The sequence below is a fragment of the Ixodes scapularis genome, unplaced genomic scaffold (assembly GCF_016920785.2).
Source record: "Ixodes scapularis isolate PalLabHiFi unplaced genomic scaffold, ASM1692078v2 PGA_scaffold4__175_contigs__length_147842914, whole genome shotgun sequence".
NCBI classification, from domain to species: domain Eukaryota; kingdom Metazoa; phylum Arthropoda; class Arachnida; order Ixodida; family Ixodidae; genus Ixodes; species Ixodes scapularis.
In genome coordinates this window covers 32915067-33059245 of record NW_024609879.1, presented here as the reverse complement: position 1 = coordinate 33059245, position 144179 = coordinate 32915067, and the positions used below count along the sequence as shown (strand labels likewise).

General features: G+C 43.9%; 1 protein-coding gene across 1 annotated transcript; it reads right to left on the bottom strand.

The window, feature by feature from the left end:
- Positions 1-76011: 76011 nt before the first annotated feature.
- LOC115311278 lies at positions 76012-143941 on the bottom strand. The gene is made up of 9 exons (XM_029969899.2): positions 143887-143941; positions 115742-115881; positions 109376-109447; positions 103196-103344; positions 103069-103118; positions 98823-98931; positions 84188-84337; positions 79886-80021; positions 76012-76158 (listed from the first exon to the last, which is right to left on the bottom strand). The coding sequence occupies exons 1-9, from the start codon at positions 143939-143941 to the stop codon at positions 76012-76014; spliced, it is 1008 nt and encodes a 335-aa protein (XP_029825759.2).
- Between the last annotated feature and the right edge of the window lie 238 nt (positions 143942-144179).

Sequence of the window (144179 nt, the reverse complement as noted above, 5' to 3'; positions counted from 1 at the left end):
TAGGACTGTGTCTGCCTCTCCTTTCTTTTTCACAATCTCGGAGTGTTTTTACTATGTTCAAAGTTGGTTTACTTCGTTCCTTCTAATTTTCGGAAGCTGCAAGCTTTCTAGCCCACTACTGAAGATTGAAATTTCATAGCCGGCCACATGGACGCAAGGAGAAGAGAAAGGAAGGGAGCGACTACGTATATGGAGATGGTCAAAGATGCCATGGAGAGGACTTTTTGGGCAAAGACGGTACATCAGCATACACCCTACAATTTCCAACGTCGTAGTCGACTATCCAGCCCTAAAGCTCACAGCCCAGGTAATATATGCTTACTAACAATGTTGCTCATGCGTTTAGGAGCAGTAAGTACCCTGATACGACCACGACCGCTCCCATTATGGTGCATTCGCGCTGCTAGCAAATGGGAGCTCCCGCAGAGAGATCTCATTGGCTCGGTGACGCGGTTGGGGAAAATGTTCCCCAACGCGCAGATCTGCTTTGCGGTCGCGGCTCCAGTCCTGGCATAAACACGCCGTTAGTCCTGTCATGGTGAAGCCTGGCACCTTAATGGGTCTCCTTTTTTTATCCCACTTAGATCAATTACGATTTATTTACAACTAATAAGTCATGATATTTTTTTCGCTGTTTCTTTCAAAAAGAGCAGTCTACAAATATCTTCAAGTAGACTAAAGATGTGAAAGTAATTTTTCTTGCAAATCTTTGCAGTGTTTTTTTTTTTATTGTATTAGTACTGGCGTCAAGGCAAAGGAGCGATTTATGAATGTTGCCTCAGAAAACCTGCCAAATCTTCTCATGGTGACTGAGGGAAAACTGAGACCGGCCCTGTTCTGCGAGATCATCGTAAAGCTTCATGATGCAGAATATATATACATAAAAAGGTGCACTTTACCGTTTGTTGTATTACACTTTTCTTTTTCAGCACATTTGCAGTAAACGAAGCCGTTGTTCGCCTTTTGCTATTAATTTCATTCCAAGGGCTCGGCTTACGGGTTGGCAGAAACTATGGACTATCTGGACAAGTATTTCTTTACCTGACCCTGCCGTCATGCACATGAGGATGTGCAGAAAGCAGGGTCATCAGTTTTATGGTCGACAGCTGGCTGAATCTGAGAGCATACCCAATGCGATAAAAAGGTTTAAAATGGCACTGCCCTGCCAACCTGTTGGAAGTTTTCAAGAGAGCAAGCACACTGTTTTTGCACTGTTGCTCAATTCAGTGGGAATTATTCATGTTCAACATGCCTTTAAAATATATTCTCTTCATAGGACAGTTCTTGCTTGCCTTTTTTATGGCAGCATTATGAGAAAATACTTGCCTTTTAGTTAAATTTTTAGAGGGCTAGAAAACCGAGAAAATAGCTTTATATCTTGGGAGGTTCCTCCTGCTGAGCGAGATTTGTTGCGGAGGAGATGCATCTGATCGAAACTGGCCAACCAAAAGCACTGCGCATTCTGAATCAGTCGGCTCATGTGGAGAATTGGGGTACTTCGTACTTGTTTTTATTTCTTTGTTTACTTTAAAGTAAGTATTCACCGCATTTGTCAAAGCACGGACAAAACTAAATGTGATCACAAGCATACTGAAATGTGCTTGGAACAAATTACTTTCAGAAAACTGATAGCAACACCATAGCCTTATTAACTGGCACTTCCTCTAAGGAAAAAGCAAGCACCCCGAGTGTTTTTTTTTTACCCCACTGACATCTTTGCAATTACGATTCTGTTTCTCATAATAAAATGGGGATCTTTTTTTTTTCTTGCCGCCTGCTTTTCTACAGGGAAGTTTACAATTTATTCGTTGATTAAAAATGAGCTGTTTTTATTTCAAATTTCTGATGAATTTCATCGCATCACAAGGATTGGTGCCAAGCAACGCTTTTTTTAAATTGCCTCAGAAAACCTGGCGACCGTCCTTGAACTGACAGAGGGCAAGCCATAGCCGGACACTTTCTACCAGAGTGTTCAAAGGATGGATGATGTTAAGGAATCGGAGAAACAAGGTATACCTGCTTTAGAATTTAGCCTTTATTGACTGTTCGCGGAAGTCCCCATTCAGCTAGCTCTCTATTGCAACCAATTGGTGCCAACTCAGTTCATGTGATAGGTGGGTGCAAACTATGTAAATTAAATTTGAGATATCTAACAGTGAGCGGTACGGGATCTGAAATTCCAAATGCTTCTGTACATTAATTTTAAATTGTGAGTGACCGTCTCGTGATGAGTGACATAAAAAAAAATTGCTGAATATGGCTGCATTTAAAAAGAAATATAAATTTGCATTACTGATGTGATGCTTAAATACAGCCTTCATATTTTGTGTTGAATCGCCGTTACACTTGGCACTGAGCACAATTGAATGGATTAGTTAAAAAAAATCTACTGGAATGGGTTATTAGTCTGTTCATTACCTGTGTGCATATGAGGAAACAAAATCAGGCCCTTATTTCTCACCTGGTAGGATATGGCTGAATGGTATTACTGTTTCACCCTACTTCCGGATGCAGCGGATGCTAAGAGCAAACCCAGCCAATCGTGATCTTTGAACATAGCACATAACACATGTCGCTGCGCCCGCTGCCTACGGACACATGATACTCGCACGGTTTTGGCTTTGCTTTGATGGCTGCGCCCTGACTCAGGTGAAACGGAGTATAGTGTAGATGGTGGTTGGACAAAAAAATCCGGAAGTGTCTATGCTATGTGGTATGAAAATAGTTTAAAGGGATACTTAACGAAATTTGAAATATACCCGTCGTGTTCAGAAATAGGCTGAATATGATCAACAATATCCGTAAATGACAATCTCACGTTTGTATTTTGAGCCTGAAGGCTGAATTTTTCGTTATAATCGAAATGCCTTTCTGGCTTTAATGCAAGGCATTAGATGCATCCGTGTTAAGAGCCTTTCCACATACATCAACTGCATCTAGGAGTTTTAGATATCGCAGTGCTCCCGAAACTACTGTTGCCCGGAGATGGTTCATCTTTCGCGTTGTCTGTGCTACTACGTGGATCACCAGTCGAACCACGTGCTGAGGTTTGGGTACCCGATGATGACCTACCCTGGAGAAGATCTTCCAGCTGCTCCAATGACCAATTTAGCTTTGATTCGCCAAGAACAATATTTGGGTAACTGGTTTGGGGTGTTAGGTTTAGGGAGTGTGTACAGAACCTATTTAAGCTAGTCTATCATCAGTTACCTGCGTCTGCGTCTCATCAGTTACCTGCATCTGCTCTAAGGGGAGGCCTCTTTTCTTGTTAGAAAGTCTCCGATTTTATTATATGTTTTAATTCCCAACTTTTGTTTCAGACGTTCCCCGCAGTCTATTTCATCGCAGTGTGTCCCACGACCTCAGCAGAGCGCTGCAGTGTGCTTTTCGTAAATCAGGTTTATGAGACAAAGGCCCTCTGGAAGCTGTGGCACTTTGTTTCTGCCTGGCATGTGTTTTCGACCTTCAGTGCTGCTCACCAGCCTAAATTAAAAAAAAAAAAACGTTTTTTTCCCCACACATTTTGTTAAAAAAAAGTATTTCTGTGCTTGTGTAACGCATTGAGGGAATGAATTCGCATTTACAGGTTTTTGTTCTGTTTTTTTTTTTTTTAATTAAGAAATATACGGTGACCAAAGTCACCAGCCTCGATCAAAAATGGACCGTAAAAATCATCGCCTTGACGTCGTAGACCGTGTCAAGTTTATTGGCCCTTTCTTTTACAGAAAAAGAGCTTCACATTGTAATTTTACAAAAAAAAGAACAAAAGCGACCTGTGAAATACACCTTTGACGATAAGTTTAGATCGGTACGTACAGGCGTCAATTTCTGCGGTCCATTTGAGGTCGAGCCCGGTGACTTGAGTCATCCAATATACTAGTAATTTCTTGAGCAGATATATTTCTACAAGTCAAAAACCCATCCCAGTTTTTTTAGTTTTTTATTTATACTAGTAATTTTACTGCCTGCTATTTTATGATTGGGAGCTTTTTAGTAGGGTGTTTGCCTTTTTATAGTAATTTTCATAATAGAAGGAAACAAAGGACATTGGAAAGAGCTCTCTCTTGGTAGCTTTTTTTTTTTCTCCAAGATTTCTTATTCTTGAACTGATATATAGGGTGTCTACAATATGTTCAAGTGCCGTGAAACGAGCTAGAACAATCAGATCCTGCATGTAGAAAGCTCCATTAAGATTTAACCAAATGTGAATTTTTCCTGCAGAAATTTCAAAGCTTAGCTCCTTTCACATGAAATATAAGACCAACAAAATGGCGAGTGTCAATAGCAGTCATGTCTGCAGATGATGGAGTTAGCGATCGTTGTAACTCCCGATCAACGAGCAAATGAGATCGCCTTCTGCTTCCTGTGCTTAGAACAAAATGATGTCGCAGTTTACAAGCATTGCTAACGCTGCAAGCATGTCCACCGCAGGCCCTGGCAAGTTTTGTAATGAATTTCGACAGGAAGGAGGCGAAATTCCTTACAATTTCAACAGGCAACATGCACATTCAGTGAATGCTTTAGCTTTTAATGTGCAGGCACCAATTTTCCGTGCTCATTCTACAGCACTAAGAACCATTGTTGATGCCTATGTATGTGAAATTTCGGCAAGTCCTTCAGTGCCAAAATGACAGTATTTTCTTGCATACTTTCTTGTGATGTGCAATTGTTTTTATTTTTAGTGTTGTGTAGTTCTAGAATAAATATATTTCCACAATGAAAGTGCCATTTTTTCTACAGATAGCTGGCGCAACGTGTTTCGTAAAATGGTGATATTAGCTGTGAAAGCCTGCCTGATAATTCTACGAGTGTTGTCCGCATATCCAGACTTCACAACTTGTTTAGCAACAAAGGCTTGCTTTTTCAAAATAAAGGTGTGCGACTTTTCAGATGTACTGCAATATTTAGCTGTCAATGAGAGTGAAAGGTCTGTGGTATTGAATACCTCCCTGCTCTGAAAAGACACTTTGTGCAACTTTTTAGAAGTGATACCTTTTCAAACAAGTGGCACAATCTGCCTTTTCTGAATAGGAAGCTGTTCAATGCCGCAAACGTTTCACTCCTATTCACAACTGAAGGGTCTCATTACTAGTAAATTCGACTCTAAATGTGTCAAAATTCGTCCAGAAAAGGACGAAAGCTACTCTTTTATTGCTATAAAATGCATCCCTAAAAGCGTCAAAATTGATCCTCAAAGGGACGAAAGTTACTCCCCCGTCACTATAAATATAATCTCTTTAAGTGGCGAAATTAATCGCCAAAGGGACGAAATTTAGTCCCCAATAAAAAAAACGCTATTCCCCCAATCACAACTGTTGATCCGCAAAGGGATCAAAATTACTCCCCCAATTATAAACACGACGGCGTTCAAGGGACCATAATAATATCGTGAAGAGTTAAACTTAGTGCCTGCTGCCCTGCTGTAGGTATCGTTTTAACGGTTAAAAATTTTGATCTCAAGGGATCAATGGAAAGGTGCTAAAAGAAAAGGGAGGGACTAAACCGGGGTTTTGCCGTTTTTCGGGGATCACTGTCAGTGACATCGATTTAGTCCCCAAAAAGGACGAAGTACTACGCCTTTTTTTAAGAGTGTGGTAACTGGAGTCTGTAGAGAATTATAATCGCTTCTCTTGTCGTTCATTCCATCGGACCCATCGGGCCAGGAAAACATGCAGAAAAGTAATAGGTATAAAACATGTATGCGGGTATCCAGTTATTCAAAAAATGTTTTCTAGTATCATAAGTAATTGTTTACTAACAAGGAGTAAAGATCCATGTTTTGCGGGTCACGCTATGAGCACAGCCATATTTGCGCCCCTGTCGGGACGCCACCTTCGCTAGCAGGGCCCGGTCCATTTGAATACTTTTAGCCCCGAATAATCGGGCCCTGCGTCTCAGGTGGTCAGGCTCTATCACTTGCGAAACCATGTATTAGACAAAGTAAACCATGTTTCAACTAGCCCAAGTTTATGCTTTGTTGCGGCTGACTACGAGACCGTACAAACAAGACTACGGTATCACCATTTTTTGGAAAATGTGAAGCCTTCTAAACATTATTCGTGTGAGGTGTGCCACATTATAGCAAGCCTTTGTTGACAATAATTACGCCTACCGCGTACTCTAAGAAAAAACGGCTATACTGCGTTTCACAATAAATCCGTGCGCCTCCGACGGTGCTATCCGAAATAGTCAATCAAGTAGCCCGGAAATGCTTTGTCATCCGCTCGTTGGATTCATGCTTTTGCTATCATCAGCTAAATCAATGGCGCACATTGAGTGCACCATGAACACGCATTTGTTTCCAGCGCGTGGTTTGTTTAGCCAGTGATGCCAAGCTCATAAAGGCGGCAAAGGCCGTGATGATTCACTTTTGGCGTTGTTTGCTGGGCTCTACCAGATCGTATTGCTCGCTGCACTCGGGGTTTGTTTGAAACGGAGCATGGTCACGACATAGACCCAGTACCACAGGATTCACCATTGCTAGGCGCGCCGACTTTCAAGACGGCTGAGGCATTGTACGGCCGCAGTGTGAAGCCTGACTTATGTCAACACAGGTACTAGTCCGCTCACTTGTTTTTGTATGTCACTCGAACAAGTAACAATTGATGCGGCGACTAATGACTCAAGGAAAACTTTACGTTTAATTTGGCGAATTTGCGCCCTACACAAAATAGAAAAAAGGTTGGCGTCGCGGGCTCGATGGCGCCGTAACAGCAGAATCAAGCGCTAGGGCGACGCTCACTGTGACTAGCCACCTGGAGCAGCCTTATGCTCCAGGTGGCTGAGCAACCGTTCTTTCGGACTCCGATAATTCGGACTTGTTCGATATTCCAGACCTAAAGGCGGAACCGTGACTTACCCCATAGAAATAGTGTATATTCACGACCAATGTTTAGGACAGCTTGTAGTCCGAAAGTTTGATAATTCGGACAAAATCGTCGCGAGCGATCAGCGGAAAGCACCATCGAGAAGCGGCAATTTTGAATTCTATGTTGGCTGCAAATGGATTGGCTTGGTTTGGCAGCGCTACTTGAGCACTCCTGAGTCCTACCGCTAGGTGACGCTATGCTAGCGCTTTTTTTCCCCATTTAGCTACACATCATCATAATCATCATTATTATCATTTTGCTTTGTTTTTCGTTCCTTCGCGTCACCAGTCGCCATTTTGCGCCCGTGGATTTGCGCGTGTGATATCGTTCGGAAAACGCTGGCTTGGATGTCATGGCCATATCTGTTGTTCTGCCGCCGCGATCTGTAGTTAAGAAGCGCAGAAAGTACTCGACCATAACGCTAGGAAAGGAGTCAGCAATTCGCAAGCTAATAAAAACCTGTCGAACGGAAACGGAGGCGTAACCTAAAACAAGGCACGCAGGCGTAACCTGAACCAAGGCATTATTTACGGCTTTTTTAAGCCCACTTGGAAGTAATAAAGGCAAGTTTTTCAATCTTCTGAGTTTTCGGACTGCTCTATTATTCGGACGTTCTTTCGGTCCCAGCCAAGTCCGAATAATCGGTCGGCGACTGTACACGCGTGGGCGTCTGGAACAATCGTCATAAAAGGTCAGTCGGGTAGAATCAGTGGCGGTTCGTGGGAGTGTATTTGGGCAAGTTCAGGACACAGTACGCCTCTGTAAGGTCATGAACATTTCAACTGAATATAGTTTCGCTACCCGTTTAAATTGTACAACTGATTGCACTAGTTACATCTCCAACTTTGCTTTCCATGCAGCATTAATGCTTTCTAGCACAGGTGACGTAAGCAAACTCGACATGCTTCCGGAAACGGAGCGACCGGTAGTCTCTTGGGGCGCAAGAGACTGTTCGTGTTTGTAAACAGCAAAATGGTGTATTGAGACGGAAGCACGACTACTGTCCGATATATGCTTAGAGATTACCTATGAACTAAATAATGACATCACGTAATCGGTGATGTATGCATATCTGACTCAGGAAGCACAAATAAAGGTAAGCACGAAGTTGAGAAAAAGGAAGGATGACCACATTCCACAGAAGTCTCGCTGTCGCCGATGAGCTGTTCTTTGTCGAAGTTCGCGCAAAGAACACAGCAAAATATTTCCATAGACTCCGACGTAGAAAACGGCCATTACCGAAAAGCTTTCATGGACGTGTTCCACCCGTTCACGGCGAAAAACCACGCCCGCGACTGCAACGCGCGAAATGCAGTAGAACATTCAAACGCGAATATCAGAAACCGGGCCCACGTGGCGTTGTAACCATCCCCGTGACTTGGCAAACGGTGAAGACTACGGCCACCGTGAGCCCATCAGCGCGTCATGGCAAGTCACGGGAAACGTTTTCGTCCAAGCGTTTATGTGCTACGGAAAGCGGTCACGTCTTTCGTTCCAGTCGTCCTATTTGCTTGAAACGGTCATTGTGCTCGCTCTCAGCCACTTGAAAATACACAATATAATGTCCAGGCTTAAAAAAAAATCCCATGTCGAAGGGTGATGGAATATGCGGCTAAGCTCCCTCCGCTTCTTTGTCTCTCTTTGTCAAGCTAAAAGTAAGCAAATTTAGTTTTGCTTGATTTAGTTTCTCCTCCTTCGGCGTCGGTTTTGAGTCGGACAAGAAATCCGAATAGGCCAACATGCTGTTTAAAAACAAGGTCCCATGAGGCGTGAGCAGAGGCACAGTCCTCGCACGAGGTGTGGGCACTGTGCGTGCGCAGAACCCAAATTCAGGAGGAGTGGAGCGATTGCGAATGTGTTACGCCAAAAGCAGCGCCACCGCTGCGACGTCAGCATGTGATTCAAGGAAAACCGGCATCGGGTACATTACATCAGAATGGCGTGGGCGCGACCCATGTGGTACTTCTGATATATCTGCTAAATCAAATGATACCGGCAGAATATTTCCGGTTTGACGCCAATATCGGCGCAATACTGTGCGATGCCTCGAAGAGTTGGAAAAAGCCACATATCTTCATTTTGACATCCGTCAATTAGTCAGTGTTCGTCTTCCCCTCCATGCGGCCAACTTTTCTTCCAACACGCGGTAACATGTAACACTGCAACTTCCCCATCATGCTGTACACACTGGTGCCAATAAGTTTCCCGAGCTGCTTGTCCACATGTACCGCATTGCCTTTCTTTATAAGAACACCAGAAGCGGTAAGCAGAAGGCTGAATGATCGAGGGTGAGAATAGGCGGGCATCTTTAAAACAAGGAACAACGTCACTGCAGTCGTAGCGACATGCCCCCCCCAAGGCCACAATCTCCGTTTTGTTCAGCCAGGATAGTGCTGTCTTCTCGGTTCCTGATACTAACAAATAACCGTACAAATGGAAATTCGCATTATTACGTGCTGCAACTTTGCACCAAGATGTGAAGTAAAAAAAAAAAAGATTAAAAATGTAGAGTTATTCAGAGGCAAGTAATTTATTCGGCAATATTGGCCGAAGGCTGAGAGGTACGACTTCGTTCACTTAGGAGCGCCGAAAGCACGTTGCAGTCGAAAATTGCATGTCAATATTTCTTCCCAGATTTAGTGATTTGTTTAAGCAGCCTACCTTATCACACGCCATCACCTAGAGCAGTGCTTCTCATTAGTCAAGCCCGGCAATAAACGTTGTCTTTTTCAGATTTTTAACTTGCATTATTATTTTCCGTTTACGCTTTGTGTGTATGTCAATAAGTGAAATCTACTTCACACAGTCCTTTGTTATATCCATTTATTAAATCAGTATCATAATTAACCTATTCATTTTCCTTCCCTTACCTCGAACAGGGTCCTCCATCATCTCCGCCGATCTACAAGGGGTGTGCGAAGCATCAATGCTTCAGAACAAATGACCGAGAGTACTCGAAGAAACCTCTGAGTAAGATGTCACCCTAAACCTCTGGCCAAGAGCTTGTTGCTGTGCTATAAAAGAGGTGAACTGTTCGCATCTAACTTCATAGAGCGGGAACTTTCTTTCTTGACAATGACCCTGGTCCGAGACAAGTGCATTTTTATTTCTTAAGGGACGATAAATTTAAAAATAAATGAAAGGCTTTATAAAAAATTGGTCTACATACTGAAACAATATGTTTGGGTTTGTTAGGTCTTGATCCGTGTTATGCCATCAGACTAGAAAGTGTGTGTAAAGAATTTTGAAAGTCCTTGTTGGGTTGGGAAGCAAGAGATCGCGAAAATGGCAGGAGTTTTGTTCGTCAGAGAAGTAGTGTATAAAGTTAATAAAACCGTAAAACCGCGGAAATGCTTGCGAGTATATTTCTTTAGTGTTATAAGGTCCCATCTATCTACGATATGTATAAGCTTGCACACTCCAAACAACAGATATCAAAAATGCGCAAGACTAATGATTTGCCACATGTGGAACATTTTTAGCTTAAGGACATACTGTAAAACCCTTTATTTTCGCGGCCCCTATTTTTCACGAATCGGTCACAGATGACATAATCGCGACCACTAAATTTCGCGAATTCCAGACGCCTGCATTGAAAATCTTAAAGACCGAAATTTTCGCGCGCCCTTAAATTTCGCGAATTCTTCAATTCGTGAAATTCGCGAAAATTGAGGGCTCGCGAACATTAAGGGTTTTACAGTATTAAGGAAAATGGCAAGTTCTTCTGTAATACCCAGCACGAAGTCGAAAAGTAGGCTAGTTCTTGATGTTGTGCAGTCACGACAGTAACGTACTGGCACCAGTTTCTGGGACAAGCTAGCTCAATATTCCGAGAAGTAGCGCTGAAAAAGACGGGGCGTAAACAACACCTGTCTGCTATCGGATGCCAGGTCGGTCTATCTTGACAGTTGAATGGCCGGGCGCGGAAGTTTTGTTTTTGTAGACTAATCTGACCGTATGTAGAGCTTCTACAATTGAGTGTAAATAAATCGTTCGTAAATATAAATGATAAGAATTTTTTTACTAATACGCTTACATATAGGCTCCATTTTATCCTCAATATTCTCAAGACGTTCCAATAGTATTGCTTCAAGAACAAAAGAGCCGTATAAGTCATGGCTATCTTTCGTCTCGTCATATTAGTGCAACATCTATAACGAAGACGAAGCAGCATTTGTTTGCCTTGGTTGAAGAGCATTGCAGGTTATCTGCATATGTCTTCAACAATGTAGTCGATTACAGACTTGGTGAGAAACACCTGAATCAGGTCTCCTGCACAAACGTTTTTTTCTCAATCAACTCAACGTAAAGAAAACCTTAGTGACACTACTGGTTGTAGTCATATTTCAACCCGAAGACCATGTGACAGGCCTTTCTACATGCTACAAAAATCGTTTTCGCGACTATATGGTCCGGAAGGAGGGGAGGGGGGAAAGGTTATACTGCTCCCTCCTAAAGCGGTTGACGCGAAAATGTATGGAACTTAGGGTTTTCAGTGGTTCTTTAAGCGTTCACCGGATACTGGAGGGACATCAAAATATAACGTTTTATTCAAACGTTTTTTTTTACTCAGAAACACTTTTTGCAAAAAAAGCGTTTTTTTTTTGTTGCGATTCTTGAGAAACGTAAAAATAACAGCGCAAAACCGCGCATGGGGAGTGAATGTCATCGCGCCTCCTGCCTGTTTGAAGGACACGTGGTCCCATATTGAAGTTAAGTCGCTTCCGGCATTACCTTACTAGCCACTCCGCCAACGCTGCGGCACTTCGGTAGACTCTACCTTAGCATCTCTGATTTGAACGGAAAAATTCACTCAGCAGGAGCGGGATGCCCAGGGTTAAGGTCGGTTGTACTCTGAGCCCTACCGCGGACGACGCTTCGATCAAATGGAGCCAATCTCGTAGTGCCATAAAGTCATCGTCACGGCGCATGTCGTCTTCATGCGTTAGTTGTCACCTACTGAACCTATCAGCACATTGAATGCGACGCAATGCTGCGTCTTTGGTTTGTGCCTGACTGATTTATTTGATGACAGCAAACCCAAAATCACAACAAGTGCCACGATGATGCAAATTAGGTGCCGCTTGAATGGGTTCACCAGATCATGTCAACTGCGGTTGGACATTAATTGAAATGAAGCAAAACTGTAGTCCTTTCATGAGACCACCTGATAGGACAGCCGTATGAGCCTAATCCCTTCGTCTCGTTTAATCTATATGCAAGGTGAAATACTCGTGAGAGCAGTACTCTGCGGCTTAAGGCGAAACCTTGAAAACTGACGGGAAGATAATTCGTTGGGGTCTGAAGTGAGGCTTTCCCCGAAAATATCCACCTTTAAAAGGTGTTAATCTTAGTTACCCAGACGGGACGCAATCTGCAATTGTTTGCACTTCCGTTTTAACAGGCTCAGCAACAGAGGAGGTATCTCTGTTTACGTCCTACATCCAGCCGGCGACAGCCAGGCGGCGCCGACAGTGCGAGAGCCCAGGGTTGTATCTGGTCACATTGTAACTTGGAAAAGGGCGAACGATAAGCCTTAGATTGCGTGTCAACGGCTTCGAAATGCGTTGCGTATACGAGCGCAACGCGCACATATTGCAGATGATGTAGTGAAAAGCCTTATACTTCTTCGCAGTAAAATCGCGCTCCGGTGACATGTAGTCACGTTCCGACTGGCCCCCCAGGGCCGTAGCTTCCGTCGTACTGGCATGTTTTGCGATTACGGCATCCTCGTCTACCCAATATATCTTGCTTCAGACACTGAACTAAGCGGCGCCACCAGAGTAACAGGTCACATTTGAACAATGCAGCCGCCACTCCCAGACTTACACAATGTTTCTTGCTTCAGTCGCTACATAGCACCAAACCAAGCAGCATTGCAGGTTGCCTATGGTCACAGACGTCTAAATAAAATCAGCGCGTGGCCTATGATCTTCACACTGCTTCATAATTTCGGTGTCCTTATCGACTAATTCGGAATCTCATTGGCCGACGCGATAATAGAATGTTCGGGATTTACCAGGCTCTGTACTTCTTAAACCGTGAATGACTATAGCTTGTTCACTCAAGCTGCGGCCTTATGCCTATATCCGAGAAGCTCACGAACCCGCCTGTTGTTGTGTAGTAGGCCCTGACTTCAGACACGGTGTAAACCAGCCGCCCATATCAATATCTGTGTAGAAAAAACGAATGCCAAGTCGACGATTTATTTATTTATTTATTTATTCATTCCCTCAGGGCCCGAAGGCATTACAGAGGGGAATGGACCCACCCACATCTAATTTCACACAAACACAAACAGGAATTACACAGGTAAGCATAAAAATCCAAAAACAGATCATTGTTAAGACAAAACACTGTCAACCAAAATCCCCAAAAAATATTTGCAAAGTGCAGCTTTGTATCCGGCACTCTCGGCTATGCTGGCAACAGGTGCGGGAAGGCAATTCCAGTGCAGTGATGTCGTGGGTATGTAAGACTGATGAAAGCTTGAGGTGCGACACTGAGGGATGCCAACTTTATTTTGATGGTCGAAACGTGATGAGACGTATGATGGTTGTGTTAACAGATGCTGACGAAGATTTGCATTGTGGTGGTAAATTTTATGAAATAAACATAGACGAGATATGTTTCTACGTAGGGAGAGGTCAGGCAAGCTTAGGGTAGTTTTCATTGCTCTTACGCTAGATGTACGATGATAGTTACGTAGTATGAATCGAACAGAACGGTTTTGAGCAGCTTCTAATGATAATGCAAGCGTTACACCAGGGTCCCAGATAGCGGAAGAATACTCAAGTTTTCTGCGGACCAATGATTTGTAAAGATGTAGTTTTAAGGACAGTGGGGCAAGAGAGAATATTCTTTTTATAAAGACCAACATGCGGTTAGCGTTTTTAATTATATACTCAATATGAATGTTCCATGAGAGGTTGTTAGTGATATGAACACCAAGATATTTAAATGCGGACGCGAGTTCCAGCTCAACAGTTCTTATATGGTACGAGGGACAGGTGTTATTTTGACGTGATACTCTCATGGATTTGCACTTGTTAATATTGAGTTCCATTTGCAATTTATCACACCAACGAGAAATACTGTCAAGGTCAGACTGGAGTGCAAGAACGTCAAAATCGTTAGTTACTTCAGAATAGATGACACAATCGTCTGCGAAGAGACCAACTGAGGATGAGATATGCGAAGGCAGGTCATTAACATATATTAAAAACAAAAGAGGTCCGAGTACTGAACCCTGGAGGACACCTTAAGTCACAGGAGAGAGGTGCGAGTTAATACCATTAACATGAAGAAATTGAGAACGGTTAGTTAAAGAGGCGGTGATCCAAGTGAAAACTTGGGAGTCAATGTTTAGTTTACTGAGTTTATACAAAAGGAGCCTATGTGAAACCTTGTCAAATGCCTTAGAGAGATCTAAAAAAATGCAGTCAACCTGAGATGAACGATCGAGGCAAGTCTGAAGGTTATGCGTAAGTGTTAATAGCTGAGTTTCGCACTAGAACAGTTTTCTAAAGCCATGTTGAGCAGGAGAAAAGAATGTATGGGAATTAAGAAAATTAACAAGATGCGAATAGATTATGTGCTCTAAAATTTTGTAAGGGACACTTCTTAGGAAATCGGGCGATAATTACTTGGGCTGGATTTGTCACAACCTTTATGGATAGGAATCACCTTCCCCACCCTCCAGTCCTCGGGAAGGCTTCCGAGTTCGAGTGATTGCCGAAATAGCTTTGTTACAATAATAGAGGAATACATAGTAGGTGTTTTTAAAAAACGTCGAGTTAATATTATCAATTCCACACGATGACAATAGTTTAAGGTTGGCGATGACTTTCACTATACCGGCACATTCTATATCAATGGAATTCATAGAACAAATATTGTATTCATAAACATCCGGATCGGAATTAGTGGTTAAATACAAAAATGATTTTGTGAACAATTCGTTTAGCACAGCTGCGCACTCATTCGCCGCTATCGTCTCATGATCCTTAGAAGCAGCTACCGTCTCATCACCGATTAGAAGAATTACGATGCCAGCAATGCTCATCCTCACGATCGTTGCGTTGCGATTTCAGGTGAACTCGTTCAAGACTGTCTGTCGGGTGTTGTTGACAGATTGTGGCTTTCGTGTGCTGCGACCTATGGGACTGCCGTGGATCTGGGTGTTAAATAGTGTATTGTACGCAAAAACGTATTCGATGTGTGGTAAGGCTACCAGTGTCCGAAAGGTCCCACGCGTATATCGGCAACAAGCGATTTCTTCAAAGAAGCTCAAAAAATTATTGTGATGAGTTTTGTGTTCGGTTCGGCAAATGTGAGTTTGTGACGCATCGTATGGAATCTTCACATGCTCTTTCCTTTTCGTTTTTGTGTTTGAGTGGTTGCTCTGCAGTGCCCGTGCCGACAAATATCTTGGATGACATCTTTAAGAACCGGTACTTTCATTGTAAGCGCCCTGTAACATACTTCTTGGCTACAATTGACCGTTCATCAATGGGTGCTCGTACAGATTAAATCTAGAATTAGGCAGTGTCTACATCCTAGCAGCCGAGATAATAATTGACACAAAAAGTTTATCGGCATTCGCTTGCCACTGGTTGTCTGAAATAATGTGACAACTGCAGGCAGACTAATGGTAGACTATACGCCTTGTCAAGTGTGCTTCTTTGTCCGCGTTTTAGGCGTATATATCACCATGCATAAGTACCAGAGGTGGCAGGAATGGCATTACTGTAATTGAATTACAGAAATAAAATTTCTTTTGAAAGTAATTTTTGATGTATCTCATTACTTGTTTGAGGCAGGTAACTTAGTAATGTAATAATTTAATTTATCGGCGGTAATTGTAATTAAAATCGCAATTAATTTTTGAATATCTCAAGCATGTAATTTTTATTTGCCTGGAAATGAAAAAAAAACAGTTCTTGCATTTGCAAAAAATAAAAAGCTTTAAAAAATAACAAAACGTAAACGAGAAATGCGGTTTTCGTTTCTGGCCACCGGCTTAAGTGACGGTCGGATTAGGTGCCTTGTTTTGCGCGTTACATGAGGGCACTCTAGCTAGGACTAAAGGGTCGTGCTGCCTAAATCCTGCTGGGTTTGTGTTGCTGTGACCAAGAATAGGCTTCCCCAAACATGACCTTGGTCCCCCTTGAAGATTATCTTGCCCGAACTTCACACAAAGAAGGCACAACCCACATGAATAATCAATATCAATGCAATCCGGAACCAGACCCATCCCGGGATCGACAGTGTGAAAAATAGGTATTTGGGGAAGAAACGTGAACCCACAACACAGACAGACCCAAGTCAGTTGGTTCGGTTTGGGAGGGCATGTGTGTTCGCTTTATCTATCTGTCTTTGGTTTTGCCCACAGTCATGGTGTGGGGTTGGCGGTTGTTTCTTCCCAAATGCAGAGCAGAGTGCGTTCTTTCTTTTTGTTGAGCTCCTCCCTTAAGATATATGAAATTGTAATTTGCAAGTAAGTTCATTACTTTAATGCGGTAATTTTTAATTGCAATTCACGGTTCGGCCTGAGACGTTGCGAATGCGATAGAGGCGAGGCCGAATACGAATAATTTACAACCCATTATATTTACAAAAGGAAGACAAAATATAACGGAAAGCAAAGGAGTATGTACATAGTAAAAGGAGAAATAATACACACACACGCTTAAACAAATCTACAGTTCAAAGGAATGAAGCTGTTCGGAGTAGGCCTTACAGTTTGAGTTCGTTGCGTCGACGAACCGAAGCGACTTGCCCACGGCAGCGAAGGCCTTTGTCTGCTAGGCGTCTGAAGGGGAGTGTGCAACTCTCGCCACGACAGCTTGTGCACAGCAAGGGTCGGGCGCGTCCTGGAGCGTAACCATGGACCCCATCCGCCGCTTCCTCCCGGTCTCAGTCTTCGATTATCCCGGCTTCGCCATCATTTTTTTGTCTTTTTTCTTCCTCTTCTAAAATCGTTGTCTCATGTGGCATCGTCTTTTTTTTTTTCTTGCCCCTTCAACTTTCTTTTGTCATTTCTTAGAATCATGACTTTCGTAGAGTGGTAATTTGTAAAGTAATTCAGTTACACTTCAGTCGTTTTTAAAAAGTAATTAGTAATGTAATTTAATTACAATAAATGAGTTATTTTTCTGATAAGTGCCAATTAGCCGAACTCGCAGTTTTAATATAGACTAAGGGCTTTCTTATTTCCCGGCCTTTTTTGGAAACACGTTTTAGCGTTTTATCGAGGCTTGTTTCGCGAAATGCACGCCGCAGGGACATTTCGCCGCGCATGTATCCTTGAGGCGCCTGTTCACCGACCCAGCACAGTCGTTTATGCCTCTTCGTGGAGAAGGTCTGCGGCGGCTCATTACATAAAATGTTAACCCACCTGCGCTCTAAAAAAAACCGTGCATCTACTTTAACGCATAACATTCGGAGAGCCAATCAGCGCAACTTATTGAGGCGGCTGAGTGAATGATGATGCCAAAACATTTGTTTAGACCAAAAAAGAAACGCAGTCTGAGTTGTTACATTAAGCAATGCAAGCGACATTTTGCATTGCTTAATGTGACAACTCAGACAGCGTTTTTTTTTTTTTTTTTTTGCCTAAACAAATGTTTTGGCATCATCATTCACTCAGCCGCCTCAATAAGTTGCGCTGATTGGCTCTCCGAGTGTTGTGTGGGAAAGTAGACGCACGGGCTTTTTTTTAGAGTGTTGCCCACCTGTACGCGCCGCCTCGAGGCTGCAGTTCGGGGCGGTTTATTAAAAAAAGAAGAGAGCTAATCTGAGTTTTCTATGAAACATGCGGTGTCGATGAAACTATCCGTCAATGAAACGGCATTTGATGAACTGATTGCACTGCGAATCAGCCACCACTGCCGCTAGAATTCCGAGAAACAAATTCTGCTGGCTGCCGAAAGAAGAGACACTACCCAAAAATTACCCTGGTTCTCGTTTGCTTTGTAACCTTCTCGGTTGGATAGCGGCTTAGTAGTAGCTCTTCACATATCAGAGATGGTTTAGATTGTACATATCTACAAAACAGATTTAAAATAATCCCTATTGTCTGCTTACCTGCCTTTTCTCAAACACCTGGGTGATTGCTTTTTTTTTTGTTAAAGGGGTTGCCTAATGTTTAAAATATGCTTTTTCAAGTTTAAAACGACTTAAATAATTCTCAGAAGTCTAACTTTTTTTTATTAAGAAAGAATGTAGGCGCTTTTAGTCACTACGATGTGCAATGACAACAAATAATTCTTTTCACATTTTATACTTTTGCAATAAAAATAACAAAAACATTGTCAGCCTTATTACGGTGGTAAAGTCAACCAAAAGCTTTAGAACAAGATATAGCAGAACATAAAGAGGTCAATAGGCGGCTAAAAAAAACAAAGGAAACACCATAGGCTGATATAGGTCGCTGGTTAGAAAGACTCATAGAGCAATCCATAGGGATCTCTAAAGCAAACCGACAAGAACCTATAGATAACTAAAACCCATAGGAGAAAAATAGGCAGCTATGGAACTCCGGCAAAAGAGACACATGTAGCAAGACAGAAATCGCTCTAACGCACCATACAAGTAACTATGGATGACAACGGAAACCACTAGAAAAGCCTTAGGTGTCTATAGGAAGATGGCTAAAGAGACTCATTAGGTAATCAATTGATATTTCTATAGGAGACGATACAAAAAACTCTAGATGACGAAAAACAAAACTAAGCCATATGCAGCTATAGCACGCTGGCTAGAGGTTCCCCTTAGCGAAAAACCGGGGCTCTTAGAGTATACTTTATTTGCACTTCCAGAAGTATGCTTGATGCTCTAAATTGGCCGGTTTTAGTATACTTCTGACGCACTTCAAAAGTAGCATTTCACCATACTTTTAGTATACTTCTAAGCATACCTGTAAGAGGCATATTAGTATACTTCTTACGCACTTCAAAAGTAACATTTCGCTATCCTTTTAGGATACTTCTAAGCATGCCTGTAAAAGGCATTTTAGTACACTTCTTACGCACTTCAGAAGTAACATTTCGCCATCCTTTTAGGATACTTCTTCTAGTACACTTCTGAGCAGAATTTTAGTATGCTTTTACGCAGGCCTTTAGTACTATAAATTGTACCCCGGATTAAACTTGGAAGCAGGCTTTCAAATATAATCGGGGGTACATTTAATAGAACTTTTAAAGCATTTCACCAATTTATTGCTGACCAATTCCAGATAAGAAAAGTAGAAAATTATATTGATTTAGCAATTGCAGTGGTTTGCACTTATCGAAACTGAAATGCATTATGTTACAGGCTTTAATGTAGACGAGTTCAAAGTGATGACAAATTAAAGTAAGAACTTTTTATTAAACAAATATTTTTTTTAATAGAATGAAAACATGTTGCCTACAACAAACACTTACGATGTAACAAAAAACGTAATACTTTTAGTGGCTTACAAATATCACAGATGCACTTAAAGCTTTATAAACAAGCTCTTATTAGAAAAAAAAAATAATTACAAACTATCATGCTGAAGAAAAACGAGCAAAAATAGTATTGCACCTGTTAATATAAAACCTACAATATTTATCATCTACCATGACTGAAGTAACATCACCTACATGACTGAAGTAAGATGAATGAAAAAAGTTAAAGCACTTGTTAAATAAAATCTAAATTAATCGCTAATCAGATTTAAGAGAAGAAAAAAAAGCCAATGCGCAAAATAAATGAAAATGAAAGCTAATTTTTTTTTTTCATTCTGCAGTTTTCTTTTGTGTTGGAGACCTTGTTTTTTGACTGTAGGAAGCACTGCTGCACTTCCTTTACAGGTATTCTTTCACGGACTTCCGAGTTTCTCCAGGGAATTGGCAGTAACAAAAGCTGAAAAGAGAAGACAATAGACAATTAAGAAACTTGCCTTAAGACTCCATATTTACTTAATACTACTTAAAATTATACTTCAGGTCCACATAATTTTAGAAAATTTCACAAAGACAAACCAACAACAAAAAGTTAATCGTCTAAATATATTGTGCACGGGGACCAATGACTGTTTATTGGCAATTGTGAAATATTGCTGCTGTGAAATAATGTAAAACAAGGCATTTCGTCAATTTGCAATGCATTAAAGGGATCATGAAACAAGTTTACTGTGGAAACAATCTGGAGCTCGTTACCTTTATTTCTTTTACCTTATCACAAGTACGAGAAAACACACCGTGATCCCTCAAAATGTTGCGAGTGCACTGCGTAATCAGAAAGGAAAAAAGGGTCCATTTTTCATCATGCAGCTTATGGTGGCCACAGGAACTACTGGCTTGGCGCCAATAGTGGTCGAGTTTGCGAGTTGAACAGGTATCTGCCCAATTTGAAGCTAAGGTTTTTATAAAAGTTGTCATTCACTCATTTGGCCCTCCAATTCATGTCACACGCACAAGACCTGAAAAGGACTCTAAAGGTTGAGGGGCCCCCCAAGCTTGAGTCTATTTAATTTTTTAAATAAAACTAGTGCACCTTTGAAAAAATTGTTTTCTGATCTTCACTGCGCATGCGATGGTGAGATACTGCCACACTTACTTGGCCGAAGTCTGAAGACTATTTCATAACCCCTTTAAAAGCCTGCAAACATAACATTCTTTGTGACAGGGACTCTCAAACTTTCTGACATCAGCGAACAAAAATTTACTATTGTTATTGTTAGTCGAGGAGCCCCTTCCACTCTTGGCATTGTTGCAATTGAGTGTATGACAATGGTGTAGGAACGATTGAGGAAGTTCAGGTGCTGAAAGAACCCTCAGTATACTGTACAAGGAACCCTGTTCGAGAATCAGTGCCTCAGGATATTTGGCTAGAAAGTCGGAGATAGCGTAGCTAGGCAATAATTTTAAACACACAGATGACCACATTTTTTTAATTTTGATTCTGACATCTATTTTATATTATAATTCAGGGTTTACTGATATAAAACCAACTGAGGCCATACTGTACCAAACAATTACTTTAAAAACAACTGAACAAGCTGAAAGTTTTTGAAAGATTCAGCAGCCTAAAGCTGGGGTAAACAGTCAGCTATCTTCAGAAAATTGTACACCAAAGTAAACAATACTGAAGTTTCGTTAAGTTTAATCGCTGATATAAACCAACGATCAAAATTAAGCAGAAGGAACATCAGAGTGAATTATAATCTAGGCAAAAATTAAAGTATGCTAGAACTGGGGCACATTATTGGAAACCAGAGGTGTAGCGCAAGACGTAATGACACAAAAAGACAAATACCTCCCCCAACATAAGCCAAAAAGAAACAACCATCCATGAGTACCGAGACACAAGTCCAATGGTGACCAGAAAAAAGCTCACCGGACAGAAGCTCACCCGTTTTTTTCGTAGACCCACACAATAACCCGCCCCCTTTTTTTTGGCTACCCGGTGAATCACGAGCTGGGCCAAAGTGCGGACGCAATGGACATTGCACTACTTTTAGAAGAAGTGGTACCCCATCTCATGCAACGGTGTCGACAGGTAAGCCATAACAGGCACAGAAGCAACAATTTGGGACAAAAATTTAGGTCACCAAACTGAGTGGAGCTGAAGCTGATAAGATCAATCTGGGTTGACTCAAGGTATGCCACTGCCGTCTGGAAAATATTTGCAAGGGGCTCCAGGTACACCGAGATCTACCAGGACTGCTGGAGGCAGCCTGTACGGGACTGCATTTCCTTCTAACCAACAACTTGTTTCCAGTCTAATCAACAAACCATGTGCCTATCAGATTTAATTCATTGTTGTGTTTTAGTGTCGCACGCATGCACCTAAGTTGTCTGCACTCGTGTTAAGACCAACATGAAATTTTCACGTGGTGAGCTTCTGTCTGGTGAGCTTTTGTCCAAGATTTAAGTCCAATATATGTCAAGAGTAGACTTAGTATTTGTTCCTGTTAAGTTTGATTGCAATAGTGCCTTGCCATTTCTTCTTTACGGCAATTTACTCACCTATCAAGTCCTTAACTCCCTTTTTAGGAAGCTTTCCCTTCATTGCCGACCCAGTAAGGCAGCAGTTTGTCAGGGCCTCAGTTCCAATACCACATCCATTTACGTTCCTGAACGTAAATGGATGGCTGCTTCGTGTCGACATGCTTCAACTGCGCTTCAGGAAGCGCAATGTCTCCAAAGGTTATCTGAAACATAAAAATAGAACAAACTACGGTCATTACATCCATATGAATGCCTTTTAGATGAACGCATGTGCACGAATGGCCGTGACATGCTGGTGGTAAGGAAGTGTTTGATGAAGAGAGCTAGCTATTAGTAAAGAGGGTAATAAGGCTAGTTTGAACATTTACTATATAAACTCCACTGGTCAGGCTAGTCACCATCACATTGGCGCAAAGCATTTTTGTTTAATAGGGCGATTGATGCCTCACTCACACGCTTTTTTCCTTTTTCCCAAATTTCATATGCTTCATGCAGTTCTCTGCTTGTTCTGTCATTGTATTTGCGAGAATCTTAACATAATGCAATACCGGGGAACAGAGGCATCTGCTGCAGTGAATGGCGAGGTGGCCAGACAGGCTGGCTCGCGTGGCAGCCACTTGCTCACGGGCAGGGTCATTCACACATCTGGCCCATATACACTGCCCCTCACAATATTGGTATCTGATACACAACGCCCAAAACACACCCAGCAATTTTATCCTTGTGTTTTATGCTGCAAGGCTAAGACGGCGGGGCTTGGGCCTGTTGATTCTGTGGCAGAGCCAAGCCATCCTATTGTGTGCCGAAGACATCACAGTAGTGCGGTACCGCTGACCGGCTTCCTTGAATTGTGTGACACTGAGTGTGCATACCTGCCAACCTGTGGACCTTCAAATTCGTAAAAGACGCGCGGCTGCGGCCGGGGGGGGGGGGGGGGGGTCACGCGAAGCGATGTGCAGCTTAATGTCAGCCTGGCCAGCGTGCGAAACGCTTACATCACACGTGTACGTGCTACACAATCCAAACTTCTCTTGCTTTTTGGGCGGCATGTAGCATGGAAATTTCGACGTGTAGGACTTCAGGAACACCTGAAAGTAACTCTTTTGAGGTTTCGAGTTCGGCATTGCGCCGCGAAGCCACAGTGGCCAGGAGAGTGCTACAGTTACACGTGCAACAAACACAGAAGCCATACTTTTTGCCTCGAAACTGGCCGAAACAACGAGGCCCAACAACGTCTGAACACGCCGAACCAACGTGCACCTGTGCACCGCCGAACACACGAACAAAGGCTTTGAGCTTTGGATTGGTTTTCGATCCGTGGCCACCGGATAGACGGATAGTAAAAACCACGACGCTGCTGTGAACGGTACCTATCGCCCTATTGTGGCAATGCAAGATACCACCAACAACGGAGTTACAAAAACAACAAAAAAAAAATACAAATTTTTTTTCTTCTAAGATTTGGAGCAAGATTTGTAAAATCGTAAAATTAGTCCCAATTTGTACATTTTACGAAAAATTCGGAAGAGTTGGCAGGCATGAGTGTAAGTATGGTACCACATCTGGTCTCACATTGGACCTCTCACGAGCAGGTTTGTTTATGCCTCAACTTTATTTAACAGGCTTTTGGCGACCTGAATTATACACATCTGCAGGTAGCTTGCTTCTGGATAAACAAACCCACTCGTGAGAGGTCCAATGTAAGACCAGCTGTGATACCATACCCTCAGTTTCACACAATTAAGGGAAGTCGGTCAGCGCCACCGCATTCCTGTGGTGTCCCTGGCATCCAATAAGATGGCTCGGCTCTGCCACAGAATCAACAGCATAGAGCAGCCGTCTGAGCCTTGCAGCATAAAACACAAGAATAAATTTGTGGATGCATGAATGAACGCGCCCATGAGCACGTGGCTGCCACGCGAGCTAGCCTGTCTGGCCACCTTGCCATTCACTGCAGTAGATGCCCCTGTTCCTTGGTGTTGCACGATGTTAAGATTCTTGCCAGATACAATGACAAAACAAGCAGAGAACTGCATGAGGAATATATTTAGGAAAAAGGAAAAGAGTGTGTAAGTGAGGCATCAATCGCACTATTAAACAAAAATGCATCGCGCGAAGTGATGATGACTAGGCTGGCCGAAGGGGCCTATATAGTACTAAATCGTCTTTCCAAATAAACAACAGTTGCGAGTGTGCCAAGGCTAAAAGTAATCAATATTATTGATTACTATTAGCTATATCCCTAACAGCCATGCAAGTATCTCTTTAAGAGAACATGCACATGGAGTGTAGTAGGTGCCTTCAACTATAATTACGCTTCTCCACTCTGTGATTGCAGCCTCCGGAAGTTCTGAATTCGCAATCTTGCAGCATGCAGCAGTCGACTGGGGAAGTATTATCGAAGCTGAAGAAAACATCCGCTGTCGAGCACATTCCAGGCTTGATCTGCGTCGTTTATTAAAGCGGTTTCCTGTTTTTTTGGTTTTTTATTTTGAAAATGCTAGTCCTTAAAGGCAACGCCCAGAAATTTTTAAGAAACTTCTACATATTATGCGATCGAGCATGAAATGTGTCCCAGAGTGGATACAGTAAAACCCCAATTATGCGTCCCCGGTTTATGCACGACTGGACGAGTCAGCAGAAACTCACTGACTCCTTTTGAAGTTCCAGTGTGATAATAAAGATTGATTGGCACCTCTATTACACAATTTCTAGGTTACATTCATAGTTGCATGAGGGTTCTAGCTTCTTCATATTCCAGCAGATTATCAACTTAAAGGGTGTTTGGAAGTTCTGCATATCTTTGTCCCGTAATTGTTGTTTTTTGGATTATCCAATGTTGTCGAGCAGTCTCCTGAAAGTCATATAATCGAGGCACCACTATATCCTCCAGCTTTGAAAAGCCTCAACCGATTGAATGCTGCGTGCCCTAAGGTGGCTGAATGAGAACTTCCGCTGGCTCGTCAAACAAGGCATCGGATTTCCCTGTCTGACAGCTTTAACAAGCACATGCATCCACAAATTGAGTTCCAGCTTCATTTCCAAAATTCAACGGCTCAAGGATTCGGGGTATCCTAATTCGGTCATTACTTCAATTTGCGAAAAATTCGTGAAATACCTTAAAACAGATCCAGAGATCGAGCAATGTGACCTCGAGCAGAAAGAGAAAAGGAAAACTTCAGTCATACCATACATCCACCGCCTTTCCCACGGACTCAAGAAAGTCGCCTCGAGATGCAATGTGAATGTTGATTTTTCCGCCTGCCACAAGCTCGGCTCTGTGTGCTCCACAGTCAACAAACGTGCGAGAAATGACGATCCTACATCTCAGCCGCAGCAGCATCAAACACGGAATGCAGCTTGTCACCTGCATAAAAGGTGTGGGCTAAAAGATCCCGTTTTCCTGCGGGCGTGCCTACATAGGACAAACTGGGCGTTGCCTCAAGATAAGACTACGAGAACACCACAGTTCTACGAAAGGAACCGCTCACACACATCTCGCGATGCATTGCCGGGATTGCGGATGCCAACCCTTTTTTAACAACACGACAGTGATGTTCCGACACAACCAAAAACTACCCCGAGAAATGATGGAGACATACTACATAACACAAAACGGATCTCTGAGTGTGAGCCAGCCCACAGCGACTTTGATGAAGAGCGAGATCGGCTTTTTGGATCTCGGATAACTCTGCTGGTATCGTTTTGAGTGACAGAAGAAGCGCCAGGGCCACGGAGGGGCATGCCTGCACGAGCAGCAGCAGCATCATATGTATTTTCTTTTCAATAGACTCAGTTGCTAGTTCAGCGCTTGTCCTGTGTTTTCTCCTCTGTCTGTCTTTGTCCTAGTCGCACTGTAAGTTATAATGTTGAGACCCGGCCGTTCCCATATGATGTATCTGGGAAATCAGTTTCCTTAGTACAACCCTGCCGTGCCAGTGTGCGTCGGCGGAGGAAGTTAGGAGGTCAACTTTTGACAAACACCATGCATTATTTCGAGTAGGTTACCTATGCTCATTGCTCAGTGACAACCAAGAAATATGCAAGCACCGAAAGAAAGCTGCCCACAGCACGGGGTCTGATTTTCGTCTTGGCGAGAGTGAAGGAGCTAAAAGACTGTTTGCAAGTATGTTGCCTGTCAATGCGAGAAAAAGAAGAGTTGGGGAAGTCAACGCACTGGATTTCCTGTGACCAAAAGGGGGACCGAGCAGAGCACAGATTTAAGATTAATAATTAGTAAAGCATCATCAATCAGGTGCGACTCGTGTTCTCACCGAATGGGAGTCAAGGCTGACATGACACTCGTGTTCAATCCGCGCTTCACAGTGACTCCTTTTAGGTGACATGGAAAATCGGTGCTAAAACCTCAAGTTCGTCTAAATTGTGTTGGTTTCGCCTGCCATGAAGTGTCAATCACCGACGAAAACACAACAAAAAAGACATTGATGTATCGTCTGCTAAGCGAGATTTAAAATGATCTGTGAACGTCTGCTATATCACAAAGGATGCAATAGACCTTTTTTAAAAGCTGCACCTACCTACCCTGGCACCATAAGGCAGTGTGCAGTCGCAAACCAACTGTAGCTGAGGACAGAAAAGGCCGAGCAAGACAAGGAAGGCAAGCGGCAAGGCCATTGCAAGCTGAGGAGACATGTGAAAGAGCCTTGCACGAGACATCCTCGCGTTGCCGAAATTCATTATCTTGCTGCACATAAGCTGACATTCCCTGGTGTGACATATGGCAATACAATTCCTGCCTTTTGTTCTAATTAAAAAGTTTTCTCCAGAAAAAAAGAAAAAAAAAGATCAAAAAGGTCTTTGATCGATCCGCTTGCCACAGGATATTCCACAGAGTTCTGACACCCAGCGTCAAAAGTCTGCGATTGTGGTTCGAGCATGAAAATAACCTGACCAAATTTTGACGCCCAGCGTCAAAATTTCGTGTGAATGAGCCATTACGGTTAGGAAAAAGACAAGATAAAAGATTCGCACCTTTAACTGCGATGTGAAGAAAACAAATTGTTACATACCACATTCTACACAATATCCTCTTGAACCACAGGGCCTACCACTCCACGAGTCTCCATAGCCGCAACAAGGGGAGGAAAACCTGCCGGTAGGAAGCATCAAATTATGAGAAAATTACTGGTTCAACAGTCAACACTGAAATCACAGGCGCTTTTAAGTTACACACATGTGACACCTGGTTTAACATTAAGGAAAATTAAAAGTGCACACGATTAAAGCAAACACTGCACGAAACCTGCTCCTAGACTTCAAACTTTTAATATAAATGGTGGGAAAGCATGAAGCTGTGAAATCCAAGCCTGAAATGCCATGCTGGACATGTGTATACTCACCATAAAGAAACCATTCGTGGAATTATCCGAGCCCTTTAACTTGCACTAGAAATATTGCTCTCCCTTCAGACTGCTTCGCCACCCCAATACCCCTCAAATCTCATTCCCTGACCTTAGTCAGCTCAGTTCAGTGGCTGTCACTTTTATTTTCAAAATTTCTCTCCTAGTGCACATTCCGTATTTTTGTGCATATTTCACTGCTTTCGACACGGTTTGTGAAGCGGCGTGTCAACACGCCGTTTCACAAACCGCTCCCAAATCGAGTAAGAATGCTGCTGCCACTCTATATCATAATATGAGTGGCCCCATTTTTCCTATGTACAGCTGCAACTTTAAAGAGAAATGCACAAGCTATTCCTGTAAGGAGAACAGCAAATTGAGGCATGAAAATTGACACTGTGTGTAAACATAGAGACAGTCAAACTCCAAACCCAAGCAGGGTCAGCTCTCGCATCACGATTCAGTGCTTTACCATCACAGATATTGCCTACCTGATTTTGAAAAAGTCTTTCCTGTATCAGCATTCAGTTTAACTAAAAAACTTACGGAATCACAAAGAAAGGTAGCAGCAGTAGTACTCATTTTTCTAGCTCTCCTTCTTCCTAGCTCTCCAGCTAGGAAGATGGCGGCGCCCAGGGGACGTACCTGCAAATGGGTATATGTAATCGATCACTAAAGTTATTTTTGGTGCAAATGAACTTCTAAGCAAAAAATCTTTTAGGTTGCGAATTTGCGACATCGAGCAGTTAGGCCTGGACAAATAGGTTATACTGTTTCACCTTACATCCGGATGCAGAGGACGCTACGTTACAACCTTGACCTCCTGTGCTCTGGCCTCGGCCGCCCTAGCCCCAGCGTCCCCCAGTCAGGTCGGTCCTGGTCTCAACCTGCTCCATGCTGGCTTCAGCCTCGGTGGCCCTGCCCTGGCTTAGGCCTCGTTGGCCCAGGCTTTGACCTTATTAGCCCTGGCTTCGGCCCCGGTCTGAGGCTCGCTGGCCCTGGTCTTGACATTGTTGGCCCAGGTCTCGCCCTCCTTTATCCGGGCCTCCTTGGACCTAGCAGAGGCCTCTTCAGCAGAGGCCAGGGCAGGTACAGCGAAGACAGGTCCCCGAGCTTGTGATGCAACGTCCTCGGGATCCCCAGAAGATGCACGGAGCTATAAACAGAAAATATAAGCAGTAATGATAGATTATCAGAGTTGTACAACAAAGTATAACATTGGAAGTCCTAAGCAACTGCATCCCAGAAGTGACCTCTGACTGACCCGCAAAGTTGCATACCCGTTGCCCACCAACTTTTTCTAATGCTGAGGAAAATAACATCATATGTCATCTGCCCTCACAGTGCAAAGGTTACTGAAACAGTATATCTACAGTCTCCAATTACTTCAGCGTTCTGAACAGCTTGCAGTTTGCATGAATGAATAATTGATAAGTACACTTGAAAAAGCAATAATGACATTGATTAAAATATATCTAACCAAGCACCAAAATGGCAACATTATATAAATCTGATGTGCTCTCCATAAAGCTAACACTTTCTAACAAAAATGTTGTTATACATATCCTCTGACCTTTCAGCTCCTGGCGAAGCTTTTTGAGAAGCTTGTCCTCCACAGTGTCGTTTTTTTTCTTGTGGGCTGCTTCTTCTGCAACGAGTGATTTCAAGAATAAAAATTAGCAAGTTTTTGCAAAATTTCGAAAGACGTTGCGAACGTCGCTGTTGGAGCCGCGGGATCACAGCGTGGTTCATGTTCCGAAGTTCCGCAATTATAAGCTGCGCCATTGTAAACTCATTTCCTTGACGTCACACTTCGAGCAGAAGAAGCTCTTGTCGAAAAAATAATCAGCGACGGACTAACCCGGTCTGTGTCCGCCGGAGCATCATCTCGTAGAGTGCGAATCGTCGTCATCGGGGAACACCATCTGTAGTTCTTCAGCCCATTTCCACGAAGTTTCCAGTCGCTTCCTGGTCGTTTGATGCCACTCAAGCCGTCCCGCTCACCTTCCATGAAGCAACAGCGAGCGTTATTTCATCGCTCCACCCGGACTGCGCTGCGCCGCCACCGTGTTGATATGCGCCTCCCAGTCCCGCGCACTTCATGGCGCTCGCTGCCGACGACGAGTCAGAGAAGGAGGGAACGAACGCCGTCAAGTCTGGCATCGCGGTCACCGATGCGAAGCCCGGTTGCGACGCTAGGGTCCGTACGAGCTCACGGTCCGCGGCCATGGCTGTGCTTTCTCGTCGAGTCAACGGGAACACCGGCCTCTCCTCGGTGGCGGAAACAATGGACGCGCATCACCGCCCGTGAAGAACGACTCACGTTCGTCGGCGTGAACGTGGCTGTCGCAGCCACCACTGTTCCAGGAAGGCTCAGCGGTAATCCCACTTCTGAATGCTAAAGTTTTCGAAGTAACATCATCGAACGTTCATAAAAAAAAACTGGTTTATTTAAAGACAACGGAACTGACGGCTGATCAATCCGGCACCATCTGGAAGATTGTATGGGTATGGATACTACAGCTGCACCTTGCAACGCACTTTGTAAAGGCCGGTAGCTTGCGCCACCTAGCTTAAGTCTAAAAAGCGACGTATTTGCAAACGTGGTCGGTCACGCTCACGACTGATAGAAATACCAAGAACTCAAACGCGTCACGACAGCAACAGACCCCAAATCATTCGAATTTTCACACTGCAATGAAACCACGCGGAGCTCTCAGACGCAGACACGATGGAGCTTGTTTTTTTCTGCGTCGACGAAACTCAGGAGCATCGATTTCGCGACCCGGTGCACCGCTACACAAACTGCACTGCTTTATAATCCGACTGAGAACTATCGATGACAGAAGATTGCTCGTCAATGTTGGTGGGGCAAATAACACGTAGCACTGATGATTAAACGATGGAATCACAGACGTAGTCGGTCATGCTCGCATATTTGTTGATTCTCACCAAGCAATCACTTTTTTTGCACGCGGTGTTCGGGTTCATCCACCAAGCTCCTGACTTTTGCGAATTATTTTAGTCAACAAGATTTTTTTTTCTGAAAAAAAAAAATGGGGGGGGGGGGGGGACAACTTGTAGTGAAGACGCGTGCGTCCGCATTGGTGACCCCGATCTGATATCAGCCTCCCGAAGCTGGTGGATCAAACGGTAGATAGCGTATCTCACTCGCTGTTGCAGGCTGCTCACCGCGTCCGTGTAACCAGAGCGAACTGGAAACGACAACAACTACGCTGAGAGTGCAGTGGCTACCTTTCACATTCCTGAAGATGTCAACTTAACGTACCTTTCACAGTTTTTCTTGCGCTCTTGTTAGGGGTAGCCACTGCGTCAACGCAACTATTGTTGTCGTTTCCAGGCGGCTCATTTCTTGATCGCCACGCCGGGAAGCTACGCGTCCACAGCGTGTGCGCAACGTATAATGGTCACTACACTCATTCTGGGACGGTGCAATCGCAGACGTAGTCGGTCACGCCTGCCACCGGAACGCTGAGAACTTGATCAGGGGGCTCACGTACAGCACTGAAACGCCACAGCGCTCGAAACAACGCGAGCTGCTGACGCCATTTCATCACACAGACACAGCGACGAAGCCCAATGTTGTCCTCATTTCATGGTGAGCGCAGCTAAGCATGCTCGGTGTATGCTCCGATTATCCTTTCAGCGCACTTCCATAGTAAACTTTTCGTTCACTAAAAGAAACCTTAGAGAGGCAACTGATAAGTCACTGCACGAATACTTACAAGATCCTTCCACCTTACTTCCATAACGTTCTTCTAGTGCACTAAAAGATACCCAGGGCAGGCTACTAGTAAGACGCTTCGCATGAACTTAGAAGCTACTTAGGTCTTAGCTAGTTTACTAAAAGTATACTATTACAGTACTTACTTCAAGCATACTAAGAAAGGACACTAATAGTACAAGCCTACTCCTGGCTAGCATCTTTTAAGGACAATTTTAGTATACTTCTTGAGAACGAGTATCTTAAAAGACCGTAAAGTATACTTAAAGTAACCTAGTTTTCGCTAAGGGAACCCATGAAGAAAGGAATAAAAACCTATATATATGACCGTGCGAAATGCTTTAGAAGAGCAAAGAAACCATAGGAAAAGCCACATGCCATTATGTCACTCTGGCTAAAGAGACCCAGAGGAAAACAACACCGAAAAATAACTATAGCAGACCATACGATAAGCTATGGACGGGTAAAGAAATCCTACGAAAGGGCATAGGCGAATATAGTATTTTTCCGAAAGTGACCCATATAGTAGACAACAGAAAATTCAATAGCTCTACATTGAAAGATATATATATATATATATATATATATATATATATATATATATATATATATGCACGCGTACCTAAACAGTGATAGGCCACAGAAAAAGCTATACTCTGTTTCACCTTGTGATGCACCGCAGGAAAGGCTACAAACGCGATTTCGTTGCTCTATGGCACATCTCGGCGGAACAAGCTCTCCTGCGTCAAGAGCAGCTCCCAACGCTAAGAGCTTGCGGGTCTAGCCTTCTCTGCGGTACAACATCAGGTGAAACGGACTATAGACACACTGACAGCGGAGACCATAAAAAATGAAAGACGCAATTATCTGTAATGCCGAATTCGAGCGCAGCTCTTAAGGAGGAGGAGGGGAGTGCACGGAGCGGAGGGTAGGCCCCTCCTCTCCCTCCTCTCCTGCTCTTCTCCTCCGCTCCTCCTCCTCCCCTCCTCCTCGTGGTTTTTTTTTATTTACATAAGGGGAACAACTGCGTCGAGTTAGTTGAACAAGAAAGGAATTATATACAATATTTACATGATGGTTCCGTTTGCTTTTGGAGCGCCGTAGCTGTCGTCGTCCCTTCTTTTTCGTCGTATATTTTCTTTTTCCTCTTCTTCTATAGACGATCATTTTCAACAAACTCCCCCCGAAATGAGCGGATGCTCATTCTTGCAATTGACGATGTATGTATGTATGTATATGTATATTTGCAGCGCAATCTCTTTGCAACGAGAGTCTATATGGTATAGACGCGCCAAAAACTAAAAAAAAAACTAAACAAAAAACAAACAAAACAAAACTATTCGCAAAAAAGTGCGCGCCACCTATCGCGCAACGCCGGAAACTTGGGTGCGAGGCTAGAAGGTGGTTGGAAAACAACTCGTGCTGCATGGTTTTGGTTTGCCTTGGAGCTCGTGCACGCAAGCCGTCCTCTGTGCTTCCTCTTCTCCACTTCCCGGTGCTTCGAAATGATGGAAGATGACAGTGTCCCGTTCCCGTTTCGGGCCACGAGGTGGGTGTCGGACGTGTCGCCCTGTAGCATCTCAAGAGATAGCGTCTGGAGCTACCTGAACTGGGTCACACATACAGTCCGTCAGGCACATCGTCGTTGGGCGTTCAAGGAAGAGGGATACGTTCAGAACGTCATGCTCAACCTCGACACCGCAGACAAGGAGCTCGGTCTCGTGTGAGCGACGTGTGCGCCGTCCATGAAGAGCGGTGTGTACGTCGTGTCGGCGCAACACAGTGAGCTGGCATGGCGACAAAAAAATCAAACCCGCTTCCGCGCCTGTTGCCGCCTAGGGATAGCCGTCACGCCCATTTGTTTTCCAACCGAGCAGGGGGCGCTGGCAACAACACACTCTGCTCGCGCATGCGCAGCAGCTTTTTTGCAAATCGTCAATTCCAGCGGTTATGATAACTGTATCGGACGGCGGAGCTCTCCCCCACTGTGCAGCACAATCCTGCAAGCTCGAACCTTGCCGTCCTTGGGAAAATCTCTTTAACTCTGCAGATTTTCCACATCTGCCGTGGGAGTCGGTCGTCTTTGAGAAGGACGATGTCCTCGGTTTGTAGACCACTTGAACTGTTGGGTTTGGTGATGTAAGCTGACCTCAGTTCTAGAAAATATTCAGATCTCCATCTTCGCCAAATTTGCTCTATAACAGCGCATCGATATTTCCAACGTCGCGCTAGGTGTCCAGAACTTGCTTCACCTTTTGCTGGTAAGTGATGTGGGGGAAGGGTGGTCAGTTTACGTCCCAATAAAAAGTGCGATGGAAATAGAGCCTGTGGTTTTTAGGGTTGTTGTAAATGAACGTCACTGGACGGGAGTTCACTAGAGCTTCTACCTTAGTGAGGACTGTGGCCAGTTCCTCGAAATTTAGAATACTACGGCCCAGAACCTTGCGTAGCGAGACTTTGACCGACCTCACTAGTCTCTCCCAAAAACCGCCCCACCATGCGGCTCTTTCTACAATTGTTTTCCACCTAATCCTGTGATTTGCAAAGTAGGTCTGCGCGTCCTCTCCTTGTATTGCTTCAAACATTTGTTTGATGTCTTTAGCGGCTCGTTTGAACGTTCAGGCTTTATCTGAATAAATCGTTTTTGCGATGCCTCGGCGTGCAACGAAGCGTTTGAATGCCAACAAAGAGGCTGTTGTCGATAGGTCACTCACAAGTTCGAGGTGCACGGCACGTGTTACGGCACAAGTGAAAGGTGCGATGTAAACCTTGCTACTCCCGTAGTGATGTCGACATATCAAAAGTCCCGCTAAATCCACTGCAGTACTTTCGAATGGTTCGGATCTTGAAACTCTGTTGGCTAATTCTGGAGCTACCGGCTCTGAGGCAGGTGCACAGCTTTGTCTTCGGCAAGTTAAACAGCGACGTATTACTTTCTGCATGTCTTGTCTTGCCATTATAATCCAGTAAGTTTCCCGTAGCTGCGTCAAAGTGTCTTGAACTCCGGCGTGTAGCCGTCGACGATGTTCTTCCTCAATGAGAAGGGTAGTGAACCGGTGATTTGCAGGTAGAATAATTGGGAGTTTTACGCTTTCCTCATTGTTACTGAATTGTAAACGACCACCAGCTCTCACAATATTATCACTGTCAATAATTTATTTGAACGACTTGATTTTTGAATTTTCGTCTACTGGCTGCTGATCTTTTAGGGCTACGATTTCCTTCGGGAAAGCCTGTATTTGTGTAGCCGCTATCCAGTATTTTTTTGCGTCTATGATTTCATCGCTTGTTAGCGCTCCCCTTCGTTGTCCTCTTTGTTTTATGTTGTTTGTGAAGCGTTTTATCCAGGCCGTCACGTGAACCAACTTATTAAATAAACTGTAGTTCTCAAAGTTCATCAGATGAATTTCGTCGGGTATGGTGAGTTAAACAACAGTGTCTCTTTTTTTCAGCCTTGTATTCTTCGCATTCTGGTCTTTCCTCAACTTGACTTGGCCAGAATGGTTCCGAGCATTGAAGCCAGATGGGTCCATTCCACCATGTGTTGTTCTAAACCAGAACACTTGGCATGAGTCCACGTGTTAAAAGATCTGCTGGGTTTTCTGAACCAGGACAATGCCTCCAGTTGATTGGTTCCGTCCGACCTTGGATCTCTAAGACACGATTTGCAATAAACTGCTTCCACCGGTTTGCTGAACTGCGATTACAATAAAAGACGATCATGGAGTCAGTCCACAGAAACACTCGGAGCCCTTTCATCTTCAACTGCTCTGTTAGAGAATGCGCCAAACGAGCGCCAATTAATGCTCCCATAAGCTCTATTCGCGGAAGGGTCAACCGCTTGAGGGGTGCCACTCTCGATTTAGCCTTTACAATGGTCCCACACTTTCTTCCCTCTTCCCTTTTCGGTGCCACGTACGCTACAGCTTCATGCGCTTTTGTGCTAGCATCGCAGAAAACATGCAATGCCTTTACTCTTTTGTCTTTGTTGAAGTTGCGAACGATGAGTCTTGAAACAGTGACGTCATTCAAGGCTGTGAGGTCTGTACACTACTTGTCCCATTCTTCGTATGAGACTGAAGATAACACCTCATCCCGCTCAACTCCTCGCTCCCAAAGTTGTTGAAATAACATTTTTATGGTTGTCACGGTGGGTGCCAGAAAACCCATATGGTCAAATATGCGAGCTTTTGCTTGAAGTAGGAAGCGTTTGCTGTCTTCACGTGAGTACAGAAAGTCAATTAGAGGTTCTATGTCGAAATTGATGATGTCTGCTTGTGCTTCCCAACCAACGCCTAGAACCTTTGTTCGGTGAATTTGTTCAGGTAGTGGTACTTGACCGCATCCTTCTTCCTTTAATTTCGATAACAACCTTGGTTCATTTGATTTCCACTTCCTAAGATGCATTCCCACCTTCCCTAGTATCTTTGTTGCTTCTCTGCACAGTACCTGGGCTCCTTCCAAATCATCGGCGCCAGATACCAGGTCGTCAACATACACGTGCTGTTTTAGAGTGTTCGAGGAATCGGGAAATTCTTCGTTCATCAAGTCGAAATGGTGTCTCAACGTTGCTGCCAGGAGAAACGGACTTGATGTTGCCCCAAACGTAACACTGGTCATTCTCCATGTTGTTATAGACGGAAGGTGATGTCCTTGCTGTGGAGTAGTTTCGTACCGTAAAAAACCTAAGGCAACTCTGTCTTGCTCCGCCAACATCACCTGTAAAAAAGCCTTCTCGATGTCTGCTATTACGACGCCATTGTGAGTACGAAACCCGATCAGCAGGTCTATTAATTCAGGATTTAAGTTCATTCCACTGGATAAGGTGTCATTCAGTGAAAGTTCCCCTGCAGCGCTGGAGGACGCGTCGAATACCACCCGCAATTTTGTTGTCAGTCGTTCCTGTCGCACGACCGCTTCGTGTGGCATGTAATATATAGGATTTCCACTTTTTTCATTCCTTTGAAACTTTTTTGCAAACCCTTTCCTGCAAACCCATTGCCAAAATATTCCCGTATTGCTGTGTCGTAGTCCCTCATGAGCGCTTTGTTTTTCATGAGGCGTCCAGTCAGTGATCGGAGTCTTCGTTCTGCGTTTTCTTTGTTATCTTTGAGCATCTCAACTTTATCATTCCATAGGATGAAAACCTGGTATCGTCCGTCTTCATGTTTTACGCTCTTTTTAAAGTCTTCAAATTGAGCAAATTCGGTGGTTGACGTTTCTTGTTCCTTAATTCCTATATGCTCCAGTTCCCAGAATGATCACAATTTTGTTGACATCTCAGTTGTGTCAGTTGTCGTAACCTTCATCACTCCAGTAATTGATGAGCAGGTAGCAGTAGCTGATCTTGAGGATATGGGCCCTTGTAGAGTCCAACTGAGGATGGTGCCGACGGCCATCAATCTTGTTTTCAGGCGTCTCACGCTTCCACTTACCACGTCCCAGTAGTGGTCGGCTCCGATTAGTAGGCTGATTCCGTTTTCACATTCGTCGTTGTTGAGAGACGTATGAGCAAGCAGCATGCCTTCTGGTATGTCCAGCGTGACATCTGGTGGTGTGTGAATGATGCCAGCACAGGTCTGTGGGATTTCTAGGGCTTCAATTCGTACGTCCTTTCTGTTGTATTGGTTGCGCAGCCATAGCTTTACTCTTCGACACTTTCTTGAGGCTGTTGCAGCGCCTTGTCCGAAGATCAGTCATGGGTAAGTTACTTTAAAAAGTTATTCGTTACAGTTACAGTTACTTTCACAAAAAAGTAACGAAGTTACCGTTACAGTTACCGCAACAAAAAAATAACTCGTTACAGTTACAGTTACTTTCAAAAAGTAACGACGTTACTTTTCAGTTACTTTTCTATAACACAAAAATTAAGGAAAAACTAATGTTTGAAAAAAAAAATATAGACACGAATCAGTCGGGCTTTCACCATAGCGGTAAATTCAAACTTAATAATTTAGCTGGAAAATTAGTCAATATTATGAAAAGAATAAAGACAAAAATTGAACTGGATGTGTTTTCTCAGATATGAACACGAAGACTTGTTGTCGGAGTACTCCTTGTTGCAAAGTTTGTATACTGCGGTCAAATAGTTAGCAACCCACTTCACCACAGAAAAATACTCTGTACGCCGGCCATGCTTGTTCTTTGTTCTGTTCTCATCAACATCCCTATCCTTGTAGCACTAGCAAATTGCTGGCTCGTTGACGGTTGCGCTTTGTTCGTGAACTCCTTTGATACATTTCAGTTCGTACCCGCCAAACCAGAAACAAGCCCTGCGCAAACAGTAAATTTTGCCTCCCCCGTTGAAACCACGCCGGAGTAGTGGCGCAAATCAAAATACGAAACATGCGCAGTGCGGAGTAGTGGCGCTAATCAAAATACGAAACATACGAAGTTCCCTCCGCGTGTATTGTTGTTTCACGGTTGATTCACCCGATTAAAATGCGTGCGCAGAAAAGAAAAAACCGCAACAGAGGTAGTGCTTCAATATACTAAGATGCAAGTGTTCAGTCACAAAGTACAAGCAAGTGCGTAAAGATAACTACACTCTTCTTTTTTTTTTCTTCATCAAATCTACACGTGGCTGGCTATATTCGGATAGTGACTCGCGAGAAAGAACGTATTCTCAAGTTTGTGCAAGGCCAACTGACACTCAAAATAACGGAGCAGACACTTTGGAAAGTGCAAGGAATAGCTAGATTATACTCGTTTAATGATATGTTATTCACAAAGAACTGAAAAGTAACGACAAAAGTAACTTCGTTACTTTCATTGTTACCTCAGAAAAAAGTAATAGAACTACAGTTACAAGTTACATTCTTAAAAAGTAACTTGTTACAGTTACAAGTTACCGAAAAAGTAACAAAGTTACGGTAACGCGTTACTAGTAACGCGTTACTACCCAAGACTGCCGAAGATGAAGATCGTCAGGTCCTCTTCTAAAACGTTCAGGTGAAGTTTCTCTGAGATGTCTCGTTTCACAAAGGTGCGTTGGCTTCTGTCATCAATGAGAAGCCGGACAAGCACACGGTTTTGTTCAGCTTCTGCTTATGCTTTTGCCATTTGTAGAAGGATTTGGCACGGCCCTCTGTTTTTGCTATTCGTTGCCTTTAGAGAAAACTGCAGCGCCGTTTTGTAATGGGCTTCCTCCTTACTTGTACTAGAATTTTCGTGCCGACCTTTGTTTTCTAGGGTATTGTAGCTTGGATCGCACATCGCCGTGCAATGCCTTTCAGAACATTGTGCGCACTTTAGGCACCTTGCGCTTCTGCAATCCTTTGCACGGCGGTTTTGCTTCGTGCATCGAAAGCATCGATAGTTCCATTTTAGCATTTCTTTTTTTCTCTTCCAATGGCATTGGTATAGAACAGTTGGCAGCTAGGTGGTCATAGGATCCGCAGAACAAGCATTGTTTTCATCTTTCTGAGTTCCTGTCGCAAACATAGCTGCCGAAGGCGGGTATTGTGTCTGTCGGTCTCTTCCCCCAGGAGTAGCTCTATCCAAACTGGAAGTTTTTTTTTTTATTTCTATGCTGAGTCAACTCTCGGCTTTTAATTTCCGTTTTCAGGAAGTCCAACAATCGTTTTAGCTCGTTGCCTTCGTTTGTTGATACCGCTGTTGTCTCTCGATGATATTTCAGTTCAAGATCTGATGGCACGGCTTTTCGCACTACCGTTTGGAGGATTGTTCCGTATGTGGTTGAACATACACCAAGTGCCTTAAGACTACGAACTCCAGACCCAACTTCGTCGTATTATAATCTCAGCTTCTCGACGTCCTGAGAGTTGCTTGTTGTTCTTACTGCCAGCAACCGTGCAAGGTGTTCTTCCATGATGAGTTCTTTTTTTTCCGCATCTTGCTTTCAGAATGTCCAGTGGAACTTCGTAATTCTCAGATGTTAGTTAAAAACCGCCAATCGCCGCAGCAGCTTTGTTTGTGAGGTAGCTCTTCAAGTATTAAAACTTGTCAGTTCCCGAAAGAGACACATTTTTGTGGATCGTGGTGCCAAACTGGTCCCAGAAGCCCTGTCATGACTGAATATCTCCGGAAAATTTGGCGATTTCTAATTTCGGAAGTTTCGCTGTTGCGTGTGTCTGACTTGCATAAAGCTGTTGTTCTGATCTAGCAACTTGCGTCGAGGTCTCCGAGGTTCTGTTGGTCATTCGCTCTTGCTCTCTGAGACTTTAAAGAATCTTTGTTTTCGTTGTGCGAATTCTTTCGTTGTAGCCTTCAGCGGTTTCCATTGCCTGTTCGAGCTTGTCGGTGATGGCTCTCTCAATCTGGTCGTTAATTTACTTCAGTGCAACTTCTTTGACTGTTAAGATGTTAAGTTTTTCTTCCAGCTCACCGATGGGCTCTGGTTCCATGGATAGACGAGCGACGTTTTCGGTTATAATTCTGGTAGCCGATGACCGAACCACTACTCTTCTTGTTTTGAGTTGATCGATGGCTGCTGGCGTTAGAGGATCCATTTCCGTTGAGGTAAGTACCTCAGACGATCGTTAGGCCTTACGATGGATGTTCGAAGTATTTTCTTGTTTGACCTTGGCTCAGCTATTCCCGGGTTTTAGCACCATGATTATGATTAGGGGAACAAGTGTGTCGAGTTAGTTGAACAAGAAAGGATTTATATACAATATTTACATGCTAGTTCCGTTTGCTTTTGGAGCGCGTAGCTCTCATCGTCCCTTCGTTTTCGTCGTATATTTTCTTTTTCGTCTTCTTCTATAGACCATAATTTTCAGCAGTCCTCCCCTCCTTCTCTATGCTCCTCCTCCTCGCCGCGGGGTGCATTATTGAATATTTATGTTATCCCCTCTCTCCTCCCCGCGCGTTCCATCACGGGATATGTCCCATAAATTAACGTTGTTCGTTTTCCGGTAAAACCCGATTACCCGATTTTTACACCCCGAACATGTTTCAGGAGAATCGGGTTAAATCCGATTTCTCCCGCAATTCCGAAACCACATAAGAAACCTGTTTATTTTTACGCCGCACGGAATTCGAAGTGCACACAAGCTAGCTATTCTACCTCACCGATGTTTATTTGCAAACAAGCTCACAACAACTTGCTACCGGCGGACCCCTCGCGCTTCCAGTTTTCGTCTTCTTTCCTTTGTTTTTCATCATTTTGTTATTCCCCCTATTTCTTACAGCGCGCGCAGGTTTTAATTACAGACACTTGCGACTGCTCCAACGAGTCCGTAGCTTCCACCGCGCTGTAAGCTGAGCGGTTGATTCAACGGCGAGAGAAAAGCTCCTTACCCGATCGCTGTGCGCGTCAGTCAAAAACAAATAAATACACAACCGGAAGTCTATTGGGCAGCGAATACTGTGCCGCCCTCATGGTATTAAACTCACGCCGAACGCGGTGCATAGTTTCTTTAGCAAGCTCCGTGCAGCACTGTCGACGCTATACAATTCTCAACCAACCGGCCAACGAGCGCGAATAAATCATCATTCTACGGAGGCTGGCTGAAGAAAAGCGACAATAGACGTTTGGGCCTCGGAGGAACATTTCCGTCCCCCGCTGTGCAGGTGGAACCGCCTCTGTATGTCGCGTAGCATCGGCCCTGCTGCACACAGGTTATGAAATGCACTATCACTTTCCCCTCGGCCGCTGTTAAATGCTGACGCCCAGCCTGGTCTCTCGGGTAGCATGGCCATTTCGCTGGCGGTCTACCTTTCTCACGAACAACGTCCGAACAAGTCAGTCGCGTAAACAGATCGGGAAAACTTAACAGGTTTATTCCATATCGAAATGTCAGATCGAAGACGACCGTCCCTCGAACGGTCGGGGTTTCTGTTGACACCTAAAGCAGAGGAGGATTCCGTGGGCGGTGCTTCCCTTGAAGCGACCGACGGCAATCGGGGCTGGAAAACCCTCATTTCCCCCCAATTACCAGCTTGAAACAGATCCGTAAGTTTAAGGCGTTAGCGTTGAAACTCGTAATATCCTCCAATAACAACAAAAACAAAAAACAAATGTATTATTGAGTACATTTCTAAATCTAACCCAGAATCTAGTTTCAAAGTGCTTCCACAAAATACCCGATTTCTCCCCGATTATCAGCTTGAAACATAGCACCCGATATTTATCCCCCAATTTAATAAAATATAAAACTTGAAAAACGAACAAATCTACCCATAATGTACCGCGCCGCTTTCTTGTGACGTCACAAGTGACGTCACGAGTGACGTCACCAGAGTACCGCGCGATCCATTATGGGACATTTCTCATAATGCACCGCGCGGTTACGCCGACGTCGCTCAAGCCGGATACGGGCGCCTAAGAGCTGCGCTCTAAAGGGCTATATAGACAGCCTTAAAAGCTGCTGTAGCTAATATGGCTGATTTTCTACAGACGACCATGCGAAGGATTTTGATGGCTTACCATATACCATTTTGTATGCGATCGCTTCTCCGAAGCAAGCGAAGCATCTGGAAGCTGGCTTATGCAAACACATCGCCGTAGGTTTGGAACGCAGTGGGTCGAATATGCTTCAAACAGTATTGAAGCTAACGCTCTCCTGCATAATTCCGGGCGTTGTGCATGGCACAAACACGACCTGTATTCTGCCGCGATATTTGTCGACAATGGCAAAGGCCATTGCCGACAAAGGTCGCTGGCCATTGTCGACAAAGATCGCTACTCCAGCGACAACGGTCGCTGGAGTAGCGAATGCAACGTGTCCCTATGGCCGTACCAAAGCGTAATCATACGAGAAATTCAATAAACCTTCGTTCCACTTCACTCCCACAAATATATGTATAGTTTTTTTTGTTTGTTTGTTTTCTCGCAAAAATAAACGATGCATGGGAATCACTCATGATCCGCTCAAATGTAGATCTAGCGGTTTGAACCACATAGCAATGTCTTGAGAACGGATCGTCATCCTATTAAAACATTGTCATCGAGTTTCTGAAACTTTTGAAGGAAAAATAGGCTCTGCCTTTGGCAGCTGAGGCCAATCAGCTCCATATAATCGATGGCTCCGTGGGCCGACATTTCCCCAATGAATACGTCAAAATAATCAATTATTTCAATTTTATAAAATAACAGTTAGTTCTCAAACTTTCACACCCTGTTCGAACCGCTCGCAGTACATTTGGGTGGAGAATGAGCGTTAGGCAATGCGTTGTATATTTCTGAGGTAGGAACCTTTTAATAAGTTTTGGGACACACTGAGTACATCTTAATATTTATATTTAATTTAGCTTAACTGGTCTGTGGCAGCGTAGACAGGCGAGTCGCCCGTAGCACCAACCTCTGCGGCGCCATAATGATGCAATCAATTTGCATAGGTGTTTTTCGGGCCATGGTCCCAGTAACCGAGCTAAGTAAGGGCGCGCTGCTCGGATAATCATGTCTTCTTACGGGAATCCAATTTAAGACATTCATATCCACAGATTTCCTAGTCCAATTGAGGAGCACGTGGGAAATCCAAATTCTCTGTAACATTTACATTTTCAAGGGAAATTCTTTTTGAGCCTACGCATAGACAAATGAGTCTTCTGGCCAACCACGGTCCAGGAATAACCCACTACCGGTGATTGGAATTGAAACGTGGGCTTTGCCTTATTTTTTAAATGTCGCAAGAAAGGTTGTGCACTTATGGGTCACTTGGATCGCGAAACACAAAGTTGGTACCGAATTTCTCGAAGACTGCAGATTGGATGGTTGCGAGGATGGCGTCACTCTGGACAATATGTCAATCATCCAAACTTCTTTGGGATTAAAGTTCAGCTAGATTTTGTGAACACAAATCGGGGTGTGGTTGGTCGGACCGTGCAGAAGCAACACCGTGGCTCACAATAAACACCTTGCTCAATGGGCTGCTGCCAATTCCGCAGCTTCTCCGATGAGGTTGCGCCCGGATGTCCCTGCATTCTTACGCTGCGACATGGTCGATGCTAAATCATCTTGATTAATTTTTTGCTTGCCTGTGTGCCACTGAGCGAGGCGCACGCCTCGCGGCGCCTTTGGAAGCAAGTCGCGACGATGTACTGAAACAAGCGGTCCTTAGAATCAAATGACGGCGGAATTACTCGGTCGTGAAATGTTTCTTGGATGTTACCCCAACACTGGTTGGCGGTACTTGTAAGACACGCCAAGCGGGCATCTTATCAAGAGGTTTCCACGAATGCTGTCTAGATTGTCACTAGACGGGCTGTGAATACTTCGAACTTTTTGTCTCCAGAGATATGCGTGGCAACAAAAGTGACGTTTCACAACTTTGGGAGGTGCGAAAGAGAAATTAAAAAAAAGTAAAAATTGTTGGTACAGGGTTTAACACCCCAAACAGACGTACGATAGAGAAAGATCAAAACAACAGAAACATCGCTTTATGGTGTACTGGAGCCAATATGGGGACATGCCAGAAGAATTTGTGAAATTCTGAAGTGTGAACGTTGGAGACAGCTCCGGCTTTATGTTGAGTGGCTACGTACCGTCGTGCATTAAGGGACAGAACACCAAGATATTCTTCGGGTTGCCGAGTACAAGAGCGCCTTTCCCTGTCATTTGTGTTATTTCCTATCCTCCCTGTCTGTTTGCGCTTTTAAACCTTATTCCTACCACGGACGAAGTGGTCCAAGCCATAGTTTTATCGTAAAGATTGTGTGCAGTGGATGAATATGTGAGAAAGGAGGGCAAATGCCTCCGAAGCTAAGTGTATGCTATGAACCAGTGGCCCTCATTAGGAAACAACAGAAACACAACGTGATGGCTCTCAGCTAATTCAGTCGCGTCCAGTAAGTTCACCGTCACCGGTGATGGCGGTAACGCGTTAGAAGGGAAGGCTTTACATGTAAAGCCTTAATATTTCTGTAACGTAGTAACGTACTCGTTAATTTTTCAAAACAGCAACGCTTAACGTAGCTGAGTTAGTTATTGCTGGGAACGGGTAATCTAATTACGGCACTCGTTACGTCTTTTTCACAATACTTAAAAAACACTAGACCTCATTTTTATGTTTCTTGCGCCAAGGCATATGTAGCCTTGCACTCATCGCACATACCTGCAATATTAAAAACCTGAAAAAAAATAAAGTAATTATATAGAGTTTTGAATGAATATAATCTTTCTTACAGAGTAGGGCAGAAATAGTTTGAAAAGTACTCGGAAACACAACTTCTGGATTACATGCCAATGACTGCTAAAATACTGATACTGAAATACAGTTATACAAAATCGTTTCACTCGACGTATTAAAATTACATTCTACCATATATAACTATTTGAAAATACGAATAGAGGATTACACTTTGTGTGACAGATTTACAGACACTAAAGACACTTTTCTGAATGTAACTTTTATCGCTTTTGTTATACTTCGTACAACTGGTTGTGTGCGTCCGTTAGTCTAAACTAAAAAGCATCGAGAATATAATATTTGCAATAACCTAAACAATTCTATAAAATGTTACTTGAAACCAACTAGCGAGTACACACTTTAAGCTTCAGCCTGATTTACCACGTGGACGTTCTTATACTGAAAACGAATTTCTCGTAAAATCGACATTTGGTATTTGGCGTGGAAAAAAGGTATGTAAGCAGAATTTTTTTTTTAATTTGTTGAAAAGCGCTTTTTATTAGAGCTTGAGTGCAATTTCACTTATATTTTTTTATCCATGTGAGTAAAAATGACAGAAAACTCCAATTTTCTGTGCTAACGAAAAAAAAAAAGAAAAACTCGAGATGCAGTGTTTTTGGTAACGCCTAACGAGTAACGGCGTTGCCGGAAAGGAGTTTCTTTTTTTTTTTTTGTAACGAAGTAACCCACTCATTACATTTTCGAAACGGTAACAGGCATCGTACTTACGTTACTTATTTGAAGTAACGGGCAACGGAGTAATGTTACTCCTTACGCATTCTTCACTATAATTTAAAAAAAAAAATTACACTTTTTTGTATTTCTAGACGCCAAGACATAGAACTGTTTGAGTTTCTTCGCGTTTTTCTTTGCGTTTTTTTATGAGTATTTTGGTGGAACCGTGGTTTGGTGTCAAACTTGTGTCCATATGACACCCTCCCTGGAGCTAAGAGGAACCGTAAAAAGATAATGTAATTATGTTGTTTCTAGATGGGAATGTTTCTTGATATATGGCACTTATGCATACGTGTAATATCAAAAATGTAAAACTTGTTAATTCATAATTTAAAAAGGAGAGTAAAAAGTAACGTACGTTACATTTTAAAGATAACGGTAACGATAACGCGTTCTTTTTATTTTGAGGTAACGTAGGTCCGTAAAGCGTTCCCTTTACTTGCAATTAACAAATAACAATAGTGGAAGCTAACACCGGACGAGCAGTTGTTTTCTTTGCATAACAGAGAAGTGGGTCAGTTTCGCCGGGGACAAGTTTCCGCAAAAGAAAACCATCCCGCAACTCTTCAAGACAAACAAGTAATATGGATATTTCGTTTGGAATACAACGGTTATTTGAACATTGTAACGAAGTACATCGACTCTTAAAGTATCGCGATACCAGAAATACTCCTGAGAACGCATTTCACGGCCGAAATACAAAGAACGCTTGAAAATTTGTATAGCAATACAAAAACTTATTAAAAAATATATTAAAAAAAACTGTCACAATGCATTTGTATCTCAATACTGCCCTTCGCTGGTTTCTTGAAATATGACGCTTATTCAATTCTGTAGCATGAGAACAGTAAAATATTTTAATTTCATGAATAAAAATAATGAAAAAGTAACACTCGATACTGTTAACCGGTAACGCTCGCGCGTTTATTTTTATTTTCAAAGAGCGAGTAATGCATTTCGTTACTTTTATCCGTAACGCCTACAACACTTCAAACTGTGCTTTTGCTCGGTCTGAGTGTGTTGCGTGTCTTTGAGTATTTACTGTGTTACGACTTGCAATAATACCAAGTGTAGAAACGCCGACTACTGTCCTTGCGCGAAGTTAATGTCTGTGAATGCGACAAGTAAAAAAAAAATCGTATTTGCGTGTGCTCCAGAGGAAAGTGAAATGAATCATTTCCTATTCCTTATTTTTCCAAGTCATAAACATTTATTATTCATGAAGCTTTCGCTACAAACCCTATATTATTTGTTCTACATGAACAAATTCTTGATCACTCTTTTTTTTAGTCAGTTAGACACAAGCTGCCAAAAGAAGCCCTTCTTCTCTCTCTAAATAGAAATTTCATCAATATACGCGAGGCGAAGAAAAGTAAACTGAACTGCATTGAAATCTTTATTATCCTTGATGGAATCCACTCGTTTTCCATACTTGACCCAGGTCGACCTAACGCCTAACGCATTGCGCAAGAAGGCAGACCTGAAACAAGATTAAAATAGTTAGTTTTTTTTCGACAAAGAGATGTTTCCAAAAGGTATCGTTAACTCACAGTTATTATCAATGTTTTATTGCGTAACAAGCCATAGTGGCAGTGAACAAAGCAAAAATATTAGTCACTGTTGTATTTTTTCGTTTTATACATTTTCTAAAACATTTCTTTTGGCAAGCAGGAAGAGTTCACGGGGGTCGTTTTCTGCAATTTTATTTAGGTTTGGTTCGATAGAATTCTGTTTTCTCGTGTTAGCGGCTTCAAAAAGGTAAACAAAAAATTCATACCAATAATAAGCTCACCTATGATAAGCTCTAGCAGGCTTCTGCAGTTTCAGTGTTGTGAGTGCTTGGGTGTGAGTGTGTGTGTACGGTCACTTCGGGGTAAAAGGTATTAACATTGAATATGCCTTTGTTTGATTCGGTATTTATGTGTTTTAGATAAACAGAGAGTTCTTGAAGTTGAAACACGCCATACAAGAGTTATGTGCTGAAACTTTTATACCAAGATGTTGTCTGATGCGGATCCACCCTGTTGAGGTGTTACGTCGTCAAACTCTGCAAGATATGTATATATGTCGTCTTGTCATGTCTGTTCGTTTTATGGTCCTCGTTTTAGAAACTGCTACAACCACCATCTCAAATTTAACAATTCTTGAAAGTAACAAAAAAATGAAATGAAGACTGGGATTTATTTGGTGAACCTTCTGTTATGGATCCCAGGCAAGGACTCAAGCTCGGCGTAGACAAGCGTCCGGACGTTACTTTAATGGCGCCTAGAATGCTCGTCTCGAGGCTCAGAAACCCGTGCACCAGTCCCGTGCTCTTGAAAGCGCGGGAGTCCGCTCACGCCCTGTCCTGGCCACCGGCCGGTACATTACACTTCCCCCTCACTTAGTTGCGACTCCTAATCTTTCCGGTGGTCTTCGCACACGGTTGCTGGTGCGTTGGTGTGTTTCGCTACGCGCGGGCTCCGGCCTCGGAGGCGTACGTGATGTCTCTGGCTTTGGAGGTGCGGATGACGGCTCGTCGGGCTCCAGGATCAAGTCCCACACTGGAGCGGGTGTACTGCTGTTTCTGTACTGCGAGGTGCAATTCCTTGGACGAATATGATCCATGTGCCGTCTTTCCTGGCCCTCCTCGGTGTCGATCATCCACGACCGGGGACCTAGACGGCGTGTAATAACGCCAGCTGTCCAAGTCCTTCCGCTTGGGAAGTTCCTGATCCACACGGCCTGACCAACCGAAAAGTCCTGCGAGTGTGTCGAATCTCAGGTTATCAACGTGGTTGGAGGGTCATAAGTAGGCCGCTGCAGCAGTCTCTGTAGCGGTGATGGCAACTCTCGACCAAGAAACATCCACGCCGGCGTCTTGCCCGTTGCAGTGTGTACCGTGGTACGCTGCTTGTATAAAAACCGTGCCAGTGTACGTTTCACCGTGTCTTTTTCTCTCTTCGCCAGAGCCTTCTTTAATTGCTGTACCATTCTTTCGGCTTGGCCGTTCGTTGCCGGGTGATAAGGTGCGCTTGTTACCGCTGTGATTCCATTGGAGTGGTAAAAGCTTTTTATCTCTTGCGATATAAAAACGGTTTCGTTATCCGACATTACTTTACGTGGTATGCCGAACGTTGCAAAAATGTTCCGTAATTCACCAATCACAGTTGATGACGTCATGTTTCGAACTGCACGAACCTCTAACCATTTAGAGTATGCATCTACCACGACAAGATAGACTTGTCCATCTACAGGCCCTGCAAAATCCAAATGGATGGTGTCCCAAGGTACTGTAGGTCTGTCCCAGATGGGACTGGTGGCTTTTGGTGGTGCTTTCTGGTGTAGCTGGCACTTCTCACATTGAGCTACATATAATTCGATCTCTTTGTCTATACCGGGCCACCACACGTAGCTTCGGGCGTAGGCCTTCATGGCTACGATGCCTCGGCGTCCTGCATGTAGAAGTCTCATAGTCCGGTCCATTGCGAAACAGTCCATTGCGAAAATGATAGCCAGCCCTTCACGGTCCAATTGCGAGTAGTTTTTTTTCAGCCTTGCCGAGCGTTCTTGATGCGAACACGATCGAAGCCTCATTCCCGTCTGCATCTAACTGTGCTAATACTGCGCCGACGCCGTAGGGGGAAGCGTCACATGACACGATCAAGGTTTTGTTCTCGTCGTAGTGCGCGAGGACCGTACGTTTTGCGATGGCCTGTTTCAGCTGCAGAAAGGCTCGTCGATGATCTTCTTTCCATTCCCAAGGTCTGCCTTTCTCTAGCAGTGCGTAGAGATCTTTTGCTATTCTTGCCCGATTTGCCAAAAATCGGTCGCAAAAAGCTAGAAGTCCGAGAAACGACTGTAGCGTTGTTCGACAGGTCGGCTCTGGCATCTCGTGGAGAGCTTTGAGTTTTTCCTCAGTCGGGTGTATCCCGGCAGCATCGATGGTGTGTCCGAGGTATTGTACTTGTTCCACTGCGAAGCGGCACTTAGATCGTTTTAGTCGTAGACCAGCTTGAGCAAGTCTCGCCAATACTGTGTCCAATCTAGTCATGTGCTCGGCATTGTTGGCCCCACTGATAATCACATCATCGAGGTATATCCCTATACCCGGGATTCCTGCTAAAACAGTTTCCATGAGCCGCTGAAAAAGTGCTGGAGCAGCTGCGATGCCAAATGGCATCCTCTTGACTCGATAGATGCCTTTTATAGTGCTGATGGTCAACACGTCAGCCGTCTCAGTTGTCAGTTGTAGCTGTTGATACGCTTGGGTGAGGTCTAGCGTCGAAAATACCAAACCTCCTTGCAAATTTGCCAGGATTTCTGGAACCGTCGGCATGGGGTACACTGCGAGCTTTGCTTCCTTGTTTACCGTGCTTCGGTAATCTCCGCATAGCCGGATGGTGCCATCTTTCTTTCGTACTACAACCACCGGTGTGGCCCACTCGGAGTGTTGCGTCGCTTCCAAAATTCCTTGATTCTCGAGACTCCGCAGCTCGGCCTCCACCGCGGTGCGCAGTGCAAATGGCACGGGTCGTGCTTTGAGGAAGTGGGGAGTCGCGCCTTCTTTTAATTCCAGTTTTACTAGTGGCCCTTTCTGTCCCGAGATCTTGGCGTCAAAAACATCCTCATGTGTCTTCAAGACTTCGGCGACGCTGCCATGGTTGCCGAGGTGATGGATTCCACTCACCCGGATCTTTAGGTCTCGAAACCAGTTCCGTCCTAGAAGGCTGCATCCTGAGCCTTTTGTCACGACCAAAGGCAAGATGTAATCCTTCGATTTATGTAGGACGTGTACACTTGCCGTCCCAAGCACTTGTAAGCCCTCTCCTGACCATGTATGGAGGGCCAGGCCCTTCGAATTCGAGCTCATTATTTTCAATCTTCAGCGTCACCATAAACTTTGGCAGCGTCTTCGATGCTCTAACCATATTCAGCTCGTGCAGGCTCCATGGCGTATCCGCATGATCATCGTCAAATTCGGGTAGCTCATCTGGCTGATCGAGGCTGTGTGTCGTCCGCGATAGGTGCTGCGTTCTTGACTTTTTGAAACAGGCCTTTTCGATATGTCCCTTCTTGTGGCAGAAGCTGCACCGTGCGTTTCGGGACTAGCAGGAGTAAGCCGAATGTTGCTCTTGGCATCGGTAGCATGTCTGTAGATCCCTCTGTCTGCTGCCACTCGTACTCAACTGCTTAGGTGGTAGCTGTTCTTTCTTAACCGCATGAACCTCCTCTTTGTGTGTTTTCAAATCGCGTTGATGTTGTGCGGCACTTTCTGTTCGCACGGCCATGTCATATGCCTTTTGAAAGGTTAGATTGGTTTCGGCAAACAAACGTTGCTGGAGATGCTCATCAGTTATGCCACAAACGAAACGATCTCTGAGCATTACCTCAAGGGGTAGCATGGTCGGATTAGCCGGTGTGTGTCCTGTGGTTCCCGAAATCACAGGTGTTCCTTCGCCGATGGCGCCGGTAGCAGTTGAAGCCAAGCCGACGCTTGTTGTACCGGAAGTTGTCGCAGTCCCCGGTGTCACAGCGATCCCGAAGTTGCAGTCTGCGGCTAACTTCTTCAAAGACGCCGCGTAGCTGGATATGGATTCCCCGGGTTGTTGGTCTCTTCTTTAAACTTCGCTCGGCTGAACAGCTCTGACGGCCGCGGGTCGAACTGTTTCTGGAGTTGTGCCATGAGCTTGTCAAAACTGATGTTTGCAGGGGTTCTTGGTGCCACGAGTGCTCGTACGACCTCATAGGTCTTGGGTCCGCAAAGTGTAAGCAGTAGTGCTCGTTTCTTTGACGGCTCTTCAACTGCGTTGGCCTCGCAGTAAAAGCTTAGGCGTTCGGCCCAAGATGTCCAAGCTGTTCCGTCGAACTCCTCCAGCTTGCCTTGAGAAGCCATCCTGCCCGCTGAAGTTCTTGACTGTTGACCTACCTCGTCGCCAATTATTATGAATCCCAGGCAAGGACTCAAGCTCGGCGTAGACAAGCGTCCGGACGTTACTTTAATGGCGCCTAGAATGCTCGTCTCGAGGCTCAGAAACCCGTGCACCAGTCCCGTGCTCTTGAAAGCGCGGGAGTCCGTTCACGCCCTGTCCTGGCCACCGGCCGGTACTACATTACACCTTCCGAATTCAAGGTATTCCCAGAAAGCAAATAACAATATTTCCTCCACAATTAACATACATACAAACGTGATCTCACGCCGTGCACTCACGAACACACAGACATATGCATGCGCTCATGTTTACACACCCGCGAACGCAAACGCACATAAAAATCTTGAAAATGAATATTCTATGGGTCGATATTATTACACATTTTTAAAGAAATTATCATACATCCGTGAAGTAGCCCTTGCACATTTAAAGTGCTATCTTTGTTACTTGGCGCCTTTTAGAGCTGACTAAAGGGTAGCTCCGGTACATTTTCTCGATTTTAGGGTTACGACAATTTTAGTAAAGGAAGTGTCCCTGAAATAAGGGGTGCGATTCTTTTATGCCTCGTGTAATTTTGTACATGTACCATAGCAAAGTTTGGCTTCGGTGGTCAACGGCGAAGCCGAAACTACCGACATTACCATGATGGCAACCCTTTTGATTAGCTGCATAGTCATCGTGTGACGCCAATTTTGTTCTCCAGTTACTCAAGACGTACGACTCGCCCAGTCATAGGAGCAGTTGCGATCAGTATGGAAAGGTGCTACGACTGTTATACTGGTTTGCTTAGCAGATAAAAAAAATCTCTGGTAAATATTAAGGCACATTTCTTGCCAAAATAAATTATGGCAAATTCCTAAGCAAAGGTGTTGCATACGTTAAACTTTCTAGCATCACAAACATTTAGCGACACCGTTAGTTTCCAGACGCCAGACGCCTACGTTCATGGCGCTGATATAGATTAAGGCGTACCATGTGTACACCTGATATTTCTTTCTAGAATGAAATAATCATACCTCTAATCGGGCCAATATACCTGGCGCTTTTTCAGAAATTTCCATACTCTCGAGCTCATCACTCTCAGTGCGCACAGGTGGTCGAGCTCCTTCTCGCCTACCCCAATGGTCACGTCACCAACCATCGTGATTCACCTCACTCGTCCTCTTCCACCCGTCAGCCCGTCAGTGTGGAGCCTTGCGGTCACGCTTTTATCCGACCTTCAGGAAATGCCGCACTTAAAAAGTTTCACGTTAATAACAGCTTGCAACGATAAATCCAGGTTCAGAATGAGCCCCCACTTGATATCTGAGAGCCATAATCTTGGTGGTGTGCGATGTACGTTGCATAAGCTCTGTGCGAACTGATCCTCTGCTTGCGCTCAACAGGAACGGACTAAGCTATTACCGCCAGGGAGTGCCACATTCGGAACCACGACGCGCTTGACCAAACACGGAGTCAATAATCGTCTTGTATGATAGCCGTAGAGCGCTGACAAACTACGGCTGCTAAAACATAACATAACAAGCAGAAATCACGTGCGGGGACGACGATGACTCAAAACAAAACTGAAAAACACGGCGAAAGGATTGGCAGCACGAACACTCCTTGAAAAGGAAGCTTACATCAGGGAACAAGTGTGCTTGACAAGCAGCTAACACGCTGAAAGCCCACTGAGGATCTGGTGGTAGCATTTGTAATGTCGGCTGTAGAATAGATCGCGGTTTTCTGTTTGTGTAAACTTTTGGAAGTTCACCTATTTAGTCTTTCTAAGTCGACATCCGTCATTTACTTTGGTTGGACTTTTGATCGGAGTTGTCTGTTAAGCTAAATATTTCCTGAGTAGAAACTGGTCAATTTCCCCCAAAGCAATAAACATTTTCTCGTCACACCACCTCAGTGTTTGGCAGAATCAACTGCAATGTTACAAACATTCACGTCACATGTCATGTGGTCCTTACCAATACCTCCAAAAACACAAGGCCTGTGCATGACGTCATCATTAGCGAACGCGCCAGGCGGCAAACAAGCTGAAGCTTTGCGAGAGTCGCCGGAACGCGTCAGGCGTCCCCTGATCAGATCACGTTCTAATTTGTTTGGTCTTTGGTACGACGCCTTAGGATAAGTGTTTGGGTCTGTGGCATAGAGCTTCACCTCCAACACCGGCGGTTTAGAAACATGCTAATGGACTGAATCGTGGTCCCGCTATCTTGTAGTTCCCCTGGAACACTAGTGCCACTCTGACGACTCTTGGTTTTGTTCAAGTTTTGTTACTTTCTCAGAGATGAATGATATCCATTTTTACAAACCGTTAGTTCAGTGAGATTGTGTGGTGCTCTTCCAGAGTTCATTCTGTCGTCAACCGAGGACAAAGGTGTATATGGACTAAGTTGTTGGCACTTATTTGTTTTAGTTACAGGTTTGTCCCATCTGATGTATCGCGTAACCGACTAATGAATGATGTATTTGATTTGCTTTCTACAACTGTTTTGTATCATTTTTACTGTCCAGGTCCAGGGTGGGATATCATAAAGCGAGTCAATTGAATTTTCGCACCCCATGACACGGGGACTATTTATTTTTCTCTTTAAATTTCACAGTAAAAAATTTTGGTTAATGCCTGGTTATTTAAAAATGTATCCCATGAAGAGCCCGGTCTAACAACTGCGTACTCTGTAAGAAGCAGGAAACAGTTGATAGCGCTTTCCTTGAATTTGGGACGTGGTCTTCTTTTGCGCCGTCCTGAGAAGGACCCTGAAAAAAAAATTCCCACTCCCGCCCCATGGCATACAATTTTGAGCGGTAGAAGGGGAAAATAGCGGTCCCTACAACATAATCCTACTCCAAGACCTGGGCAGCATATGGCGGTGTAGCATAACTGTGCGCCACGCGAATATCCATGTTCGCCCGTGCATACTAAGTCTTTTGATTAGCACATGTTCTTTCTGAACGAAATGTATAAGGACCAGCAACCTTCGCCTGAGTGGCTGGCACTGTCTACTCTAAGATACCTGTAGCACGTTCGACAATTGCCAAGGTGTCTTGTATCTTTTAGTTTTTTGTTTTTGTCTTTTTTCTTGATTTTGTATCACCGCATGGTTCCATCATTCGAATAAAAAAAACGCATTGTAAAATGAATTTCAAAACCGCTTGCGTGGCGGAGTCGGCAAAGCATGCGGCTGTCACGTAAAAGGAATGGGGTTTAATCCCGCTCGGCGCGGATCCTCATTGTAATAATTTTGTACAATTTAAAAAAAATCCCCCCCTATTCATGACTGCCGTCGAGTGCTCTTGTTCAGAGCATACCTGAGCTTGCCGCGTCTATGAAAGTAGCCGTAACGCACTGCATCGGGCCAGTCACCCTTCCGTCGCCGACGCTAGATGCATGGCCCCGTTCCGTTTAAGTTTATAGGCACATGAAGGCCTCATTAAACGCTTACTTTTGGTTCTAAATTCGTCCGCTCTTTTTATTGGCGACAACACTGTTCCAGCCGGAAAGTATATATAAATCAACGCGTAAAAATGATGTGACTGAGATACATAAACTGACAATCCATCCTTCGATATGTCCTGTGCGGAATGAACCGCTAATAACAGAACACGTTTTATGTCCTATGCTCAATGACGACCACGGTGCAAGAAATACATTTAGGTGATGACTCACTGTCTCACGCGGCGACCACATTAGGTTCGCGCACCGAGCGCACTTCACTGGCATGGGGTAGATAGCGCGCAAGTATAGAGGGGCTTGTGAAGGTTTGTATAGAGGATTTGTGAAGGAAATTATGCTTTTTTTACTCGGTCCCTGTGTACTGTGTGGTGAAATGACAAATTTCTGTTGGCGCGCTACCACTAATTGCCTTTTCCCCTATACGGTTCCTGTTTGTTTGTTTTTTCTAAGTGAGAACATTTTGGTGATGACTCAACGTGGCAAAAATACTCCTATAAATATAAAACTTCCCGCCACAATCTACTGGGCTTTCAATAATTTGGAGGAATTCAGAGTAAACAGCGGGGTGGTGCTCGCATGTCTTGTCCAACAGCATGCTTGGTAACAGTTCTGTCAATTGTTTACACATATTTTGGGGCGTTATAGAAGGTCGGGTGATTTTTTTCCACCCTGCTTCTGCCTACTTATTGAACACATAAATTCTAATAATGTTACATTGCAGGGACTAAATAATCATTTACCTGGGCGTAAAGGTTATAGCATTACGAATGGTTTATACACACAATGTCAACTTGTACTGTGAAACATGCAAACTTTGCGAGCAGAAACAAAATTAAATTTATGATGACATGGTGACTGAAATGGTGACACAGTATGACATATAACTGACATGATGACACAGTGACTGAAAGTCAAACAGTAGTAGCGGTTATCGGACAGAAATCACTTTTCATCTATACTCTCACAATATGATGTCACCCCGTCTTACAGGTAAATAAATACCTGACAAATATTTTTCCTCTAAAATGTTCGCAAAAGCTGAATTCACTGCATACTACCAAAGAACGCCATCTCCAACATCCTGTGTTTCTCGCGCATGCTCTTAAACTGAAACGAGCGCTGCTTTGCTGATTTCTTCTTTTCTTGAGCTTGTTTGTTCCTACTCGTGGTAATATGCTTACAGCGTTGACGCATTCGTATGCTGATGCAGTCCTGGATCAACTGGGCAATTGTTTCTTTCTTGTGTTCAGCGCATGGAAATGTAATTCTGCATCTGTCAAGAACACTATCGATGGTGTCCCATTAGACAGTCCGGTGGCTTTTATTTTACACGAAGAACTGTTCCCCTTTTTTTTAGTAGTTGGAAAAGGTTCTTGTTGGAGTGTGCAAGTCCTCCTTTTCTCTTTACGTTTTTCAGTGCTGCTTCAGCAGAAGTGTTCTTGTCGATACTGAAAGGGGATCGGCATGCAGGGCAGCGTGTAGCTCTTTTTTCATTTTCACACTCAAGAACCCAGTTACATAGTATCGTATACAGTCCAATGCCTTGGTTCCTTCAGTATTTTCTGTCCAGACATCTCCGCATTCCCAGTCTTCGACAGAAATTAGACTGTCAAGCTTGGTCTTCACTTGGTCACCGAGATGAGGAAACTAGGTAGTAACTAGCGATCGGCCCTCAGGATTGCACGACGCCACTGCTTTATGCGAGCGCCATTCGATGGAGCTTCAAACAAGGACACTCGCTCTGCGCAGTTCCGGTACCCTGAATAGCAGCGGGGAGCGAAGCAAGTCTCTCCCATCTCTATAGCATAACTTATTCTTCGGGTTAGAGCTCACCTTCATGCACGATGGTGGCACCTGTGATCGACAGAGCACCAAGGCAAAACACGAGGCCAGCCACTGGCCGCCCACCATCACCACACCGCAAAAAAGGCGAGCAAGCTACGCCCCCGACACCGTGGCCACCGAGGAGAAACCTTATACCCACGGTGGTCACACCTCAGCGCCCTCCGCGGCTGCGCGGAACTGACTACTCCTGGTTCGAGGCTAGCTCCGAACACGATCTGGTCGCTCGCTCCCCAATGCAAGAGCGGCCAGAGTCATCACCTAAATGTATTTCTTCCGCCGTGCTGACGACACAGTTATATATGAAGGTACTTAGCTATATCCCACTCGATAGGAACTGTAAGAACTTTAGAAACCCGTGGAATGGAATTTGCGAAGTTTTTTAGAAGTTCAGATACTGTAAAACCCTTTATTTTTGCGGCCCCTATTTTTCGCAAATCGGTCACAGATGACATAATCGCGACCACTAAATTTCGCGAATTCCAGACGCCTGCACTGAAAATCTTAAGGACTGAAATTTTCGCGCGCCCTTAAATTTCGCGAATTCTTCGATTCGCGAAATTCGCGAAAATTGAGGGCTCGCGAACATAAGGGGTTTTACAGTATTCTTTTTTTGATCGCCATAAAGTGGTACAAGAGAAATGATAAAGTTGTTAGTATGTTGAAACCCCAAGACACTCATTATCACAATTTTTAATTTTTTTTTTTATCTGTGAAGTTACTGTTGTTGCTTTTCACTCGGAACATACTCCGCCTTGGCGGGAATTAGCACAGAGAGTAAACGTTAAAGGCGAATTCGCCACGTGGGGACAGATTACTGAACGAGAAGCGCATCTCAGAAATTTCTGGCCATGGTGCTTCAGGAAAAATATGGAATGATTATACGGCGTGATTCGTTTAAACAGCAGCAGATTTTGTTTACACCGTCGTTTAATTTTTTCGCCAAATTTAGCAGAGAAACTGAATTGGTCCGTAGGTCACGAGACGTCAATTTTTTCGCTAAATTTACTAGGGAAGCAGAATTCCTTTACGTTGGCGGATAAGTGAAACCGGGGACGGGCCCGTAACAACCGCTGCTATAAAATATTGGCAGCGACCCTAAGGTTCAAAGTACCATAACTCATCAAAAGCATTATAGGGAATCGGAGAGGAAATCGGTCTTTCAAGTGAGGTACATTTTCCCGGTGAATTTAGCGGGGGAATTGAATTTCTTTGCGTGTCCGGTCACGCCACGTCACGTTAAATAAATTTTCCTCCTAAATTTAGCTAAGGAACCGAGTTCGTGTTCGCTCCTCATAATATAAAGTTCCCGGCTAACTTTAGCGGGAAATGCACGGACGAACGGGCGGACGGACGGACGCGCGCACAAAAGTTTGTGATTAGGCGGTATTGTTAGAGCACTGCCTGCTTTAAAATGCACCTAGATCTCTCAGGTGTCTACAGATGCGTTGTTTGAAAGTGACTCTTCTCTGTTGCCTGCACGGGAGCAGGAAAATGCGGATAGCGTTAGACGCGCCACCAGCGGCAAGGCCACTCCAGTCAACGGACAGTTTTTGAACGACACCATATTTACGCTAACTTTATGTTTAGTATAGAACTGGCAATAAAATCACTTTCCATCGCAGGAAATGTTTATAGCGTTTTACCGGTTCCAACGCTCCTATTCATATTACGAGCTTATAGCGTAGCGAGCGCCACCGATCGGACATGCCTCGTCAAAAAATTTAGACATCTACGTTTCAGTATAAAGAGTCGGTGCAACAACATTTTCTTGGAATGGTTTTCACTTTATACAAACTTGCTGGCACTAGTGGAACCGAACTATACTCGCACGCAAGCCACTGAACAAGAAACCCCTTTGTTGCGGTGCAGTTTCAAGGACAAAGACAGCGTTTCGTTTTCATCTCTCCTTCGCAAAACTTGATCCCGCAGAGGGGTGTCACAGTACCCGAGTGGCGATATATTTAATGCGGCTCCTAAATTGGACCCGAGCGTTACGTGGGCACTCGATTTGGGCTCGTGATAATGAATAGCTCTACAAGCATTCGGGTAGTGGCCCATGTTTAATCACTGCAATAACGACAATAGCTGTACAATAATAAAATCTGGAACACAGCGCTTGTACTCTGCTTTATTAACCCCAGCGCGTGGCTATGACCAATATTGGCGGCATATATTCCGCTTTAGGTGATGTGGCCGCTTATTCGGGCTTTGAGTTGAGGAGGTGTTGGGGGATCGGTGGCCAAGTGGGCTAGTGCACACCAGCTCGGAGCACGGGGAGCGAAAGCTCGCACTGCAGAATCCAAAAATCCTGGGTGTTATCCCCACCTTCCCGTTTCGATCTGGATGAGCATCGTACCGGCATGCTGTCGCGTATTACCACTGCGTGATGCACGTTAAAGAGCTCAGGCTAGCGGTTGTACTGCACTGGCTAAATTTCTCATCAGCAGCTGGATACAAGTCGCCCGTTGTGGCAGACTAAGTCCTAGGCTATATAAACACACACACACCTCAACTATTATAGGGGGTGTGACTGCTTTTGTTTCTTTACTTTTTTTCTCCGACTTCTATTGCGTGTCGTAGAGAACGAACTTGTGCCTCACAGGTCAATAACGTCAGGGATTACTTCTAATCGGTATTTGCGCGAAATTAAAAAATCGTTGCATCGCCCCTTTAAATGGTCATAAAACGAGTTTTCAAATTCTACCTCATTAGGTTTCCTCCTCAACTGAAAACGAAATGATAAATCACTCGGTCGTGACGTGCTTTGGTACCGGTACCATGACTCCAAGCTTGCATCGTCCGTATTAGGCACATCATGAAGCCTGTGATACGCAATCGCTAATAAGTGTCGTCAGGGCACTCATTGCCCATGAACGCGAATTCAAATATTTGTCGACGGATTGATGGTTTACGAACCCATATATCCGAGTGGCACAGCGCTCGTGTCCCATACGTGAGCTGGGGTAGACTTCTAGGCAATGGCAGTTGCCAAACAAATACAAGCTATATGAGCATCGTTCAACCCCTCAGCTCGGAGACAAAAGAAGCGGCCACTTGGCTTGGTGCGTATCATATGCGACCAACGTAGCCAGGCGCTGGGGTTAATAAAGTGGAAGACACGTGCTCAGCTCTAGGCAACGTTAAAGCCGCTATGCGTTGTACCTCACTGGCTAAATTGTTCATCTAGAGATAAAACCACAGACGCCCAGCGAGGCAGACCTACTTCCTGCTGTATGAACATAGCCACACCCATTTTTTTCCAAGATTGAATAAGGACAAAGCTTTGTGTCTACCCCGTTCCAACACGAGCATGGCGTCCTTTCATTCCCACGCCCTCTTGTCTCCCCCTCTTCCTCTGTTTGTGCCCGCATATAAGTTGTCCAAATCACCCAAGTGTCAAGGAGAATGATTGGAAAGTAAGGGCACATGCTGCGCGTGCTGGCTTTACCTGTTTAAAAAATTGAAACTCAATAACCAAAATACGGTTTTCGCGAAGAGGCGTCCAAGGTTATTTTTGTTTTGGATGCTTGCTTTGGAACAGTTATTGCTCTGGAGACCAACGCGCACACAACCAAACACTGGGCAGCACACTAGTGTACCCTCTTTGGGGCATGCGCAATATAGAAAAAACTACGGAGCGATCTCACAAAGCGTCGGCGCAGGCGTGATTCCGCCATAACTTTAGTTCACGGGAGCCAGAAGGCAGGGAAGTCTCAATCGTAAAGTCCTACTAAAGATCTCTCGATGAGCTGCCGCAGCGGCGTTGTATCGAAATGGGTTTGTAAGATCAGTATATTATGTAAAGGCAAACCCTGGAGCCACTGTATATGGCAGTCTTAGCTGCCAGAGGAGCGACACGACGCAAAAAGATCTAGATGCACAACGTCAGGATCGCCAATTGTGATCTTCATTTAGGGCCTCGGGGTTACCATTGTGAGCTAAAGCCACTCGAGGTGTTTGCGTTTTTTTTTCAGTAGAGTCAAATGCGCCAGTGCAGGAGGCCCGTGTCTTGAGCGGCCCTTGGGAGCAAATGGCGGCGGAGCATCCGGTCTTGGCACGCGTTTTGCACGATTCCAGAAAAACAGTTTAGGGTACTTGTAAGCGTGAATTTTATCAAGGGAAGTTTTTGTTGTCCAAAGTGCTAAATGAATTTTATTAACAAGTTCCAACAAGCTGGTGCATGCTGGTACGCACTTGAGTTAAAAAGGACGGAGCGTAGCCGCCAATCTAGTTGGTCGAGGGGACGCGGCGCCGGTATCTGCAGTAGGCCTATAGGAACTTGCTTGCGAACGGCGGCGCGTCAACGGCATCCGCAGCAGACCAGTAGGAACATGCGCGCCTGGATGTGGGATGCGCTATCAGCAAAAAATGGCGGCGCATCGCAGGCATCCAATAGGAACACCCGCGGCACAATCAAACGATGGCGGTACTTGGACAAGTACAGCCATCGTTTATTTTATTTTATCCAGGGCTTTATTTTAAGCGATCTGCTAGTAGCGCCTAGCGGCGTCTTTGATAGTATGGCTCATATTATATTTCTATCTGATCATGAAACGCGGTAAAATCCGTAAAAGTGTGTAAACCACACGCAGGATCCTGGTTGGCATATCGGCGCGAACATACTAAAGTCATGAATGACGCACTCACCGCATATTGAAGTTTATCGCTATTCGAGAAGCGAAAGAAACGGACGACAGATACACCGGAGGCGCTTCGAAATAGTTGAACGCTACTTCGGCAATCCTCGGCCTTGTTCGCATCTCTGGGTTGTCATGATACCAAGCCAGGTCGGCCCGATGCTATGGTACCGCGCGTGACCGATCAGGGAGAGATTCGACACTAGGAAAAGCGTAGCGATACCCCGGTAGCTAACGCTGCTATAAAGTGCTTTTACCGACGCCATTTCGTCCACCATTTTGTTGTTATTAGGAGCCTGGCAAATCCGGAAAGAGAGCACTCCAAAGATTTATATCACACTTTCAAATTGGTTATGCACAAAAGTTCATGTTTCCTCCCTCTAACATCTAACAACAAAATGGCGGATTGATGTCCTGTGAAAACAACTTATAGTTGATTGTAAGAAGTGCATCCGGCCGCCGCTATGTCCCCTCGCGCGGGCAAGTGCGTGCAGGTACAAACTTGCCAATGCTACTTTAAGGCGCACGCTGCAAATGCTTGCACACATGAGTCACCAGTGAGGAGCCACGCTTGATATTCTTGCAGTGGCTCTAGACTCTAATGTAGGCTTGCATGTGACGTCATTCGTGTCGAAAATGGTATGTCATGTTCCACGAGCGTTAGGTCCACCGTTAGTTTCACATCGCAGAGGTCGTAGTTCGAAGGAGCCTGTATGTAGAAATGACCGGCAGTAAGGGGTGACGCTTCACTCTGAGCAGTCTGGTGATCACTTGGACAGCCAATCACTGAAATGTACGGAGGGGGCCCAGCGAATGGCGTGGCTAATTTATTGTTATGAATTTCACCATGCTAAGATCCACACCGGAAAACGTTGTTTGGGGTCTAAGCATATTATTGGAGTTGTCATTGGCCGGGTTCCCTCCCAAAACTTCAGCGATTCGCTCTCCCAACTTTCTGACGGGAGAGCAGCTGCTCCAGATTTCGCAGTGCTGCAAGCTATATATAGAAAGTGTTTTTTTTTTTTTTATGTGAAAGCTTGCCAATGCTGTTCTTTCGTTACCTGTTTAAATGCATTTAAATGCATATGTATGCATTTCAAAACGTGCTCCACTGCTGCTGTATTTTTTGAAGGCTTGGGACCAGCTTGGGACTGTTAGTAATAGCGGATTCACACGACGAACGGAATCGCGACGTTCGTTTGCGGACCGTGTACCACGTGACCGTCACGTGACCGATTCCTGCGATCCACACCTTGTGGATCGCAGGAATCGCAGGAAGCACCTTTTCACTCTAAGAGGTTTTAGGAGGAGATTGAGTGGAAAAGTGTTTTAATCCGGCAATGATACAATGTTGTTTTCTTTTGGACGATCAAAAGAAAGACGGCACATCACTGAGTTAATTGCGTTCTGTGGTTCATTTCGTCGCGCGATTCATGGTTCCACGCGTAAAAAAAACTGCAGAAACTTTGTCCGGCTGACCAAGCTCAGGTTCTGGTACACCAAGGCCACAAAAGTTTTGGTAGTGTTCCTCCTGAAGATGGATCGATCAGACACTTTGTAGTTGGTTATAAGTGCCAGTGAGATTTTGAACATTTTTACCATTGCTCACCCTCATTGACAACTTCAACTAATCTTTCTTCCTCATCGTCGCATCTTTTCTTACCCCTGCCCCTTCTCCCCAGTACACAGTAAACCAACCAGAACCTGTGTTTAGGTTAACTTCCCTGTCCTTGCTTAATAAACCCTCCTCTCTCTCTCTCTTCGATACACCTCCGGGTCTGTGTAAAGAAGCTTCAGTCAAAATGGCTGTAATGTATTTGAGTGTTTTGCACGAACGCGGAGTGCGTGAAGGCATCTCCAAACACCCCTCCAAAAGCCGCGAACTTCGTCGCTCCTACGACAAAGCCTTCTGGAGCATGACCATAGCTGTGTCACTATCATGCCTTGGGTCAGGAAAGCTAGTGGCTCTTGGCGCGAAGACTATCACGGTGTTTTCTCACGAACTGTACTTAACAGCGGCGTACGATTTTTGATCGCGGTAGCAAACTGCGATTTGTCTCTTCGACAATGGTTTCACGATGCGATGTTGGAGTTCCGCGGCACTGAGGGGTAGCGAATAGGTTCCGTCCGTCCTCGCTAGCGTCCACTCGTCGTCTCGCTCGTGTGAATGCACTTGGGAGAAGGACTAACCGCGGACATGTCGTCACGTGATCACTCCGTCCGCGCCTCAGTCCGCCTTGTGAATCGGCATAAACGGCTTTTTTTAACTTGCCTCCCCAAACATTGTGTCGGTTGGAAAATAAATGAGTCCTTATTTAACCACCGGCGACATTAGCTGAGTCCATGGCTGCTGAGTGCGCGCTAGATTCAAGCTTCCAGATTCTTTTTCGACGTGCATTCCGCACCATCAATTTTGTTGCTCTTAAAAGCCTATAAAAGTGGAAACTTGGGTGAGTTGGTGGTTCATTACAAACAAAAAACACCTCAAGAAACGGAGGAGGAGGGGTAGGAGTAGACATGACAAGCGCTGACTTACAACTGGATTTTAATATAAAGAAATATAAAGCCGTTGAAAAACACAAAACACCGCTTATGTACCTATATTATCAAGGTATTTACAAACTCGCTTCAAAACGACCTACGTACGTAATATCGCTCCTAGGAAAGGCGATGGACGGAAAGGTGACACACCTGCCCTCTCTTGCATCGTGACATGCTGAGCGCCTCCGCTATCTACTTGATTTTTGTATTGGTTTGCCGGGTCACAATTCATTGTCTGTAGAGCGTGGAAAACACCCATACTTGTCACGGTGTGCCGCCCAATGGCCGGTAGGATAGGTTGAGGGAGCATTCTAAAGCTGTAAGGTATTCCTCTTCCGGCCATCTGGCGGTACACAGTGACGGGTACGGGTGTGTGCCACGATTTACTAACACTTCGATTGGGACGCGGAAAACTAATCAAAGTAATGGGGCGATTAAGGAGGTCTTTAGCATGTCAGGATGCGACGAGGGAGTGTTTTTCAGCCCTCGGTCTATCACTTTGCTCAGCAGAAATATCACGCACATGTGTCGTTTTCAAGCAAGTTTGTAAATACCCTCATAAGTTAGGCAGATAAAAAGTGTTCGACGTTTGTGGTGGTTCGACGGCTTTATGTTTCTTCGTATTAAATGTCAGTTGTAAATCAGGGCTTGTCGTTTATACGTTTTCCACCTCTCTTCGTCATTTTTGCGCAGTTTTTCGCTAGTAATCACCCTGAAAATATGTGTTCTTTCAGGGCATGCACTCTAAGAAAAGAGAGAGAAAAAATTAGCAACGGCGTGTTTTCCTCTCTTCCACTGACGCATCCAAGCACACAGGAGACGAAGGGAGGAACGAGAGGTTTTTTCTCCCCCAGGCACGCGGGAAGAAGTTCCGCCTTCCCGCCCCATCTTTTTATGGTTTCGTTTTTAGAGCATATCGCTAAACATTTTTGCGTTGATCGGGATTCAGCGGTGGCAAAGGCCGGCTGTAATCCCGTCTCCCAGCCCCAAATCGCAGAACATATTGGGTTTATTGACTAGTTTACGACTAATTTTGTCAAACCAGAAAGCAAAGCCTTTACAAACAGCTTAGTTCGGGGGCAGTTCCAGCAGCGATACGTAAACTAGGCTAAGATGGCCTTTTCCGAATTTCGAAACCATGCCGAACGACGTGACGCCTTTGACGACGTTATAAAAATTGCGGAAACTGCGTCAAAGACTGGCAGGTGCTGCTGGCGGATGCCTTCCTGTCTTCTGTGCTGCGTTCGGCTCCGTTCTCTTATGCTGAGTGCACACCGACCATCAACCTGCTTTTGAATTCCCGCGTGACAGCAACCTAGTAGCAACATCACGATGGCAGTGTTATGCGGTGCGAACAAACAAAACTAGATTGTCCTTGATGTTTCCGTGTGTTCGCGTAACCGTAAATTAACAGCAAGGTGGGATAACGTAAATCGTCGCAGGTTGTCATCTTGCTTTAAATTAAAGAGTATAAGGTCACTTCAGTGCTTACGGTGAAATCGATCGATCTGTGGATAGCAATGTTGTAACGTTGGTCTTAAACGTAACTCCCGTTGTGCAGTATTAAATGTGACTGTCGTCTGCAAACTTCGTGTTGTCCACACCCCGAGAGCAATTGCGCTCTGGACGGGGGATTCAGCAGTCTTGAAATATGACGGAAAGCACGTAAATTGGCCAATTTTAGTATTAAGAAACTAAATTCGTCAAAAAAGCTAATATTTATTTTGAAGTTTATTTATCGTACGGTTCCTGGAGAAACTGCTTCCTAACTGGATGATGGGATGAGCGCTAGAAGTTTTAGAGTTTAGGACGGCGTAGATTTACGCACTTAAATCCTGCCACAAATCGCGGCTTGGACTGTATTCGAGTTGGCTGAAAAATAATTTCTTTGTCCGTGATGCATCGCTTCCAACGAAGTGAATATTCCCTCTACGGAGATTAATTCAAGACGACAATTGCAGCCGCACGGAAACAGCAAAAATAGACAGCAAATACTACGATAGAAAAGCTAGCGTCATTCTAGCCGTTTCACAAAGTGCTGTGTGGGATTGCAAACACATCTCTTAGAACCGCAGTGGAGCGGCTTGTTTTATCGGCTTTCAAATAATTACGGCACGAGCGTTTATTTATTTCTGAGAGAGTCGTTGAAAATACTTTCGGAGGCATGACATTAATGACAAAAAATCATCATGCTGGGAATATTATTCATTGGTTCGGTGCTCCTCGAGAAAATATGTAAATTCAAAACAACGAGTATAAAAGGCCGAAGCGGAGAGGTCGCAAGTTGTAATCAGGGTAGTGTGATTTTGTTTCCGGTTGCCGATAGAGGCGGTCGCAGAATGACTAACTCTTCCGGAGCGGCGATTACGGCCCTTGACGGCCGTGGTAGTTTGCCGTTTGCCACCGTACTTTCTACGGTAAAATACAGGATTGTACTCCCACCAGTACCTACCGGTGCAACCTGTGTCAACTCTGTTCTGCTGCATTGCGACCTCAAGGGGCGTCCCTACACAATTGAAGACATTCGCTAGGAACTGAAGAGCACCGCTGTTTTGTCTGATATCGTCTCATTGGGCGCATATCACATAAATCATGTGTGGCTGGCTACCCTTCAGACGCCAGAGGCCAGGAAGCGCCTGGTGAACCTGGGAGAGCTGACCATCAAGAACCTACGGTGCGTCGTCATCGACCCCTGCTCCACCGAGGTGCGCCTTCGGGTTCACTGGGTCGCCTTCCCGGTCCCCGACGAAGCGGTGAGCAAGCTCTGCGAGCCGTACGAGAAAGTGGTCAAAGTATCTCGCGCAATGTGGCGTGTCGAGGGATTCCAGGCCATCGAATCGACGACGTGCATCGTACGCATGACGCTCACGAACGGTGTCACGCCCGACAGCATGCCATACCAGTTGAGGCTTCAGGGAGGCAACGTGCACATGTGATCCCCGGGCGCGCGCCCGTCTGCCTTTGTTGTAAGCGCACCGGGCACATAAGACGCGACAATCTCTCGCCAAAGTGTTCGGTGTGCTATCGTTTTGGTCACCACGGGGACGGGTGTGTCAAGACTTACGGCGGCGTCACCGGTGGAGCCGTGGTGGCCGACCTTTCGCCTTTGATCATGGAAACAAAGGAGGCAGGGCTGGTTGTCCAAGGACTGGACTACGTCGTTCAACCGCAGCCTGATGAGCAGCAGGGGCTCCGCGTCAGAGACGCCACACTGCCACAAGTCATCGTGGCGGAAGACGCGGTCGGGCGGCTCACGCCGCTTCTAAGTAAAGCCCAGGTGTCCCTCTTTCTTTCAATGCTTCACCTCCAGCCTGTTCCGTGGCGACCAATAAGGCAGCCAAAGGCAACGAGGACATGGACGAAACGACGGACTCCACGAAGCGAGGCCACGAAGAGACGGACGCGACGACGGGGACGACCCCCAACCCCAACCCGTTGTTGGGGGTGGGCAAGCGCGGTCGGTACAAGTCGGAACATAACGTTCCACCGGACGACCGGTGACGCCACGACAGCAAGTGAGGCGGCAACGCCTGGTATCAGAGACTCTTTTGCGAGGCTAAGGCAAGTGCTACACCACGACTTGCATGATCTGTACATCCGGCAAAGCCATCAAAGTCGCAACGCTAAATGTTCTAGAAGTAGGCAGGCGCAGAAAACAGTACCAAGTACAGCGTCTGCTCATCGAAGAGAGACCCGATTTCTTGGCGGTTCAGGAGACTAAGATGGCTAAGTAATAGCAGGTAGCGACCGCGCTAGAGCGTTTTTTAACATCTTACGAACCTTTTGTCACGCCGGCCGTCGGCGCGTTGGGGGGCTGCTTTCTTTTCTTTTTCTTTTTTTTTAGTAGGTTTTTAGCCTTGTCGGAGTGGGGTGTCACCACCGAGAAGGAGGGCGCTTTATTTTGTGTGATTTTCGTTTTAATTTTCAGGAGTTCAATGACGGTTTATCGGTTTATATACTCCCAGTACAGTGAACGAACGCGTTGCCTTTTTTTACGGCTTGCGCCGTTTTGTAGAGTGTGATAAAATAGTAGTATTGTATGGGGATTCTAATTGTGTTATCCGAACAACGAACAGGTCCCCGTCTCGGCAACGCACAAATAGGTGTATTACGGTATTAAAGGGGCCCTCCGGAGCTTTCTGCGATCGTCTGTTTATGTTGTTATATTGCGTAGTAGGTGCAAGTTAATATGTATACAAAGTTTTAGATTACAAAACCATTTATTAAGCAGAGGGCAGTACAAATATATCGGGATTATTTTCTCTTAAAAAACAATGCCCTATTCCCTGCCCATCGCTAAAACTTGACCAATGGAAATGCTGCATCTCGCGGTGAATGCGAACGTTATTATTGCAGCACATTTTAAGCTTGTTGTAAATTAGAGCTTGAGAAAAACGTTGTAGCGATACCGCATACTAGGCGTATGCGTGCCGGAAAGAAGTCAGACGACGAACTGCGCTCTAGGTCATGAAGGCACCAAAAAAGCCCCCGTTTATTGATCGGGCCGATAATATACACTGCCGGGAACATCACGTGATCATGACGCTGGGCGGACGGGCCAGCGATAACAACATAGGCAAGCGATAACAGGCAACAACGCATCTCTCTTTTTTCGGGAACAAGAAAAACGTCGCACATACAAGACAAAGAATATACGTTGCCCCCGAACTTCAAAACAAAACATAGTCATCAATACCCAGCCTTATGGGTTTCTTAACTACTCTTCCAAACCGAGTTACAGTGCGAGTAGGGTCACCATTGGCTACCGCGCAAGATGGAGGCGCCGAATCTGTAGCCGCAGAGTCGTCCATGCTATGGGCAAATTGTGCAGTACTTGGCTGCTGTAGCCGCAGAGTCGTAGTCGCAGAGTCGTCCGTGCTATGACCCAACTGTGCAGTACTCGACTGCTGTTTATTGTCCGGAAACTCGTATGCCTCCGCGTTTTCACCTTCTTTTGGGAGACTGTTAAGCATTCTCCTGTTTCGGCGGAGATCAACGCCGTCGTCTGTCCGCACCACATATGACCGCGGTTTCGGCGCCGGTGCAAGGACTGTGGCCTTGGACTGCATGTCCGTCACCCAGACCGGGTCACCTGCTTCCAGCTCGGGAAGCCGTCTGGCCCGATGGCGTCTGTTGTAGTAGCGGCACTGCTGCCTCCTAGCCTTCTGGTCGCTGGCCACTACTTCTTTCGGGCGGCTTTCTCCCGGATTTCGATGGCGTGGCAGCATTGGAACCCTGGTCCTCAGTCGCCTACCCATAAGTATTTCAGCAGGGCTGACCCCAAGAATGCCGGGCGTTGCCCTGTAAGCCAACAGTGCCAGGTAAGGGTCTTTGGACTTTAAAACGAGATGCTTAACCGTCTGGACCATTCGCTCTACTTCTCCGTTCCCCTGCGGGTGTCTCGGACTCACGGTGACATGGCGGAACCCGTACGACACAGCGAACTGTTCAAACTCGTTACACGCGAACTGAGGACCATTATCGGTCACAACGCACTCAGGGATTCCATGTCTAGCAAAAATACTTTTCAGTCTTTCAATGACTGTTCCCGACCTTGTGGAAGGCAGAATAGCAACCTCAGGGTAACGTGAAAGATAATCAACCGCGACAAGGTACGCCTGGCCGTTGATTACACACAGATCAACTCCCACTCTCTCCCAAGGAAACGATGGTGTTGCGGTTGCCATCATCGGCTCGGCTTGTTGTGGAGCATGTTGTGCGCAAACACTGCACCTATTCACGAACAGTGCCAGTTCGGTGCTCAATCCTGGCCACTAGACAGAACCTTTAGCAACACTGCGACAACGGCCGATGCCCTGGTGCCCATCGTGCAGTTTGCGCAGCACTTCTGTTCTTAGAGACTGTGGGATTACGAGCCTTTATCCTTTCAACAAGAGACCATCATCCACGCTAAGGCATGCTCTATCTTGCCAGTATGGCGTGAGAAACGAAGGTACATTTGGTTTCTTTGGCCAACCGGTTTTACACAGTCTGATGAGGTGTTTACAAATGTCATCCTTAATTTGACATTCTCTCACTCTAGACAAAAAATTGTCCCCCGTTTCCAAGCCAAGCAAACACGCCTTAGAATATGCTGTGACCTGCGACACACACAACCCCTTTTCGGAGTCGCCGCATTTGACAGGGGACCGCGAAAGAGTGTCGGCCGTGACTAGCGATTTGCCGGGAACATACTGGACACTGTAAAGATAGCGCATTAGTCGTAGCCGGAACCGCTGAATTCGGGGTGGCATATCATCAATGGCCATCTGACCCAGCAAAGACACTAAAGGCTTATGATCCGTTTCGAAAATAACATTTAGGCCACGTATGTATTCATCGAACCTTTCAGCCGCCCACGTCAGTGCTAGCGCTTCTTTTTCTATCTGGGAGTATCTTCGCTCTGTGTTCGTGAGGGAACGAGATGCGAAAGCTATCGGCCTGCGGTGGCCGTCTTTCTGCGCTTGATAAAGGACAGCTCCCAGCCCGAAAGAGGATGCGTCAGCTGAAAGGACAGTTGGAAGCGTTGCATCGTACATGGCCATACATTGCGCAGAACAAATGAGCCCTTTCAGCTAGTTCAGTGCTTTTTCTTGGTCACACCCAGCTCGACGCGCGTGGAGCGAAAGCTCGCGCTGCCGAACCCAGGGATCCTGGGTTCGAGCCCCACCCCTGCCCGTTTCGATCTGGATGAGCATCGTACCGGCGTGCGGTCGTGTATCACTACTGCGTGGTGCACGTTAAAGACCCCAGGCTAGCGGTTGTACCGCACTGGCTAAATTGCTCATCTACAGTGTAAACCAGTGTCGCCCCTACTGGCAGACCAACCTTACGCTGTATAAATCACTCAAACGTCCAATTTGACTTTTTTTTGACCCCCAGACCCATTCGCTATCTTTGTGCAAGAGAGCACGCATCGGGGCCGTAATTTGCGCAAGATGAGGCAAAAAGCGACCTAGATGATTGGCCATGCCGAGCAAGCTTCTTAGTTCCGGTTTCCCGGGCGTGGGTTCGAATCCCACTTCTGACACCATGTAGCGATACCGCATACTAGGCGTATGCGTGCCGGAAAGAAGTCAGACGACGAACTGCGCTCTAGGTCATGAAGGCACCAAAAAAGCCCCCGTTTATTGATCGGGCCGATAATATACACTGCCGGGAACATCACGTGATCATGACGCTGGGCGGACGGGCCAGCGATAACAACATAGGCAAGCGATAACAGGCAACAACACAAACGTAAACTGATTGTGGTGCGGGAAACATAGTCCGCAATTATTGCTCCAAAACCAGCGAACTATGTTTTCTCCCCGCAAGCTTGTTGCTAGGGGGTGATGCGTCGGCGCGTCGGCTCGTCTGCTTCCCGTGGTGTCTGCAGGCGTGCGTTTGCGGGACACGTGTTCCATCTTCCCGTGGATCCCGACTCCGAAGCCAGCTTTGCGATCCTTCCACGTCAACGATGCAAACTTTTCCTTGTCATCTGTGGAATGCGATTGCGTATTGCAGTAGCAGCGCCACGGTGCGGTGCGGCGAACAACGACTGCCGAGCACAAAGTCCGGGCTCCTTGACGACTGTCCGCGCGTGTTCGAGAGATTCCTCAGCGGGTCGGCGGCCGGCCGCGTCGGTGACGCGCAGTGACGCCGGAATCCTTCGCTTGCTATTGGCTGACGCGTAAAGAGATGCCCCTCCCGTTTTCCAGGGTCATCTCAGAAAGGGGGTCGTGCCGGGGACTTTGATAGGAATTTTAATTGGGAAATCCGCCATGCATGACCGTAATTTTATGATTTTTAGGATCCTTAGGGCCTGTAGATTCAGTTACCGCCATAACTAGGCCATTGCAGAACGCTCCGGAGGGCCCCTTTAAGTTATTTGATCGATGAATTTGATTTGGTTAACGCCGGAACTGTGAGAAACGAAACGTCCTAGATTCGTTTCACACATTTCCAGGCGTACTCACATGCGCAATTAGATAGAGTGTATACGTGTCAGCTGCTGTTGCAGCCATGTTAAGAAAGTACCACGTCATGCCCGTTTATTGTTTGGATAACTGTTTTCTTTCAACAACTATAGGCGAACAGGCTTCGCCGAAGCCATTCAACTGTAGGCTCTGGAAGTTTAATGCAAAACTCTACAACGACGAAGCCTCTCTAAAGGCGGCAGATAAAACTTGTGAGAGCTCTTTTGAAAGAGCGAGGGGGGAACTTTTGAGTGGTGGGAGCTCATTAAGCAAGAGATTAAAATGATGGCGATGGAAAGGTCCTCTATCTTACCTTTTGAGGCAGGCTTTGTTGAGGACAGTTTAACCACCGATTTAGCGGTCCTGTCGAGAGCCGAGTGTGAGAATCCTTGTACTGGACTTAAAGATTCAGAGGGAGTAAAAGAACGTCTAGACGAGTTGAACCGCGAGCGGTTCCGTGGAGCCGTAGTGCGAGATCGGTCAGGAAGTTCTTACTACGCGAGCAACCGACTAGACGTGCCTTGGCCGAGGAGAAGAGGTGCGTGCTCCACAACGAGATAAGGGAAATAGAATATCGGGGAATGATCAGCACGAGCCTGACTGTAATCCAGAAGGCCTTCGTGGAACATTACCGGCAGCTATTTGATAGCCAAACCAAAGGGAGGAAAAACCCCGTGTGCGGGAGCCTACAAGAGTCTCTTCCCCAGTTCGACGCAGACGAGCGGGAGAGGCTCGTAGAACCTATTTCTGTAGAGAAGATGCATTGGGCCATCGATAATTTGCCCAACGCAAAAACGCCTGGGCTAGATGGTATAGGGGCGGTGTTCTACAAAAAGTTCAAAAACTCACTAGACGTTGTTTTGTTATGAGTGTTTTCCCAAGTGTACGAACGTAAAACGCTGCCGAATTCTTCCGGGCGAGAGTACACCGTACTGATCCCAATAAAGTGACGACGACGATGAACTCTGTAAAGTAACAGGATATCGGCCGATAATGCTGTGCAACGTCGACTACGAAATCTTCGCGAAAATCTTAGCCCGTCGGTTTTAAGGCGTAGCCCGCCAACTGATCGGGGAGCATCAGACCGGTGGGATTCAGGGCCGCTCTATGACAAAAAACATTCACGTAGCTCTCAATGTTCTGGAGGCGTGTGATAACGGCAACGGCCAAGCCGCCATGCATCAGATCGACTTCGATAAAGCATTTGATCGCGTTGAACACTATGTACTCGTTGATGTTTTAGAGGGAGTGAATGTTGGCTCAGTTATTTTGGAGGGGGCAAGAATGGGCGCACAAAGGTTGCACAACCCGGCTCATTGTAAACAAAGAGTTAACCGATGTGATAACCGTTCGTTCCTCTGTCAGATAAGGATGCCCCTTGTCACCTCTATTTTTCAATTTGTACCTGGAGCTATTTTCTCTGAGCGTTTTAAACAGTGAACTGTGCGGCGGTTTCCGGCTGGGAAACGCGGTAGAGAAAGTCATGAACTACGCCGACGACGTGGCTGTTTTTTGTAGCGACAAGACGAGCGTGAGTGCTGCGGTGACTTTGGCCAATAGGTTTTGTGAGGCTACAGGGGCTGCCGTAAATTTGACAAAGTGTCGAGGCTTTTGGCGTGGGGCGTGGGCCACGACGCCTTCGGTGCATGAAGGTATAGGGTGGGACAGCGTAACGCGTACATGCCTTGGCGTGCCTCTCATTTTTTACCGGGAGAACAAAGAATATTGGTCGGGCGTCGCTACCGGTTTTGACAGGCGCGCTTCGCGGCGGTCTGCAACGTGTTTCTGATTTCTAAAGTGTGATATGTCCTGCAGGCCATTCATTGTGCGAGGGCAAATATACAAAAGTTACATCGAGCTTTTGAGAAGTTCATCTGGAGCTCGTGTTGGGAGCCAAGGAGACGTGACAATTTGTTTCACCGCCTACGCGATGGTGGGTTGGGGTTGTCGCATTTGTTTGTAAGGCAGCTTGTGTCCCGTTTTTTTTGTGTGCGATCACGAACAACTATTTATACGTACATTTATCCAAGTAAAACTGGTGTCTCATATTGCTTTCTTGCTTGTATCTTCGTGTGACGGTGAGCCAATGAGACTCGTTGGCTTCCAGAAAGAAGTTGTCGACGCATTCCTTTTTTTTAATGCGCGTTTTTTCTTAATATACCTCTTTGTTGTAAGCAAGAAAATACTCAAGTGTGACTTGCTGATCAGCTTATTTCCCACCCAATGTACCGTGCTGTTATTTGTAATGGTGCCCAAGACGTTCTGAAGTGAGTGAAGCACATGTGCATATTCCCTTCGAGGAAAACTTTTTTTTTTAAATTGCACACCAACACTCTACGTGTGAAGGCGTGGCTAAGAGGGCTAAGAGAAAAAGGTTAGGTGTTCCCTGGTCTATTGACTGCCTTTATGCAGAGACCCGGAGACCATTGCACATGTATTTATTTTCTGTTTGGACGCTGTATTTTCGGGCATGTCATCCAACGCACGCTAAAGAAACATTAGCCAATTGGGCACACGTTTTTTGCACGTGAGGAACGATGACAATGTACCGCATGACATGTTTTTTTCTTCTGGGGCTTTTCAGCATATGGCATCCGCGTATGGCAGTGAGGCATGCCGACGCAACTGCGAAAGAAGTTCGGTTTTATTTTTGCAACCTTGTGAAGTGTGTTGCGAGCGTTTTTTCGGCCTGCGAGCCCAAGCCCGAGTTGCTGTGCGAGTGTGGCCCTCTTCTCGAGATGCGGGAATTTTAATGTGCGCTGCCAAATATGCTGCAGTGCAATTTTATATGGAATGTGTACCACCTGCTTTCTTGCAATAAAGAAAAGAAATCAGGATCGTGTGGGGTAAAAAAAAAGGGGGATGTGTGCTGTTTGCGTCATGCTTGTATGTGCTATGTATGTGTATGCGCTTGTAGCATATGTCCAGATGATGCTTGTGGTACGCGTAATGTATGCAGTCTTGGCGGTAACGCGTTATAAGTAACAGAATTACTTGTAACGCATAGTGTCTTTGTAGCGTATTTAACGCACTCGTTACTTTTTCAAAACAGTAATGGGTAACGCACTCACGTCACTCCTTACATCTTCTTCACAAGAACTGAAAAACAAACAGACTCATTTTTTTCGTGTAGACGCAGCCGACGCCGTAGAGCTGATGTTACCAACCAGAAAGCATCAAAAGAGCACAATCACGGTATTCGTTATGTTTCTGCACGTGTTCTGCCAACGCTGAACCAATCATGAACCAAATTACACCCAGTGACATTCGTTTTTGACGCTGGTTGATTGGTCCCATTAACTCGGATCGTCAGTTGCTTTAGGATCTAAGCTGAAACGATGTATAGGCGCGTAGCCAATAATTATTGCACTCATTCCAAATAAATTATATTTTATCCCTGGTTTTGCCTCCGTAGAAAGTCTCAGATTAGATGAACCCTAAAGCCTACGCCCTTTGCACGCAAGGTCGAAAAACCCTGTAGACAAAAAAAAAAAAAAACGCTCTTACAGTCATTAAAAAATAAAGAGTATCGCAAAATTCACGTGCCTTTCTTTTTATCAGAGACGGTAACGGTAACGCGTTTTTTTTTTTAATTTTGGGATAACGTGAGTCTTTAACGCGTTCCTTTGTTTCGCTAGTAACCAGTAACGTATTTTTGTCAGTAACACCTAGAACACTGAATGCATGTATATGTGTGTATTTTAGTTGTTTCTACATACTGATAACCTGCTTTTGCAGGTTGTGGCAGAACGGGTTACAAACTAGTTGATGCCAAATAACTTATACGTATACAAAGTACATGTTAGGACCTAAAAAATACGATTGTTAATGCAACAATAAAAAATAAAAAGAGTACAATAAAACGCGAAGTAAGGACTCTGTGTAATAAAGGTGCTCAAGGTGCAATGGAGGCGCGAGCAAATAAAACTATTTTTTTATGGCCCATAACTCGGGCGGTACGTAGCGCCACCGATCCTAGCGGCTTGCAGTTACTCTGCTTTACCCTGCCATCTGATGGCGAGCGATTTAACCCTCTTTCACGCTTCGGGGTATTCCTTGGTTACCGTGCGTCCATAAGCCATGTAGGCTGCTTCAAACATGCTCTTTTGAGAACGGCTTTTGGTTTCAGGAATGGTTTTATTTGCTACACCACTCGTGCCGTGCAACAGACGTAGCGTCCTCCACAAGCCTTATTCAGCACAATTTGCTCGCTTCGGAGTTTTTAGTAATGCGATGAAGACGACAGAGGAACTTTGCTCCCTTGCTTTCAGGAAGTAGAGCTTCTCCCTTTCTGAAGTAACATTGATTACAAGTGCGTTCCTCTCTATACAGAGGACTAGACCTTTTTATTTCTAAGGTCGGGCGCTATGAACAGTGCATTGAAATACGGCGTCCAGTGAATACAGCCCGAAACACGAACCTCACCAGCCGGTTTGGGGCGCCAAGCTTTCCTTAATGCATTGACTGAAATTCAGTTATTCTAACATCGTGCTTTCTGCACATGCGACAATCTCGCTAAAGCTCTGCGCGTGATCTGCCGCCTGCATTTTGTAAGCTAAAGTTCTGGTGGTGTCACACATGCGCCGAACGCGTGATGATAGTGGTCTATTCAATCGGAGCTCACTATACTTTTGTAGGCCACTAACCCAAAGACAGAACGGCTGCGGCAAATATATATAAATTTGCTAACGCTGCCAGTAAAACATCACCAGCTCCAATTTAGTCAGAAGACGGTCTCAAGAAAGACCTAACCAACAAACTTAATTCTTCTAATACACAATGGATCGCCCTTCCACAAGCAGATATCGCATAGGTGTAGGAAGTTCAGTAAAAATCTGTGGATTTCCCTATAGTATCTGAAACATTAAACGGATGTCTGGACTGCTTTACCCCACCTTTCTGCCATCTCCAGCGTCTTCGCTTGTGCAATGTCTGCCATCGGGTGATAAATTGTAGATTCCTCTGAAATCTCTTTCGTTCTTGCAACATGCAACCCTGCAGATCGGCACATCTTCCTGCGCAGGATGATCATGCTAAAAACAAACAAAAAAGAACACAAAAAATCAGACAATATTGCGTTTAGAATTAGTAACGTCTCCAACAGCCGAAACAAAGTAGGGTAAAAAAATGCCTTTATTATTCAATCTTGTCGAGTCAAATTACAAGTAGTGTCTTTTGTGTTCGCTAATAACATATCAACTCTAAGAAGAAACCACCAGACTTGTTTATCAAAATCCTTTAAAAATTATTCAAAATTGTCTAAAAAAAACTGAAGTTACTGGGAAAGATAATATTAGGTGCAGCTTTATTTTGTGTTGACTCAAAACACTTCCTTCACTAACTGTCCGCGGGGATGCTGGTTTGTTCGACAGCCAGGTAACTGACCTCGTTTTCTTCACGTACCTGTACGATCGGTTTACCAGTGCTCGGATAACGCCCGTGTTCAATGGAATATAGAAAACCCTGCATGCGAGCCTATTTTTTTTAGCATAATACGTGAAAAACACTGACTTTTCTTCAGAAACACAAATTTCCTGCCCTAAAACACCAAATGTGCAAAACAAATTAACCCTGTAAGCGCCCAGCTTGTCGCCTTTCGCCAAGCGCCGGAGGCTGCAGAAGGACGCAGCAGAGGGTTGGGGTGCGTGGCCACATGAACGCTTATTGTCGATGACAAGTTAAGAGTAAAGTGGAAGCTCCTTTCACCTCTTTCTCCTTTGGTAGAGCGAACACTGGAGAAGGAAACGTCCTGATAAAAGTTAGCTCTGATAAAGGGGAAATAGTCCCAGGAGTTTCACTTTGCTCCTAACCATTCACCCACTATATAAAGGAAGTGGATCTAGACGGCCCTCACAGTTTGTCTGCTGGTGCCCAATTGTGAGACGGTAATAGCCACCGTTCGTTCCCGAACGGGCAGTGTCGTCTGTTCAGCACCACGACTGGCCGCGGGAAGCCGATCGAGCTCACAACCCAAAAATAACACCCCTGCTCGGGAAGACAATAGACCCTCAAAACAGAGAAACTCTAGTATGTCATGAACTTTGGTAGCCATTATCGTTGACAATTAGAGACAGTCAGTTGGCAAATTTTCATAGACATCGACGTTGCAAAAGCTAAAGCTATCATACCACCGGTTCATCAGAACTCTTTTCTTGCATGTAACTGCTTCTCCATGAACATATGGGCAATTGAATTTTAGATTTTGGAAAATGTAAGAACAAGTTTGATAAACAAGCTACCGAAATCAGTAGGAAATCAGGGAGTGTAGACTTGGTAATTGTTTAAAGCTGAGTTATTTCGGAAGCACTGTAATATTACGTGGTTTGGCCAATTTTAAAGTGTAATGCTTTCTTAATGTTTCTATTGGCATATGGAATCGATAGAGCACCGTATGTGCTAGGCAATTGCAGAGAAAGCGTTGTACAATATTTGGTGGAAGGCACGCAATAGAATTACAATTTTTTTTAAAGTATGAAGCAATTATCTTCAAGTGAATATGGATTCAATCTTTACGGCATTCATTACGCTGAGGTTAAAGTCTTTTATATTCAATGAGAGGCATCTCTTCAGTCTTTTCCCAGTTGTATGAGGATTCAATATTTGATCAACGCTATGGGTTCGTTTTGCTTTCTCTTTACTTTGTTGATCTTATTATTTGCAATATACGCCAGTTACCTCATAATCCAGGAAGTAGAGTCTTTACTTATTCGGCTCTATAAATTAATAAGGTCAGTGTCACTTTTATTGTGCCAATTGAAAGTAAAAATGCCTGATGGATGCACTGGGCAAGAAAAAAGTCAAATACTGTAAACGACTTAATTTTCGGAAGGACCTAAATTTCGCGAATCTCGCGAATCGCCTACAATTCGCAAAAAATAGGTCCCGCGAACCATTCCAGGAATAAGCACTTTGGAATCTATATTGAGGTCCCACCGCGTCGCAAAAATTAGAACCCGCGAATTATTCCAAAACTTCAGCCATGACCTAAATCGCGAAATATTGAACCCGCGAAAAATAAGTCGTTTAAAGTACCCACTTTCCTTGAAAGCCTGTGGAAAACCAACTGCGGCAGTGTAAGTACTATCAAGATAAGGCGGACTTTCCGTTTTCCACAAGGACCGATATTTATTGAAGAGCCGAATCGTTCTTCAAATTTTTGAGGTTTTTCATGTTTCAGAATTCATACGGTGGCGCAGAACAGTAGTGCGAACCTACACAGGCCATTTTGTTACAGTCTTTATGTTACGACATGCACGTTTTTTGTCACCATTCGTTGCCCTAAGCAGGGTGCGACTTTTGATTGACTGCGTTCAACATGATATTGTTCGCAAGATTTTTACAGCGAAAGGTATTAGTAGGAACCTCGCCTGGTGAATTGCGTGGTCATCTCTCACGAGAACTCCCGGTGCCTTCAGCATGCTCACGCAGTCAGCACTTGCGTCGAAGAGCTAGGAGCTCGCGCTGGAGGCCAGGCGTGAAAAAAAGAGGGGGCAGCGTCCCGGGGGCTATTTGTCGCTCTAATTTTAACAGTCACTGTCTCGGACAACCGTTGTGCCGGCGCATGAGCGCGACCATCCACGGGGAATTCACGGGCCGTGTGGCTAGGCCTCGGAAAATTCGTAGCGGATTCGACGAATACTACTTTCTGTTTTTTAGGACACTTTACTAAGACGAAGTACGGACGTCATAATGATCGTGACTTTAGCGATAGCCGAGCTGCTGTCGCTGTGACACACGTTGCTCGATAGCGTGAATGCAATCAGATTTTTTTTCTTTGAGGGAAAGCAGTTTTCTTTTGGTTTATTTAAGCAGTTTATTTACGGCAGACTTGCACTCCACGAGTTGCGCAAGAAAGCATTTTCTTTAAGTTAACTTGACCAAATAATGGATTTCTTTTTATTTATATTTGTTAATATGGAAGCGCTTAATTGAATATTTTGTAAGATAATCAACATATTTGCACTAACATTATTAATTTTGATTGTTTCTGTTCATAAAGAGAGGGCGCTCAGGCTTTCTGGACTCGTCTGACGAGTGTTCTGTCTTGTCGATTGTTCAGTCGAGCAAACATGGTGTTCACATTTGTTTAGATGCGCGCAGAATTCCGCCGCGCTGGTCTATCAGAAAATGAACCACGCGCAGTGTTTCCTCGTGTCATTAATTTCGTAAAGATTTGCTCCAACGATAAATATTGTTTCAAAACTAGCACGAACACTCACCAAAATTTGTTTCAAGGTATAGTACTTAAACTATTTAGCCATATTCGGCGGCCAACAGGTTAACTTTAAGTTAGAATGAAGGCAGTTTGAAACAGAGAAATCAATCATTGCTAAGTGTATGCGGCCCTGCAAATGCCACATCATCATTATCGTTATCACAATCATCATAATTAGTGCCTGTTAAAGCAGATAATAAATAAGAGAAGTGTAAGACTTCGCAGAGAGAATTTTTCTAAAAGAACATATAACGTTACACTATAAGACCATTCGTGTGATCACAAGGTAAGTTCAGTTCACATAAACAATATACGAACTTCTTGCTTAAAAAAGGAAAGTTGAACAAATTAGGGGGTTATAAGCAGAATGTGATGTGGCAGAAATTATAAAAAAGACTTCGGCTGCTTGAGGTGTTTTCAAATAAGGATTCAAGGGATCCGCTCTATCAGTTCTGAATCTTATAAATTACGATTTTTAGAAATTTCACCCATCTGACGGATGACAGACTAATCAAATTTTACATCATTGAAAAACGTCTACCCACCGGGCATTGTTGACCCTCAGGGGACGATGATAGTGCAGACTTGCAGAAGTCCTCTTTTTTAAAATAGTGCACCGGTAAGTCGTTTGTTCTTGATACAATTGGTGTTGGAGTATCCATCCAGCACGGTTCGGCATCCCTGAAAATATACCCTTATTTATAAGAAAAACAACCTGAGGATAATCGATCAGAAAATAAAATAACGAACAATCGTATTAAGTGCTTCAATATCATTTCAATTTCAAATGCTGCCGTCATGTTATATTCAGTGATTTAGATTTTCGTACCGCGAAATTTCAGTCCCAAGAGACGGTATGCTCTGACATACTAACATGATACCCAACACGGAAAACAGACTCTATGTTGAAGTTAATGAAGCAACTCGTTTCCTTGCAATATCTACATCATGTCAGATATGATTGATCGAGGTTTTGCCAGATGGAAAGGGAAGCCAAATCTTAGTGCTTGTTAGGATTTAAAAGATTATGCGTTATATTTACTTTTGTTTTGATGCAAACAACTCCTTCATAATCTAAAGGAAAATTTATTAAATTTATATCTTGACCACTGAGCATTGTAACTAGCTATTTGAGTTTTACCTAAAAAAGAATATTATTTACGTTTATGGCAAAAATAAATCAAGCAAATGCTCCCCCTGACTCAGCGCAGAAAAAACACTGCTAACCCAACCGCGCGTTAAAGAAACACTGACTCCCCCCGAAATTGTTATGATTTTATTTTTTTCCAGGCGATTCATTATGGTTTCAGAAGACTGCCCAATCAGTATTTTGCTACAGCGTAACCTATATTTTAAATAAAGTAAAAAACGCAACTGCTCGAAACTGAAACCAAAACTACACTGAGGAGGAAGAAGAAATATGGAGGAGGAGAGAGGTGCCGGAGGTCACATGGCTGTGGTACTTGTTTTCCTGAATCGACGTATTTGCAACTTTTTAGAAGCCACTAAACATATGTGCATCATATTTTTACTGTATTTCTAATAGTATGTGTGTGTTTTCGATTACCTACGACTTTGATTATCTTTCTTGGTTGTGTCTAAATCATAGAAAACGGTCCTTGACCACTGAGAAGACAATGAGTGCCACTCAACCGGCCAGTTCTAGGTCGGCGCTACTCGGGCGTGAGGAAAACGAATTCCTAGCCGCGAATTGTTTTCTGGATAGTTAAGCTATCATATGCATGTACAAATAAAAACTTTGGCAAGCATAAGTACCCCCTCAGTGTCCCTTTAAATGTTACACGTATTCAGCCACACTGAAGCTGTATCCAAAAAGTTGTACTTTTTTAAAATCTTCATGGCAGGTACCGCACTCTGCATCTAGGCCCCCCTCCATGCTCTACCTTATCCCACGATCCTCAGAAACAGATGACTCAAGTAAAAAGGGATCAATGTAACTTTATGTAAAAAAATTCATTATTTTATTTTGTTGATTCATTTTCTCACAGACGCATGTACATTGTCAAGTATGCACATCATTTTTCAATGACACATCACATTTTAGGCTGTTATGAATCCAAATACTACTGTCTTCCATTAATTTCGCCCTTAACCTAAGGGCCCGACTTGTTAGAACCATATTAGCAACAAATTACAAAGGGTTAAGGTTAATTTATTAAATTATACCTATTTTGAACCTTTGGCGCAACTCTCTCAGTGTCGAAGGTCCACCAACTTTTCTCTACACTATCGTTTCGTTTGCGCGCAAAGAAAGCACTAATAAAGCGAGGATAGGGCCAGTCTAAACTTGGGAGACCCTATATAAAAATATAGAGATATATTTAACCTTATTTTGTAGTCCAAAGGTACCTCTGTTCCTTTTTCAATCTCTGTTTTTTCGGGCTTTCGTTTCCTAAGCTCGCACTATCCAGGTACCATGCACCAACTAGCCCAACTGAAGCTGGTCGCCAATAAAGCAGTTCCTTTAGGCCCATTTATTCCGCAACACTCCACAATACTTTTTGAAATGCTGTTCGTGATTTAATGAATTGTTTGTTTAATTATTATACAACGCTGTATTTCGCTCCTTTTGTAACTAGGGTTTTGTATTTTCGGTATTGATTATGCCTGAGATCCGGAGGTTATCTGTCGGTGTTGATTTCCCCCCTTGAACGGTGTATTCGCTGTCTAACCTCAATGCCGGAAGAAATCGTTGTTTATAGTGTTTGTGTTATAAAGCGACCGCATAATTAGTGGAGCAAATATATTAATGTATAATTTTTCCGGTATTCCTGATAAAGAGAAGGAAACAGGAAAGTAAAGTTATCGTAAACGAAAGGAATAACCACAAGGACAGTTGAGTGTGGTTGTGTTCCGGAACAACGAGAGAAAAAGCAAGGTAGAAAATTTCTTCCCGTGACACTGGCGTTCTTCTTATTTTTTTCAAAGATAGCACAAATTCGGGATTTTTCAGTTTTCACCGATGCAGAAAAAACCATTTCGAATGGTTAATTTTCGATGTTGGTGAGTATTTACCGAAAACACGAAAACCTAATTAAAACAAGAGCTGGAAATACCGGAACAATAATATTTCTGAAATCGTCAGGAATCCGGGGCCAAATCGAAAACTATCGGGACACATTCCACGACAACGTACTTATCTTTGAATATGCGCAACGTGATTTTATTAGCATTCACTTATTTCGACGGCTTTTTTTACCACAAAACCATATTTTTTATTCTGCTTTCAATGTAATTATAATTAAGATGTCAAGTGTCAGTTTGCTTTTAGGCGGTGTATATATTCTCTTTACATATTCTTGAGGTTTGAGAACAGTTGACTCACTCGTACCGAAACAATGGGCCGAAACGTGAAACGTGTATACCGGTATTAAATCGGAGTCATGAACACCATTTCGCGGTCACGGTGATTGCATTCACAGCATGTCAGGGTTTATTTAGGCGACTTATGAAGTTCGCCTTTTGCTGGACCGTTCAATTTCTCTGCAATATAATTTATGATCTCTAACTGCGCTCACTCCTTGCCGATAGAAAAATATTATCAACCTGCGAAAGGCTAGTGTGTAGAGCCGTGTCAGTTAAACAACGCAGAATTCAGTATGAACTCGTTACATTCAGTAATTTTTAGGGTTACTTAACGTAAATGTGTAACAAATTAGGATTACAAACTTGATGAAAACCGCATGGAAATTGCTTGTTAGATATATACAAATACCTGACACTATATATTATCGGGATTTCTTTTTTAAATCCTGTAATGTCAGGGAAGTTTCAGCTCTTATCATAAATTATAGTGTAGTTAAAAGACTAGGACACACTTATCGGTATACAAACTTAAAGTGTGAGGTTACAGCGGATTGCCTGCACTCAAATAGTTTCGTCGATGATAGCAGATAAAACAAAGATTACGAACTCAATGACTTCGCTCTTTTTATGCAATTTTAGTGACCCTATTTTCTCGTAGCTTCGTCTGCGTTTTGACTCAAGGCGAAACAAAGTATTATTGACAAATGTCTTATGTGTATAAAGTTACAGTCACTAAACAGAGTCAGTGTTTTATAGAATTGAAAGACTATTTTTAAAACGACTAAGTACCCAGAAGATTCTTGTTCAAATAGTAAATTAAAACAATACAGTTTATTGCTCGTTAATGCACTCTTTTAAGTAAATATCGCGAAAGCGCGCCAATTCGTTTTTGGTGCTGCTTGTGTTGCGTAGTACGCATCTACCTCCTTGTCTCCTAATGAATTATGCGCTGTCTTGTATTCATATATTGGTTCTTGAAATTATTACAGATTTTTTTGGCTAGGGTTAAACTTACCAGATGTTTTCTTCTGTGGAAATTCGAAATTTACAATGCAGCGTCGGCTTACAAGGAGTGAGTCCGTAAGGTGCTCGGGCACAATTTCCAAACCACGCACCGTGTAACGGTTCATTAAATCCAGACTAATTATATTAATACATTGATATCGAATTGAGTTTCCAGTCACTCATTTGTCTCATAGTTTTTTAGAGGTTTGACATAATTGCCATTACTTCCCAAAACTTTTGTGTTACGTGATGCCTCCTTAGCTTCGTAGCTTTCTTTCTGCAAGTTCCTTTTCTGTGTCTACTCTTACTCGGCCGTTAAAGCTTCAAAACCTGCACAATGTTGCCCAATATATTTTCATCATGCTTTTCATTATGGTTTTGAACTGAACCGTGTTCTTTAACGTGAAGTAAATGGGCTAAAGTGTCATGCATTTTTACCAACACTCCGGTTCATATTTCACTACGTTATGCATAAACTGTCAGACAGGCCAGGTGTCTTAAAACAAAGTTCTTACAGATTTTCTTGGTACTTCTGGAGGAGATAGTCTTTTGTGCAATTCGAAAACGTGGGGTACCGGGCAATAAAAGGCCAGATGTTCATGAGGTGTTCCTCTTTGCCAAGACAGCTAGGTGCTTGGTAACCTTCATCCCAGGGTGTGCCTAGACTGAAAATAGATGACATTTTTAAAGAAAACTCGCCTTTACATCGATATTGGACGAAAAGTGAAGTGGATTGATTTCGCTTAGAAAAGGGGCAGACACTTCCGTGCCAACAATTACTGCTAACGATCGGCATTTTTTTATTATGAGATTAGTGGTTCGAATTCGCAGATCACTTGATGACTAGCGCTGTAGTCGCTTTAAAATTGATTTTTGGTGGTTTCTCGTGCCCGTTGTTGTTTCTAGTTTTTTTAACTCGTGTCAGTGGTTGCTTGAGGCTCGTAATGCTCAAGTCTCACTAGAACCACAAACATATGCAAATTACAGCGTAAAGCCTCAAATCAGAGTCTCTCGTGAGTAATAGGCTTTGTCGAATAAAGGAGGCTATGTTTAAACATGAGCATCGTGTACACGAGTGTATCATTTACAAGCTTGCAATCACTTGAGCTCAATTCACGAGCACCGAATGACTAAACGACTGCCAAAGGTACCATAGCGAACATACTGCATATATTTCAGCATTGCCGTATTTGTTTGCTTATGTTTGTCGCTCTAGTGGTACTCGGGCATTAGTTTTCTTCTCTCGCGTCTGGAGCTTTGAGTCGTTCGACAATCAGTGAGCACGCATGCCGACCTGCTGCGCTCCTTGCTGTCACAGCGGGTACAATCAGAAGCGTCGAAAATTGAGAAGAGTCACATTTTCTTCCGCTCCGAAGGATGCTGTGCGCCTGATAATAATGCAAAACGCGGTTCCTCAAGCAGAGTATATGCTTAGATCAAAATTGATGCAGCTCAGTCCATTCGACAAACGCGAAGAAATACGGTAGCTTTACAGGAACATCGCTTGTGAGCACAATTAGGAAAGAAAATGGTATGGTGATGAAATGGTTGTAATATGCCTTACACACGCCGAGGACGTCAAGGACGAGGCTCTATTGGACGACGTAAAAAACAAAGTCTAGGACTCCCTCTACGACGATCTCCAGGAAGACCTCAAAGACGACGTTTTAAAAGGCCACGTCTAGCAAGACATCTAGGACGACCTCTAAGATGATCGCCATGACAACCTCTAGGACGACGTTGTGAAGAACCCCGTACGAAAATGTAATATAGTGCCCTGATATATTTTATATATGGCCATATATGATAATGTAAGGAGGCAAATATAGCTATATACCGCCACAGAAATTGGCAAATACGGATAAATATCGCCATATAAGTGGGCAAATACTGCCATATATGACCAAATAGGTGCGTAAGTACGGCCATATGTCGCCATATACGCGTACAAATACCAGTCTTGAGTAGTAACGCGTTGCTAGTAACGTGTTACTGTAACTACGTTACTTTTTCGGTAACTTGTAACTGTAACGAGTTACTTTTTAAGACTATAACTTGTAACTGTAGTTCTGTTACTTTTTCTGAGGTAACGATGAAACTAACGACGTTACTTTTGTCGTTACTTTTCAGTTTTTTGTGAATAATATATCATTGAACGAGTATAATCTATCTATTCCCTGCACTTTCCAAATTGTCTGTTCCGACATTTCGAGCATCAGTTGGCCTTGCACAAACTTGAAAATACATCATTTCTCGCGAGTCACTATCCGAACATAACCACGTGCAGATTTGATGAAAGAAAAAATAAGAATCTATTTATCTTTGCGCACTTGTACTTTGTGACTAAACACTTACATCTTAACATATTGAAGCACTTTCTTTGTTGTGTTTTTTTTTTCTACGCACGCTTTTTAATTGGGTGAATCAACCGTGAAACAACAATACACGCGGAGTGAACTTCGGATCTTTCGTATTTTGATTAGCGCCAGTACTCCGCACTGCGCATGTTTCGTATTTTTTTATTTGCGCCACTACTCCGGCATGGTTTCAACGGTGTAGGCAAAATTTACTGCTGTTTGCGCAGGGATTCTTTCTGGTTTGCCGGTTACGAAATGCAGTATATCAAAGGAGTCCATAAACCCAGCGCAACCTTCAACGAGGCAGAAATGTGCTAGTGCTACCAAGGATAGGGATTTTGATGAGAACAAAGAACTAGCATGTCCGGCGTACAGAGAGTATATTTCTGTGGTGAAGGTGGTTGCTAACTATTTGACCGCAGTATGCGAACTTTGCAACAAGGAGTACTCCGACAACAAGTCTTCGTGTTCAAATCTGAGAAAACACATCCAGTTTACTTTTGGTCCTTATTCCTTTAATAATATTAACTAATTTTCCAGCTAAATTATTAAGTTTGAATTTACCTCTATAGTGGAAGCCCCACTGATTTGTGTCTACATTATTTCTTTCAAACACTAGTTTTTCCTTAATTTTCGTGTTATAGAAAAGTAATTGAAAATTAACGTCGTTACTTTTTGAAAGTAATTGTAACTATAACGAGTTACTGTTTTGTTGCGGTAACTGTAACGGTAACTTCGCTACTTTTTTCTGAAAGTAACTGTAACTGTAATGAATTACTTTTTAAAAGTAACTTACCCATGACTGGCAAATGCGGCCAATATCGCTGTATAAAAGGTCATATACTGCCATATATACCCGTTCACGACATAAATGGGTAAAAATATATTCCCTGATAATAATATACGGGCCCGTTTAGGCCGAGCAAACGAAAGGCTTTATGTACTCGCGAAGACACTAGTTGATTTATCTATATTGCATGAGCCTCATGCAATTGGTTAACTTTTGTTAACATCCTTAAGCTAAGGTTATTCCAGATATTTGGACCAATCAATCAATTGCGCATCTTGAAGATTGAAAGACAAATGAAATTTGGTTGTATGTTTGACGTGTGACAATATGACTAAGTGATAAGATTGCAAATCGAGTTAATCAAATAATGGATTTTAAATCGCACCCCTTAGGCGCCCGTTTCCGAGTTAAGTGGTGTCGCCGTCGGTCGCCGTCGCCGTTGGCGTCGGTGTAACCACCCCGCTAAATTCAGAAGGAAGTTGAATTTGTGTTTATTTCACGTGACGTCGATTTTCGCGCTAAATCTAGCAATAAAACTAATTTTGTTAATGTTTCCCCACTAATTTTAGCGAGGATACATGAACCGTTAGCTTACTGAAGGTGCAAGACGCTACTTCGTCGTCGCAAATCTTTCTTCCATTCGAACGGCTGCGAAGCCGTTGCGCTCTGGGTACCCCACGCACCATCTTTCAGAAACCGTTCGCGCAGCATCGCAGTCTTCCGTTTGCCAGCGTCTGCGATTCATCGTGTGCTGAAAGTCGGAAGATGTGCTGTCCATAGTGCCTTTTATGTGTAACTCTTTTGTAGAAAAAATTGAAGTTTAAAAACACGAATCTAACATAATACACATAATTTTAAATTTATTGGTAAACATTTATAGATTTATTTATCTATTTATTTGTAGACATCAAGCGCCAAAAAAAAGTCGCGCTTAGTTTTCTATTTAAAATTATAATGTAGGTTACACGGCGTAAAACAAAGTATCTTCAAACTTGCATCGTTTTGGGTAACTTTTAAGTTAGACAGCTTCTTTGGAAGTTCAAAAGCTGGACTTCATAGAGCTTTCTGTTCACTCGGTATTGTCGGAAGGGTAGACGCTATGCGTGCTTTAGGCCAATCGTGTCTAGGGTTAGGGTCACGTGCCTACAGTCTAGAAGCTGGTGATAAGGCAGAGCACGACACCTGCCTCAAGCCCAAGGCCACATATAGCATTCACTCCACTATCAACCTTGGGTACAAGTTACAAATCCTCTCGTTATGGTCATTGTTGGGATCAGGACTAGGTCCTGGTTGGGATGCGCCTGAACATAAGCCTTTTGTGTGTGCACTCCCGTTGTGGCCTTTCTATCTCTCCTTTTCTCTCTCTCCTTAATCCTCTCATGCATCACGTCCACACATGAGGACAGATGTTTTTAGTTTTTTGTTCTCAACAGATTATGTTCTCATGTCTTGCCTTCCTGCATGGTGTCCTCAAATGAGGACAAAAAAGCTTCCCTAGATGGCCGACAGATGGCAGCACTTGCCGGATCTCGCACAGGGGGCATTGTACCTCGTTTTCATTCGTAGAGAAGCCATATGCAACAGTTCGTAAAAGTAAATATTTTTTACTAGCAAAACTTTGTATGAAAATTTGAAAGAAAATTGTTTTCAGGCTGTTCTAGACACACTTTATGTATTAGCAATGAAAGCTTTGAGATAATTTCTCCCGATTTTTCCTTTTGATGCCCGCTATATTTGTCCTCAAATAGGGACACCATGCAGGAACACTGCCTTGCTTTCATTCCATTTCGTGGGTTTTCTGGCATTTGCGCGCGAAAAACTTTGAGCTACGCTTGCATATTTTTTCTTACAAACTCTTCAGTGTCTTTAGCTGTGAAAACGTCTCGGCAGAAGTCCTCTCCTCTGCAGCCGGTGGAAAAACTGGCCAAGCATGACGTGCCGCTTGAGAAGAGGTTTGACGGTGGTGCACATTACCCCAGAAACATGACTCTGAAGAAGGCGCAGCGCTGTCGCAGTAAGAACGTTCCCAGCAAGACAGGGTACACCTGTGGGCGTTCCGATGTTTCTCTTTGCCCTGAGTGCTTTGAAGAGTTTCAAGCCTCGTGAGATGTTCACTTTCGTCTTTTTAGCTGAGAGCTGCTTCTTTAGCATTATGGAACAGAAATGAAATAGTATTAACGTGTTCTAGCACAAATATAATCATTTGTTTAATTAAAATGATCATTGCACGAATACCAGAAATTGAATCACTTGACTACTGGAATGCACGTTGTCCTCAAATGGGGACATGAAAGTTCTGCTATTGTAAATAGGGTTGATTTTTTTAGATATTTTTTACATCATTGGCGGTTCACATGAATGCCACAACACGGTATCAAATTTTTCTCACATAGTGGTTATGATTCATGCATGAGAGGTTTAAGCTGAAAGCGTTGTAAAATGTATGCACTTGCCGAAGCAATCAGCCGTAAACTTTTTATCACTTGACTCCGCTCTTTGTGAGCGGGAAATGGGAGAAGCGTGGTCGCGTGGTGTGACGGATGACGAATTAGCCGTTGGCAATTTCGGAATGCCTGCTGCCGGACCTAGTTTGGCGTGTGTTGCCCCCTGCGTGGCTGCTGCGGATTGTGGTCCTGTAGTAAGTTAGAAAAGTCCCAACTATTTATCGGCAACAAGAGATTTCTTCAAAAAAGCCAAAGAATTTTTCGTGGTGTGTTTAGTGTTCGGTTCCACAAATGACAGCTTGTGCTACATCGTCTTGAATCTTTGCGTACATCTTCCATCTCGTCTTTTTGTGTGAGGGGTTGTTAATTCTGCCGTGCCCGTGTCGACATATATCTCGGATTACACCTTTCAAGTCCGATCTCGTCAACGTAAGTGCGCTGCAACCTACTTCGCGATAATTGGTGGCCTAGTCTATTTCCGGCAGCCGGGAAAATACTTTCGCCAAAATTCTACTAGCAGTCGCCTGCTATTGGCCGTCTGAAATAATGCACAACTGCAGGTAGAATGCTGAACTTTTATTCTCCCTGCCTTTTGTGATAACGCATTCCACGGCCACCTTTTTGTGGATACACGTTTCATGGACACACGTTTCGTCGACATTGACGTTTCATCGACATTTGTTACGCGAATGTCAATAATCCTGCTTTCCTAAGAACCAAGTTGAGCAAGGTCAGGAGTGGCATAAATCAGCTCATGCAAAAATTAATAAAAGTTGGTTCATGCTCAATATCTAATTGGTACTTTTCTTATACAGGAGAGAAGTCACTTGTGATAGATATCTGTACAAACTAAACAATATATATAAAGGTTTCCTTATTTGATTGGGACATATCTGGCCTTATATGGCAGGCAGATATACCTCTAGTTAGCAGGCCTAGATATGGATATATAAAAATTGGGCATATCTGGAAAGATATGCCTTTTATAAACTGATATGCTTTATGTGGCTATATATGCCTGATGGAATATGTGGACAGAGATGCCATTTTTGTTAGGGAGGTCAAGGTCGTCAGGTAAAGTCTTTTTCAGCTACCGGCGCTTACGCGAACGGAGCTTACGCAGCAGGCGCAGACGCGACCGTCGCTAACGAGCTTACGCGACCGCAGCTTACTCTTTATTTCATCCACAAACGTTACGAAACCTTCTGAACGCGATCATGAGCGCGGTTGGCTCCCTTTCTCTCTAACGGTCGCGCGCGCGAACTGAGCTTACGGAACCAGTGCTTAGGCGAACGGCGCTAACGTTAGCGGCGCTTACGTTTGCGGCGCTTGCGTCAACGGCGCTTACGCGCTTCTGCGCATGTAGCTTGCGCTTCAGACACCATCGCGTCATCCATGGGCGTTACGTGACCTTGAGCACAAGACTTTGAGCGCGTTTAGTCCCATAAAACTACGGCTATAAATATATTGTGTGTGATTGGCATTTTCAGCCCGACGACAATAACCATCATTACTCGCACGTCATTAATTGGAAGACGCTTCTGATGGTTAACGTGGAATCATAATTTAAAAAAAAAATACTGTGCTACGTTTTTCTTTTGTTTATTGCCTCTGCATATTTATTGAAACCAGCCTCGAAAAGTAGTTAATGAGAGGCCTCCAACGATCAAAGTATTGTTCAGTCTGCAGCCAATTCTGTTACCCCTGATGAGACAATGGACCGACCTCACTAAGCGTTCGGCGCAGGCGTGACGCCGCCACAACTTTAGTTGAGATGAGCAGACGGCCGTCTATGCGAGGGCTTCTGCCGTCTCGTGCTCTCCACGCGCAGAGCTCCAGCGAGGTTGTCGCACGTGTAGAAAAAGCAAAGTTCTCTCGATGCATTGCAGCAGCGATGGCGTAATCAAACTGGCTGGTGAGATCGGTCTAGTGCAAGAGAAGCCGACGACGACGAAAGCAACCAAAGAGACACGCACACCGACGTTTCCGATATCTGTTTCAGAACGTCAGGAACGCAGTCGCTTGTGAAAAAATGATGATGTCAAGGGACACCCGAGGATCACATGATTTTCTCCAAGCTTGTTGAGAAGAAATGTATAGTTTCTGTCATAAGGGCTGTCACATTCAAGAAGTATGTACCTATGATTGTCAGACTATGAGGAAAGTTGGTGCCAGAGTCGAGCTACCCGCGGCTCAAGCAAATGCTCTCAGGCCGTCACTAACGAGTTTTGTTTTTTCCTTGCCACATGACCAACAACCTCGATCTATAAGAATAAATTAGCGCGAGACCCTGACTGCTCGGGTTGGGATATCGAAACGCTATGCGCCGCTTGTTTAGTTAGCGTTGCGAATATGATTGGAAGTAGGACTCAGCCATGGCTCTTGAAGAATTTAACATTCTTGGGCTATGATGACTCTCTTAAAGTGTGTTCTCGGTGCTCCTGAGAAGTACTTCCAACTACTGTGAAACGGTTTCTTCTCGCTGCCCCTATTTTTCGCAAAACCGTCACATAGGACATGATCGCGGCCATTAAATTTCTCGAAATTCAGACGCATGCATTAAAACTCTTAGGATAGGAATTTTCACGAACCCTTAGATTTCGCGAGTTTGTTTTTTTTTTTTTTTTTTTTTTTTTATTCTCGAAATGTGCGAAAGCAAGGGCTCGCGAACACTAAGTGTTTTACGGTATCACAATCCCGAACAGCTGTCTTGAATCAGCGATTTCTAATAATAGGAAGATTTACAGTTCGAGATCAGTTGATTATTCTGAAACCAATGCACGTTATTGGAAGATTCGTAGCGGACGTCGGGTGGAGCTCACAGCAAGCCATGCGTCTGATGCAAGAGCAGCGGACGACTCGGGAAGAACCGATCCTGCGACGGCAGCGCCACTGTTTCGTCCTCTACCGCAGCTGCCAACGCTCTTCCGGTGAATGCCCCTCGTGTTTTCAAACTGATCCTTTCTACTAATGTTGCTAGCAACCAACATTACACTAGTTGTGTAGTGCAGGCACGCATTTACTAGTGTAAATGCGTGCCGGCGGTATATCATACCGCATTTCTCAACGCACTGGTCACCCGCTCCAAGTGGCACGCCCACGCGCCCGTACTGTCACATTTTGTCCCTCATTTTTTCCCCGAGCAGCCTCAGACTGGAACGACCTTTCCCACAACATCGCTGCCGTCACCTGCCCATCAACTTTCATGGAAAATGTAGCATCTCATATCTCTCTCTGAATATTTATGGCACCCAAGAACTGATCCATGTGGAGCCACCCCTTATGTAATGCCCCCTGATGGGGGGTCTTTAATGTAATAAAGTGAAGTGGAGTGAAAGCAAATCCAGGCAAATACAGAAAGGGCGAGCACTGGGAAGGCGGGATGGGAGAGGAGGTTGATGGAGGGCGAGGGGAGAAACGGAAGAGCGCTAGCAAGGATGTAATGGAGAAGAGGGTTCTCTCGTCTTTCCCAGCCTTCCTAGTGCTTGCTCTTTCCATCGTCGCCTGGTATTGTCTTCGCCTGTACTGCACGCAACAATTGGAATGGAGCATAGAGGTTGTGCATTTGGGAACTCAAGGATTTCGGAACCCGTTTGGGAACGTTTGGGAACCCGTTTTTCTGACGCACCTCCAACCTCTGACTTCTTTCCTAAAGCTAAAGGTGAACGAAATTTAACAATTTTGTTTTGTCTCCGTAAGATTTAATATATTCTAAACATATTTGGCCATAGGGGTTGTTGGTGGGTTTTGGAGCGCCGCTCTGAGGCGCCCGTTTCCGGCTGGAGCGGTGTCGGCGTTGGCGTCGGCGTCGGCGTTGGCGTAACCGCGCGGTGCATTATGGGAAACATCCCATAATCTAACACGCGGGACTCGTGACGTCTCATGGGACGTAACGAGTGAAGTCAAGAGGGTCACGAGGGTCCCGTCCGTTGCATTATGGGAAACGTCCCATGATGAAACGCGCGGTGAGGAGGAGGAGGGGAGAGAGGAGGGAATAGGAGAGAGGAGGAGAGGAGGACGGAAGAGGAAGGGAGATGCCAGCTACCCGTTGTGCAGGCAAGTGATATCCCCATTCATCAGTCACAGAGAGGCATGTATGAAAACGTGGTGTACTCGTTATCCAAGTGGCCATTCACATGGGTCTGTGCTGTACCCATCGTTCTCTCTGGCGTGTAAGACGAAGTTGGTAAACTGTGCGCCGCCAAGTTCTACAACGGCCTGCTCTTGGTAGCTCTGTATCTCTCGCCTACGGTAGTCACCAAATATGTCTTTTAAGACAAAGAAGAAGTTCTTACCAGTCATGCAGGAAAACATCCCATTGGCCCCGAGGGACGTGCACTCACTGTTCTGCTGTGCCATCTCGAGGGAGCACGCTCAAAACTAATGCTGCGGATGTCAAAGCCTCCTAGCAGTCTTGAACGAAGCCGACAGCAAGTAGGATGACATCGAGAGTAGCACAGGCTTCGTCGAAGTGTGAATCTTAATTTCTGTCTCGTTCTCCCACCTTGCCTGCTGCCCTGTTTCCTTGACATAGGGAAAACTTAGACGGAGTGGAGTTTTATATGTGAAAACCATCTTTTCTTTCTCCAGACAAGCGAGGAGCGAGCATATAAATATATATACAGGGTGTTTCTGAGAACGCTGGCCAAATCGCTCCCGCGAAAACTAGTCATCGCTACAGAAAAAAAAGCTTGTGACGTGTTGGTCCTGGGCCAGTGGCCTATTTTTTGAAAATTATTAAAGTTCGGGATGATTAAGTTAATTATTTTCTGCGTAATTATCTTCTTTTTAATATTGTGTTTAGGGCATGGTTTAAATTAGAAAATTGCTTACCATCATCGAAAAACAATAGATCAACAAATTGCCGAACGATAGGAGGCACGCGAAGCATTTCACGGCTTTCTGAAAAACCGCACAAAATCGACGGGTTTTTAAGTTTCGGTTTGCTACCGGAGCGCATCTCAGCCCCGGCGGCACCGCACCCCGTGCAGAGATAGTGCAACTAACCTCTGCTGCGCTGTCATCGCGCGACGCAGCAGAAGCTGGTTGCACTATCTTTCCGCGGGGCGCGGTGCCGCCGGGGCTGAGATGCGCTCCGGTAGCAAACCGAAACTTAAAAACCCGTCGATTTTGTGCGGTTTTTCAGAAAGCCGTAAAATGCTTCGCGTGCCTCCTATCGTTCAGAAATTTGTTGATTTAGCGTTTTTCGAGGATGCTGAGCAATTTTCTAATTCAAACCATGCCCTTAAACACAATATTAAAAACGTTAATTACGCAAAAATCATTAACAACTTATTTATCCCGGACTTTAATAATTTTCCTAAATGGGCCCCTAGCCCAGGACTCAAACGCCACAAGCCTGTTTTTGTTGCAATGAGTAGTTTTTGCAGGAGTGATTTGACCTGCGTTCCCTGAAACACCCTGTATATATATATATATATATATATATATATATATATATATATATATATATATATATATATATATATATATATATATATATATATATATATGCGTATATATATGCGTATATATTTTTCAGGTTGTTTAGCACGGTATATAGCGGGATCGAAATGGGAGGAGAGGGCGAGAAGTGGAGCATCGGAGGAGGAGAGGGTACGAATCAGGAGGAGGGGCATACCCTCCGTACCCTCCCCTCCTCCTTCTCAAGAGCTGCGCTCTAATTCGGCGTTACAGAAAGTTGCAATCGTCTTTCATTTTTTTCAGCTGCTGAAATCTCCCCCAAAATGTGTAGGAAGGTCAACTCTAATGTTAAATAAAAAAAAACAGAGATGCTCGAAGACCTGCCATGAGCGATTCGAGCCTTATTTACAGGTCATTGTTTACTCCATTCCGCTGTCGTGCGGTCGGAGATATGTCAGGGAAAATGGGGCGATGCCTGAATGATCCCTTAAGATAACAAAAGTACAACGTGTGTGAGGTTGCGTTAGGACATCTCGGCCCGCATCGCCGTGACTGTCAGTGCACTCCCAACTTTGACAAATATGGAGTAATTAGAAAGAACAATAATTAACTCATTGGAGAAATTATTGAAGCACGGGAGTTTTGAGGTTAGGGCCAATCTGAGTCAGCGCACCAACGATATCTCTATCAGATAAGGATTGTTGCTTTTTAGATACGCTGGAGCAATGCGTGACTCTGGCTTAATGTGCAAGTTTGTTCTGGTCCATGTCTTTGCGGTTTTTTTTTTGACGGTAATATGAAACACAACGTTAGGTGCTACACTGACCAAAATTTCTAGAAGTTTTTTTGTATTTTTTAATAAATATATATTTGGTGTATGTTTATAACTTCATTTTTCAGCAACAAAAATTATTAATTCTTGCTTTAGAGCGAAACTTATTTATGTGATATAGGAAGTTATTTACACTGATGGATGAAGAAATTGAGACATAGGAAAACCCAATGCAGTGACAAGCAAATGTGTACGAAAATACTGATAATAAATTGAACCTTGACAAAAGGAGCAAACATACACCAGCGAATCGGTTCACATACGCACACGTAAACAAAAGTTGTGAAGCACACGTTCGCATAAAGCCAACAACAGCACACCAGCCTAATAATTAATGGGGCCATAAAACATTTTTTCTACTCAGAATCGCTCCCTAACGTTGATAACCAAAAAACTTGCCTTAGTTGTTTATCTTTCTAAGCAATGGCAGTCGGCAAATAAATTCGAGAAATATGAGCATCGTCGATCGCCGCAACTCGAAGCGACATCAAGCGGCCACGTGGCCTGGTGCCTATCCTATGCCACCATCGTTAATCATCGTCGAGCCCTAAGGTCGGCCAAGTAGAAAACGCCTGCTGAGCTCCAGGCACTGTAAGAGTTCGGTTATTCTCATCGCCGCAGTGGTTGGACACGAGCCACTACCATGGTGTCCGCCGAGGCATTGCTTGTCACAAGCCGAAGTTGAGTGTTCACTCAGCTCTCGTGCCCAATACACGAGCTGCGCTCGATTGTCGTCACACGGGTTGTTTTGATCTCCCATTAAGTGGATAAAGCTTTACGAACGCAAGAATGAAATAAATAGTTCTCTCTTATCCTCGCAATTTCACCGCGACAGACAAGATTCTGAATCAGTTGCAGTCTGTGTGAGTATAGTTGGGCCAGACTAGGACCAGTACGCCTCTGCTAAGCCATGAACATTCGAGCCATAGATTGTTTCCTGACCTCCCTAACGTGAAATATTCTTTGGCTAGTTTCTCCTGATTTCGTCGAGACGCATTTCTTGAAACCGTGGCCTGTGACGTCCCATAATGCAACCCGTGCACTGTTTTATCATAGGATTTCATACACCTGCACACCACTTCACTTTCTTCGCTAAATTTATCGGGGAAGCTGAAGTGGCGTATAGGTCTGTGCCGTCCCTTACACACCAATTCAGCTTCTGTGCTAGATTTAGCGGGAGAAGTTCAATTGCTATATAGGTTACGGGACATCAAGTCACGTGACATAAACTTCCTTGGTAAGTTTATCGGGAAGTTTAACGTCTCGTGACCTACACACCAATTCAGTTTCTCCGCTAAATTTAGCGGAGAAACTGGGGGGGGGGGGGGCCTCTTTGAGGTTATTAGGGAAATTACCGGTCACGTACCGTAAACTCCATTCACTCCTAAACTGACGGAGTGCGGACACTACGTGCTCGATGGACCGGCCATCTGCCAATCCCACGCTATCACGCTCTCGCCCGTGCTGTAGGGCAGAGGGCGGGGTCAGGTGAGGAAAGAGGGGCAGAGTTTAGTCCGGTGAGAGTGTAGTTCCTGCCACACACACAAATTAACGGAGTTCAGAGCACGGGTGAAAAAGAGAGGGCTGTCTGGTCGGCACCACCTCAACAGGAAGCGAGCGTGTCGAGGGTTCGCTTTCAATTCTCACAAACGTTGATAGATGGCGCAGCACGACTGGAGCTCAAGGAATTATCCTCATTTGCGCGTAGGTTGAAGGTCGCGAAGCGCACGAGCGCGCGTGCGCGCCAAGTCCTAATTTGAGAGCGCGAATGGAATTCAGACCCCATTTCTGGCTTTGTTCCGACAGCTCTCTCTTCTTCCGCGCTGCTCAAGACGATGGGTTCGTCACCTCACGGGATGGGATAGATGAAACCATAGCCCCTGAAATGACGCCCAAATGCCGACGTCGAGATTGTTGATCATCGTGCAGCTCGATGAAAATTGGGTTTTCATCTAAGGGTAAAGCCAACTCTTATTTAACATTCGAGCTTTTGGCAAAATTCGAGGAAGTCCGGCCTCTTAAACAGGGATACACGAAGTCTATGTAAACATTTAAAATCCTGTGAGATAGTATTGAAACTATAATTTCTCTCAAAGGTTAAAAACGAATGACTAATGTTTACATATCATAAATAAAACACAAACAGTCGTATTCATTTCTCGATGTTATATTATCATCCTCAGGGCGGCGTCAGTAGGATGTCAATTTTCGTGTATGAGCATAATTGTCCTATTTCAGTCCAACTTCAGTCGACCTTCGGGTTAAATGTTCCAAATTTTCGAAACTTTTCGAACCCGAACCTCGACACGTTCACGACATCCCTAGCTAGTTCCTGAATTATTTAGTCCTTAGGTATTTCTCAATGCAGGGCTTATGCATATGCCCTTTTTATTCTCTATCCGCATAACATTTATTTTTCTGCGTAGTATATTCTTTAGAAATTGCGTATTATACATAGCCACCGGGTAGACATAAAGTCGATTAAAACATAATTTAGATAGATGTTAAAAAGGCTATCAATTGCTTTGTATAGAAGCTTGTTTTTGATGGCATATTGTTTGTTAGGCTCTAATCAATATAAATGGCCAGTTCCAGAGGGCAAGACGTCTTAGTAAAATCACGGCAATGGACAAACTCGCGCACTATATTGTCATGGAGAAATTCTAGGTAATGGGGTTGCCCTCGGATCCTCACCATCCAGATAAATTTGGCGAATGAAAACAGCTTATTGCGTGGAGATTCCCAACATTACTGTTAATGCTCTTTTCCGCGTTCTTCATTACATTTAAACAGCAACTTTAGGTTATCGGGTGCACGAGAATTAATGCAGGAATTGTTTGAAAATATCGTCCAACGGCGCCACCTGATGTATCTTCTAAGGCGCAGAAAGACAGGCGTGCCGCGATCTTTGATTGCATTTTCACCCATGACTGCACCATTTGTCTTTTAGGCTTAGATCACGTAGATCGAGCTATCAGTATAAATAAGCGATCTCACAGTTCACCTTGGTGCACGTTTAGCTATATAATTTAACTTTCTTGTCATGATATTGTTAATATTGTTCCGCAGGAGTGTAGTTATAAAACGAATATTGTTAATTAAACTTTGTTGGGAGCAGCGCTAAAAGAAATCTTATCAATTAGCACCGCTTTATTGTTACGTCATCCTGGGTCTCTATGTTTTAGATAATACGACTTTAATTTTAAACTTAAGTGCGTACTAAAAAAAATGTCGCGCGGCAGCTGTACAAAATTGAAAACTAGTCAGGTACTTTGAGAAGAGGCAGAGTTGTTTGGTACTTACAGGTGTGCGATCTGCTTAATTACCGACACTATTCCCCAAAAATCGCGACCAGTGTCATACACCAGACCAACACTGAGAGGAGTGCAGATTCCATCCAGGTATGAAATGCCTGCAAGAGGTTTAACATTAGACACATTCCGAGCTCTCATTTCAATTCGCAGGTGCACTGGAGGCGATTTTAAAAGAAACGTTTATATTGCACATTCAGCCACTTATGGGGGGCTTAAAAAAAGTGGTTCTACAAATATGTTTAAGTGTAAAGCTTCTATAAAATTTATCATGTTTGAACAACTATACTGGTTGTCACATCAAGAAAAAGCAAGTCTCGCGCATTATGCATGCTCAGCACGAAGTAGTTCTTTCAAGATTGTGTAGTCGTAGAAAAACACGGCTCTTTCGACATTTGAAACATGTACGTCCTAATTAAATAACCGTAAGCTCGTATAAATTTAACTCACATATGTCTTAATTCATTACATTGAGGAGTCAATACCAAATACTCAGCAAGGAACCGTACCTCTTTTGCTGCGGTTCTTAGGGAGAATACTAGCATAGAGGATATACAGTTTACTCAAAACCGTCTTTAAGTTGCAAATCAAACAAAGTTTGCAAACGTCTGAAGCCTGAACAGCTGCCATGGGCGTATGAACGTTAATGATGTTACAAACGCTAATCCTCCAGACACGCGCACAGTATTTTCGACGGTCGCTTTACAGCGATTTGGGGCGCTCAGGAAAGTCGATATCTATTCGACTTGTCGAAATCGGGCGCTATAATTTTAATTGCAGCGCTACTTCAGAACTCTCTCATATTTTCAGATAACGCTGCCCTTTCACTCGTTTACACGATCGCAGCGCTCTGACTTTGAATAGACCGATGTAATCAAACTAGCTGAGCAAGCGCGCGCAATCGGGAAGGGCTCCCGCCGCCAAGCTACATGTAGTCACCGCTCACTGGCTTTCCGGCTGCTTAGGGCTGGCGTGCGTGCACATAATCGCACATCATTGTTTGGGACGCTCAAGTATCGTATTGGACTCTCCTTTCATATCCGCATTTCATAGGATATTGTTTTTTTCTTGTGATGCCTTAGTTCGTCTGCGAGCGCAGAAAAGTCGCCGCAGTCGTCTTATCGCTTTTGAAGCGCTTCGTTGTCTGCTGCGTGTTCGTGTCATTCACGCGCTGGTCTCACTACAGCCGGGGGAAAAAACAACAACGCCCCTGCTCGAGCACTCCGGCTGCTCGTATTTCTCGGCGAAGTTGGAAGGAAGTAAACATCTAGTTTAGTGGTAAAGAAATCAATAATTCGAGGGGCCAACGGCTTCTTTTAGCACCGCGGAACATTATAGTGTGTGTCGGTGGAAAAAAGGAGCCTTGTCCTCGTCAGGCTTGTGCATAACGATTAATTAATAACGAAGTACAGGGAAATGGACATTCTCGGGCCGCCATAGCTTTCCAAAAGTCGTTTCAGTCGGTTGATGGGCTGTTTGACATGGTGCAGGTGAACTGTGCGGAGAAGCACGCAGACAAAAAACAACCACGATCTAAAGAAAGATCATGTCTGACGAGCCTAAACACTCGCATCTGTCAAAAGCAGCATACCATGTCAGATGCATAAACACTTTAGGTTAAAATAAATATCAGTGTATACATTATTTTAGCGCCATTTTTGAGCGTTAGCTATTAGACACCCGACGAGGGAAGATTTTATTTTGTGGTCTCGACTGGCGTTAATGCAGAACGCATCTGAAATGCCACCCAAAATCAAGTTGTGCCAAAATAGACCACCACTAGGTGGGTGAGGTTCTTCGATTCGTCTTTGGTGGTACGTGTTTTATTTCTAAACTGCAATGTACGGGGTTTTCACGTTTTGTTTGAAAATAATACAGAGTGCTCTGGAAAAAAAAGGTTGCCTTCAATTCAAGGAATGCATATTAGAATTGCACTGACATTTTAAAGCACAGTTTTAATTGAAACATGTCATCGCAATGAGTCATAACCCCCAAAGTACATCAGGCAAACTTGTATTGAAAACGGCCGCCGCAAAGCAGACCGGTGGTCTCGATTTAGATAGTCCGCTATGGCGCGAGCGCAAAGGAAGATTCCAAGGCACGGAACTCTTTGGCTCGGCCCAGTATGTCTTGTTCCCTGAAATCATGCACTCTTTAGGTCAGTGGCGCGCCGACAGATTTCTGGTGTTTTAACGTGCTCATCGGATGAAGACGAACATGATATATTATGTGAGCGCACAATTCATGACGAAGTACGCTCAAACATGGTCCCAGCAGCAAACATTTCCGGGCAACCAGGACCATATAGAGGGATGCTGAAGTGAAATTTGGATTTCACGAAATAAGGCCGCAGAAGCGTTCAACGGGACAGTACGATCTTCAAAACACCACTCAAACATTGATATCTCAACCGGATGGCCGTAGTTTTGCAAAAGAAGTTCGCGATCAAGCGAGTACTGTGACGTCACGATCCTCCTGGAACACTTGAAATTAGGGGAAGCGGCCTTGCTTCTCTTCTCCTTACTTCGGTTCACATGCTCGAGTGGACGAAGCGAAAAACAGAGGAAATGAGAATCGAGACGTGGCATGTCTCGTCGGTTTCGTCGGCAGTGTTTATACTCGTAGTACTTTACAAAAATACCGCCAACCGTTAGAGATACAAGAGTAAGGTTTTTGGGATGTGCTGCGTCCCGCCTACCGCTTCAGCCCTGCTTTGTGAGCCCCAAAGCTCAGTTGAGCATCCCTTTAAGTGGCTCCTTGGTTCATGGAAAACCTGCCGAGAAGCTGGGGTGGCTACCATTGGCCTGACTAAATATTTGAAAGCAACAAGTCTAGACGGGACACGTTAAAGATGGAAGGTGAAGGCAAAAACAATTGAGATGCCTTATATGCGCATTTTCTTTTGTGCCACAGTGTCCTCTAGGTAGGCACATGTTCTGACACACGTTTTTGGCTTTCATTTTATTGTGACTTTCATTTCCTTCCATATATGCTGTAGATTTTCAAGCTTATAACTTTATATAAAGTTTCTCTTTGTACATATCTGTCGAAGGTAGAGTGCGTAGACAGGCGAGCAGGTTTATGTTACACAAATTTGAAAAACCAGAGATGACGGCCGGGGCGTTTCGTGTTTGCTCCCTTTTCCGCCCGTCTCGGGTTTTTATTAAAATGTGTTACATATCCGTTTTTTTATTATTCCTCGGTACCTTCCCCAGCACAAAGTAGCAAGCCAGCGTTATTAGAACTTGGTTGCCCCTTCGTCTCTAAATAAATACATTTTTCTCTTACATAAGAAATTGTATCAAAACAGCCTTCACACGATGATGTTCTCCTTCTCGATTAGGCTACGCTTTAATTTACAAATACCTGCGTTTTACACAGAATTAATCGACATTTACTTGATTTAACAATGTAATGTGTGATAATTTTCACTGGAGAGTGCTCTAGCGGCAGCTGTGATTCGGATTCAGAATCGAAATGAACAACGCACCACAGCAGGATGGAGAGTGCTGCAGTCTTCACGTCACAGCGCTCTTTTAGTGGTAAAAACAGAAAACGTTTCGCCAGCAGACGGCCTTGTTTTAGTTTCGTTCTTCAGGTGACAACGGGTGTATACCTTCGTTTGTTTCCGAAACTTCAAGGCCACCCACCTCGGATGCGCTGTCGTCTGCTTTAAGTGCACCTACCACAAGGCGCCCTGTTTCGTTATTCAATAACCGCGCTTCGGAGATACATCGTACATGTGACGAGGTGTTTAGGAATCCTTTCATTAAAAATTCAAATCGCACAGGCGCCTTGCAGATCACATTACATACTTTACGCGTATTCTGTGGGTAAGAAGACATGCGAGCATTTCGAAAGTCCGGTTGTAAAAATACTTTCAACTGCTTTTATTTGATTACTTTCTAACAAGAGAAAATGCTTCTCGAAAATAGTATATTTACGAACATCAGATCCAGACATGCAGTGTGTAGCGTAGCGTGATGGAACATTGTCGTGAAGAATACAGAGATCAAACTGGAACCTTGATGATGATTTCTTTCGCACAAGATATTTTGGATGATAGATATTAAATGTGGCCTCTGCGAACCGATCAAAGTAAAAATAGTAGCGAAAATTGTAATTGTGTCCTAATGCTTTTGTGTACTTAAGCAGTGAAATAAAATGTTGTAGCCGACTAAAATAATTTTTGTTGTTGTTTAACAGCTGTTCAACTGCCACATAATTTGAATACTCACCTTCTGATAAACCAAAGTGTGCGGGCCCAATGTAGTCAACAATATGCCACCTGCAAAAGACAGTTTTGAAGAAATAATCGCATGGAAGATTTTTAAATTCAAATGTAGCGCAACGAGTAAGGCATACTTGGTGAGCAGGATTACAACATCGCTTTCCTTGAATCTGCCACTTTGTTGGACCCACTCTTGAAACAAAGCCAGGGTGAATGGTCCGTCCATGTGAATGACGTTCGGGCGAAATTCCTTGGTGACCTTGAATGTTTCTTCTTCTTCTTTCTTGGAAGTGGGATTAGCAAAATCAACTTTCTTATGCACGTTATACCGTTGTCTGGCAAGAAAATTGAAGTCATTTTTTTTATTGACATTCAAAGGTCAGCCAATCAGCGCCGCCATTCCTCATGTAGGGTGTTCCAACGAGCGACAAATTGCGAGCAGATTGGCGGATCGCAATAATATCGTACGATTAAAAGGGCATTGTTTTCCAGTATGAAGAGTTAAGGAACAAACAAAAGTGCTGCCTATACTCATTTTCTCCTCAAGAATGTTAGTAAAAATGTTGGGCTCCCGGTGGAAGGTTACTAATTTGCCCCTTCGTGCGTTGAATTAAGATACACGAAACTAGCTCTGTGTTCTGTTATCAAGATGAACATGTGAAAAACGCGAAAAGCATTGTTTCTTCGCTCAACAACCAAGTTCTGTAGGAACTATTTCACGCGGCGCATGAATATTAAGCATCGCTTTTTCTAGAGGTGACAACGAACGTAGAACGTCTGTTGTTATTTCGCCGTGTTTGTCAAACGGGCGGATGCTTTACCAATACATTACTTTCCCTGACGTAGCATCTCCGGAATTTCCAGTGGCGTCGAAGCTTAGTGCGAACCTCTTGTACATTTATTTCATGCCATCAAATTTGTTTCCAGCGGCAAGAACAGGCAGGGGTGGCCATCAGCATAATTGGGTGACGTCACGTGCCAGCCATTTATATCCGAAATACACTGTCTCTGACCATAGAGTTATTAGAATGTACGCTAGAGCTTCAACTGGCGCTAGTGTGCTGTTGCAAATTGAAGCAGACAGCAAACAGTCCGAAATTGACTTTCGGTAATGCATTTCTACGGAAAAGAAACGAGTGCATTTCCTCTCTACGCTCGATTATAAGAGTTAATTCACGAATAATTCGTACATACCAGGCACATTAGAACATTTCCCAGACACGCAGAGGAAATAATTGGTCAGTTACGGTGTTTTTATTTTAAAATCGTGGCATGAAAAACGGTGCTTAAACGCTTCGTACATGTATTTATGTGCACTGTCGGACACTGTTAGCGGCAACACGGCGTCGGCGCTTTCCAGCATAGGGGATATACGTGTCAAACGAACGAAGGACATGTGGAAAACCAAGAGAGGCGGCAAGAACTACGCAGTAACACTTGATAAGTAACTCCTGGTGCTTGCCGACGATCAAAATAAATTGAAAGTCACGTAATATAGTCCGATTTGCAATAAATAAGTACTGATTTATTTTTTGTGCTCATGAATACATGCGAAGATGCTTGTTCTGTGTTCAAATCATCACCCCATACTCTCCGAAAAATTTTTGCAAATAGGGGGAAGCCAGAGGACAGGCGCGCGATAAAAAGTGCCCAACATAGGAAATAATAAGAAACCACCCCTTTTGTAGCCCACGTACTTTATTCTTTACGTTTCGAACGTTTTTTTGTTTTTTTTAATTACTTGTAAAGATGCACGACGGGGTCATTTGGACAGGCAGATTAGCAGTATATAAGCACCAACGGAATGCTGGCGAACTTTGAACACACTCTGCATTCCTTTCGAAGTTTCGATTGTTATTTTGCTCAGAATCGTCGCTCATTTCTACATACCTGCCCTGGAACAGAGAGTTTGGGCCTGAAATATAGCGAAGCTTAACAACGTTCAGTGGTAAACGAAAAATGCTGTAACTAAAGCAAATACACTTTCACAATATCAATAAAGAAACATACTATCCGGATACAACCGAGATAACAAAAGTTATTCATGTTATTTTCCGGCGACGAGACAAAATTCACGCGCGTTTTCCCATATGACTGCACAGGAAGATTGAAAAAGTGGACTGCATGCTGTCTGCTTCAATTTGCAACCGGAAGTCCCGTAGACACTAGCGCCAGCTGAGCCTCTAGAGTTTATTGTAATAACTCCGTGTCTCTGACCATCAAAATAGAGCAAATATTTCACTCACGATCCGCAATGTGAACACAACTGGGGGTGCCTTTCGGGGGCTATTTTTTACTTCACTATGCTCTCAGACGCGAAGACGCCGTTTCTACGCATGCGCACAACTAGCATTGTCTGCAGAGTTCTTTATCTTGTACCGTGTAGCGGGGTGCATTTCTGGATGGCGAAAATGATTTTACAAAAATTTCCTATCGTATTGTAAATTTTGGTGTCTATTTTGCTAAAAAGACGGCTGACCGGCGACTTCGGCTACCTGAGAATATATAGGCGACCGGAGTAGCTGATATCCGAGCAGGCAGTGAAATCAACTCATAGCTATCAATATAGAACTACTCGCACCGATCCATTTTCTAACAATAAAAGTCGAGCTAGGCATATATGTTTAAGTTTGCTTAGCATCTTTAAAGGCACACTCAAATAAGATGGATAGCCTCAGATTGCGACACAAAAACAAATCACGAAGAAATTAAAAAGCTTCATCTATATTTACCCTACAAGTCATATTTTAGGTGGAGATGCAAGCCCGCTCTAAGCCCCGCCCCCAAAGAAGTGGCTCCGCCCTTTATTACTGCGTTGGCTTGGCATTTTAGCCGAGCACGCTTCCATGCCTAATGTCTCCTTTTCACAAAGTCCTGTGCGTCTAGTCTGCGTCTGACACCGCTGGCCTGTCGTGCGAGCAGACGCGCGGCAGCCTCGGGAATCGTTTGCTATTCCACTACCGTTATCACCGTCTTCAACGCCCACAAGAAGCACCCATGAAAGAGCTGTGTCAGTGTCCGCCATCGCTTGCGTACGTCTGCTATATCGCCCGTCTAGTATCGTCTCTAACGTTCTCTTGAAGCGACCATGAAATCGGCATTCTAGCGTCTCATCTTGCAAGATCCGCCGTCCAATACAACTGTCGGTTCGATTATTTCGATGTAAGCTAAGGAGTGACCGAGACGGCTAAAAAAAAATACGCGTAATAAATATGCAGTTCTTTCAGCTTTTCGGTGCTTTTTGTTTTATACATGTCACCCGCAAGTAAGATGGGTGGGCGTCTTGACGTGTTCTAAAACGCGACCTAAAAATATTCGCACTAGCAAGCTAGGTGCCCTGCTCGAAACTTGAGAGTTGCAGCATTTCTGAAGCGAAGGGAGCGAACTGTACCTGTGCAAAAATTATGCAAGGCGAACACCCGACTGCTTCCATCAAAAACACTCACAAATTGTTACCTGTGTAGTTTACCTACGGTTTTCGTATGGTTTTCACACTCGAAGTGATACAATATTTTAATATCACGACGGTTCTACCATTCACAGAGTAGTGATACCGATTTTATGGAAATTAACACCTTTGCTTAACATCAAAATGCGGAAAGAAACATAAGATGTTTGGCTTTTGTCGATCCCGCTACGAAAACAAGACTCTGCACAGCGCTTCTCAAGACGCGTACTTGCGACAGCTGTGGTCTGCAACAACGTCCGTTGAGATCATTATATGAACATCTCGGTGAATGCGAAACTACCAGCACTGCTACGAGTAGGAGAACTTAACGAGTTATGTAATGTATAAAACTGCTCGCTCGCCGCAAACATCGGAAGCCATGTTTGTTATCGTTTGAAATCGAAGCGGAAGAGCCGACCTCGTAATGCCTTTGAAAACGATATTGATTCTTCCTGTCTAGATTGTTTGTAAAATACATAAATTTGTTCAATTGAAAACTTCCACGGTACGGACGAAGAATGGACAACGAAAATTCCAAGTGTCAACCTTCTCTCAAACAAATGAGCCCTCAAACGGAGAGTGGCTATTGTGTCTTCTTTAACTAATGGACGGGTTTAGAGCAGAGCTACCTTTGCCCAAATTGCGTCGAACGGCGTAACTATTGTACTAAAATGCTTTTTTATAGGACGATTTTTTTTATTTGTGTCCCACGAGGGCCCTTGAAATATTCTTGTATAAGTGTTTTCTTTTGTGTTTTTTTTTTAAGTGAACGAGTGCTTGCAAAAGTTACCTCCTCAACAAACCAACTGCCCTTCGAAATACATTGTCCTGTATTCGACACCCCCAATCGAAATTCACGCAAGGCTACAGAGAGTTTAAGTCAAGCTTTTCTGGAAATCTGTGATGTTTACTTCTTGCATACTGGAAATAACAATATAGGGCGATTTGGACTAAACAAACCGTTTAACGACGTTACGTGCGAGTGAAATACACGTTGCTGAACCAGCCAAGTCTCATGCCAAAACGTCGGCTGCGACTTTGACGCAGCATGTTTTGTTTATCAGTTTATCCTTGTTTTATCGGTCTTAAGTTTAGCAGGTAGACCTGCCTTGCACTAGCATTATACTTAGAACATTCCAGGATTTTAACAAGCGGTAAATCGTAATTCATTATGATAGTCGGCCAGGTAAATTTAATTAGCAAAATCTTTCCAATAACATGACCGAAAATAATCGGTCCGGGTCTTTCCTGCGTCTGCAATCCCCACAAACTCTGTTGTTTCTCGATTTTTTTTCAATAGCGCGAAGTAGAGAAATTATACTTTCGATTTTATCAGTGTCGTGTCAAGTGCATCTAGATCGCAATTGAAGTAAATTACAAAGTAAATAAGAGGATTTGTACCTCACGGAAAATACCTACTAAGTTCACCGGGCGCAATGTACGTAAAGTAAAGTGCTATAAATGAAATGCACTTTCAAAGTAAAGTTGAAGCACTTTTAACACCAATATTTTATGATGCACTTTCATTTCCCTGTGCAAAGTATTCGTGAAAAACTGGTATGCATTGACCACAGAGGTAATCGGGCTGCATACGTTTCCTTTTTTCAGAAAATGGCGTTGAATACTGAGTAAAGCGGCCACAAAGTAATCACTTTTGAAAATGGAGCTAAATTCAGAAGTGCCCTTTATTTCTGAATTTTGCGCCCCTTGCGCCGGCTTGAATCCAGGGGGGCCAAACGTAGTACAGAGAGCCTGACGTCAGCACCGAAGGTTACGTTATCAATCCTTTCGTGGAGGACTGTCCCATCCTAATATATTTAACCTCCTCCCTTACGCTGATTTAGTGTGAAGTAGCGAGAGTTCGACATGCTGCGGGAGCGAAGCCTACAGTATAAACATAGCGATGCATTGTCTGCTAGCGTTTTTGGTGAGAATAAAAATCCCTTGTACTATTTCTTCCGTTTACAAAGCATAATATTTCTACACAAATTTAACGAACCAAATTTTAGGAATATATTTTAAGTCGGGAGCTGTCCTTTTCTACGAAAGTACCATAAAACAAGAACTTTAAGTACAAGTACATACTCAAAGAACATACTCCAAGTAAAGTACTTGCTTTATAAACCTACCTAAAGTCGTACTTTAGGTACTATGAAGTTGAAGTACTTCCCAACATTGTATTTTATGCCTAGCTCTGACCACAGCTCTCGCAAAAAGTGGCAACTGCGCAAAAGACAGATGAACGACTTTTTCAACTGTGCGCAATAGTACGTTCTCACTTAAAATATTAAAATATTAAAGAGGTTTACAACTTCCTGTAACGCCGAATAAAGCCCAGCTCTTGAGGAGGAGGAGGAGGGGATGGTAGTGAGGAAGGGTATACCCCTCCTTTTCATCCATACCCTCTCCTCCTCCTGTCTTCCTGCCTCCTCCACATGTCCTCCTCATCTCCTCCTCCCTCCTCCCCTTCTCCTCCCACCCCTCCTCCCGTCCTCCTCCCCACTCCTTCCGCCTCCCCTCCCCTCTCCCTCCCCTACTCCTCCTCCAGCCTTCCATCCCTCCCCCTAATCTCCTCCTCCTCCCCGCGCGTTGCATCAAGGGACGTTTCCCACAATGCAAAAAGCAGGACCCTCGTGACGTCACTCGCGACCATCGTGACGTCACGTGTTTTGTCACGAGTCCCGCGCGTTGCCTTATTGGACATTTCCCATAGTGCACCGCGAGGCTACACCGACGCTGATGGCGACGCCGACGCCGCTTCCGCCGGAAACGGGAGCCCAAGAGCTGCGTTCTAAACAACACAGAGAAGATAAGTTTTAGAATATATATGATTGCCGATTGAATTGGATTATCGTAAAGTACTTACTGTCGTATTGTCCAAGCCGACAAGGTAGAGTTCTATCTCGGGGCCTTCAAGATCTCTGAAATAGACTTCGGCCTAAAAAAGATTCAATGCAGCATTTTTATTGTTCAGTGAGATTAGTGTTTGAGGATGGAGTTTCACGGCGGTCATATTTAGGAAACTGTAACTTTGTTTCACCCTTTCGAGCTGAGAGAACTCCTTTAGAAATAAATGTTGATACTATACGGGCTTAATGTGGAAGTATTAAATTGCGTAATAAGGATGACTAGAAGGGAAGTTTTCGGTTCACTCGAATGACTCCGTTTCATTGATGTCTTTTTCAGCAGGCTTGTCCATCCTTCTTTAAAATCATCCTTTCTAAATCGCGAAGTTACAGATCCTTCTTTTTTCCCTAAGATCAAGGTATTATTGTCAAACATAACTTAAAACTTATTTTAATTGAGTAAGGCTTCCGAGCCTCAGGAAATTATTTAGGATAAAATGGGTAAATGTATCCATGGCCGCATGCCTATACTACAGATTAGGGTAAAGTAATAATTCCTTGCGAACTTCTTGCTCGACGGCCGCCTCCCCTAATACGTTCTCGACGTTTTTGCGTTCAGCACATGGCCTCTGATCGGGTAAACAAACCAGTGTAAAGGCTGCGAAGAGGCCAGTATAGGACATAGAAAGCGCACGGCCGCCGCTTTTACTTTTTACAATTTATCCCCCACTGAGTTTAGCACGACGTTCGCGCGCTTGATTCCAGGCATGCTTTGCTAGGGAGGATTCATTCCACTCCGCTCATTTGCATTCGATAGCGTGATCACAGCACCATGCCCTCTCCCTGCGGCATGGTCGTAGGTCTGCGTCCGTCAACGCATGCGCAGTCCGCGCAAAGGCGCTGTCAAAAGCGGCATCCCTCCATCGCCCGGTCACGCCCGGTACACGCCGTTCCTTCGACGTCAGGCTTGACGGCGCCATATTGTTTCTGGGTGCCATGCGGTGTTCTCGAAACAGTGGGGAAGAAGGTCAAAGTAGACTATGCAAAAATGTAGTGACGGGAAAGAGTGTGTGACACCTTACTGGCTGCAAGGACCGCGTTTCGCATGTAAATCACCCGTCCTTCTATCGTTTCCCTCGAGAAACACACATGTAAGTATACAGCTTTAATGATCTCCTGTTTTAGAGCGCAGCTCGTAAGGCGCATTCCCACCGGCGATGTAAGCAGTCGCGCGATGCGACAAGATCGCATCGCAAAGAAATTAGATGGTCACACCGGCGTGCGCGGTGAGCGAGTCCAACGCTTCCGTTGGCGAGCCGTTTCTCGAAAACTCTCGCTCAGAACGCCGTTGATTGGCTCAGCCACTCGGCGACTAGATCGCGGAGCGGTCTAGTCGCGGAGCGGCTGAGCGGTCTAGTCGCGACTAGATGGGCCTTTAAAGTAAGTTTCTTATAAAAAAACAAAACAAAAAAAAACCCCGAGGTCTTGTGTTCATTCCTAAAGGTTATGTCAGTATATAATCATCTGCAAGCTGGGATCTATTTACAACCCCCGACGCAGTGAAAAGGCACACACACCAATTGTTTTGGTGCCAACCGGAAACAACTTTTATCGGCGAACTTGCTCATCCTATTTATTACATCTGAAATTGGTGCTCATCGATTGAAACGTTGCATGAGGAGAAAGCGACCTGGACCAGCGTCTACATGAAATAAATAAAAACAACGTTGGTGATTGCATTCAGTTAGGCTCTTTATCTTAATTGCAAAAAAAGGTAACACTCCATACGCCTCCGTTTGGGACACAATTCTCCTGAGCAAATACATCGGAAAGCGTGCATCCCAAGCGAACCTGACAAGTCCAGTCCGGCAAGTTCCTTATACAAGGCAGCGTGCGACTGCGAACAACGCACCTACACAGGCCCCGAAGTATTCCGTACCGCCCTGTCGTATCGTAAGCATTCTTTAAATAAAATGAAAAAAAATACAGAAACGCAATGCTGCCAGATTACAAAATGCCTGAGGTGCACAAGTTTCCAGAAAAATGAATTGATTGAAGATTGATCGATCTCACATAAAACCATACTGGTTTCCAAAAACAAATATATATATATTTTGCTCTTGAAGGAATCCCAGCCTTCTGTTTATGAATCTTTCGTAGGAGAAATTTCCCACAGACCATTAAATAAAGGAAACAAATGTCCCAAGTATTCAATCTACAAGTGCCTCAGCATTTCATTAAATCCCATTTGGACCAAGTGCTGACTTCTTCCCTACTGCAAGGGCCATTGAAAACTCTCAAATTGTCAACTGCCGGTTGTAACCAGTATTAGTTCCAGAGAAATCACTGACTGCTTTTCCGCCAAAAAGCTGAACTTATAAAATTTAGTAGTGTTATATGAGGAATCCAAAACTTCTCGAAAACAATCAGCAAGAATATCAGCGAGTTCTTTTTTTTTTTTAGTGACACCGATGATGAAGGAAAAATAGAAATGCTAAGTGGTAGGTACCCTGAATTTTCCTAGCGCGATCCCTTACCTCTTTTGCATTAAAACAAAAAAAAAAACTGTTCAGGAAACACACATATTTCACCCTTGAGTTCCTCTTCGCTTGTTTTCGTGTTCAACAAGCTCTTACTGTGCACTGTTTGAATTTGATCTTAATATGGAGAGTCGTGTGCCGTACAAGCATTCCCCAAACCTTATTTTGAGCGTTTCAGGCGGTCGTAAAGTCCTTGTTCCACCAGGGCTTGCATTTTTTTAGAATATTATCAGAAGTTCGGCGAATTGAGAGAGAAGCAGCTGTCATAATTTGTTCTGTAAGGTAGGTAGATGGTCGCCTCCTCAGGAAACAGATCAAAATAAGGTAAGATCGATCACTGCCTCCAGAGAAAAAAGAGGTCAGTCGGTTCTATCGAACTTGAACCTTGGAACAAAGGTTCGAAGAAAAGGAAGTGCCACTTCTTTTCGCAATGTTCTCGGTAACTTTCAATAGAACAATATTTTTTTTTCAGAGGAAAAACGTTGAGAATATGCTGGATGCTGGCTACTACAGTTTGTACACTGAGGCTAATTATTGGGCACATCACCGGCGTGCTCCTTATTTTAGCACTTTCCAGTAGTGTCCCTTCCTCGACAGTTCCGTGACCCATGGCCGAACCGCTGAGGGTTCCGCACATAACGTCGGATCCGGCACTGAAAGCCTTTACAGTCTTCCCTGCTGGTAAGTCGAAATTCAATATAATATACTTTGTCTTTCGTTCCACAAGTTCATGGTGGACGGTGATTCGTCGTGCAGCTATAAATCCTTGGCTGGAAAGGCCCTCAACTATTTGTGCTCAGGTGAGTCCATCAAGACAGTCTAGGAAACGACCGCTTAAAACTGTTCAGTTTGCGGTGTAGACTGACGCTTATTTTGTAATCGGAAAGGAGACTCAAGATCTCTGGGGACCAAGAAGGGAGATAGTTTCCCCTTGAGCTTTTCACCCTCTGTGCGCAGTGCAAGAAACTTTGGGACTTTCTGCAGTTTAAAAGCTAGCTTCACTGAGTCAAATGCTTCGGTGCGGCATCTTTTCAGAGGCCCATCAAGGAAGTATTTGTCGCGCAGACTCTAAGTGATGGGAGAAATTTCGGTGTCGGTGTGCACCGCCCACCACGATACCTAACGAGGGTGTATGTAATGTGCCATAACAAGAAAGGCTTGGTTGGCACAATTACTCTACCAGTGCTGCTTATGCACGATACATTAGTGTGGATCCAGGGACCGGAACTCTTTTTACCTAAGGTTGGCCCTTGCCGTCTAATAAACTGAAATAGAAAGGAAGAGAATGTGAAATAAAAGAGAAAGCGGGGAAAGAAAAAGTGAAAGAAAAAGAAAGAGGGTAGAAGGGGCGACTGACTGAATCATCCTGGTTGGGCTGAGCCATGGCACCCGACTACAAAAAGCAGGGGCCGAAGTGGTATATCGCCTCGCCCGGGGTCACCGAAGACTCCAAACGTATTCTGGCTTCAGCTCAACCATAAGAATACCCCTTTCCCCGGACACGCACTAAGCCACACACAGCGAGGTGTGAGTTGAGGAAATCCACGTTGCTTGGGGTTTGTGGTGACGCCACTCACCAAACACCTACTAATGCAGGTGTCCCCTGCGGTGGGTTTGAGGAACCACATGGCTGGGGCCCGTGTTGATGCCACTCGCGATGCACCTAACACCTAAGGTGTAGGCACCCCCGGTGGGGTGCTTTTATGCGTACCGAACGATGAGCCAATATTTTTCTAACGTTGATAACAAAAATGCATATTGTTAGACGTTACAATATACCTTAAAGTAAAACATCCTTAACAGGTATGTATTTCCGTCATCGGAAGATAGACTGCTATCAACTGAAATAATTTTTTTTTCTAATTAGTTTGAGTGCAATGCGCCATACCATTAGTGGAATAGCCTCCAGGTCAGAATCATCAATCTACTGACCTACCTAAAGTGGATGATCATTTTCCTAAACGTGTAAACGAGACGCTGGGGGGCACTTTCGCACTTCCAAATATGGCTGGCTTGTAAATAGGTATGTTTCTACAGGGTGATTCAAGGAGACGCCAGACTCTTTAAATCGACCGCAATATTCGGTTTCTTAACCTATCGCGCTACGACTTTGTGAAACGTTGCCCACAGATGGTGCATTTATTTTTTTTTGTAAAATTTGCAAAAAGCGAACTTACCTGAGGAAAAAGTAAAGAAAGAAAAAGGCTTAGCTCTTATGGATACGCAGCGAGGCCACCCGTCTTCGAACAACACGGCGCCGTTTCGCACGAGAGACAAGAGATGGCTCAACAACCGCAGCCCACGAACGAGCATACGGCGCTGAAAGCCGGCGTCTTTAGCAGACAATCTTTTCGAGTCAAAAGTGGCGCGTGTTCCGCAGGCGGCGACAGTCGCAGAAACAAAAACAGGTACAGTAACAACAAGGACCTGCAGTTCCTCGTCTGCTAAAGACGCCGGCTCTCGGCGTCGTACAGTCGTTCGTTGGCAACAGTTGGCGTCGCGACCGCTTGCGCCATCTCTTGTCTCCCGTGTGAAGCGGTGCCGTGTTGTTTGAGGACCGGTGACGTATCTGCGTTTTCATAGGAGCTAAGCCTTTTTTTTCTTTACTTTTTTCTCAGGCAAGATCACTGTTTGCAAATTTTAAAAGAAAAATGCACCATCTGTGGGCAATGCTGCACAGAGTCATAGTGGGATAGGTTAAGAAACGAAATTTTAGGCCGATTTAAAGAGCCTGGCCTCTCCTTAAATCACACGGTTTATTCCCACAACCAAATCCTGCACACCTTATTTCAATTTGCAATCATCAGCGGCCATGTGCTGCCTCCCCCTCGGGCCCGGCGAAGTAACAAGTTAACGATCCATCTTTACTCCCATCTTGCCAAATATGTTCTATAGTTGAAATATTTCATGGTACAAAGGCAACGAATCTGGGCATAGTTTGACTTAGCATTTTGCAGCCCTAATCAGTTACTAAACTGCCGAACCCTCTTCCTCCAGCATATGTTTAAAGCTGCATTTTAGTTAGCTTCTAGTGATTTGCACGTTTATTATTGCACATGAGACTGTGCTCGAAGTGCTGTGGGTAAAATTAATAAAGATTCCCAGTTGTATTTCAAACTTGCATGAATTCATATTTGACATATTGCATTTGACACTGGAGGTACGGTTTCCAGTTTGTTCAGACATTTCATTAAAAACCAAACGATTCTTTGAAGCTGACACCAAGATGACTATGAAGCTCGCATAAAGTCTGAACAACAAAAGGCGGTGATAGAGTACACTTCTATACTAGAGTCTGCTTCCAAAGAAATATTCTTGGGGGGAATTAGCCTCAAAACGGTCAGTGCAACCTTATTCAATCTAAAACAAAAAGTATCGCCCCCAAAATGTTACCACTTTTTGCAGCTTCCTGCTTTGCTTTAGGGTAAGTCCACACCTGAATCCAGGCTATCCTTTTTCTAGCTCCAGATAATAATTAATATTTTGTAACTATCAGTATTATACTGTTTCCATCAAGTAATGGCGAAACATCGTCGGTGGCTAAATTAATCCCCACGGAGGTTGAGTGCCGAAACAAAACGTATACAAGTATTAAAAAATAATTTATCCCATTTCTTGCTTGCGCTAGACGAATGCGGTGAGAAATCTTTATTATCTCGTTTTTTAGAAACTTCTTCTCACAGAATACTAATCTTGTTTAGATCTTCAGTCGCTTGTTTATACACGGATCATCACTTTTTGATTGACAGATATTACTGACGCATGTCAGCCTATGTCGATCATTTGATTATTAAGCGTGTTTGCGTTATAACAATTGTCGACTAAACAAGACAAGGTTGTACATACCGCGTGCAACATCACGTTGAGATATGTCAAAAGGGAAGAGTTTGGAGAGGGCTCTTTCATCCTGGACGCCAGAAACGACATGTCGCAAAGAAAGTGTACACCCAACTTTATACTTGGTCGGTTTTCTTCATCTGTAGATCCTAAAAGGTTAGTATAGATGAGGTAAATGTTCCTAGGGGAAATATAAAACCACATACAATCTCACGCGCGGTCAATGCACTGATGTATGCAGGGTGTCTTATTTCATTTTAAACATCTGTAAAATAAGGGGGTGGTAGTTAGACGAGTTCTGTTTTCACCATGTGTTTACAGGCTCGGTGTATATTAGATACAAGGATAAACAACACCTTTATTTGACTAATTAACGAAAGTTTGTAGGTTAACTTTTTTAAATACTGGTTCTATAAGTCATATTGCAATTTCAGTAATAAAAGCAATTGCCTTTAGAGGCCAGATCAAAAGAAAAAAATTGCAAATATGTTGTCTTTTTACAGATCACTTATCAAAATGCGCGTTTCTTTTTGTCTCATTGAATAATTGCACGACAAAAGACGCATCGATTTTTGGCCACAGTTAGGGTTGGAAGAATCACGTGGTTCTTTAGGCTACGTCGTCAGTTGTTTTGTTGGGGCACTGATCAAGGGCACCCTTCCGAGGTAGTGAACACATGATTCAAGCGACGACATTACTCATCCAAGCGTCAATGTTGGCAAGGCTTGCGACGCTCTTCAGCAAATTTCTAAATCAGGCGAAACGACGCGAAAATTCTATTACTAAATCTTTATGAACTTTTCACAAACGTTTTGTTAATTGGAAGTTCCTTTAATAGCAATTGCCGTGAATGACGCGAATTCCAACATGACCCCGAAGACCAATAATTAAAAAGTTAATTACGACACTTTCGATCATTATAAAATTGCCAGTATGAACATATGCTCATCTTATTGCCGCATGAACTAGTTAAGTACAAGGTTCAAACCAGAACTCGCCAAAGTTACATCCGTTATGTTAAGAAAAATTAGATTAAATAAAATCACATTCTATTCATTTCAATATCAAGCACACTATTGCAAATATCCTTCCATTTACTATCCTGGAGCTTGCTAGAGAAGCCTATGACTCTGCGCTTTAGAGGCGTTTGGCGAATGACATGGCTGGAAAATTCTTTTCACGGCAGGAATATGTCCTGTGATGAAACAGTGTTTATGCTTTAAACACTTGCTCTATGCACGCTCACAAAAAATAGAAAAACAGGAAAAAAACAATAATCAGTTGCGGACGTTTTCTCGACTTCAATATTTGGCGACTATTTAGAGTACAGCGCGTCATTGGGTGCACGGAGTGAACTCTGGGAATACGTACACTTAAGCATCTGTTGAGATTGGAAACCACAATTTAACAAATAACCATCCACTTATTTTATATCACCCCCCCCCCCCCCTCAGAAATGTCAGAAATCTTGGAGTGCGTTGATACTGTCACCTTTGATGTGGTAACTTAAGACATTTTGGTTAGAATTGCAGGCCTTTGCTTTAGATCCTTTATCAAATAGTACACAAATCAAAGGAGCAATACATTTGTATTATAAACCAAAACTTGAAGGAGATATTTATAAAAAAAATACTATGAAGAAAACAGTTTTTTTCTTGCGAGTTGATCAAGAGATGTTGACAGTCTCCGCTCTCGGTGCGTAGAGCATCTGCGGATATTCACTTGGAGCTGTTCTAAACGCGTAAATAGCCTGCCGGAAATTGATATATACGACCTCTGAAAATAAAGTTTCTATGTTGAACGTCTAAGTAAGATCAAACGCGCAATTAACGAGAACATTGACAAAGATATATGGCAAGGACATATTAGTGTTTAAACACCTCTATCTTTCAGCATGGATCCAAACAAGAATGTCTCAAAGTCTACGAAAGGATGCTATTCGGCAAACTCTAACTCAAATAAATAATGAATCAATGAATGAACTCTTATTTCGACACTCCTGTCTGGGAGAGTCTTAAGAAAAGTACGTACTAAGTAACCTCAGAAGGTTTAATTTACGTTTACAATACTATAAGTTTTTTAGCACTCAATACAATTAGAGAATGATGACATCCATTCTAACACCATTCTCCCACCTCCCCTCCCTCTCCAGGTTGCGCTGTGCATAACGCCCTGAAATATGACACCCGTTGAATACATAATATACAGAGTTCCATGGGTCGCAATTGCTGCATCATGACGGTTCTTTCTACTTAATTAAAGGTTCCCTTGAGCGTTTTACTTGCGCGGTGTGAAACTAACACAGTAAACAGAACGTTCGTGGCAGATAAAATACCAGCATTGCTGCGAATGATTTTACGGGCAAGCGACGCATAGGCCACGGTGAGTACAGTCGATCCTTGGATATTATTACCAGGCAATATTGTCACGCGTTAAAGCCACCAGGCGGCAACGCTCGCAGCTACAGTAACCTTGGCCGTGCAGAAAGTTGTGACGTCAAGAGAGCGATATGCATTGCGCTTCTCGCTGGCTGACTTGGACGTCAGAGGCAGAGAGCTTGCTGTTACGTTATTTCGTTTCCATATTCCTTTAAAAGGCCTTCAAAACGAACTCAACAAAATAAAATAGGCAAACGTTCGCACGATCTCAGCTATGAGCGTGTGCATTGTTGTGCTCCGGTTGGCCTACACTTAAAGGAGTTCCTTCTGAAAGCTTTGAAATTGCCCGTGAAATATGAGTATAGTAAGCACCGTACTGTGTAGACTCTCGAGAAAGATATTGGTTCAGAAAAGGAGACAATCTATTTCAGCTCAGTGACGTCGTTGTTGAAACCAGCCCTATGGTCGCGCATAAAGACCATTGGACCTATCGCGCAAAAACAAAAAAACAAAAGCCCATACATTCAAAATAATAAAATATATACACTCGATAATTACGATGACCACACATATCACACGATGAAATTACCCTGTGGAGGTTTAATTGTCTGTATCCACGGCCGTTTGCCCCCAAATAATAGCAAAATCCCAAGTAAGGTTATACTTACGTTCGTCAGCTTTTGATATCAACGGTAACATTATATAGTTACATTTTTCAGACGGTGACAAATCTCAGTAACGCGTTGATATATGACAAACTAACGAATAAGGCTATTTATGTATTGTTTTACTTACTTTGTGTAACGAGTACAACAAGTATACTGGTGCAGTAGTTTGACGAGTGACACAATAACGAGCGGTAAAGCATAGAATCCACGATAGGTGGTAAAGCGTAAGTTTTCGCCTCGGCCGCTTTAATAACCCACAACTTGAGAACAAACGAAACAACAACAAAATATCCACCAAGCTTGCCATTTAACGCTTTTGAAGTAGGTCCCCACATTATATTTGTTTTTATTAAGATAAATTGTTGGCAACAAAAAATGGTGTCCGAATTAAGATGGAGATACTCGCTGATATATTAATTATACATTTATCTCGTATGGGAAGGTCTATATCGGGAAAACGGGGAGATGCCACGACATTCCCCTCCGGGAGCATCAAAGTTCGTTAACAGGAACCGCGTGTTAACATTTGGCATTGTGCTGCCGTGACGGCGCATGCACACTTATATTAGAAAGTGCCAAAGTGTTGTATCATCATAGGGAGAAAAGGCTCGCGAGATTGTAAATGCTCACAGAATACAAAAATGAAAGCCCAACCTGCGTGAGTCAGGTTTCCTTGGCATTGTTAGACAGTAAGCCTTATTTTTATATCGAGAAAAATCACCCATAGGTATCTATATCTGTTACCACCCAATTCTGTGATGCGCAGGGGCAATTCCATCATGATTAGAGTCATGCTTTTATGTTGTTGTTTTTTCGCCGGTTATTCAAGATAAACCTTCAGTTGTTAGTCAGCGCTTGTAAAGTCCACTTCTTTCTTCCGTCCGTGTACCATTCATGCTGTGTCCATAGAAGCGCATTTCAACTAACCCACTGAACCTGTCTCTTCAAGTCAAAAAGCTAACTCACTTAAAATGACACGAGTAAATGTAAGCATAATCATAAGGCTCTTGACACGAAACATATTTATTTACTGGAAGCCTGACATGAAATACTAAACTACAAAAAAAAAAAAAATTAAGTGTACAAATATCCTTAAATGTAATAACCACGGTTCCTCTGGAGAAATGTAATACCAAAATAAGTGTTTATCCCCCCTCCCGATTGGGCTTTTATTTCTCGTGGTATAGTTTCTTTTATCATGGTATTTGAATATTTCGATTTATTTCGCAGACCTGTTCAATGTATCCTTTTAGTTCGGAAATATGAAGCAAGAGGACAAATTTTAGCATGCGCAGGAAAGGGTTTCTTCAGCCAGCTTCGCTCAATTCCTCTATTCCGGTTGACCTATCAATGTAACCAACGGAGTGTACTCAGCAAACGACGCAGTACACACACACACACACACACAGACCGTGACAGGCACGCACGGCTAACCTAAGTTGTAGTGTGAAATACAACTTTTCGTCCTTTTGCTCTTTTTATACATGAACTTTAAAGCATTATTTGCTTTCTGACAGCAGCTCACTGTAACCTTCAATTTCGAAAACATAAGGCGAAGCGATGAACCTTAGCAAGCGCGGTGCACTGAGCAAGCATTTATACATCCAGTGAACGGTTGACCAACCTAATGTAATCGAACGGAGTATAATCAGCGTACGGCGCCGCACACAAACACATATACACACACTCAAAAACACACAGATTCAAACCAAGTTTTAGTGTGCAAAGCAAGTTATACTTCAATAGCCCTTTTTATACAAGAACTTGGAAGCATAATTTGCTTTCGGACGGCTGCTCAATGTAACGTTTAATTTCGCAAACATGAGGCAAAGCGATGAATCTTAGCAAGTGCGCTGCACTGAGCCAAGATTAAAAGATCCAGGGAACGGTTGACCAACCTATTGTAATCGACAGAGTATGTTGAGCAAACAACACTTCACACGCGCTCACGAAGATACGGGCAAACTAAGAGTTGCGCATAGATTATGAGGAAGTGAAATGGTCATACCAGATTTCATTGATGTGCTACTATTCGCGAAATATCGCCCTAATACATTAAGTGTGGAGAGTGGAAGGCGTGTCCCACTGGTGTATTTACCCTGTCCTCAAAAGTGGTCTCTCGAGTTTCGCCTGACGACGTTAAAAAAAGCATCGTGTTGCAGCGGGCCGTGATTCTGGTGCTGTCAAAAGAGCGGTGGTGGATGTTGCCGACGCCGTTACTTACGTAGAAATCGCCCTCTAGCTCGACAGTTCACGGAAACGTCGGCAGCCAACAGTTATCGTGCCGCGACAAGAGCGACACTTGCATTCTCTCAAACTCTTTACCGCGACTTCTAAGACCAACCGCTAGAACCGAACATCTCACATGACACACCGTCCCGTGTGATGCCATTGTTGCCATTTCGAGACCACTTTTGATATACGAGCAGGAAAGCTGAGACGGTGAACACATCCGTCGGAAGGCGTTCTGTGGCGCCATGTTACCACCGTGAACGTCCGGGTTCTGTATTGGGTTTTCCTCACGAGGAAAATTTATGGCGCAGTTAATATCACGTTCTGTCAATGTCATTTGAGCTGGACACGTGTAAAGCTAGTAGGACTGTCGGCCCAAAAATCTGGTTACTAAAATGTTTCAGCAGAAGCTTCTAAAGATTTATTTAAAAAAAAAAAAAAAAAACATTCAAAGGCATTGTGACGTACTCCGCGCAAGCTGTCATGCCAAACAAACTTCAGTCTTGTTTTTGAAGATTTTATAGACTACGTATTACACGTAACATGGAGAAGCTGTACTGTTGTTGGAGAAACTCGTAAAAAACTTCCTGCACTAGTTTGTGATAAATCAATTTTTATAAAATAGATTAGATGCGAAGCGACGTAATTAATATTTCCAATTCCTTAGCGTGACATCTGCTCGAATCGCATTCGCTACGTCACAGGAAAGTGCCCGCGAGGTGGCGTACTGGCGCCTCTCATCGCCAATCTAGCAACGGACTTCCGTATCTGAATCTTGCCAGACGCCATGCTAATGAACTTTCTTACCATTACCTTCTACGCGCGTGGAAGCAATGTTTCCGAGATCGATAGACTTCCTTCGCGCCGTGATGAAGTGCGCCCGCTACAACAGTGTGGAAGATAAAACCACATCTGCTAGTACCTGATGTATACACGTACTCGTCTCTATTTTGTTGTCCACAAAAAAGGTCATTCGTCGAAGGCCAGAATGGCCCCGAAATATAAAAACGACGTGGCTCATAAAAAAAAAAAAAGATCATTGTAGGCGTGCAAAGTTGTAAACCCGAGTCCGGAGATACGGACAATGGACAAACACAGAACGACATGGACGAAGTCTCAAACGCAGCAACAAACTTTATTTCACAGGACAAATATATATGTCACTCGAAACCCTTTTTCCCCTTCTTTTTCCCTTCCTTCTCTGAAATCCCTTACCCCTTCCATCTTCCTTTCCCAGGCCGTCGTGCATTCAAGTCAAAAATATGCTCACACGGCGACAAATCCAAGTTGCCGACAGATCCCCTGTCAGCACCCATACACCGCGACATCCCGAGGTCAGTGCGGTTCTTCCAAACCAGTGGCGAAGCCGCCGACAGATCCCTTCTCAACACACAAACACACCGCGACACCCCCCCCCCCCCCCCCCCCCCCCCCCCGAGGTCACCCCGGTTCTCCAAAACCAGTCAACCGCAAAATTTTTCGGCTTCCGAGGGGCCCTCCAAGGTCTTTTTTACTTGTTTTTAATTTGTACCGAGTTTGAGCGCACTGAACGGAGGAACTTAATAGAACTTCTCTTTTCTTAAATTTCGCTTTATTTTAAAAGGTATAGGCAAATTAAAATTGGAAAAACAAGCAAAAAATAACCTCCTTCATGACGTTCTTGGTTGCTCGAGTCGCCGCGAACTTAGAGGAGGGGTAGTGAGCTCAGCGAGCGCTCCCGGCTGCCGCATTCCGTGTCGACGGCTCGAGATGGCGACTATAAAGCATCTTGTGGATAGGCTGTAAAAAGTGCGTAGCCAGGGCGGCTCGCATTGCCTTTGCTGCGCGATTAAATACTAATTCTGCATGACACTTCATTGCCTGCAAGCAAAAGCAAACATGGCGTAAAGATCAGTTCACAACGGGAGCTACTTCGCGGTGCCATAGTGCCAAAGGGCCAAACCGCAAACCAAAGCTGCTCGCCGAAGGCCTTCGTAACGCTCGGAACCGGTCGGATCCTCGACTGCAACGCCGCCGCGTACACCCCCCCCCCCCCCCCTGGTTCCTGGCTCTTTCTTCACTAGCTCAGAATTACAATTAATATTTTGTTACCATCTGTATTATGCTGCTTCCATCAATTTACGACGAAACTTCCTCGGTAGCTAAACTAATCGCCGCAGGGGTAACCTCCCGATTCAAGGAGAATCAAAGTATTAAAATAAATAGGGCTTTATTTGCGCATATTAAATGCAGTGAAATGTCTTGATTGAGCACTTATGAAGAATTTACTTCGCATCCTACGAATATTGTTTAGAGATTAGATCGTTCTTTTAGAAACTGATAATCACATTCATGTTCATCGATGTTGGTGTCATGCCTCAGACCATCTTGGCTATTTTATATTTAAAAGTGACGGCTTTGTAATTATTTTCGACTAAAGAATATAAGGCTGTATGTACCGTGTGCATTGTCACGCTTAGATAAGTTTGAATTGAAGAGTTTGGAAGGGGCTTCTTCATTTTCAAAGCCAGAAACTACGTGTCGCAGGGATATTGTACGCCCACATTTATACTTGGTTGTTTTTTTTCCTCTGGAGCTCCTAAAAGTTGTGTGCAGATAAGCTAACTGCTGTTTCTATCAAAAAATAACCCCCCCCCCAAAAAAAAAAAATAAATAAATAAATACAAAAATAAAAAAGACAAGAAAAAAAGCTTACATGTTGTCAATACACTCATGTACAGAGGGTGTTTCATTTCAATTTTAAGAGATTTAGAAGAAAGATGGGTGAGAGACGATTTTTCTTGTTTCTACGTGTTTACAGGCTCGGAGGATATTAGATAAAAAAAAACATTTGGAATGCTTAGTTAAAAAAAATTAACTAAAATGGGTTAATTAACTCTTTAAATATTGATTTTATTGGCAACGTTAGAATTGCAGTATTGACGGAAAGTACATTTAGATTCAGACCAAATAAAAAAAAACGAAGATCAATTGTTTTTATGTTCTAATTTATCATTTTACCCGTTTTCTAGTCAGATTTAAACGTTGCGTGAAAGAGACCGTATCAAGCCCTGTCCAAAATAAGGCTAGGAAGAGTGACGTAGATAGTTTCTTAGGCGTCGCCACTTGCGTCGTCGTCACACTCAGCATAGGCATTCTTCTGAGATAAGAATGACGACATAAATTTGAACAACGACGCCCCTCGTTCAAGCGCTATGGTGAGCAGGGCTTACGACGCTCAATTTGGGGTCAATTTTTAAATCTGTCAAAAAACCCGTGAAGTATAAGCTTAATAACTAACTATATCACCCTTATTTCTTCGGAATGCTTTTATATTGGAATATTTTAACTAGTAATTGCCACAAATACTGCAATGCAAATATGACCGCTAAAACCAAAACATTCTGTCTTTCCACTCTCGTGAAGGAGGAAGACTAGCGGAGCTGTGCTCAATACACTGTGTGCTTCTACTTCGTCGTCGTCTTTTTTTCGCGCTGTTTCCTACGATGAATTCCCACCAACGCGCCCAACTACCCATTCTTCTATTATAGCTGGAAAGGTTGGAGCCATCTACGAGCGACGGCGGAAATTATACTGGTTGTGTGCTTGCCGCAGTCGCTTATAGATGGCTGTAGCTGTGCAGGTAGGTTTGAGTCGACATACACGGACACGATCATGGGGAACCTAGCCCTTAACAGCTCCGCTGTAGCCATTAAAATGTAATTAATATATTTTAGCTGATTAGGAACTTGCCATGATGATCGTACTCTCATCTTGTGGCCGTCGAAGCTGCCATGTATATGGTGAAAACTTTAGCTCGTGTAACTCTCAGCCCTACATTAAAAAAAAAAAACTGTTTGAATTATGATCACACCCTGTATATTTATTTATTAGGTGCAGTATTAAAATGTCCGCGCTTATATTTTCCTTCAACTGTAGGTAGCTACAGAAGCCTATTGGCGCGTTCTCACTCAAAGCAGATCCGTAAACGCGAAGCGGACCCGGGCGTCCTCAACCGAAAAACGTCTGAGATCAAGCGGTTAGAGCGCTTTTTTGCCAACCGCTTTAGGACCGATTTCTCCCAACCGCTTTCACGAACCGTAAAGCGGCAACCAATCGCAACGCGACGCTGACGTGACGTAAGTGACTTCCGAAACCAGCTGGCACCTCTCGCTGGATTGGCGTCCAAGGCGCTGTAGTCCTAGCGTTACACCAGACAAAACAAACGAGAAAGGTGAAGTTTACGTCCGTCACTTGAATCCGCCGCGAAACGGACGAGATCAACCTATTCATACGGGAAGGGTCCACTTCGAACAAAAGGACAGGGACATCCTCTTATCAGTCAGAAAGATGTTCCTAGCTCTCTTTTCTCCGCCTGAACTCGTGATGCGTGCGAACATCCCGAAGAAATATCTTCAGAGTGTCAAAACAGCACAATGTTGACTTTGGATCGTGGATTAAAGTGGATTTTGAATAGTAAAACAGGGTTGGCAAACTGAAGTCTCAAAAGATCACGCGTGATCGCCGGGAAACCGCCAACCGCCAACCGCCAGTCGCCAATCGCCTCTGAATATGTCTGAAAGCGGTCGCTCGCGAACCGCATCCGCAACCGCTTCGCGTATGCGTATCCGCTTCCTGTGTGAATGCGCCTTATGACTCCGCCATTTAAAGGCGCTGGGTGAATAACATGGCTGGTAAGTTGTTTCCACCACAAAAATAAGATCTGTGATGAAACAGTTTGTATGATTCAAACACTTGTCCTATGCAATCTCACTCAGAAAGATAGTTATTATGTGAGAGCGTTTTCTTCACTTCGACGTTTTCCGACATTTTTGCGTATACCATGTCACTAGGGTGTAAGGAGTGAACCCTAGGAAAGCGGACATTTAGCATTCGTACTGATTGCCAACCACAGTATAACAAAGAACCACATACTTGTTTTAATATCCCGAACCGCTCTAACAAACGTCAGGACTCTTGCAGCGCGTTGCTGGTTTCTACTTTCATTTGGGAAATTAAATCGCTTCGAATAAAATTTTATTTTAATAATTAAGCGCTTTATCAAAATGAACACATATCAAATTCACAGAATATATATTTTACAAAATTTGTAGAAGCTATTTTGCACAAAAATAGCTATGCGTAAAACACCTTTTTTTGTGAGTGAATTATGAACTATAGGTGTTGTCAGACTCCACTTTCGGTGTGACAAGCGCGGACATAAAATGCTTGGAGCTATAGTAGTAACCAAAAATGGTTTTGCAGTAAATTGATATAGCCAATCTATAACGGCACTCTGTTTAGTGAAAATTTAAGTACGACTAAAAACGGAGTTAGCAAAACAACCATGACAAAGGGTATATTGCAATGAGATATCTGAGATTTAAATCCTTCAAACTATAGCGCAATTAATGAATAAATCAAAAAGTGAATACTTAAATAGACTTCCTGCCTGCCAGAGTTGAATAAAATCAAGTCTATGCCACTTGAGAATGGGTTTCATTCCCATTTACAGCGCTACAACTGACTAGCGCACAATATTTTAAGTGAATCATACGCTTAAATTACAAACGTCATTCGCATTTACTCGATCAAAAGAATACAAACCAAAACAATTATGGTCATAAATTGAACGTAAAGTGGAATGGCTCAAAGATCACATAAAATTTAATATAAAATAATAGCGGTCAAAATACTGTAAAATCTACACAGTTAGGCCCGCCCCTAATTTCTGCGTATTTCGTGACTTGAGGAATGTTCGAGCTTCAGTGGGTGCAAGTATACATTTGGTCGTAGAGACAAACTCCAGCCTTCATAATTAGCGAAATTTCATGGTCGCAAATATGACCCGCAGTCGAGTTCGCAAAAAACTAAAGATGCGAAACTGAAAAAAAAAGTTTTACGGTTAACTTAAATGAATAGAATTCTTAATTCAGGTTCAAAAATGTAATGGCTCATTTTGATTATAAGTTTCTTCAAAGAAAGGTGGCCTTTAATAATTTTTTATATTGTTAGAGGCGCCGGGCTACGCGAGCTGGTCGACAGAGCACGCGGCACGAGCGCAGGAGACTCGCGCCAGGCAGAGCTAGCCTGGGATACTCCACCAGAGCAAGCACCCCAACGGTCGCCCCGTCTGCTCGCCCCGTCAGCTCAACCCGTGAGGACTGCAATAAACGCGCTGACATCTTGGTGGAGGTGCGGGCCGCAACACCCTTCCTCGCCCTCAGGTACGATTATGGAGCTTCGTAGTGGCACCCTATCTCAGCCCAGCACCTCGGCCGCGCAGCCACCACCCGCCGGCACCACCACCCGCCGGCACCTCCCTTCCAGTGCGGCTACAAACGGAAAACTAAATTACGCAGTTCCCGGAGGTGAAACTGCCGTAGTCAATCATCCAAACAATCCTCCAGTTGCACGGAACTACCTCAACGTTCTCATCGACGATCACCCATTTTTCGCCCTCATTGACACAGGTGCATCTGTCTCCGTTATGAGAGAAGACGTGTGCAAACAACTCCGTAAACTGCGCACACCAGCCCAGGGCCTACTTCGTGGAGCGGACGCCGACATCATCCACCCTTCTTCGGTGTGTACTGCTCGGGTTTCTATAGCAGACGTCCTCTATCACGTCCAGTTTGTCATTTTATCGAAGTGCATAGCTCAGATAATACTTGGGTGCGATTTTCTTCAGCCTAGCAAAGCCTTAATTGATTGTTGTCTTTCTGAACTACACCTTTCGATCGAATTTTTTGAAGCTCCAAACACTAATCATACAGCTAAATTATGTCTAACTTCTGATGTCGAACTACTCCCAAATGCGACATCCCTCGTTGAAGTATTTCCGTCAACACATATTGCTGGAGATGTCCTTTTTGAGGCCAAACGTTTATTCCTACTGCAAAAGGGGTTACTTCTTCCTCACGCCGTAGCCACTATCGAAAATGGAGCCAGTTGGGTAGCTGTTGATAATACCAGCCCACACGTCGTAATTCTTCCAAAAGGACAGTCACTCAAATTAGCAGAGAAAGTGTGTTTACCAGCCATACCTCATAACGCACCACCTTCACCTCCGCAACCTGCGGAAACACCCACTACTTCATCAGACTCGTTGCTAGTAGAGACCATGTCCTATACGCTGGAGCCAAACCAACAGGAACGGCTTTTCGTTACGCTGTGCAGTTTCCGAAATGTTTGCGATATCTCCCCTACAACATTTGGACAGTGCTCCCAAACCGAACATCGCATTTCCACAGACACAGAAAATATTATTCGCCATAGACCATACAAAGTTTCCTTATCCGAACGAAAGACCATTGAAACACATGTTGCAGAAATGCTGTCAAAAGGTGATATTCGACCATCTTCCAGTGATTGGTCATCACCTGTCGTCCTAGTCAAAAAGAAAGACGGAAGCTTACGCTTTTGTGTAGATTATCGACAATTAAACAAAATTACGAAAAAAGACGTCTATCCCATGCCCCGCATAGATGACGCTTTGGATACACTGGCCAGGTCCTCTTTATTTTCGTTTTTAGATCTGCGATCTGGTTATTGGCAGATACCGGTGGCCGAACAGGACAAACCAAAAACAGCTTTTACAACACCAGATGGTTTATATGAATTCAACGTATTGCCTTTCGGCCTCTGCAACGCACCGGCTACCTTCGAACGCATGATTGACTATATCCTAAGAGGTCTCAAGTGGAAAACTTGCTTGTGCTACTTGGACGACATTATAATTTTTTCCAAAAACTTCATTGACCCCCTCACCCGACTTTCAGAAATCCTTTCATGCCTCCAAAAAGCCGGTCTCAAGCTCAACACCAAAGAATATCGATTTGCTGCTGAGCACGTAAAGGTTCTCGGTCACATGGTAAATGCAATTGGCATCAGCCCCGATCCTGACCAAATTCGAGCAGTAGTCGACTTCCCCAAACCACACAACATTAAACAACTTCAAAGTTTTTTTGGCCTTTGCTCATACTTCCGCCGTTTCGTCCGCGACTTCGCCAAAATCGCCAACCCCCTTCATCAATTACTACAAAAAGCCACGTTGTCTCAATGGTTTGATTAATGTCAGAATTCCAATACCCTATTGCAGTCAATCCTGACAACTCCGCCAATTTTACGCCACTTTGACCCCTCTGCTACCACAATTATTCACACTGATGCAAGCGGCTTAGGCCTTGGTGCTGTTCTATTACAAAGATCAAAAGTTTCCCCGGATGAAGACGTTATTCCGTATGCAAGCCGCTCTTTGACTAAACCTGAGCAAATCTATTCAACCACAGAGCGCGAAGCTCTTGCCGTAGTCTGGGCGTTTGGCAAATTCTGACCATACCTCTATGTAAGACACTTTGAAGTGGTCACCGACCACCACTCTTTGTGCTGGCTTACATCTCTTAAGGACCTAACCGGCCGCCTTGGACAATGGGCTCTAAAACTCCAGGAGTATGATTTTCATATCGTCTACAAAAGCGGTCGAAAACATCAAGCCGCCGACGCCTTCTCTCGATGTCCACTTCCTCTTAACGCTACTGCAGTTCAAGCTGACACAAACACCATGGCCTCAGTCGCTCTTATTTCCCGTGAGACTTTCCTCTCTGAGCAGCGTGCAGATCCGTAGATAAATCAGATAATCTCTCACTTGAATGGCACCAATCCGTCCAATAATCGACGTTTTCTTAATAAAACTAAACAATTTTCTATTATTGACGGAATGTTGTTTCGTCGAAATTATGATCCACAAGGTAAGGGTTGGCTTCTTGTCATCCCTCAACACCTCCGACAAGAAGTATTACAGCATCTACACGATGACCCTACTGCCGGCCATCTAGGATTCCTAAAAACCTACACAAGAGTTCGACATCGGTTCTTCTGGCCCGGAATTTATGCGACCATATTCAAGTACGTCAGGAGTTGCCACCTGTGCCAGCGTCGAAAGCGTCCCACGTCGTCTCCCCCCTGGCTCCTTTAACCCATTGCTCCACCTCATTTACCCTTCGACGTTGTGGGAGTCGACCTCTTCGGACGCCTCCCGACATCTACGTCGCAGAACAACTGGATAATTGTCGCAATAGACCATCTAACCCGGTACGTCGAAACGGCGGCCCTTCCCAACGCCACAGCACCCGAAATTGCTGCATTCCTGCTTATCGAGGTGGTTCTTCGCCATGGAGCTCCACGTACACTCATAAGTGATCGCGGACCGTCCTTTTTGTCTACCACCGTCCAAGCGTTGCTCAGTGCCTGCAACATCGCACACCGTACCACGACCGCGTATCACCCTCAGACAAATGGGCTGACCGAGTGATTTCATCACACATTAGCCGATATGATTTCGATGTACGTATCAGAAACTCACACCAACTGGGATAGCATACTACCCTTCATAACTTTCGCATACAACAGCGCACGGCAGAGTACCACGGCGTTTTCCCCTTTCCATCTTCTCTATGGACACGAAGCATCTTGTACTCTGGATATCATCTTCCCCTCGGAACAGCTCGACTATTCACACGAATTTGTCGCGGACGCTCTTGCCCATACTCATGAATGCCGCCGACTAGCCCGCTCTCGCATATCAGACCAACAGCTACAATCAAAAATACGCTACGACAAAGTTCATCGCAACGTCAACTACTCCCCTGGAGACGAGGTCCTCGTCGCTTTTCCCCTGCGCAAGCCTGGTTTACGCCAAAAGTTTCTACCGCGCTGCGTGGGACCCTACCGCATCGTCCGGCAGACGTAACCCATCAACTACCTGGTCCAGCTTCTGAACCCACCAAGTGACGCCCGAACCCGCGATCCAGAAGTCGTCCACATCACACGAATCAAAGCCTATCCACGCCACGAAAACGGCCAGGATGGCCTTCCCCAGAGGGGGGCATATGTTAGAGGCGCCGGGCTACGCGAGTTGGTCGACACAGCACGCGGCACGAGCGCAGGAGACTCGCGCCAGGCAGAGCTAGCCTGGGATACTCCGCCAGAGCAAGCACCCCAATGGTCGCCCCGTCAGGTCGCCCCGTGAGGACTGCAATAAACGTGCTGACAATATTTTTAACGCGACTAAAGAAATCAGGTATGATGGAACGTAATTGCTTGTTCCTATAATTTTGAGAATTCTGTCTTGACAATTTTTTAGGTCGTACGATTTATGTTGCTGTTTTCTTGAGGTACAAATCTGAAACGTGTTGCTCGCTCTTCTTTAAGTCTCTAAATTAATATCCATACTATCAAGATGTAATGTTGTGATACCGTAAGATTTTTAGGGTTCAAGAAACAAGTGGCCGCGGAAGCCGGAGAAACTAAATTATGAATGCATGAAGCAGATTATTTTTTTTTTGTAAAATGAGCTGTTGGTCAAAGTAAAAGGAGGTATCGAATAACACGTTATACATCCAAATATCACAAAAATAACAGTATAGACTCAACTCATTTATATCCATTCAATGTTACAACCTTAATTATTTTTACAGCAAAGCTGTTATGCTCAAGGATCTGGAGAAAAATGCGTCCGCGGATGTTGACTAAAAAACTCCCCATTGGTCGTGCCAAGTATGAATAAATAAAAATAGATGTGGGGCAACCAACGTGAGTAAGCCCTCGTTGGCATTATTAGATAGCGAGGTCCTGATCTCTTGTTATCATCTCTAGGGATCGTCCTCAAGGTCGTCCTAGAGGTCGTCCTCGAAGTCGTCCTAGGCGTCGTCGGCAAGGTCGTCCAAAAAATTGTTCTCGCGGTCGTCCTTAAGGTTGTCCTTGAGGTTGTCCTTGAGGCCGTCCTAGGCGTCGTCATCTAGGCGTCGTCATTAAGTCGTCCTAGAAGTTGTCCTTGAGGTCGCCCTTGAGGTTGCCTTAGACGTCGTCCTCTGGGCCTCGTCCTAGACGCCGTAAAAATAACAGCTTCGCCGGTCCTAGATCTTCACGTCAATTGGAAGGGCTCTACAAATTTTACATCGACTTCTACGGACTGAAAACTTATCTGAAGGTTTGAACACCAACTTAACCAAATCCGCACCGTAAACATACAAAAAAGCTGAGCTCTTACTCGTTTAGGGTGATATTAGGATATTTATGCTCGTTGCATTCTTTCTTGATTTCAATACTTTTTAGCACCACGCGAATACCGCAATGCAACGGGATTTAGCTATCTCGGTCACAACGGTGAACCTCACGATGGAAACAGTCGAGCAAAGAGCACTGAGATCTTCCCCGACAGCCCTAAAGTATTCATGTGCTATGTGGATGAATTGTTTCTGCATTTCCAAGGAATTGGACGTGACTAATTGTTTTTAGCACACCTCAACTCTGTTGAGCCGGCCATTCAATTGACCGTAGAATGTGAGACAAATGACACCTCGCCGTTCCTTGATGTGCTGGTGAACCTACGAGGGCACGAAATCACAGAAAACCAACACACACCCGACTCTACCTCGATTTTGACTTTTAGCATCCATCGAGTCGAAAGGCGTCCGTGGTTTCGACCCTCCTGGCGCAGGGCAACTACTATCTGCTGGTCGGAAACCGATAAAAAAAAGGACTAGAAGACCATATTAGAGCACCAAAAGGAAAATGGAAACTCTAGTAGCTTTATTGAGCGCAACGCCCGACGCCAAGGTCCCGCCAGACAAAACATGAAACAAGTAAAAGGAAGACAGCCCCATCGAGTCGCGCGCATCAGCGTTCCCTACGCAAGGGAACCAACGAATGCTCGCACGAGTATTGGGAAAGGATGGTATTCGGGGGGCTGAGAAGCCACCGTCCACACCAGAAAATTTACACCAAGACCGAAAGATCGTCGACCAAAAGAAAAGGCACAGGGCGTGGTTTACACCATTCTATGCGCATAAAGCTCCGCAACTTACATCGGCGAGACGAAGAACTTTCCCGAGCGAATTCACACACAAAAGAACGATGTGCGGATGTTTGACAGTGAGCGCAGCACCATCGCCAAACATTACGAAGCCGTAGACCATCGTATTGACTTGGCGAGTGCGTACGGGGTGTGCACAGAGCCCAATTTTCGAAGATTTTTCTTGGAATCGTGGCGAAACCAGCATACGCCAGGAGACCTAAACAGGTCCCTGGGCGCTTTGCCCACATTCGGCCTCCGTGATCTCTCAAGAAATCTGAAAAAATGCCTGTCTTCCATAACTAATATATATATATATATATATATATATATATATATATATATATATATATATATATATATATTTACATTTTTTTCATTTCCTAATTGCTCCTTTTTTAGTTTATTATTCTTTTTTTTTTTTTTCGAAGACCAAGGGGTTATGAGCTGCTGCTGTTCCGTGTGCTTTCAGTCACACTTGAAGAACAAACGGATTTGGTTTCGATACGTCGGGTTTCCTTTCGAGCTTTGGGTGGAAAATAGCTGAATTGATGCCAGCCTACTTCTGAATTATTCCGATTTTCATGTTCCTTGTCGCGTTACCAGACAGTTTACTGTCTTTTACGTTCATTCCATCTCTAAACTAAAACTATTGTCAAGGCTGATCATTTCAATCAATCGAATCGCCTCCTCTAGCTTGGGCATTTTCACGGGTACCAGTCTTCTACCGGAACTTCGAAAGTCTAGTTGAAAGTTGAAACTAGTAGATTTTCTGTGCAGTGTGGCCAGAAGCTTGTAGCCACGTTTATACATTTAATACTGCTCGTGTTGTTTGTTTTTTGTCGTCTTATGTTCGCCAATGTGAAGATACGCGTGGTCAGTTTTGTACACAAGAAATGAACATTATTATTATCATTAATATTATATTACCTCCTGCACTTCTTCAAACTTGTTCGGAACTGGAATCTTCAAGAGGAACTGTTCGAACAATTCAAGCGGACAATATACACCGTAATGCAATACTTGTTTTCATAAAGCTATCCTTTGTTCTGTAGCGAGCAATGGTTTTACACGTTTCCGCATTCCATAACCTTCTGGAAAAACCACCACCTGAACGCACTAAGGCTCGGCTGGCCCCCGGACATGCATCATCACAGTTACAGACTTTATCGCAACCATAACACAATAGCGTTCAAACTTTGTAGGGATTTTGGACACCAAGAAGTTTTACGACAATGCGGAGGACGCGCGAGGAGCGAGGGCGGGACCAAACCACGGGAAGCGAGGTACAGAGGTAGGGTACAGGACAGGACCACTGGTTCTGCCATGGCGGCGTAAGCCGCCGAACACCGGGCCTCGCAGATAAAATATATCTCCATCAGGACTAGGTCACTTTCTCCGGTCAAGTGGTGAGCGAGAATACCACATATGGTGCCCAACGTGGGGCTCCCTGCTTGTCTGGAGCCCGGTATAGAAGATCCCCGATGGAGCAGAGGAACAACATTCGCGACGGGACTCTGCACGGATACCGTACTCGGGCCAAGGGCGAGTTCCGGGGGCCCCTGCTGGAAAGGCCTATGCCAGTGTGACGTCGTCCGGGGTGGCGGTTGGAGACGCCGGCGCGGCGCGAGCAAGTTCGGACGCGCGCGGTTGGGGGTGACACATGGGAGCGGGGAGGGCACGGACAGGAAATGGAGAGAGGGGCCAGGGAAAATTGGAAACCGATCAGGGACGGGGAGAGAGGGAGGCGAGCCAGGCCGAACGTGGGAAAAGAGGACCTTCTTGGAGGGAAGCGAGTCGAAGGCGGAGGACGAGTTTTTGGGAGGCGGGCAGCGGACAACAAGGGAAAGTGATCGCGACGTGCGCGGTGATACGTGAGAGCCAGCGCAAGAGCACAAGAGGAAGGCGTGCATCGATGTACAACCCGAGCAAGCCCGATTCGCCGCATCCTGAGCCTCCTCGGTACAACCTGCCCGTCAAACCAGAGCCACGTTGATGACCGGTCCTTCCAAGTCCCTTCTCCCAAGGAACCCCTGCGACGGGACACCCAGAACACTCCGGGCGAGAGGTGAGCAACAGGCGGCCCCAGCACTGATATTAGCATTCAGATTATTCTGTTGAGACTAAATATCGTCTTCTCGCTTCTCTTCTCCTCAGCGTGGACCCACCACAAAGTATTTGTGCTACCCCTACTGAGGTCGTCACACCAGATACTTGAGCTGCTACGCGCAGCAGCAGCCCTGCTGGTCGTAAAATAAAAAAAAGATAATCGACAGCCAATGATTGTCGATTATCTTTCACTGTCGCCTCAAAGGTCCGTTTGTTACCCTCTCTCTTCTAGTCTGGACGCGGCGAGGGCACGTCGCAAATTGTATTGTCTAGCATTTCCAGTAATTGCACTCTTGACAAATAGTTATACCTGCATTGAACAAACGTCTGCCAAAATCATTTACCAGTGGTGATCCGGGTAATCAAAATCATTTTGCTATCTCCACGCGGTCAAGCCCACTTGAATGAAGGAAGAGGTGGTGGTGCGTTCTGCGTTGATTGAGAATGCTGCACTTTTGACAGCTTTCAAAATATCGTATGTTATTAAAGGCCAAAACCACACGTGACTACGTGATGACATTTTTATCCTGATAGTAATTGTTTTACTTTATGCAACTTTAGTAAAACTATCTGCTCTCTACTTAGACTTTCACTGGTGGAACAGTATAGCGTCCTATTGACTTTTATTTCCCCGAGCGTTCATGTTGTCTGTTAGCGTACTGATTTTCGATGAGTGCTGGGTAGCAGCTTTCTGGCCAAGAACTCACAGCAGGTCTCGGATCGTTTTTCTATCGGCGAGTGCGCCTGCACTGGCGTTGCCAACAATTTTCGAATTGCCAGGTATTCATTAGAGCGTTAAAATGGTGAGCGTGTTTTTTTCATGAATGTAGTAAGTGGGGCTCTCATTTTTTCTTTGAAGATTCCTCGCAAGAAAAATCATAAGGCTTTTTGCATATCTGAGAGAATGGTGATTTATCAGTCTCCAGCCAAACTTGCGTGAGAATTCCTTATGTCCTACATTTCCAGTGGGGCGGCTGGTGCGGATACGGGTCCATCGTCATACTGTCTTATTAGCTGCATACCGGAGTCTTCGGCTGCCGGCCTGCCTCTCTTGGCAGCGGAGTCGTACAATACGTTCAGGTAGAACGTGTACTGAAAATCTTGATGCCGTGTTTCAGTTAACTTACCTTAATATGCTCTTCTACAGATCTGTTGATTACCGGGTGCATCTTTGAAAAATAGAGATTGAGTTGGGAGTGACGATGGCTTCCCATGGAGGAGAAATGGTTGGTATGGGGCGAAGGGTGCTCGCATCGTAGTTGAGGCATTTTAATATACCTCAGTCTCGTAACAAATTGATGAGTCGTTTTTTGCCGAGCAGCGCGGTAGCTGTGATCGTGTCTTCCAGAAGGCTGAAAAAACCGGTGACATGTATTTTTGTGGAGGATGCAAAGCGCGGAAAAACTGGGGGGAACCTTGTGGCCGTTCAAATTTAAATGTCCCCGAATATGGCCCGAATGCTGGCGAGTCGTATGTATGTTGCTGCGTACATGACTTGTGAGACAATTAGGACCTCTAGTAGTCTGCGTATTTTCTTGCCTCGCATTTTTCGTTAGCGTCGGAGGAGTCAACCGAACGTTTAGTTGATCTGGTTTACTTCTTTAATTCATTGTTTCAGTCAGGTGTCGCACTTCCAGTTGTTCTTTTTTTTATGCAAGTACGTGAATCTTCATAATAGGTTCTTTGAAAACATGAGTACTTTTTAAGGGAGGTTGTATTAGTCGTCTGGTTTTTTCTTTGGATTTTCCTGGCTCGTTTAAGGGCAAAATGTCTTTCGTTTTTGTTTTCGGGAGCACTGCAGGTCTATAGATTGGACGTATTGATATATGATGTCACTACCATGCTGGTGTATTTTGTCTTGAAGGGCTGAGCAGCCTGCACTGCAACATTGTGTAACGTCATCAATGTAAAACTGAATTGCAGATCATTTGTTGGGCAGGTAGATCTCCGAGTTCTGTATTTAAAGCTGTTAGTGAGTCGATGGCCCCTCGAGGGACAGCTCTGTGTTGCGTGAAGGGGCATCCACGTAGTCGCTGATTTGGATTTGAAACATGTGACGCGGGATGAAGTATTTTATGCACGTGAGCATTCTTCTAGCGGTGTTGGTGTGTAGTAGTTTCTCAGCTAGTTTACGGAGATATGTTGTCGAAAGTCTTATGCATGTCTCTGCCCAATACAGTGCGATTTTTTGGCTCAAAATCCTCTTGATGCAGGCGGAGCGTGTTGTTGTGTGTCGACAGATATCCGCCGGAGCCTGTCTTGGTGCAGTGCAGGAAATTTGTATGGTCGATGTGCCCTGTTAACGTAATTAGGGTCATTCGCTCAAAGCATTTGGCCAGACTGAGCATTACAGAGATGGCTCGAGGGTCATGTGCCACTTCGACGGGTTTAGTGGATTTGAGAATGAAAGTTAATAAGGCTTCACTCCAGTCCTCCTTTAGTTTGTCCAAATCCCATGTCTATTTGTGTATCCGAGCAGTAGCTCAAGTGGCTGTAGAAGGTTATGCAGTAAAAGGTACTTGATCTCCTCCTTTTTCAGGGTATTGTGACATCTAAAAGGAAATATTAATTTGTGAGTTCCCGCATTTTAAAATAAAAATCGATGGCTCCGTCGTTTTTTTTTTTTTTTTTTTATCTAAAGGGATAGTTAAGTCACCGGTCTTGCTGTATCGGTTTACAATAGCTGAATAAATTTTCTCTCTGGAATTTCGGGTGCTAATTTCATTCATTTGAGGCTCACGCTTGAATTTGTTTGTCCCTGTAACAAAATCAGGATCTACCAGACACATGTCATGTGGAGCTTCCCGTTAATGGAGTAACGTTGCATTTCTCAGTGGCCAAATATCGAGCGTAGTTTTCAGCTTGCGTTGTGATTGATCGTACGCAAGCTGAATTTATTGATTCCTTTATTTTGACTTTAATTTTTTGTATCTTTAGTCATGCATTATACGGAGGGAGTAATCTAGGATGTGTATTTTTTTTTATTTGTGTGTGCCTTGTGTGTTCTTTCTATGTCTCCTCTTCACGGAAGACATAAAAGACTCAGTGACGTGTGGACGGCCTTCATATCTTACCACGCCTTCCCGCAAGGAAGGTAACTCGTGCTCGCGGTGAGTTGAAGTTTTGCGCTCGAGCTTGATTTTCCAGTCGCCTAGTCATCCGAGGAAAAAAAATGTAGAATCTTTTGTTTGTTATCATATCCACGCAGTTCTTCTTTTTTTAAGCGCAACGACCACCTCTGCCTCAACAAGATCAAAACTGCTTCCGAGGTTTCCCCGTTAGCTAGTTGACGCTAGACATCTTTTAACAAAATGGTACTTAATTTTAACTGACTACCATTGATGCCCTTAGGAATAATTTAATAAAGTAGTATTAATTACAAGTAACTAATATTCGCGTGAGGTTTTGACCTTCCCGTTCACTGAGAAGTCAGAATAATTCAATCAATAATTTGCATTAATTTTAAAATAATATTAAAAAACAGTACATAACGCATTTCAATCTGTACACTGTTAGGTGATCTTGAATTCATTATATAAAAAAGGAGTGAATAACGTTTACAATGAATCCATCTCATTTGAGCTTAAAGGAAATTTCGCGTCGAAGCTTCGGCGCTAAATTGTCTGATACGGAACTTTACAGTACTGAATTGTTTTCAGAAAAAAAAAAAAACACACTCTGAACAAGTGCAAATTGTTACGTTGATTCTTTGAGCAAATGCACTCACAATGTATTTAGTATGATATCCCAAATAAATAACTACAAAACGGAACCACAATTCTGAATATGCAAATCTTACCGGAAATTCTATTTTTTTTTTTTTACAACGTAGCGTCAAAATATTTCTTAAGTTTCCAGTTTAGCGTTCTTTCGGTTCCTTCATTTGGACTTACACTCGCCTCTCATGGTTTCGTCACCCGATACGAGCATCAGGGACACGAACGTCTCGTGTTTGGTACGATGTGTCTCCTTCCTTTTTCTGTGGTTTGATTTTTTTTAATACATTTATAAAGTTACTTGGACCTCAGAAATTTGGTGAACTACACCGTTATGTAGTAGAAAATATTCTAAGTACTCGGGGCTGGAAAGCCTCATTTAATATCTGTATACTATTGATGTGAGAGCGCATGAGCACTTGAACTTTTTCTAGCTTCGCAAGAGACCCATGACATTAAAAAAAAAAAAAAAGAATGGGTTTCACGGCAGCTGCGCACGCGAGGAATTGGAAAGGCCACGCTGAAAGAACCTTTACGTGTATGGAACTGAGATGAAGAAGTTTAGATAAAAATGCCAATATTCAGAAGTAATATGACTAAGCAATTATAGCCAGTGACTGGTGAGGCAGTAATCTCGTCACCCTTATGCACAGGCACAAGACGGGAGGAGAACGCGGAATGTTTTGAATTCTTACAAAGGCGTCCCTGAGAAAAGGAACAAGAAAGAAAGTGGCAGAACCGCGGAAAAATATACAAAGACGACAGCGTATGCCTGTTCGTTTTATTGCAATCAGTTGAAATTATTCGAAGGCTACTTGAACATATTTCTTTTTTTATAAAATACGTAATGCCAGTGTTTTCAGCGAAGTAAGATACATAAAGGAAAAAAACGAGAGACACGCCTTGCATGCGACGTTTTCCTCCTTTTGTGTATACTAAGGGGTCGCCAGCGATTATTGCATATTTGAAAACTCCACTATAATCACCGATATCCGCCTCAGTGCCCGTCCTTCGGCAGTGGACGCAAAGCATGGGACCCTTTTCATTATAATAAATCTTTACTGCGACGTACTCTTACGCGAATTATTGTAACCTCGAAGGAGAAAACGAGTGCGAGCAACAGCCCCAGTTGATAAATTCATAGTGCTAGATTTTATGTCACCAGAAAATCAGATGGCACACGCATGCGCCGTCAGTGCTCGAATGAAGTTGTCGCTCATACAGTCATAAAGCAAGTCTCTACCGAATCGTGACGCAGCACTCTTGCCCAATCTGTGCACTGCGATGGAATCCGGCAGGTGGCGTACAAACTTGAACCCCTCGGCTTTGTTGTCCGAGATCTGCTAGAACGAGGCTTGGCACGCGAAGTTTCATATAACCACACAATGGGTGGCATCCGAGTTGGGCCCACCTAGTCTAAAACGTATTTAGGAATTTAGGAATACCAATACTGGACATATCGCAAAACAGCGGACACACTTATATTGATTTATATATTTTTGAAAGGTTTTTTGATACGTATCAGTAATAAAATTATAGTAAGATGGCTGTTCCAAATATTAATACCAAAAGACATATTGCGAGGCAGGGAGAGTCATACTGAATTAGTTTTATTTTAAGCACTAACCGAATCGTTCTTGTAAGGCCTGAAACTGGTTGACTGCACCTGCCAATTATACATATGCAGAGAAAATAAAAGATGGTCTACGTATATACCTCTATTATTCCACATCCATTTTGCAACCAACATAAAAGTAATAAGTTCGAGAGGCGGCCTGTTAGAAAATAAACTTCATGGACAATTCACATTAGTGGTTATTTGTATTAGAAATGAAAAAACATAGGTCTTGAATGAGTTTACAGGGTTCCGGACATTTCATCGAACGCCGTTTCGTCGAACGCCGTTTCATCGAAAAAATGGACGTTTCATCGAACGCCGTTTCATCAAATCGCTGACGGCCGTTTCATCGAATGTCTTCTAAATAAAAATTGTGAAAGATGCTCTTTTATGCACGGATCGAGTGCATTTTCGTGTCATTCACCCATTTCATCGTCAGGTTTTTTGATGTCCACACTTGTAGCTGTTACAATTAATTTTGATGCAAGTAACCCCTGAGGATATTTGCACGAATTTTTATGTTTGTTTCGCACATTGTGCTTCTCTGTTCACCCCTTCTGTATTACGCGATGGGCCTTGAGGGTGTTGTAACAAATAAATAAAAAGTCGCACTCCCGGTAAGAGCGCACTCCAACTCATGGAGGCCAGAAGGCGACTTAGGTTTTGTGCAGGCGCAGCAACTTTAGCTATGTGAGCCTCCTACCCTCTTATGTCTGGCTCTTGATACTTTTTTACTGCCCGAAGCTTGCAGTAGCTAAAGCTGAGGTGCTATTTATCAAAATACAACGAAACATTTTTTTTTAGTTCTAAGTCTCAATGAAGTTAAAAGTAAGTACGTCGCTTCAAATTTTATTTTAAAACTTTCGGGGGTTCAAGTGTTCGTGCGAGAGCCATTCACCGTTTCAAATGATGAGCAATTGCTCTCGAAAAGTTCCCCACAGCCATGCTCCGTCGGTTCTCATAAAAAAGGCGGACCTTCTTATTTCTTGCCGCTATGGCTTTCTTCTGGCGAGGAGGCTCTTGGGAACTCAGCAGCGCCTCCAGCTGGTCTTCCGTCAGTTGATGTTCTGCGGCGATGCAAGTCAAAAACTTTCAGAACCCGGGATGGGCACCTCCGACCAGCTTCAGGAAGCGGGGAATGCCACACTGGCGTTCAATAAGACGGCGTTCGATAAAACGACTTTCGATGAAACGGCATTCGATGAAACGGCTTCGATGAAATGGCGTTCGACGAAACGGCGTTCGTTGAAATGTCCGATCCCAGAGTTTATAAGCAATTTCTATTAAGGTTGGGGTGCATTTTCTTGTAGCCGATTCTTCTCACACAAAATCATGTTTAGGAATCGATCAGTTTCATGTCCTCCAAAATATCCTCAAGTTTATTTAGGACGACTCATACAGCTTTTCTCTCGCGAACCTACGATTACATTCACCGCTTTTTCCTTATCGGTTTGTGGGATGTACCGGCATAGTCTTTCATTTTTGAAGCTTACACAGAGAGCCGACCGCCTGAAGTACGGAAAAAACATATTCTGTTTTCTTAGAATTAAAAATGAGTCATATATGGCGAGATATAAAACGTTGCCGACAAACTTTGTTCTCAACAGTAATAAGGTATGAAACCTCCCTTAACAGCGCTCTACAATTATTTCAAAGAAAACAAAATGTCAGCTTAAAATGTTGTTCAGAGAAAAAAAGGTCTGGGTAATTTTAAAGAATTTTGATGGCCGCAATAGTACATGATACCAGTAATATACCTTGGTATTTTTTTCATATACTTGAACACAAATACAGCTATATATTTATATCTGCATGCACTGTGATAGAAAGATATATATGCAAAAATATATATTATTTAATACGATCGATATGCATTTGTATCGCGATAGTGTCCAATTCTGGATGGCACCGAATTGGCGGTTGCGCATCGACCGTGTCCCAAATCACTGATTGAAGACACGTTAATCTACAAATGCTGACGAAGAACTTGTGTTCAAGTTGTGCTTCTACTGAATCTCATTGTGATATCAAAATTCAAATGCCTTATGAGCATAGGCGGTGTTGGCCGCATCTTCAATTATTGAGTTTTCATTTAGAAGAAGATTGTAATATCCTATATAAAAACTGGGTTCTATTGGGCATAAAACGTCCAAGGAACACCAACAGGTAAAAAGGACTTATGATATTTTTTTATGAGAATGATATAAGGAGGCCTCATTCCATAAAACACGGGGCTCAGCATGATCAATAACTCTTGACTGACTCATTTTACGTGGCTTATTTCACGTTAACTTCTGGGTTCCTTCAAATCTTTAGCACTTCATTTTCTTTAGACTAGCTTGGCTCCAATGACCTGTCTACATTTTGAATTCTGAAGGTTTCAGAGGCTAGGGCGTACAACCTGCTTCAAGACACATTTTTGTTGTCGAGTTAAATTCAGGATAACAATCACAGCAATATACTTTATTGAACCTAAATGCAGCATACAGAGTCAAATACAAACCGCTAACTTGAGTGACAAAATTCAATTAGAAGGCAAACCTACTGACTTAGACAATCCTCTTGAAATAATCTAACAAATAAAGATACTCCAAACACACCTTTATTGCATAATGATTGCTAAGACCATTGCGAAATTTGAAGTCTTAAGAATTCAGGACGGCAATGCTTCATTTCGCATTTTGCTTAGAAGCAAGGAATGATTGTGGTTTATTGAAAAATAAAAAAGAATAATTTTAATAGTTTATATAACTAGGACTGAATCTTGTCAGTTTCGCGTTGCGACTGCGTAATCACATGGGTGCGGTTATGGCCAACGTTTGTCATGATTATGGGTAATTACCTAATATTAATATTCAGTTTAAGCCATAGGCTTCGAAGTAATTAAAACACTGCCTTATGCGTAATACAAGTTGTTTTGATCGCTAACAAAGTTTTCTGTTTTACAACGCATATTTAACCAGATTCAAGCCTCATCTCCAGTTGTTGAAACAATGTGCTAGCAGTATACTTTAACCTAATGATGAAACGCTATTATACCTTGATAATAATAAAAAAAAACAAAGACAAATTTACCATTTTGAGCAAATTCATTTTGCACTTGATGCTTTTTAAACATTCCGATATTCAAATGTATTTAACAGTTTCTAATTTGTACGAAGATTACTGATTTTGTCTTCAACAGAAAGTGCTAAGTTTCACCATTATGTGGATATTAATGTGGTAGATAATAATTTCTTAAATAGAACGCTAAGATACTTTGTCAAACTTTGTCGAAATTGTCAAAAGAAGAGTGAAACAAATAAAAAAATTATGTATTTAACTCATCATAATAAATTGCCATTGACTAAGCGTAATAAAATAAGTGTTTTTAGTGTCGGCCAAAAAGCAGTGCAGTAGGCCTAGTGCAGTCATTGTGCCTAGCCTAAAACAAAACAAAATCCCGAAATCTTGTCTTTTCCTTTTTTTTTCATTTAAAAAAAGCGGTCCCCTAATATATAGTTTTTATTTATTAAAATAACATTTCTTCTCAAAGCCCGGGTGGACTTGGAACTAAAACACGCTATATATATTGAGTATATAATCAAAAAGTTGACTTACCCGAAATGCCATATGTAAAGGCAAGCATAATAAAAAGGCTCTGGGCACGAAGCATTTCGTTTCTAAAATATAAACAAAATAACATAAGACAAGGGAATAAATATAAATATAGATATATATGCGAATACCTGCAAATATGATTTTTCCAGTTCCGCTGGAGAAATGCTCCGCTCGAAATAGCAATTCTTATCCCCGACAACAGTGAAACTCTTTTAGCCGTTAATTCCTTTCGAGCTGGCTTTTATTTCTCATTTTATTGTTATTGTTTTTCTTGCAACCTCAACGGAATGTTT

Coding starts and splice junctions, on each gene's coding strand:
- LOC115311278 (XM_029969899.2), bottom strand. CDS start 143,941: ATGCTTCGTGCCCAGAGCCTTTTTATTATGCTTGCCTTTACATATGGC. Junction 109,448..115,741: donor TCAACGTGATGTTGCACGCG/GTATGTACAACC, acceptor AATCTTTTTTAG/GCCGAAGTCTATTTCAGAGA. Junction 80,022..84,187: donor CAGAAGTACCAAGAAAATCT/GTAAGAACTTTG, acceptor GTATATTTTCAG/GGATGCCGAACCGTGCTGGA.